The sequence below is a fragment of the Anabrus simplex genome, chromosome 1 (assembly GCF_040414725.1).
Source record: "Anabrus simplex isolate iqAnaSimp1 chromosome 1, ASM4041472v1, whole genome shotgun sequence".
Classification (NCBI taxonomy): Eukaryota; Metazoa; Arthropoda; class Insecta; order Orthoptera; family Tettigoniidae; genus Anabrus; species Anabrus simplex.
The window spans coordinates 948723080-948867258 of NC_090265.1; positions in this window are offsets into that span (position 1 = coordinate 948723080).

The window sequence follows — 144179 nt, forward strand, 5'->3', positions numbered from 1 at the left end:
ATTGTATACAATGGAGTTGAACATCTAGAAAAAGATAGAAAAAGATTAGAAGCTGAGAGGAGGAACCGCAGGAAAGAACGAGCGAATGCGAGGGATGGCATTCTTGCACAACCATCTGCTGCAACTACTAGTGTGTGCTGTCACTGCACATTCTGTGCATCCACAATCGGACTGTTCAGCCATCTGAGATGACACAATTAATATGTCCAAATGGCATTGTACTTATATACTACATATTCGCTGACGAATAAATGCCTATGATGATGATAATCCCTGCCCTAAGTGTCAGCCATATTGATCGATTTGTCGTTACTGTCATGGAAATCATGAAGAAGACAGGCACTATGTATTTTCTGCACGGCGTTGCCTAGGACACAGAGTTTGCATAATTTATTTTTGTTATTATACCTTCAGGAACTCACCCACCTGATTGTACCCCAGTCCCTCAGGATAAGACCAGTCGCATGAGAACAAGCACACCATGATTCATGCAAGTAAGAACAACATTACTCCAGGTGGTAACCAATCGACCCGCGAAGTGAAAATGAAGGCGGCAACCGGCCACTCGAATTCTGGAGGAGCCGGGCTTACACGAAAGAGAGAGTCGAAGCTCTCTGGCCAACTTCCCACCAAAATTCCCTTCTACATCGGCACGCTAAGCATCAACGCATTCCTGCAAGTACGCAAACTTCTCAGATTAACATCAGAATTAGATTAGCAAAAAATTCAGCTACTCGCCGTACAAGAGACCTGACTCACTGAGTCGGAAACATCAGAATATGGTAATTAGCGCATTTTCAAGAGCAAAACTACATGAACAGTAGGAAAAGCTACACTAATGTTAGGCATGGCTTTTTTGTACACAAAAGATCGTGAACTCCGTAGAAGAGATCACATCCATAAACCACAGACTAATGACCTTGCAAGTTCACTGTGCAATTCTCCAGTACACCTTCGTAAATGCCCACGCACCCACCAACGACTGCAAAGATCAGAAACAAAGAGAAACTTCTGGAACAAACTTAAAATCACACTCATAAAAATTCCTGAAAAAGACAATCATTCTCCTCGGCGATTTCAACGGTAAAATTGGTAAAGAAAAGTGCTACAGAAAAAACGCAGGAAGATTCTCAGCGCACGAAAAGATTAACAAAAACGGTAAACGCCTCATCGAGCTCTGTCAACAACAGGACCTGAAATTCATGTCAACATCCCTACGGAAAAACTCCAATAAACTCTTTACATGGGAATCACCCAACACCTGCTGCGGCAAACACTAGATCAATCATGTCGCCATCTCCTTCCCAGCACAAAAAGAAATATACAACGTCCAAGTCCGCAGAGAAGCCAACATTGACTCGGACCATCATCTAACAAGAATCAAAGTACCGAGCTCGATAGCTGCAGTCGCTTAAGTGCGGCCAGTATCCAGTAATCGGGAGATAATGGGTTCGAGCCCCGCTGTCGGCAGCCCTGAAGATGGTTTTCCGTGGTTTCCCATTTTCACATCAGGCAAATGCCGGGGCCGTACCTTAATGAAGGCCACGGCCGCTTCCTTCCACTTCCTAGGCCTTTCCTATCCTATCGTCGCCGTAAGACCTATCTGTGTCGGTGCGACGTAAAGCAAAACGCTTCTACGATCAATCCAAGGCAAACAAAAAATTGGACGTAACATAATAAAAACATCAAATCTCGGGGAAACGTGGGAAAAATCCCAGCAAAAACTTGGAACGAATTCCACGACAAAATCATGAAGAGTACATCAGAACAAATCCCACTTTTCGGAACACCGAATGTGACCAAGCCATATTGAACAGAAAAAACGCATACCAGATCTTCATCAGCAACCGTACGTCTGAAAACGAGGAAAAATTCCGCGAAGTCCTCAGACAGACCTCTAAACTCAGACAAACCAAGAGGAAATACCTGCAACTGAAGTCGGCCGAACAGAACTTCCGCAATTACAACACTAGAGATTTTTACAGCATCTTCCGCAACAGATTAAATGGGTACACGCCCAAGGACCTCTGCTTCAGGAAACAAAACGGAAAACAGGCACTCGCATGTGACGAAATCACCAAGGAACTCGCGAGATACTTCGAGTCACTACTCAAAAGCCCAGAACCAACAGAAATGTTTCCACATAAACCCCACCCCAACCCAAACCCAGATTCATCCCCACCTATACAAGAGGAAATACACCGACACATACAACGACTGAAAAACAAAAATTCTTCCGGAGACGACGGCATCGTAGCAGAGCTTCTTTCAACACCTAGGAAAGAATTCACTCCAAGAACTCACACAAATCACACAAGAAATTCGGACAACGGAAAACCTACCAGAAAATTGGATAAACGCCCTCCTCGTTCCCCTTCACAAAAAAGGTGACCGAACAAACGTGAACAAGTCGCATACAAAATCCTCTCCGCAGCCCTCCTCCAAAGAACACAGATTGCATTCGGGAAATAGTGGGTTCGAATCTGATTGTCGGCAGCCCTGAATAGGGTTTTCCGTGGTTTCCCATTTTCACACCCGGCAAATGCTGGGGCTGTACCTCAATTAAGGCCACGGCCGCTTCCTCCCAATTCCTAGGTCTTCCATATCCCATCGTCTCCATCAGGCTTATCTGTGTCGGTGCGACGTAAAGCCACTAACAAAAAAAGAACACAGAAACAACTAGAACCACTCATAGGCGATTGCCAAGCGGGCTTCAGGCCCCACAGATCCTGTGCAGAACAGATACTCAACCTGAAAACCATCTTGAAACTACGGCACACCACAAAACAACCCAGAATCTGCACCTTCATGGACTTCCAGAAGTTATACGACTCCATTGACCGGCAATCCCTCTTACAAACACCGAGTGGATACAGACTGGACAAAAAGACTCAAAAATAATCAGACTAACTCTCACCAACACAACCTCTCAAGCAAAATTCATGGAAAATATATCTGAAATTTTTCAGATAAAAACCGGTGTCCGACAAGGAGATGGACTTTCCCCACTACTCTTTAACATACCCCTAGACAAATCATGAGGGAATGGGAACAAGCTCAAGGAAACTGGCAACATTAAGTATGACATGAAAACATGTAAAAATCTCCTGTCTCGCTTCCATAGAAGATATCCTCGCAACAAACGAAGAACAGGCAATCAGCCAAATCGAAACCCTCAAGAAATGTACAGAAAAATTCGGCCAACAAATATCCTTACCAAAAACCAAGGTCATGTGCAACCACTGCAACCTCCAAAATTTCAACACGAAATTTAAGCACAATCGAAAAAGTAAGGCAGTTCCGATATCTCGGAGAAATTGTAGTACCAACAGGATAAGAACAGGTCATCGATGTCCGCATCTAGAAAATTAAGAGCGCCCTCGGCCACACGCAAAACATTTACAACAAATAATGCCTCTGAATCTTCACCACAATTCGACATTACAACACCGTGATCAAACCTGAAATACTACAGGCGAATAAAACACTGGATCTCCACAGAAAAACGGTACCCGAAGACATCCTGAAAGAGTAATGTCAAATCATCAGAAAAATTATCACCGGGCGAGTTGGCCGTGCGCGTAGAGGCGCGCGGCTGTGAGCTTGCATCCGGGAGATAGTAGGTTTGAATCCCACTATCGGCAGCCCTGAAGATGGTTTTCCGTTGTTTCCCATTTTTACACCAGGCAAATGCTGGGGCTGTACCTTAATTAAGGCCACGGCCGCTTCCTTCCAACTCCTAGACCTTTCCTATCCCATCGTCGCCATAAGACCTATCTGTGTCGGTGCGACGTAAAGCCCCTAGCAAAAAAAAAAAAAAAAAAAAAAAAAAATTATCGGCCCAAAACTGACTGACGAAGAATACCGACTGCAATCTCGTACAAAGACCGAGAAGCTCTCAAACCTTGCGGCCGACATCAGAAAAAGACGCCTGAAATTTAAGGACACATCAAACGCCTTCCAGAAAACAGACTGACAAGGATCTTACAAGAGGCAACAGAAAACATCAAATCAAATAGGTGGACATCGGAAATCCGCTAAGACCTGGAAAAATCAGGAATCAAAGTGGCCGACATCGCAGACCGAACCTGCTACAGAACGAAAATCAGCAAGTGGGAAGTAGAGTCAGAGAGAAACCACAAGAAGACAGGAGCCAAGGGGACAGAAGTACGAAGAACCACGATGAGAGAAAAACTGAAGGTTGCCTGGCAAAGACGAAAATGTACAACTTCTAAGTGAGCTTTGCGTGATCAGTTTTCGAGTCTTTTTCGCAACTAATAATAATCATAATAATAATAATAATAATAATAATAATAATAATAATATAATGAGACAGCGAGAATATTCGAGTATTGGAGGAAGAAGAAGAAACGACAAAGGATGAAGCACTGAACTTGGCACGTGATCCCAAGAAGACATTATTATTATTATTATTATTATTATTATTATTATTATTATTATTATTATTATTATTATTATTATTATTATTATTATTATCATCTTACGCGCGATGAACTACTTTTGTAACAGTTTTTAGAGACGCCGAGGTGCCGGAATTTTGTCCCGCACACAGCTGGAATAATGCTGTTCAAATTAGGTCCCGGATTGAACAGGCAAGGACTACATTCAAGAGAATGAGCAAACTGCTCTCTAACAGGGACTTTAAGATCAATATTCGTCTCCCTTTACTTCGGTGTTACGTATTTTATGTCTTATTTTACGTCTTATTTTATGGTGCCGAGACTTGGACCGAACAGAGAACACCACCAAACACTTCGATCTTTTAAGATGTGGTACTACCGACGCATACTCAGAATATAATGAGTTGACAGAATACGTAACACTGAAGTACTCCAACGCCTGAACGAAGAGCTAGAGGTCATGCATAACATCAAAAAGAAGAAACTTCATTACTTTGGCCATATCATTTCAAATGATACCTATAGACTCCTTCAGCTTATCTTACAAGGTAAAACTGAAGGAAGGAGTAGGGGAATAAGGAGAATATCTTGGCTACGGAATCTACGAAAATGATATGGGCTCAGTACCCCCACTCTTTTCCGAGTTGCTGAGGACAAGAAGCAGATCGGCCTGATGACAACCGACATCCAATGAGAATAAGGGACAAGAAGAAGGAGAAGAAGAAGAAGTTTTTACGTGCCTGTAAATCTACCGACATGAAGCTGACTATTTGAGCACTTTCAAATACCACCAGACTTAGCCAGGATCGAACCTGCTAAGTTGGGCTCCGAAGGCCAGCGCTTTGACCATAATATTTGATCAAGAGCCACATGATATGCAGGCATTTAGAAGGTCATCCTTCTGCGAAGAGAGTGTTAATTGGCTGAAGGAAGCATCAATCACAGATAACGTTTACAATAAAGTTCATCTTACTCTAAATCATTACTGCCATTTGTAAGACGGCTAGCTTAGCACATAACAAAAATGTATAGGAATGCTTAATATTCATAATTGCAAAGTTTTAAAATGTGAAATAAGGTAGACAATGCGAAAATATTACTTTGGAAAGTGGTGTAAATATAATAATGAATGAAAGCACAGAACTATAAAAGGAAAGATTCACGTTCGATCAGAATCTTGTGATGCTTGTTGTTTAAAGGGGCCTAACATCGAGGTCTTCGACCCTTGATCAGAATCTGCGTTGACATGGTTTAAGAACAGCTGCAACCGACTTCTCCGTGGCCGAGGGCGTTGGGTCGGGGATTGTAACTGCGTATGGTTGATTCTTCTGGCTCGGGGAATGGATGTTCGTCTTAATACACTTCTCCTTGTTTAGACATAGCCCACCACACTACTAACCATAAAGGAACTCGCAATAGTTAATACATAAGCCTACACACCTCCCTAGGACTGGCGGCAGGAAGGAGATCAGGCCGTAAAATTGGGTCAAATCCGTAACAAGTGCCGACCTCAATAAATTGGGAAGACGTGCACAATTTAATGCGATGCAATATGCACAGTAGTACAGATGCCTGCCTGGTGTGCACAAGCATTACTGCCGTGAGCGGATGTTTCTCAACTGCATAACGCACAGCTTCTTCGTTTTCAGCAGACGTCACTGCCGCAACCCAAACTGGTCCTTTCCAAAGGACATTGTTTCATGCAACCGTTTTTAAACCCTTTCGAAACGTATCTTCGTCCGGGAAATCGTTCTTGCTTCTCGTGCAATACGTCGCGCTTCTCTGCGGAGTGATGTCTTCACGTACTCATCAACTTCATAGTGGTTGCCTATACAAGGACTATGACTCGAATATATAGACACTAACTTTCCTATTCCTACGTTGCCGAGAAACAACCCCACACCAAAACTCCACCTCCATCACCACCACCGAATTTCGTGGTTAGCACTACACTCCGACAGAAGCCGTTTCCGGCTAGACGTTACACGTCAACTGGATCGAAATACACTAAGTGTCCAAAAGTTAAGCGTAAGTTACGAGTAAGCAGGGAAACAGGAAATGGACCGCAAATCCCACGACATATGCACCTACCAACCTTACGTGTTCGCTGCTTTGACTAGCGGCGTAACCGCAAGGTAAACACAGCCAGTGCCTGCGCCCCATATTCCCTCAGTCGTGTTTGCCCTGTTATAGTGTGCGACTGATATGTGGCTAAAATAGACCATGCAGCTCACCTCCAGTAGAGGGTGTGTCTGAAAAAAGCTGCACCACCTCGGGATGAGAACACGAGTTACTTTTATCAGTCATACAATCCAAAGGAAAGTTCCCAATGTAACCTGTGCTGTATTATACACTCAGTCAAATCAGAAGAAGTTTCTTCCAATACAATATTAAACGAAGACATAAAGAACTAGAGTGGTATATGGTGTTGATCGGACACCTTATTCATGTGAACGGTGTCTGCCAGAGGCTCGTAAAACGAGGAGACTTCTTATCGCTGAGTAATGGGTGTTAGGGTGTTAATGTTCTTCACTGCTCGTAAAGTGCGTATTACTTCACAGTTAACTGCAGGCCCGGTCGCAATCACAAGAAATACTCCGTCACTGACATATCTCTCTTGGAGTATAATAACTTATATTTCTTAGCTTCAATTAACATAGCGATAGTAGACTTGGGTTCTATGCACTTCCCCAAGCACAGGCACGGTTAGAATGTAATACAGATAACACACAGAAGTGAATAATGTATGTATGCATGTATGTATGATTGTATGTATCTATGTATGTATCAGTTGTCAGCCCGAAGGCTGGTCGGATGACCAACCATCAGCTGTCGAAGGTAGCCTACGCATCACAGAAAAAGGTGTACTACAGAAATTAAGACATAATTTCTCGTTACATTCATTACTGAGCTAGAAGGTGTTATTGAGTATCACCCTGCCAACCCCACTGAAACACAGCAACTAACCCTATGAGCGACACTTTCATACTATTTATCACATGAACTGTCTGCAAAAGCATTTACCATACCTCAGTCATTTTCATACAGAGGCAAGGTTGAAACTGAGAAATCAAAGTAACAAGTTTGTTCCAGCCCAAACCAGAAAATATAGTAAATACTGTAAATACTGTAAATATAAGGTCTCCTGAGAAATGTAGCTTATAGTTATCTGGGCATGATTAATGGCTGTAGAATCGTTAGGGCCAACTCAATATGTATGCTGATCGACAGGATAAGTTAACAATAACTAGTACGTTTACTGTAAGACCCTGTATATGGTCATGAACGGCTATCCATAAAATGCATTCGGATCTTGGTACTTCTTTGACATGACGGTATAGTGGAGTAGATGAATTTTCCATTCGAGCAAAAGGAATAGTGAATCTCGACTCAAAACAAGCTCAACTCAGTCCAACGTCTTCAACAATGATCTCGAAATTAATATCAGCTCTTTATTTCAATAACGGTTAAGTACGTATTCTGTGCAGAGTATGTTACCTGCTTTGACAAGAGTTCCTTAAAAATGGGGGCGTGACAGCAAAGCGGTATTGCCACTGACTTCTTTCTAAGGCGGCTGCCATTCGAATCCCAGCTAATGCATGTGGGATTTTCAAAATAAGAAGTCAAGCTCTGAGGCTCGGGATTTAACGTAAAACTGGAGGACTCGTTATCACATTATCAGCAGACACGTAAAGCTACAAGCTTGCTTGCTTTTAATTACTTCAAAATATATAAGTTATTTTGGCTATGTACAACTAGACTATAAATAAGCTTCTCTGTAGAACAGTCAACGTGATATGTTTCGTGCTCGGGGTGGACGACTCAGATGTTTATTCTCTAAAACAAAAGCTAAGAAAACTCTGTAAACGGTCTCTATTAAGATGATGTATGACAATTCTCAGTGCTGAATAGGGCAAATAACCAACCTGCTTATCGCACATACCCACTGAAGATTTTTCGGTGAAACAGCGGCTAACATTTCTACACTTCAGCAAACAACAAACGAACAAGTGAATGGGTCACTGGGGCATCTGGAGACCAGTTAGGAGTCGTTCTTTACAGCAACAACATTACACCATGCACATATGGTTGAAGAAATTCATTCTATTATCAGAGAAACAATCTTCACCTTATATACAGACGAGTGTTTAAAGTAGGTCTGCGATGACTCGTTGACATTTGGAGCTCTGTAGATACTTTAGAATTGAGAGCCTAAGTTTTCCTAGGTTTAGGCGTAGCCCTGTGAGTCAAATCATGATCACTGTAGAGGGCCGAGTGCGTTGATTCGAAGAGATGCTGTGAATTTCACTAGTTCTCCTTCCCTCAGGCATTTCTAAGCTCAGAATTTTTAAGCGTTGAGATAGTTTCACCCTCGAAAACTACGGAAACCTGGATCTAGATAATCCTGGCTGTATACGTCATGATCTACACCAATTTAGCACACAATGTGTGACCCCAGTTAAGTAGAGTACATAGCAGAGCTAAGCATCTTGGTAGCAAAAACAAAACTATAGCCGAATGATTTACAATGAAACGAATATTTTGCAATATATAGTAAGAGAAATATTTTAGTGCCATTATGTTTTCACGTTCACCACGAGGCTACACTCCGCACACTATAACAGGGCAAACACGACTGAGGGAATATGGGGCGCAGGCACTGGCTGTGTTTACCTTGCGGTTACGCCGCTAGTCAAAGCAGGGAACACTTCTTTCCTATAGAAAGCGAACACGTAAGGTTGGTAGGTGCATATGTCGTGCGATTTGCGGTCCATTCCCTGTTTCCCTGCTTACTCGTAACTTATGCTTAACTTTTGGACACTTAGTGTATTTCGATCCAGTTGACGTGTAGCGTCTAGCCGGAAACGGCTTCTGTCGGAGTGTATAGTGCTAACCAAGAAATTCGGTGGTGGTGGTGGTGGTGATGGTGGAATTTTGATGTGGCATTGTTTCTCGTACTTTGGCGTGAGACCACTGTTTGTCCATAGCAGCATGGATACAGGCGCATACTGTAACATTCTGGATAATGAAATGCTTCCAATATTGTGGCGTTTTTATGGAATAAACCTTTGTTTCTTGCAGGATGACAGTGCTAGATGCCATGTTTCTGGAACAACTATGAAATGGTTTGTCGATAACCATATTCGCCGATTGGACTCGCCAACCCAGAGCCCCGACCTCAAATTCAACAGATCATCTTTGAGACGAATTGGACCGTCGAGTGTGGTCTCGGGGGGGGGGGCAAAATCCATTGTCAAACTCTCGGAATAGTTGCAAGAAGAATAGAGACGAATCCCAGTGGATGTCCCGCACACACTCGTAGAGAACATGCTGGACAGGGTGGCTGCTATTATAGCCGCAAGAGGTGACACTACGAGGTTCTAACGGGGTGACAACCACCGAACGAACATCGTGGACAGGTGCCTGGTTATCCGTGTCGCTGTCTGAATCAGATTTACACTACACCTGCTTCCTTTCAAAATTGCTTTAAGTAAAAAGAAATCATTAATATTATGCAAACGATAACAACTTTGAACGCAGAAGACGAGAATTAACGAACTACAGAACACAGCCCGTCAATTTCAAATAAGATAAAGGCACAATGCTCACAATGCATGTGTTCCTATTTCCTTCCGAACACCGAAATGCAGTCATTTCCATCAAGATATTCGGTAATGATGGACACTCGTTCGGCTGCTTGGCTGAATTATCAGTGTACTGGCCTTCGGTTCAGGCAGCCCAGGGTTTGTTTCCCGATTGAGCAGGAAATTTTAACTGTGACTAGTTAACTTCTTTAGCTCGGGGACTGAGATTTGGGTTCGTCTTAATATACTTCTCTTCATCTATAGAAAACACACCACTTTACTAACCAGCGCACAAACTTCGATAGCGTAGTCTATACATTCCTCCACACAGAGTTGGCATCAGGAAGGACACCCTGGCCGTAAAACTGGGCCAATAAACCAAGAAGAAGAAGAAGAAGAAGAAGAAGAAGAAGAAGAAGAAGAAGAAGAAGAGGAAGAAGAAGAAAAAGAAGAAGAAGAAAGGGGTGGGCACTCCGTGTTCTCTGCAATATCAATATCCTTACAACTACTGGGAGGAATTCGCAACAATATTTTTAATATTAAGAAAATGTCGGTATGCGTTGTTATAGTGTAATAGTATTACATTTGGATGTAGCGAGCACAGTCATCGCCCGTGCTTTCGAACAAGATAGACGCAACGCTTGGCTCCAGTTTTCCTTTTGTTAGACTGCTTTGTGCTCTGAGTTACAGCAGTGAGAAGGAAGGGTGCGCGATGTAACTATCCACTTGAGCAGAAACATCACCAACGACTGAGAAACTGTAACAATTTACTCCAGTCACAGCTTATTAAACATGAACAATATGAAATTATATTATTATTATTATTATTTATTATTATTATTATTGGATGGTTTGCAGAACCCATTAATCGTGCTTCTCCAGATTTTTCAGTCAGTAGCAGTGACTAACTTATATAATATTAAGCCTTAGTTTAACTCGTGTCTTCTTAAGTGCTGTCTTTGAATCTTCCACTCTGTTGGTCGCTACCGCCAAGGAAGTTTATATGGTATCCTATTGTTATCCAAACGGCAGGCATGTCCAAAACCATCTAAATTTCCACATCTGGAACGCTTCTCCAATTGCTACGACGGAGATATCTGATCGTGGCCTTAATTAAGGTACAGCCCTACCATTTGCCTAGTGTGAAAATGGGAAAGCACGGAAAACCATTTTCAGGGCTGCCGACACTGGGATTCGAACCCACTATCCCCCGGAAGCAAGCTCAGAGCTGAGCTCTCCTAACCGCACGGCCAACTCCCCCGGTGGGTTTGGTTTTGTCTGTATTTATCTTCAGGCCACACACCGAGGCAATGTTAGTTATACGGTTATGTATGTATGTATGTATGTATGTATGTATGTATGTATGTATGTATGTATGTATGCAACGCCACCGAAGACGGCTAATTTCTATCAATTCCATCGTCGTATTAATGTTCTGTAGTTGGAAAGTTCTTCCTACCTCATATCCACAACGAACAGCATTGTTACACTGGGCGTCAGTTTTATAACGCACAATTACTCCAGCTAATTGTGATAACAGAACAATGTTCCACCACATGGCCACAGCGTGCGCTTTTCTTTTAATTTATCACTTTAATTAGCGAAGTTCTGGCCCGTTCCATTTCAGCTACGATGCGTCGCTGCGGAGAAATAGCAATGTTTGCATACAAGAACCAAAGGATGCTAAGCCATCCCTCTGCTATGCCGGTATATTTGAGGGTCAAGAGCATGTTGAGGTACTCGAATTTTTGAAGGTTGAAAAGAAGGTCGTATGATATCGGAGTGTTAACAGATGTATGGTGACACAGTATCTTTACTGATTATACTTGCCTCAAAGATGGGCGTCTTTTGTAACTTTGAAACTACATGAAATTACATGAAAGAACTATAATAATTTGAAATATATGTAATTTGAGCGCCAGAGTTCACCAAAACGGATCCCTCTAATTTACATAGAGCATGGTAAATTTTCACTTCTTTCCCAGGGTTACACGAGGCTGTGTATTGGTACATTCGCTACGGGCCTTTCCTAATTCTCTGAAAATGATTAAATGGGTAGGAAGACATACCAAGGTCATCTGCCTCAAATAAAACCTCCACAATGACTTCGATTAAACTATCTATATTCTAAAATGACATCCACAAAGGTCCGTTTCATCAAACCCAAGTTACAGACATATAAACAACCCTTCAAAATCAACAAATGAAAGGTTGGAGAGTTTTCCTCTAACACATTAACATAACAAAACAAATCTAAAACTGAAATAAATACACGGAAAATTAATCACTGCGATCTACTACTATTTGTAGTAACGGCATAAACAGCAGCAAACAATAACGGCAACACCAATACCTTGTGCAACATATACAATTTTTAGGGATTGTTCCACCGATACACGGTATCCTTATTCAGATCTTTGTTATACGGTAACTTTTAGCCACTCACTGATTTTAACACTAGTATAATTATACTGTGCACTTTTCAAAAACACACGTCTCTTTCGCAGGAATTACCTATCTACGCCTTGAAATCGGGTCTTAAGACTGTAGCAGTTCAACAACACAAACGATATAAGTCAACAAACACCAACCAACAGATACTGGATCCAGGCAGCCCATGAACACTGTGTAGCAGACAACCGATAATAGTCCTTAGACGATATACACTCGCCAACAGACGATAGACGATTCATAACAGACAATAGATACTGTACAATGGACGATAGATAATGGCCAGTGGAGAAAGAAAATTTGCCACTGAACCCTTGATAATAGATAATGGACCGCATCCATGCACGCGTATATACGCATCCAGTTTTACCCTCCAAATCGTCATGATATACATAGCGTGGGTAAGGGCTGTCAAATCCACAGATAGATAAAGAGACAGACAGGCTTTACCAACATTTAGAGAGCATAACACCAGCCATGAGAAAGAGGAGACCTTCAACGGTCACATACTGAGAATGGACAACGAGAGACCGACCTAAAGAATCTTCAACCTTCTTTCTAAAGAGAAGCGGACAAATGCTAAATTGACGAAACTGGTTCGAAAAGACCTAGAATTGTTAAACAATTATTCCCAGGATAAATTCAACACGGATAAATTACAATTCTGATCAGAACATCCGACAATCTCCAGTCACTGACAGCTAAAACATTGCGTCCTGGAATGGGAGTGAAGTGGGCTCAGGAAAGGAAAGCAGCGCAAAGATGAAGGAATACTGCACTAAGGAAAAAGCTCACCAGAGTTAGGAAACACGTGGTCCAACTGGCCTCAACGAGACAGACAGACAGACAGACAGACAGACAGACAGACAGACAGACATCTCCCACGCTTACAGATGGCTTGCTACGTGGACGATATCCAGAGATGTGCCACGCCCAAGACTGGGCAAGCGGTTCCGTTCTACTCGATGACTCATGCAACTTTCTAAGTTATTAATAGCCCTGATTTTCCAAACTCTGTACGAATAACGGTATATACAAACGATATCTACTGTGAACAATTTTCCAGCTTTTACATTTAATATGTGAGGAATAATTTAATGCAGAAGAGCAGCAGTAATACACATAAGTCATGGCTGTGATAGCCCTATATGTACTATCACAAAACATTTGGTGTTGTAACCGTACAAGAGTACGATCTCCAATTTAAGGTAATATAAAGTAGTGAGTATCATGTGAGTAAGAACATAATATTGTAAAAAGAATTTGTAGTTAGGGAATATTGCATATGTGCATCACTATATATATATATTGGGGAGGGGGGGTAAGAGTATGTGCACATGGCTTACCTTGTAGATTGTGGAACATGGAAAAGAGTGACTCTATCGGGAAAGACGCTTGAACTCGGTAGAACGTGTTGCAACAAGTGGTCTAGAAACCCAGGATACGGCCGGGAAATGTATGCTGAAGATGGTAACTCATCAATGTGGATGAACATGCAAGATCTCTATTTGCAGATCGGCAGATCGGTAACCAATCCGAAAGCTCCAATTTCGAACGAGGTTGCGTTGACCAAGAGACGCTTGAAGATGTGGCAGTGGTAGCGTTGTTTCCAGTGGATTTCAGCAGACGCTACGCGACATGGAGCGAGCCTATATATACATACGTGCGCATACGACGGAGTTCTTTTTTTATTGCAGAGTGCTGGAGGGAGCATACTGTGCGCGTGTGCAACGAGATGTTTGCTATTACCGTTCATGACCATTGCGGTTGCTGTTGATGACGATTGCCACTACGAAGTCTTTGCTGTACAAGTTCTTTACGGATGCATCACTGTACCATTACGGAGTCATGACGAGTGCATTAGTCGCTAATTCACGTTCCCGGTGAGCAGTTTGTGGAAGACGGTACATAGTGTTTTTTTTTTTGTAAGACTCTGGGCTATTCCCCTCCGAGAAAATGCACACTGTGGGTAGTGTTTTATAGGTAATCTGGAGATATGTGTTGCAAGGGCACAGAACTGACTATTGCTAGAAGAAATTGTAGGCCAAGTTATCAGCGCTTGTTTTCTTTATTTTTTTATTGATTGGACGTGGCATTTGTCTTTCATCTAGTCCACAGAAGTTTTCTTTTCCATGATGAAGTTGTTTGATAAACAGTGTATAGTGAGGTGACTGTGGTTTGTTTTACAGGCAGTTATAACCCGGGATAAATAGATTCCACGGTGGTGATGCTATTGTGCTATTGTATATAAGAATGGACAGTCCTCGTATCCGTAGGACATCAATTTGAAGCGTGGCCTTCAGAACTATGTATAGGTGTGGTGTATTGCTTGTAGATGTTGTTTATGGATGTTTATATTGATCTCATCACGTGATGATTATTGTTTAGTGTTTGGTTGGTTTTATTGTTGTTGTAATTTTTCTTTCGGGAGTAAATACATGTAGGGAAACTATTGGCGGAGGAAGGAAAAACCTGGCATGCTATCCAAATTTAATCTCAGGAGCAAATAGTAACAGGTAAGGTAATAATGCAAGTTTGGAGCCTCATCAGCCTGATGACCGTCGCCTTGGGAGAGGGAGTTCTTTCATGCTCTACGGAATCAATTATTCCTGTAAATCTTTTGCAGCTGGCGCCCAATTTCGTTATTTACATGTTATCCTAGTTACCATTTATCTATTTAGTATTTTCAATTTCGCAAAAATATTATAGTGTTTATTCGATAAAATATATTAGAACTCAGCCATAGATCCGCAAGACTGATCCGGTTTATTCTGCCATCTGATATAATAAAACGGAACGTCGAAATTGACTGCAGGCAGCCTAGATAGTATTAAATTAAATTGCCTGTACACGGTAGTTGAGGCCATATGATTATTATTCCTATTATTATTAAGAGAAAGCGTCTCCTTTGGATTTTCCGTATCTTTTTCGCTTGCGCTCAGAACTTTTTATTAGCTGCAATAAATGCCATCCGACTTGTGCCCACACTATATATAATCATTCTTTGATATTCTAATTAGCAACAAATCATGTGAGAACAATAGCAGGACTTCATAATAAGATTTTCCGCCCCGTTTCTAGTTGCTTTTAGCGTCCATTCGAGTAATTCGTCGCGTGATCTAAGACGATGGTTCATATGGTAAATTGAGAGTTTCTACAGCGATATTTGCTGCATATACTGTGCACACACAGCAAAAAAGAAATAATAGAAATATACGTGACTCCAATAACAGAGCCTGCCAAGAGTTTCGCAATGTGCAGAACTCAGAGAGCGTGCACACTCTTCCCTCACCGTAAAAGGATAATTATCTGATTATGGTTATATCCGAATACAGACAGTTTACATTAAATTAGTGGAAAAGTTACTGAAGAACCTATGTGCAGTCCCCGCCCATTTAATCGATTTCAGAGAGAGGTAAGGCCCATAGAGAATGTTCCAATACGTAGCTTCATATGTACGCTCCGGGGAAGAGAATAAAATTATTATGCTCTATCGAAATTCGAGGGATCCATTTTGGTGCACTCCAGCGCCCAAATTAAGGACTCAGTTATTTATTTATTTATTTATTTATTTATTTATTTATTTATTTATTTATTTATTTATTTATTTATTTATTTATTTTATTTTATTTTAATTCAAGTCAGGGCAAAGTAGAATCAATTATATTAAAAATGGCGATCAGAGTGGTTGGAGGAATATTACAGGTTTTGAGCAGCTGTTCTCTGCCGCATACTCCTTACCACATCCCATCGTAGCCAACAGACATTTGTTCCTGTATTAGAGTAGGCGTGCAGCAGTGAACGTTTCGCTTGTCCTGCAATAAAGGACACTATTTTACTACATTTAATTTTTCTCCACGAATAGTATTCTTTAAGTACGTTTCAGATACGGATAAGACTGGGAAGACAACACTGAATGCATATGAAGTATTCTTGGATCAAGAAATATCAATAAACCAAACTCACAAACACTATTGTGTATTATAATTTGATACGCTAATCCATATTTTCTTTTTTAAATATATTTACTTCAGTTTGACATGTGTTCAAGAGACAGCGACAGAAAGGAAATCAATGAAATAGAAGCATTTGCAATGTTCAGTGTAGAGTCAACAGCTAATATTTTTCTGATCATTTACAAATATTTAAAAAGGCATACCGATCTTCTATGGATGCACTGTAACTATCACTAAAATTTAAGACACATTAGGGTAAACTTGGCAAATATGGGCACTAAGGTAATATGGGCAGATTTAAGAAATTCTTCATTTTTCACGCAATGGTAGCGAGTAGAAGCATGCGCTCTGCTAGGTTGGTGATCGTGAAGTGTCATGCCTGCTCAGTATGTTAAAGGTTGTCTTCTACTGTGCTAACGGAAGCTGAAAAGAACATGGTTTGAGGTAAGTAGACCAGTTTACTCTTCCAAAATCGAGGCGTTATAATAATTCAGTTAATTTACTTAAGGCACTACATGCAAAATAAGTTTATTTTTCAAGAAATATTACTAGGGGTAGCTTGCAAGGTTAGTGTAGGGTATGTTGTAGCGAGAGGATACGCGCTTGGGAGTTAGTTCTTTCCCATTAATGCCAACTTCTGAAATGTGGCACTAAGGCAAAAATGGGCAGTGACATTGTAGGTAATATGGGCATCATCAAATTACATTGTATTTACGTGACGGGCTCTGAGATAGACTTATTCTTTTTTATTTCTATGGCAATCTGTACGTTTTCATGTTAATCGATTAATATAGCACGTAACTATTTCGCAAAAAAGAAATATTTTTTCCTTTTTTTCCAGATTATGATGCAAAATGGGAATGAACGAGCGGGTATCCGCCAGAAATGGGATAAAGAGGATATGTCACGTGTTGTAATAACAGTAAGAAATTGCGATTGTAATCAGTTACAAGCATCTAGAACTTATGTGCCTAGACAAACTTAAAATTCTCGAAACATCTGCTAAACAAGCCGGCCAGAATATTTAATGCCGACGAGTCAGGACTCCAAATGAACACGAGGGGTAGCCATGTTGTATGTGAAAAAGGAAAAAATTAGTCCAGTCCAAAACTGAAGATGACTAGTAACCGGGGAAGACGTAAGTGTTCTGCAAGAGAACTTGCAAGTGAAGAAAATCTGGCTTCAGCGCAGAAAAGGGGGGCCTATCGCAGGAGTCAGTAGAGGAGGTTTAGTCGCAAAGCGTAAAGCCATACGGAGCAACAAAGTTTCCTGTATTTGTCCTGTGTGTAAGGGGAATTATTATGATGAGAATGAAGGGCAGAAGTGGTCTAAGTGTTGTGGTTCATGTGCTAAGTGGTTCCATGAGTAGTGCGTAGAGATGGAAGGCGATTCTTTCTATTGTGATGAGGGCAGTTAAAAAAACTTTGTCAGTATTTATGACTCAGAGTGCTCTCATGTGACTGTTTCTGTTAGATTAATCCTTTTACTTTTCATATTACACACAGTTTTGACCAGTTTTATCTTACTTACATTTTCTAATTCAATTCAAGTGATTCCGAGTTGATAACTTAATAATGGTATTAGTTCTACTTCCTTGGTAGCATTTGTTCATGATCAGTGTTTAATTATAATATATATTTACCCTTATTTCATATATGTATGTTCAATACAACCACCTTGTTACAATACAAAATGAATATAACCATATCAGTGGCTCTAATTGTGATTTAATAACTTGTGCCCATATTACCAGAAAATGTGCCCATATTACCTTAAGAGTTTGGCAAATATGGGCAGTTGCAGGGTTTGCTGCGAAGCTGCACAGTATGTCAACCACTATGGGATAGAGGCTAGTTCAAGCTTTATTCGAATGGAAATAGTTGTAAGTTTTCAAGGATTTTTTACCAGGAAAATGGAAGTTGTTTTAGTGCTCCTTTTCTTCAGATATACCTTATGGTGCCCATATTTGCCAAGTTTACCCTAAATATTAAAAGAGGTTTATGGAAGTTCGTCCTCAACAGGCAGCGTCAAGCATAACCTATCAAACGACCAGGGTAACATTTCATCCGGAAAAAAAAAGTGCAAAAAGAACTCAGAACTGGAAAATAAGGTGATAGATCCTATCATTTTCCTAACGTGAGTATAAAAAATCCCAGAAAAAATTCGCTAAGCCATAGAGAGTGAAATGAGACTTCGTTTCCTGGAAATGGGTCCGCTTCTCAGTCCACCTGTGGAGCGTGAGTTAATAACAAATGAGATGCGACGATATTATTATTATTATTATTTTCATCATTTTAAACATTTACGGCCATTAGAGATCACAATAAGCTACATTTACACACCAATAGAAGCCTTCTTTGCAGCCCAGTATCGCCGCATTCTCGCTCTGGCAGCCTGTCCCCTTTCCGCTGTCTACCCGCTGTTCTGCCGTTATTTTTCACGAACGCCCACGAGGTTACTGATATAGTGTCGGTACTTGGTTCTGTTAATGTCTTCACGGTTTAGTCCATTTTTTTTTCCGATCCTTCCTGACCTCCCTGAACCACTTATCACATGTGTTAGATCTACTATCGAGTATGGAAAATTATTTTCTTAGTCAACCGCTTGTCATTCATTCTAAATAGCCATAGAACTTCAGTCGCCGATTCTTGATGGATTCCATCAGTCGATCGGTTTTCTGATATAGCTCCTCTCGTCCTCGCAACCTGTAATGTCCATCCACGATCTTTCGAAGGATCTTCCTCTCAAACTTATCAGCTTCTCTCAGACAAGCCTTTTCAGTAACTCGGAGGCATTCACTTCCATAGAGACATTCGGGTTTGATCACCATGTCTGAGTTTAGCTTGCATTGGAACTGCCTTTTTCTTGTACAGGTCGTGTGTTCTGCGAAACGCTGCGGCCATCTCATCACGCCTATTGTTGTTAGCTTCTCGTTCATTAGAACCCATTAGCACAATCTCACCGAGACATCTGAAGCTGTTAACCCTTTCAATGTTACCGTACCTTGTCTTTAGTTGTTGGGGAGCTGTGGGGATGTTAGGCAAGTACTTTTTTTCTGAAAGGAGCTCCTAAGTCCAGCCTTTTCTCCTTGTTGATTCAAAAGATTTACGGTATCTGTTCTACAGCTACATCTGTGTTTCTGGAAAGGATAGTTAAATCATCAGCAAAAGCTAGACAGTTGATCCTGGCACCATTCTTTTTGAACCTCCAATGTGTATTTGGTTCAGTAAATCTTTCTTGTTAAGTTCTTTTTCCCATTCAAAGATAACCTTCTCCAACATGCAATTAAAAAGAGTCGCTGATAGACCATCGCCCTGCCTTAATCATGTTTTTTAATTTCAAACTTCTTGGAAAATTAACCCATGAATTTTACCTTACTGCGGATGAGAGTTAGGGTCTGCTTAATAATTTCTGTCGTTTTGTCATCCACGCTAAATTCACTCAAGATGTCAATTAACACTTCGTGGTCGACTGAATCGTACGCTTTCTGGAAATCTACAAAGACGACTACCAGATCTTTTCAGGTTTTTGAGGTGTAATTTTGCACGACTCTTTTGAAACTCCATCTTGCTTAACGCATGATCATCCTTGCCTGAAATCACCTTGATATTCACCAAGTTCGTGATCGATTTCCTACACTAGTCTGGTCTGAAGGGCTTTTATATACTCGAGTCGAAAACATACAAATGTACAGTTAATGTACAAGTCAGTTTGAAGTACACAAAACATAACCTGTGAGATCATATTACACATGCCCAGTATTTTGCATTGTCCAATGCACTACGAGTAGCTTGTAGGCGATCATTCTCGGTGCAAGAAGTCGGGCACAGAGGGCATTGAAGCATGCGGCTCGTGGTATTTTCTTGACCACATTCACACCTAGTATCACTTGTGCTGAACCCCTATTTCTTCAAGTTATACCTGGATCCTCCCACTCCTGGGATCAGTGACTTCCACACCAGCCAGCTTTCATTAAAGTCCAAGTGGTAACTGTTCAGCTGCTGGCATCCATACGCGCAGGTGAGAGGTCCTCTTCTTACACAGCTCCAGCCTTGCATATTCTGGTGAGACATCTTCCTCATGAAACTCTTTCGGCATATCAGCCGTTGCTGAGGAGGACTATGTCCATGCAACGGGTGGGTGCTGTTCTGTTCCACTGTAAGCCTCCGCCTGTTGGCAGCTACTTATCTGCGTACAAAGCGCTTTTGAGAGAACCTTATACGCTATAGGTAAAATAGAGATGTCTAGATAACTGCTGACATCTGTTTTTCACTTTTTTGTGTAATGGATCAATTAGTGCCATTTTTCACTCAAAGGGGATCTTGTCTGCCTCTCAAATCTTTACGAATTCATGGACTAATGATTGGATAGTTATTTCTCAACCGCTGTTCAATATCTCCACAGTGATCAGGTCATCTCATGCAGCTTTGTTTTTCTTCAGTTCCATGACTATTTTCCGAATGTCATCTTTGTTTAGTGGGACTGAATCTTTGTTTCTTTCTTCTGGATGAATTCTTGGCCATTTATCCCTGGATTCATCACAGTTCAACAGTTCCTCAACATAACTAACTAGGATCTCACTGTTTTCTTTATTGCTCGCAGCCAATTTCCCACCCTTTCTCCAAAAGTTTAAGCTTTGTGACTCATAGCCCTTCAGGTGCTGTTTGAAGGTCTTTTAAAAGTTTCAGCTATTGTTTTTCTTACATTCCTAGTCAATGCCTCGTATTTGTATCTTGAATTCGCATCTTTTGGCTTGTCGGAAGGTTTTAGCCATCTGTTTCCGCACTCTGTATGTATCAATTTATCTTCTGTTTTATCAGCATAGCATTTTCTGAAGGCCACTGCTCTTTGACGAATTATTATTATTATTATTATACATACATACATTATCATTATAGACTGTTATGCCTTTCAGCGTTCAGTCTGCAAGCCTCTGAGAATTTACTAAACGTCGCCACAATCCTCGATTTGCAACTAGTGTTGTGGCCTCATTTAGTTCTATACCTCTTATCTTTAAATCGTTAGAAACAGAGTCTAACCATCGTCGTCTTGGTCTCCCTCTACTTCTCTTACCCTCCATAACAGAGTCCATTATTCTCCTAGGTAACCTATCCTCCTCCATTCGCCTCACATGATCCCACCACCGAAGCCGGTTTATGCGTACAGCTTCATCCATCGAGTTCATTCCTAAATTAGCCTTTATCTCCTCATTCCGAGTTCCCTCCTGCCATTGTTCCCACCTGTTTGTACCAGCAATCATTCTTGCTACTTTCATGTCTGTTACTTCTAACTTATGAATAAGATATCCTGAGTCCACCCAGCTTTCGCTCCCATAAAACAAAGTTGGTCTGAAAACAGACGATGTAAAGACAGTTTCGTCTGGGAGCTGACTTCCTTCTTACAGAATACTGCTGATCGCAACTGCGAGCTCACTGCATTAGCTTTACTACACCTTGATTCAATCTCACTTACTATATTACCATCCTGGGAAAACACACAACCTAAATACTTGAAATTATCGACCTGTTCTAGCTTTGTATCACCAATCTGACATTCAATTCTGTTGGATTTCTTACCTACTGACATCAATTTAGTCTTCGACAAGCTAATTTTCATACCATACCCATTGCACCTATTTTCAAGTTCCAAGATGTTAGACTGCAGGCTTTCGGCACAGTCTGCCATTAAGACCAAGTCGTCAGCATAGGCCAGGCTGCTTACTACATTTCCACCTAACTGAATCCCTCCCTGCCATTTTATACCTTTCAGCATATGATCCATATAAACTACAAACAGCAAAGGTGAAAGATTACAGCCTTGTCTAACTCCTGTAAGTACCCTGAACCATGAACTCATTCTACCATCAATTCTCACTGAAGCCCAATTGTCAACATAAATGCCTTTGATTGATTTTAATAATCTACCTTTAATTCCATAGTCCCCCAGTATAGCGAACATCTTTTCCCTCGGTACCCTGTCATATGCTTTCTCTAGATCTACGAAACATAAACACAACTGCCTATTCCTCTCGTAGCATTTTTCAATTACATGGCGTATACTGAAAATCTGATCCTGACAGCCTCTCTGTGGTCTGAAACCACACTGGTTTTCATCCAACTTCCTCTCAACGACTGATCGCACCCTCCCTTCCAAGATGCCTGTGAATACTTTGCCTGGTATACTAATCAATGACCGAGCTCGATAGCTGCAGTCGCTTAAGTGCGGCCAGTATCCAGTATTCGGGAGATAGTAGGTTCGAACCCCACTGTCGGCAGCCCTGAAAATGGTTTTCCGTGGTTTCCCATTTTCACACCAGGCAAATGCTGGGGCTGTACCTTAATTAAGGCCACGGCCGCTTCCTTCCCACTCCTAGCCCTTCCCTGTCCCATCGTCGCCATAAGACCTATCTGTGTCGGTGCGACGTAAAGCAACTAGCAAAAAACTAATCAATGAGATACCTCGATAGTTGTTGCAATCCTTCCTGTTCCCTTGCTTATAGATAGGTGCAATTACTGCTTTTGTCCAATCTGAAGGTACCTTACCAACACTCCACGCTAATTTGACTACTCTATGAAGCCATTTCATCCCTGCCTTCCCACTATACTTCACCATTTCAGGTCTAATTTCATCCATTCCTGCTGCCTTATGACAATGGAGTTTATTTACTATCCTTTCCACTTCCTCAAGCATAATTTCACCAACATCATTTTCCTCCTCCCCATGAGCTTGACTGTTTGCAACACCACCATGATGATTTCCTTTTACATTGAGAAGATGTTCAAAATATTCCCTCTCCACCTCTCCAGTGATTCCCTGGGATCTGTTATGAGTTCACCTGAATTACTCAAAACACTGTTCATTTCCTTTTTCCCTCCCTTCCTAAGATTCTTTATTACTGTCCAGAAAGGTTTCCCTGCTGCTTGACCTAGCCTTTCCAGGTTATTACCAAAATCTTCCCATGACTTCTTTTTGGATTCTACAACTATTTGTTTCGCTCTGTTTCTTTCATTTACGTACAAATCCCTGTCTGCCTCGGCCCTTGTTTGGAGCCATTTCTGATAAGCCTTCTTTTTACGTTTACAGGCTGCTCTCACTTCATCATTCCACCAAGATGTTCGCCTTTTCCCATCTTTACACACAGTTGTTCCTAGGCATTCCCTTGCTGTTTCTACTACAGCATCCCTGTATGCCACCCATTCACTTTCTATATCCTGAACCTGCTTACTGTCTACTGTTCGAAACTTCTCACTAATCATATCCATGTACTTCTGTCTAATTTCCTCGTCCTGGAGATTTTCTACCCTTATTCGTTTGCAGACAGATTTCACTTTCTCTACCCTAGGCCTAGAGATACTTAGTTCACTACAGATCAGATAATGGTCTGTATCATCGAAAAATCCCCGAAAAACTCGTACATTCCTAAAAGATTTCCTGAATCCAAAGTCTGTTAAGATATAGTCTATTATGGATCTGGTACCCCTAGCCTCCCATGTGTAGCGGTGAATAGCCTTATGCTTGAAGAATGTATTCGTAACAGCTAAACCCATACTAGCACAGAAGTCAAGCAAACGCTTCCCATTCCCATTAGCTTCCATATCTTCCCCACATTTACCAATCACCCTTTCGTATCCTTCAGTTCTATTCCCAACTCTCGCATTGAAATCGCCCATTAGCACTATTCTATCCTTGCTACTTTTCCTGACCACGATGTCACTCAATGCTTCATAAAACTTGTCAACTTCATCCTCATCTGCACCCTCACATGGTGAATACACGGACACAATTCTTGTCCTAATTCCTCCCACTGACAAATCTACCCACATCATTCGCTCACTTACGTGCCTAACAGAAACTATGTTGCGTGCAATGGTATTCCTGATAAAGAGCCCTACCCCAGACTCTGCCCTTCCCTTTCTAACACCCGTCAAGTACACTTTATAATCTCCTATCTCTTCCTCCGTATCTCCCCTTACCCGAATATCACTTACTCCTAGCACAACCAGATGCATCCTCTTTGCTGACTCAGCAAGTTCTACCTTCTTTCTTCCATAAGCCCCATTAATATTGATAGCTCCCCATCGAATTCCATTTCGTTCGCCAAGTTGTTTCCAAGGAGTCCCTCGCCTGTCAAATGGGAGTGGGACTCCATTACTCCCATAGGTCCGAGGCTTGCTTAAAGTGTTCTGAGCTCGGTAAATTCATGAAGCAGGATGCTGCCCTACTTGCACATAGTCCAAGTGAGGATCTCTCCTCTAACGGGTTATGGACCACCGGTGAATTGTGTAGTCCTAGTCGCCTGAGCACAAGGAGGGCCACGACTCAGAATATGTCCGAGATGCCCACTCCCATTCCATAGCAACTGGTATCCCGACTCTCAGGACCACTTACTAGGCCACTCAGCGGTTGCCCATGGTTCACGAACTAGGACGTGACTACAGTAACCCACATTTACCATCCTGGACCATCAGTACAGTGTATTAGTGAGTGTAGAATCCGTCTGATAACGTGCCTCTTTGATTCTGCTAAAGTCCGGTTCCTTGGCCTACGGTCAACTGACCAAAGACGTTTAGGCTACAACGAAGAGTCCATATCCTTGAACGCAAAACTAAGACATTATTGCACTGTCATATGACCAGAGGCTCTGTATGTAGCGGAATGCCTCGCTATGAACAAGAAAAGCCTGATAGGAAAATTGTAAATTAAGAAAGGAAGATATTAGGAAAATTCTTGACCCAATTAAAAAGAAAGATGAATTTAGACGTCGACATAACCATGAGCTGTATAGTCATGTCGAGAATATGTATGATGTCATGCGAAAAAGGAGAACTACATTTTATGGCCACTTGCTAAGAATGAAACCAACACGATTATCGAAATAGGTCTTTAACTACAGTATTTTAAAGAAAACCTAGAAAACTTCGTTCAAGGAGGTGGAAAATGACCTACAGGAGATGGGGATCACTTACGAAGATATACAAGAACGCAACCCACTCAGGAGGAAACTGAAAGACCACCATGATTTTCAATAAAGGCCAAAGATGAAAACGGGAAAGACGTGGGCAGAGATCAAAACCCATAAAAGACAGCTCAAATAACGTGGTCCTGAGTAGGTCGATACGAACAAATAATAATAATAATAATAATAATAATAATAATAATAATAATAATAATAATAATAATAATAATAATAATAATAATAATAATAATAATAATAATAATACGAAGATGAGTTTGCAAAAAGAAGGCACGCTACTGTTATTAATGAAGTTTTAAGTGTGACTATGGAAATGATCCGTACAAGTCAAGGCATACAAATGCCTTGTTCCGACTGCATTATGCTGGGCAAGTCTGTACAAGAGACGCATGCCTGCCATTTCTCAGCTTGAATGCGCCACAATTTTCATTTCAAACACACATTGTCACACGAACAGCATAAGCTACAATATGCATTCTATTACAGCTAATGCCACTGTAACTAAGGCAAGAATGCCAGAGGAGAGGCATAATACACCACCACGGGTTGTTCTAACAGAACAGAGAGACACTGGCCTCGCTCATAAAACGAACGACGTGCAATCGGTATTCTGTTCAACAAGATTCCCCCTACATAAAACGTCAGGTCCAGCCAAACGGCACCAGTACACAGCTTGTATGAGCAATGCTGCAATACAGCAATGGATCGCATTCACAATATTCAAAACATGAGTTACATTTTACTAATAAAATGAAGATAACTAATTTACACCTGCTGTAAATATGGCTGAAGCATTCGCTATTTAGGGTCCATCTTTCTTTCTTTCTCCTTTCCTTCCCAGCCTTGAGTTCCTGTAACTCAAATAAAAAACAAATATCAATGCATACGGTCTATATTGTCTTTTACACCTGCTGTAAATATGGCTGAAGCATTCGCTGTTTAGGGTCCATCTTTCTTTCTTTTCTTTTTTCCTTTCTTTCTTTCACGGCCTCCTTTCCTTCCCAGCCTTGAGTTCCTGTAACTCAAATAAAAAACAAATATCAATGCATACGGTCTATATTGTCTTTGCACAGTATCTGTTGATTCAAGCTCGTGGCTCAAGACATTAGTTATTGTTTTACAGAATAATAATAATAATAATAATAATAATAATAATAATAATTATTATTATTATTATTATTATTATTATTATTATTATTATTATTATTATTATTATTATTATTATTATTATTATTATTATTATTATTTGTTTGACCTCCTAAAGGTTGATATACCTTTTAACAGACGTTGTGGTGTTAAAGTCTCGTCCTGCAAGAGTTTTCACCGTGTCAAAAGCCAACGATACAGAAAATCATTAGGCCTAGGCATCAGTATTGATTACTGATCTGTGTGCAGAAACTTTCTTTTAACCTGTGTTATTTGTGAGGTGGTGATGTAATCGGTGGGGTTTTAACACCCAGGAAAACAGTGTTTGTTCCCCTCGAAGAATGAGAGTATTCAATACTGTAAAGGAGAGGTCAACAATCGAAAGCGGGGAATTGAAGTTTCCTGAGGCCTCGAAAATCTGGAATCGAAACAGAGAAGGTCAAGGGAGGGGAAAAGATGAAAGAACAGAGTGTGGTATCAACAAAAGCAACGCCCGGACAGCTGGGAACCAGTGATTGTCATTTACGTCTTGCACTTGTGAATTTCTGCAGGAAACGTGGTGATAGTGAAAGCAACAATAATTACTGTTTTTGGTCTAAAATTGAGTTAAGTGTCTGGGGGTTACTGTTCGAGTCGAGATTCGAACCTCGGGTCTGTGAGTATACTGTCAGTGTCCTATCGTGGAGCATTCGTAACCGCTCGCATACACAAGTGCGGCTCTGCGATGCCTAGTGGAACGATTAACGATCTACAACAGTAAAAAAAAAAGTTTTCTCCTCACAGTTCATTAAACTTCTCACGAATAGGGAAAAGAGAAACAAGTAGATTTCATGGATCACTGCTACAGAGTTGGAAACACGGAAAAACACCCGTACTTTATTGAATATAATCCTAAATGGAGCAAAACAAATCTGACTGGAGTCTGCACTAACCCCTTGTTGCGCTGAGTGAACAACTGCGGTATGCTGCACAAGAAACTCTTCAATTACATCGTAAGCTTATTATAGAGCTAGTAACGCTAGGTTGTCTGTTTCCATACACAATTTCGTGAGGAAGAAGTTTACCATCCTCTACCAGAATTGCCATTTTTTCCCTCCAGCTCACATCCTCCGCGTTTTAATAAAGTGAGGCAGGCGCCTGCACTAACATACTTTCGCGTCAATTACTCGCACAGGGCGCACCACCAAGCTTTACTCCCTGCAGCGTCGACACGCCAGCTTTGATAGTTATAAACACTATCACGTGATTCAACATGAAAAACACGTTAACAGTGTTTTAACTTCTGTAATGAATTCTCCCGCTAATGGTAAGTACATATTCATGTAATTTTCTTTGACATGAAGTGCTAAAAGCAACAAAGAGATTATCTAAACACCCAATATATTAGTTTTCAAAACATGTGTTCATGATATATACGAACAATTGATGTGCAATATCTCGTGATGATTCAAAGAGCAATGGATGATGTGATATGATAGATTATATTTAAATCAAAATACAGCAATCACAGACTGTATTTCAAAAGCCGTGAAACACTTTACATGAAGTACGAGCGCGTGATTCACGGTGAAAAGGTATGAGCGAAACTATTATTTCAAGTAACTCAAGAACTAAAATAAATAAAATAAATAAATAAATAAATAAATAAATAAATAAATAAATAAATAAATAAATAAATAAATAAATAAATAAATAAATAAATAAATAAATAAATAAATAAATACGTACGGGAATTGTACTTGAGGCCCTCTGAACCGAAGACCTGGACGCTGACCACTCAGGTGTAGGTGGTGATTATTATTTGTGAGCATATACAAGCACCCTCTATTAACATTACCGAAAGGGAAAAGGGAAGAGTAACCGGTCGAAGAATGAAGTTATCGACAAACCACAGAACAACCTAGAAGGCCGTGATAATGATTCCCACACCTTGTAAACGTAATACCGTCGGAATCGAAAGAGAACAAGAGTTGACCAAGGGTGGTCGGATAAGAAATAAGGAGGCGAGAAGTTTGACATAAATAAGCTGAAACAAATGATAGACTCAGACAGGGGACCTATTATCACCACACCACGCTCCTAAGATGAGCTATTTGCTTTACGTCGCACTGACACAGATAGGTCTTATGGTGACGATGGGATAGAGAAGGCCTAGGAGTGGGAAGGAAGCGGCATGGCCTTAATTAAGGAACAGCCCCGGCAATTGCCTGGTGTGAAAATGGGAAACCACGGAATACCATCTTCAGGGCTGCCAATAGTGGGATTCAAACCACTATCCCCCGGATGCAAGCTCACAGCTGCGCGACTCTAACCGCACGCCCAGCTCGCCCGGTCTCTTAAGACGAGAGCCCCTGAGGGTCATCTCTTACAATCAGTCACCTTCTACGACAGGCACGAGATACCGTGGGTGTCAGCCAAGGAGCCGAACAAATAAGTAATGTAGTCAATATTTTTGAGGTGGTATGGGGTTCAGGCTGACAGTAAGATGGGAGCGTGTTTGAAACTGCCATTCAATACAGAGCCTGTAAATTGGAATGGTTACTGAAATGGCCAGTCCGCCAGCTACTATATTATGGTCTCAAAATTGTATCCTGAACCGCTAATAAGATATCTTCAATAACAATCGATGGGAATGAATAATACGCAAAGAGAGCAGCTCGCACAATGATAAGGTGTTCCGTCCTAGTCAACGGTACGCGATCGCTTGCTCTTATTTTCTACAAAGTAATTTTAAGGTAAATAAATGAGCGTACTTTCTCAAAGTTGAGAAAATAATAACACAGCGGCCTGGAGAGTGTGCGCTGTATCCATGTTATCCTTTATGTTAATTCTAGCAGCCGAGAGAAGAAAGATTGCCTGCGGTTACCACCCTGTGTTGGGCGCCACAACCAGATTTCAAATTAATTTTCCTCGTGCCAGCGATAATTCACGAACCAGCTTTCCTTTCATCCTGCAACTTTTAAAATATTTACTGCCGAAGATTAGGCTATTAGTCTGATCTTTTTCATCCAGTTGGCTAGGATAGACCAGCTTAGCCCCAAAGGCGGACAGAATATTACACCAACGGCCTGACTATTTGATTTGTTTAAAGGACATTAATACTGAAGTCACCTGACCTATGAATAAATAAGAATAATTCCAGCCTTTCGAAATAATAACAACAACAACAACAACAATAATAATAATAATAATAATAATAATAATAATAATAATAATAATAATAATAATAATAATAATAATAATAATAATGGGTTTACACCCCACGGCTTTCGGAGACGCCAAGGTGCCTGAATTTTGCCACGTAAGAATTCTATTACGTGGCGGTTAATCTACCGACATGAGGTTGGCGGGTTTTAGCATCGTCAAACTACCACCAGACTGAGCCGGAATCGAATTCACCAACTCTTTCATTTGATTCAGCTCTGCCCTCTCGAAGAATGATTTTCTCATTATATTGTTTGACATAGGAAGTTTGCGACATCATAGCGAACATCCTCGTGTATTTTGTATGCGTGTGAGGTCGTGATTCAGATACGATAAACCTCTGTAGTGTTTTTTTTTTTTTTTCGCACTAGCAACGAACTGGAAATAGATTTATCAGGTACTTGTAATCTCTTTGTTAGGAGCTGAGGGAGTAAAACAGGAATTACCACCTCTAGAATGGATGACAGTGGGATTTAAACATTTTTTTTTCTTTTCCGCTCGGTTACCAGATGCTAAAAAGCAACCCCCTCAACTCAGTTTTAAGTTGAGGGCGTGATAGCCAAGTGGCATCATCATCATCATCATCATCATCATCATCATCATCATCAAGGCGGTTGAGATTAGAATCTCGGGCAATGCAGAAGTGACTTTTGAAATAACAAGTCACGTCCCTGCAGTTCGGATTCCACCCAAAAACTGCAGGTCCCGTGGCTATGATTATGACATCAACAGTTACGCAAAAACAAGAAGCCAGCTTCAATCATAAATTTATGGCTCGGAATATAATACGCAATTAAACTTGTGGCTAGAAGACGAAACAAGTATATATGGAGAAGGGTTATGAAGGAAGGGAAGGAGAAGAGGAGGAGGAGGAGGAGGAGGAGGAGGAGGAGGAGGAAGGCTTCCAAGGTCTCTTAAATAAAAGCTGACTAAAGAAATTAACGAGAGGAGTCCTCAAATTAAGTAGCAGAAATGATTTGGCAGGATCACATGATCAGCCCCATGTCTCGAACGTTGCATGCGAACGCCTAGATGGAGAGAAGACGGAGAGAGTTGATGAGCGTCATTCGTTTCTACCAGAAATAAGTAAATAGAAGTATTCAGGAATAGGGCAACACCTGCATCCAGTTATGCTTGAAAGATACCGTAGAAACAGCCGAAATGGTTCAGAGAAATGGTTTGCCAACAAATCACTAAACAGATAGGACGAGATTGCATGTTTGGACAAGAAAAGGTACACATACATATTTCTTCTGCAAGACAACTTCGGTAACAAATTACTGACGATATTAAGGTTGTTAGTAGCCTCCGTGGCTCAGGCGGCAGCGCGTCGGCCACTCACCGCTGGTTTCCGAGGCTTAAATCCTTGTCACTCCATGTAAGATTTGTGCTGGACAAAGCGGAGGCGGGACAGATTTTTCTCCGGATACTCCGGGTTTTCATGTCATCTTTCATTCCAGCAACACCCTAAAATATCATTTCATCTCTTCTGTCAGTCATTCATCATTGCCCCAGATGAGTGCGACAGGCTTCGACAGCCAGCACAATTTCTAGCCTCGCCACTAGATGGGGCTTCATCCATTCCATTCCTGACCCGGCCGAGTGACTGGAAACAGGCTGTGGATTTTCATTAAGGTTGTTGCTCAAATAACTAATGCAAGACGAACTTAGGAACAGAATATTATGAGACAAGGAAAGTACCATGTTACATTTAAATTATTATTATTATTATTATTATTATTATTATTATTATTATTATTATTATTATTATTATTATATTAAATTCAGTCAACTAGCTCCTGTAAATAACCACAGCTTAGAATAATAATACTGTACTAGGATAGGCTATGGTAAATACGCTCCTCCACCACAATTCCACCTAATGTTTAAAGACGGTGTGATTCGATTCTACCGACAAATTTAAATAAATGCCACTCCAGTGACGTATTTCCCATATCCCATGTATGTGAAATGGCATAAAACTAAAATCTGACAAAGCTTTTGGAAGTTGGATGGAATATTGTAGGACAATTTTCGGGAAATTTAACCACATTCCCTCGCATTCATTCACGGAAGTCTGTTAATTACACCGAACTATTGTGCGGGAATATTACCTTTCGCTTTCAATACGATTTGTACCAAAATAGGTAGTCGAACCTCATACTAGGCTGTTAGATACAGCGTCGTGTTACCATCTACCGCTAATTTAGCGACCGTGTGTAACATATTAGGTAACGGTCAAGTAACAATCATTAGCAAGCTGAGTATACAGCATCAAAGATGTCACAAGAACGAAGCCAATTAGCGAACATAACAATAAGACTTAACAAGCTCGAACACTCTTTACAAGTACTCAGGGTAAGGTTTCATCGCTTCTCAAATAACATCTCTAACTTAATGAATGCATAAAAATCAACTAACAAGAGGTAGCGAGTCTGTCTCTTACCGGGAAGCCCTGGGTTCGATTCGCGGTCAATTCATGTATTTGTACCTGAATCTGAAGACTGGTTCGAGGGTCACTAAACCTATGTAAGAAAAGCTATACAACTACAGTATATCACGGTGAGATATCGGCCCCAGTCTAGAAAGCCAAGAATAAAGGCCGACAGGATTCGTCGCGCTGACCATATGCCACCACGTAATCTGCAGGCCTTCAGGCAGAGCAGCAGTCTCTGCAGGGCTGTAGCGCCATGAGGTTGGTTGGTTTATTTGTTTGTTGTTGAGCTATCAAGGCCACTTTAATTCTCTATTCTTGGCTAATACAAACAACCGTCCATATAGTGCACGCGAATGAAAATATTCTATGCAGACCTAGAATTGCTGGACGCGCCAAAGAGCGAATCTACCAATTTGTACCATTATCGCATATGAGTTTAACGACTATAAGAATAATATTACCATTTACGTCTGTGCCATCGGTTGCCCCTCCCTATCGGATACAGCGTCCATCAGTGACGTATACTGAGGGCTACCAAGGCTATCGGTGAAGCCTAAACCTCAAATGAGATCGATGGAAATTAAAAGCACATAGTGTAAGCATCTGGCACATTGTTTCATATACAAAACTTGAACGCAATGAGATAAAATGTCGCCCGTATTTCTGAGTGCAAGGCATCGGAGAACGATATTGCCGCCCAGGGCAGCCCGATAGGTGAGGGAACCAGGAGGGGGGGGATAGGTGTGCTAGGCTTCGGTCCGTCAGATCGCCACTGCTAGCGAAGGAGAAATAGCTTACTGACTCGAAGTTCTCACGGCGAAGGAGAAATAGCTCACTGACTCGAAGTTCTCAGGAAGTTTCCGAACTGACACATGCGTTCCTCATCGTACATACTTCCTCACCTCATACTTCGGACTTAATTATACAGATAACAGAGTGCTGGTATTTCACTCCCTTTTGTTTTCATATCCTTGTAGGAAGACACTGCAGTTTACTGTTATAGGACGAACCTGTGATCATGGGTCGGACACCACCACTGATCTCTCGAGGAAGCTAATAAACCAGTGAACGATGGGTATGACTGCTGATAATTCTGTAAAATTAAAAATTGTAATAATAATAATAATAATAATAATAATAATAATAATAATAATAATAATAATAATAATAATAATAATAATCGGACCAAAGGCAAGCATTCTATCCATTTCGCCACAAAGCCAGACTTTAATTTGCTAAACCTTCAGCTACTATCTCCACTGATCAGGGGTTGATTATTGACAGTAATAGAAGCCATGGCACTAGTTGTGAAACAGGACTAGCTGTTGGCTACAGCTCAGAACGCTTAGGGCTTGACACACTCTACACCAACCACCGAAAAGGGGTAAACTAATTCTAGTGGTAGCCCACGTCTTGATCCCAGCATACGCCACTGGCGTCCATATAGTCCCGAATAATCTACCTATTACTTCCTTCCCACTATCTATATATATAAAATAAGAGTTTTGTCTGTACATTGCTCAGAATTTGAAAAGAATGGTATTTCTGTATCGGTCATGCCCACAGTAACAAGAAAATGCATTTTTTTTACTTTTCCGTAATTTCTGTCTGTCTGTCTGTCTACCTGTCTGCCTGTCTGTCTGTATGTACACGCATCACGAGAAAACGGCCCAAGAGAATTTAATGAAAATCGGAATATAAAGTCGGGTGATGAACCGCTACAATCTAGGCTACAAATTATTTTAATCACGCTGAGTGAAATTGTAGTTTAGGGGAAGGCCTGAAATTTAATTCTCAAATATTTATGTTATTAGTGGTCGTGTCTTAGCGAAAATCGCTTGACAAAGATGGGAAGTAAGTCGCTACAATATAGGCTATACACGCTGAGAAAAATGGTAGTTTAGGGGAAGGCCTAAAATTTAATCGTCAAATATTTTATTATTGGTCGTATCTTCACGAACATTGGTATGAGAAGTCGGGGAATAGGTCGCTATAATCTAGGCTATCAATAATTTTATTCGCACTGAGTGAAATGGTAGTTTAGGGGAAGGCCTGAAATGTAATTCTCAATAAATAAGTTATTTATGTTATTAGTGGTCGTAACGATAAATACTACATAACTAACATAACTTTAGTTATGTCGTAAGTTCGTAGTAGTTATGTAAGAAGTTAGTAAATTTCCGATCACTTATGTCACTTATTGTTACCGTACCTATATAATCAGAGATATTCATGAATTTGGATTTTTGTTACTAGGTCCATATCAGCGCCGAGTCACGAGAAAATGGGTAAACAGAATTTAGTGAAAATCGGTATGTAAAGTCTGAGAATAAGGGACTACAGTCTATGATATCAATAATTTTGTAAGACACCCTAATATCACAGAGTCGAAAGAAAACTAATGTGAAGGCCTGCAGTATAGAAAGCTCATAAACTTTATCAACAATAACATTACATTGACCATTGTTTGTTGTGATGTGCTTTTTGTCTTCTGTTTCCTCTCATCCCCGATAGATAGGATTACTGCAGCGTACCAAGGTTTTTTTAATTTGCTTGACGTCGCACCGACACAGGTAGGTCTTATGGCGACGATGGGATAGGAAATGAACAGTGGTGTGAAGGAAGCGGCCTTGGCTTTAAGGTACAGCCTGGTGTGATTGGTGTGAAAATGGGAAACCGCGGAATACCATCTTCAGGGTTGCCGGCAGTGGGGTTCGAATCCACTATCTCCCGGATGCAAGCTCACAGCTGCGCGCCCCTAACCACACGGGCAACTCGCCTGGTCGTACCGACTGTAACAGCCTGCCTGTATATTGGCGGGAAGTAGCTGGGGAGTAAGATAACTTTCTTCTTTAGCATGCCATTCCTCTGGTTCATATATTTTCTGATATATCTGGTACGTAACACACCGGTTCATCATAGTATTCGAGCTATTCAATCCCTACTCTAAGGCACTGATTGGAATGAGTAGTGTGCATATTTAACGGAATAATGACAGAGGAGTGTTCACGGCGGTCTGCGACCTGGGTATTCCAGCTCTGGAACTTTGGACTCTTAGATCGGCACCGTAGTACTGTTCGTTGAAAGTGAGAAAGTGTGCGGTTTTTCATTTGATCGAGTATTTTATATGATAACATTGCTTTCAATCGCTACATTCCTACTGACGTGTTTGTAATGACCTATGTTGAATTCAGTTAGGAAAACCACCAAGTCAGTCTTTCTGAGAATCCCGTAGCGAAGCACGGGTACATCAGCTAGTCTACATATAAGTGAAGAACCTTTGGCTCTAACCAAAATGTTATCCAGGAAAATGAATGCACAGTCTAGTTCCTTAACTGAATGGTCAGGATGCCAGCCTTCGGTTCAGAGAACCCTAGGTTCTATTCCTGGCCGGATTGGGATATTATAATTAATTCCTCTGATTCTAGGAAGTCATCAACAGGAACTGTGTATTAAAGGTCTTTTATATTTTTCTTATAGACAGACAGGCCAGAGTAAAATATAGCTTCCACTGAAGTCTCTGTCTCATTTATGGCTGCAGAATATGGAAGCTGCTGAAGTATGGGCGGCGCTAAGGTAGTATGACATTCAGAGCACGACTAATGCGCCTGGTTGCCATGAAAGGTGTTGACACATATGGTCGATGTGCTGCAATAGCATTTTATGTCTCAGTGAGGTAAGGAATGCAAACTTTTTCACACCTCATCTGACCTTGTGTGGCTCATTATGGTCCCAGCATCGGTTACTTCGGTTTCCTTGTAACCGCATGCCGAGCTGAGTGGCTCAGACAGTAGAATGGCTGGCCTTCTGAGCACCAAGTGGGCGAGTTCGATCCCAGATCTGTCCCGTGGTATTTGAAGGTGCTCAGATACGACAGTCTCGTGTTGGTAAATTTAATAGCACGTAAGGAACTCCTGTTTTCACCGCATAACTTTCGGTGGCAATATTTGAGGATCCAACCAGCCTTCAAGATGAGGAGTTGACGAATAGACAGACAGACAGACAGACAGACAGACAGACAGACAGACAGACAAACAGACAGACAGACAGACAGACAGACAGACAGACAGACAGACAGACAGACAGACAATCCTGTCCGAAAACACACATTGAGGATGGTACCATTCTTCACTCATGTTCTTCTACCACTTGATAGAGACCATGTAACGAAGGCAGGTGTAAATAAATAAGCTAAATCACAGTGCATCAAAGACCTTCACAAGCAGGATGTTACCTGTATTTAACACTAAGATAAGCGGAAATGCAACAGACAACTGAATAATGGAATGGCTCTCAGAAACCAACCAGACGGGAGCATGAAAATTGAATACTACGAACTCCAGTTACGGGAAGGACAAGTTTACGTAACGCCTGCTTTCAACTCTCCTAAAACTTACGACGTTTCGCAGAAATACTGTCACACGAGTCTCATGTAATTAACAGCAGCTCAATGATTGTAATCCTGAATGGAAGTAAATGTTTTATGTGAAACCAAATCAAGTAGTCAAGCGTGGAGCCTTCAATTTTATAACCATTCACGAATGTTCGAGGCCTGCGTGATTCTTTAAGACAGAATTAAACATTGAGTGCGATATACTACATAACCAACAGACATTATCAAACGTGAAAATGGCTATCAGACATTATTATTTTTGTTTCTTATTTAAGCTGGTAGTCGAAGTGCAATTTTTTGGAGTAGAGTTAACGTATTTATCCTCCTTGTGCTTTCAAAGAATCACATAACTTGGCTAATTCTAGACGATAATATAACTATTGTAAAAACAGCATCATCTAACAAGCAAGACCCTTTTAACATAGACTGATTGTAAGGTGCAGCCGATTAGGCGTGTTCGAAAGACTGGCAGTCAGCCGATCAGTATGAAACGTGACAATTATTATTAACGAACATCTCTAAACTTGAACAATTTAATCCAATGCAAACGTCTTTTAAAATATTTTCATTGCTCACCTAAACGATCTGCAAAATTGTAAAACGTGTCGGAGTGCCCTATCTTTCAAAACGTTTCAAAGTCTTCAGATCCAAAATGAAATGTATCCCCTAACTATAATAAAGGTTTTGGGAGACGTTTTGTAAGATAATGTGAATCAGAGTTTACCATTTACAATTAAATATTATATTACTATCAATTATACCTCTTTTTATTTTTTATTTCACACATCAATTATGATAGTTGCTTGTGAAATCATGCAAGTTCACAGATTCTTATTACACATGAAATTTTTTTCAGGGAATATTTCCAAATTAATTATCAAATACAATTTTAAATAAGTCTTTAAAGACAATTTTTGTACTCAAAATCCACGTTTATAGAACAAAAGACTGTAAGGGCATAATTGGCTCACTGGCTAAGCTGTCGACTTCACACTCGGAAAACTGAGGTTCGAATTCCGATCTATTCTGGGTTGAAATTTTTATCTGGAGAATGACGTGGCGTCAGGAAGCGTATCCGATCTTAAATACTTCGGCCAAAACCGAAATGAGCTTGGATGGCTCCAGCGATTCCGGAAATAACTGGGATACGCTGAAGAAAGTTTTAATAATTCAGTCACCGAGCTCGATAGCTGCAGTCGCTTAAGTGCGGCCAGTATCCAGTATTCGGGAGATAGTAGGTTCGAACTCCACTGTCGGCAGCCCTGAAAATGGTTTTCCGTGGTTTCCCCATTTTCACACCAGGCAAATGTACCTTAATTAAGGCCACGGCCGCTTCCTTCCCACTCCTAGCCCTTTCCTGTCCCATCGTCGCCGTAAGACCTATCTGTGTCGGTGCGACGTAAAACAACTAGCAAAAAAAAAAAAAAAAAATCAGTGAAAGTGTACGGATTTATTCAACCATATACTGGGAGGCAGCACTACTATCTGAATACTGAAACAGACATGTAGCCAACGTTCCAACAACGCTACACAGAAACTGGAACGATTTACATCATCTTGAACTTCAGAAGTATAAAGTAAAATGACATACTGTTGATCACCCTGGCAGAATTCTGCCCCACCTTATGCTGAATCAGTAAGTACAAGCTCTTCCAATTCGATACCGGAGTGACTCCCAGGATTATGCAGCAGAGATGTCAGAATAATCTACATTATACTGCATAACCTAGTAAGGGTCCAGTCAATATGCATGATTACCACTGTGAGTCCAGAAATATAATTTTGTGAACTCTGGAATTTACCAAGACCTGAAATAACATAGTTCATGCAAAACTAGCGTAAAAACTTTAAATCTAAACAAGATTAGCCCTGGATAAGTTTCAATATTACATTAGCATCAATGATATCTATGATATCCGAGAGAAAACTTTTACCCGATACGTACATCTCGAAATTACATTTTAAAAAATCTTGTTAACCGAATTAGAAGCGTAAAAAAAAAAAACGTGTATGCTAACAGGGATATTCAAGGCAGTACAAATTAAGACAAAGCTTTTGGCATATACGTAGGTACTACGGTATTTATTGAGCCCCAGTCTGCTTTCTGTTTTAATCGAGGCCTCGAGCAACGGTTTAACCGTCATGCACACACTACACACAAGTAATTGCATGTATTCTGCCAAGAGTTACAAGAACAGATAACACTCAATTCGATATATGCTCCAAATAAGGCAGTATCCATCAATCAAAATGAGAATGGCTAGGGGCTTTACGTCGCACCGACACAGATAGGTCTTATGGCGACGATGGGATAGGAAAGGCCTAGGAGTTGGAAGGAAGCGGCCGTGGCCTTAATTAAGGTACATTTGCCTGGTGTGAAAATGGGAAACCACGGAAAACCATCTTCAGCAAAATTAGAATATGACGTACATTCGTCACGTTATGTGAAGACTGTCAACATCAAACTAACGAACTAAACCCGTACAGCTTTACAAGAAGAAAATACATTTTAATATAATAGTGCAGACCTTATGATTAAAGGGAAGTAAATGAGATTTTTAATGTGCGAAAGAGAAACGAAACGACGATAACTTGTATTTCAAAGATATGGTACGCATCACAGAAGACTTCTATGATTTCTCTATGATATAGAATGCTCAACATTGGAATAATGCGACAATATTTGTTGTTGTTGTTGTAGGTTTAGCATATCTCTGCCAGAGAGATCCATGTATCTGATAATCGGAATTACAGTGAGGCAGTTTTTATGACATATCACGAGAGGTGAACGATATGAAATTCTCCAACTCATCCTCTAGGGGAAAACAGAAGGAAAATGATCTGCTGGGAGATGGAGAAATTCCTGGCTTAAAAACGTGCGCCGCTGGTATGGACGAACTTCCATTGAAATATTTCGAGCCGCTGTTTCACGACTTATCATAATCAATTGGATCGCCAATCTTCTTAGGGAGACGGCGTCTTAAGAAGAAGTGTCTATGACTAATCATTTGTGTCGAGGTTTGAATTAAGTACTTCAAGACCATTTCTCCTCGTGCGAATATAGAAAAATTTCGGGGACAAAATGACAACAATCACAATCAGGGCAGCCATCAGCGTCGGAATTCGAAATTGGTTTGCGTTCTTGTGCTATAAGAAAGAGTGAATCAGCCCACTTAGCAACGAAGGGCGGTAAGTGATACGAAAATATTGATCTACAGTCTTAGAGTCACAGGGAATGAATAGATAATAATAAAATTAAGGCCAAAACAAGTTAATACTGAGAAGTACGGTCACGATCACAGACCACTACATAGTTTCAGAAAACAGTGCTTTCAGATGGAAGGTAAAATATTTAAGATTTGGTTTTGGAAGTTAAAGGCTGCGGATTACCACTTTAGAAGGAGAAGAATACGGCAAAGTTGAACAACTGTAAAAGTAACCTTAAGTGAATCCTAGTTTGTTGTTTTGCAGTAGTAATTTTAAATACATAAAATATTAAAATTAAAATTAAAATCATTAAAATATGAAAATAATAAATTAATCAAATCGTAACCTAGACTTGCTACCTTCTTTAAAAGTTTTGAACCTGAATTTTACTACGCTTTCTGAACAAACGTTTGGTGCAGCTAAGAAAATACTCGTACCGAAATGAAATGATATTACAGTGTGTTACTGGAATGAAATATGACAGGGAAAACTGTAGTACCCGGAGAAAACCATATCCCGCCTCCGCTTTGTCCAGCACAAATTCACATGCCGCCTGAGCCATGGAGGCTCAACGAGGAAACTAAGTTGCGTTAACTTTTTTTTAAATTTAATAAATGACATTATGAAGTTTATTTTCTCTTCCAACTATAGAAGCTGGTGCAGTATTTACTTTACAAGTTTCCATAAACAAAAGATCACAAAACTCCGTATCTCTCACCGTCAGCTCCCACCTCGCTCAACTTCTGCGCTCTTAATCGCAACTAACAAATAGCATAAGGAGAATACTCCAAGAAAGACAAGGCGACTGCCAGAGTGTTCACAGCGAAGTTAAACGTTAAACGTGGTGGAGCAGGTTAATTTACGTGTTATTAATGTGGTGGCGTTCATCTTTGTTTAACGAGCTAAGAGCATAGTGGACATCCACGCCGAGTGTACGAAAGGTGACATCGCATGCAGCTTTTGTTTCTGTCCTTGTGGGTACAACTGTTATGACATGAGTCTGGGCTGACCCGGATTCATACAACGAAAGGGCAGGGTCGTGAAAGATGGGACAGTAAACAACAACCCCCCCCCCCCCCCGTATTAACGCAACATTCGAGGACGATACTGGCGAAGAGAAATAATTGATCAAACCAGATCAGGTAAGATAAATAAAACAGAGGACCCTCAGTCAAGTGGATCCGACTCGTAAGGCTGACTTTCAGATGGAAATACATTTACGGATAAAATTCTGCGCACCAAGCGAACTGGCTACGCGGTTTGGGTCATCTACTCTAGCTATGAGCTTGCATTCGGTATATGGTGGGTTTGAACAAGCCGACAGCCCTGGAGATAGTTTTCCGTGGTTTCCTATTTTCACATCAGGTAATTGCTGGGCCTGTACCAGAGTCCTGCAAATTCGTCCCATTCTGCTCGCTATGGGTTTCCATTCCATCCTGCCCACTTGATGCGCTACGGGTTACCCATCCCATCCTAAAGGAACAAGGGCTGTCTTTCCTTTCTTGCCCGCCCGTACCATCCAGAATCCCAATCCTGTCCTGCATATTTTACGGTGACAGGAAGAACGAGACTGAGGGCAAGCCAATATTGTTTCGAGGCGAGGAAAGAACTGTACACGAAGATATTAAGGGAAATTGCTCATTTTCTTGTACATGTCACTTGCTTGCGTGCTGTTTAAAGTGTTTCTTTAGTGATTTTAGCGGTGAACCCACGTACAATATCATGTTTATTCAATTATAATGTTTAATGTTCCAAATTAAGGTTGAATGAAAACAAATATTTCCACAGTGGTCATGAGTATCCCCAATACTACCACACGATTTTCCACAAACACAACGTAGCGTCAGTGCCGCACTCAAGCCCGTACAATTCTTCGCAACTCATATACATATATACAAACCGGGCTGAGTAGCTCCGACAGTTGAGGCGTTGGCCTTCTGACCATATCTTGGCATGTTAGATCCTGGATCATTCCGGTGGGGTATTTGAAGGTGCTCAAATATGTCAGCCTCGCGTCGGTAGATTTAGTGGCACGTAAAAGAACTCCTGCTGGACTAAATTCTGGCACCTCGGCGTTTCCGAAAACCGTACAAATAGTTAGTGTGACGTAAAGCCAATAACATTATTATTATTATTATTATTATTATTATTATTATTATTATTATTATTATTATTATTATTATTATTATTATATAAGTAGCGCAGCTCGATTATGTATAGGTATCAGGTTGGTGGGATTCATGCTGGCACCGGAACTTCTGGGCTGGCTCCTCAATTCAGAGAAAATTTCTGCACCCCTGGTGTAATTACTTCTTGCAGTTATGCTGACTTCCAAGGAGAGTGATACTTCCAGTACCAGTTTCTGAATAATAATTTTGAGTGGCTATTACGAGCCTAATAAGGAAAATCATCCAACAAGGATGGGCAGCGTCTGCTGTGAATAGGAAACTGCGTGTTAGTAGGGTGGAGGTGGTGAGCCGTGTTGCGTGTGGTACGTGAGTTGCAGGAATGTTGGGGCAAGGGGAATTAATCGCTCACGATTAAAATCCTACGATTCGGCCTAGAATCAAACCCATAACTCCCAGTCCCGAATGACAAGACGCTGACCAGTAAGCCGGATTATCTTAACGTTTAAATTGTCAAATCATTGCAGTGTGCCATTACCAGCATCAATACGGGACGAAGCGGCCATCCTCGAACCAAAACTACTGTAACATGATACATAAAAAGCGGTAGACGATGCGTATAATGCGACAGACAGAATTGTAGAGAAACTGGCTGCAACATACTGTATAAGAAACATCCTGTAAATAAAGTATTTCCATTTGCAGTATATCCACATTCAGACTCAAGCGCTAGCATTGTATGTTAGCACTCACTACAATAGAAGCTCATGACGCACACAACTCAGGCTGGATTGTCTTCACACAAGTTAGGGATTAGTTGCGAGATGTCTGAGGGATGGGAAGTAATTTCACTTTAAGCAAACCACAATGGGGAACGTTGTCAAGAGTCGAACATAGCTCATACTTTAGTGGCTAGATGGCAGTACGATATCTACAGTCCGTTCGTTAAATATAACAACAACAACAACAACCATGTTCATGTGTAATATGAAGGGATTTGAATATCATTTTCAGCAAGGTAACAAACGTACATAGATAATTGTACCTCTGAGGAACTTCATGAACACGTTCGTTATGCTTATATTTTCTTGCTCACACTACAAAAATAATTATTAAGACCAAACAATTGTACAGTTTTTGTTAGTTCACAGAACAAACACATGTATCCCTAATGGAAAAACATACAACTCCGTTAAAAATTATAAGCCTCATTTCGTACAACAATTAATATCCACGATGTGGTAACAATATACATATATTATCGTATTTGAATATTCGCATTATTGAAAGCTAGTAGTTTAAAGGCGCACCAACACATGGAAGCTTTTCGACCACAAAAGGGAAAGGGCTATGTTTATGAAAGAAGTGGCCGTGACTTTAACGCACGAGCCTGGTGGAAAATGGGAAAACATGTAAAATCATATTCAGGGCTGCCGATGGCGGGGTTCGAACCAACCATCACCCAAAAGCAAACTCACAGCTACGTGACCCAAATCGTGCAGACAACTCGTTTGGTTTTATTAAAAGTAAAGAAAAATAGGTAATTCTACTGCCGAAAAAAATTGCTGCAAAATATAACTATTAAATAAGCGCAATTTAAACGAAATATTCTACTTTATGTATTTGTTTCTAAAGCTAATTTGAAGATTTAAAAAAACAGACTTTAAAGGAAAGCAAGAAATGAACCTAGTCCCCTTGAAGGTGGTTGACATGACGTCACAGTTTTCATAATACTCGCGGCGCCACCGACAGGAAGAAGAGAGTGACAGGCCAGCGTCTGCAATCACATTGTGTGCGAGTGACAGTCAATTATGCAAAGCAGCAGCAGAGGAGGGCTTGGGAGGCAAAAACATGCTCCAAGATGAAAGAGAGAGGGAGGGGACACGACCAAAGGAAGAAATTAAGAGGAAACTGATGACAATGGATTATAAAGGTGGGTAATAATGATGTGTAGGGGATACAGACTCGTAAGAAAATTATAAAACGATGAATGCAAAGAGGGAGGTTGAAATGATACGCCGTCAACACAATGGAGTGAAATTGAAGAACAATGTGTTACGAAAGAAGGGGTGGGGAAAAAACCATCCCTTTAATTACGAGTTATGGTTGCTGCTCGTCGAATTAGTCTATTTTGAAAAGGTATCACAAAACAAAAAAAAAAAAAAGACGAGTGCACATTACAAACTACTGAATTTGAGTACACATCAATACTCTAAAAATAATATAAAATTATATATTATACAGAACGTTTCAAACCTTTTGGGTCAAATTGAAACAGGTGATAGTAGGTCCACAGATGGTTATATTGAGACAGGGAACCAAAGGTCGGAAATGTATATTTATTGTCTTATGGACATACACAGCGTACACCGCGTAACAACGATGTAGTTCATAGTAAGTATTCAAAGTTACGACCGCCAGTCTCAATGCATGCATGGCAACGGCGCACTCTCTCAAAGATCCCTGGTGTCTGTTGTACCAGGAGCCAGACAGCTTGGTAGCAAGCAGGTCTTCATCCGTTTCTACGGGGGTTTCATACACCGACGACTTGACGTAAACTCTGAAGAAAAAGTCCAGAGGTGTGAGATCCGGCGATCGCGCTGGCCATGGGACAGGATCTCCCCTTCCAATTCAACGATGAAAGAACGTGTTGTTTAGGTGCTCGCGGACATGAAAATCTAAGTGGGCTGGTGCACCGTTGTGTTGAAACCGTATTCTTTTACGGACAAGGGGTACAGTCTACAGGCAGTGTGGCAGCAAATCTCGCAGGAATACCAGGTAACGTGGACCAGTCAAACGGGGAGGCAGCAAATAAGGTCCTCTTAGGTGATCTGGGACAGGATTAGAAAGGTAGCGGCCACGATCTTATGGTACAGCCTGATTTGAAAATGGGTTTGAAACACAGCATTTCCCGAATACAAGCTTGAAGTTACGCGACGCGAACTGCGTTGCTAACTCGTTCGATACCGTCATCTTATATTAGGAAGTCATTTTATAAAAAGGTTACGCAAGGGTTAGTTTTCATTTCTAAGTTTTCTTTCAACCGTGCAGTCTACCTACTAACCCTGCTCAACAATAGCACTGCAATTTGACGTCTTATGCCTTAACTTCACTGAGAAATACAAGAAAAATGCTACTGAAAATGACAACGCCTCAACGAAACTGAAAAATGAAAGGAAGCTCCTCTCCGTAAAGTAAAATGAAGCAGGGTACATCACATTTCACAATGAACGATCTAGCAATGCCGACAACAAAAATCAAGTCTTGAGAGGCTGTGCATAATCATGATAAATTCAAGTTAACACATTTCAAAGGGAAAGGATAAGATGTTGCTCCTTAGGAGAAGTGTTGTGTTAGTGAGAATACTCTAATTACACCGCCGAGGAGTACGTAAGAAGAGCATTAACATGGCACAGTCGTGTAGCATGACACAACATGCGGCTAAAGCGAAGATAAATTGTGCTTTGTACCAACCCAGCCTCAGCTATAATTAAGAACGATAATGTTAAGGGGTGCTTCACCGCCAGAGGTGTACTTTAAACAAGGATAATCTTTTCCTTAGGCTCAACGTAGATCAGAATACAAGAGTTTCAATGCTAACGACGCGGGTTTATTACTTGCTTCAGACATGTTTAACATTTAACGATTACAGGTGATAAATATACAGTTAAGGACTCATCTGATTTAAAAGAGATAGTATTAAACCACCATGCTTCACACCACACATCCAAGGTGACAAACACGTGTTTGTCACCCATCACTAATCTTCAACGGGGAAATAGACGGTTATAGTATGATACAGACATGCAAATCTTATAAAGAATTCAAACAATTTTCCTCTCACTTCCAAAAATGTGCAATCATATTACTCATGTAAAAAGTGAGAACAGGGAAGACTCACCAGACGCGGCTGAAATCCTCGCCTTGGTCAGAAATCGAATATAAAATCCCTTGAACCGAAAGCCACTACACCAAACATTCGTCCAAGGACCAGAACATTGGCATCGTAAGTAATGGAAGAATAAAATAACATCTTTCATTTTCTCCTCGTAGTCCACGTTCGGTTCTAGTTTTTAACTCCCAACACACATGTCTTATTGCATGGAATAAGGCACTAACAGTTTGTTTTAAGCATGTTCTTTGGGAAAGTAGTTCATTTCTAAGTCGCCAGCTTACTGACCACTTTCTCACGATGGATTTTCAATTAACAGCAAACTGATCCGTCACAGACAGAATGGTACGTATAAATAGTTTTAAAATCTGTTCAATTCTAAAATGTTATCTATTGAGGGGTTTAGAAATGTGTACTTACAATGTATACAAATTATTGTCTGACAACCTATGCTGTGGTAATCTACTGGTACGGAGTACTGAAATTAATTGGGACTAGGATTACACGGTAAGTTGCCGAGTATCGTGGTGATAATTGTTGAATGTGGGATAAAATTACTGGTTTATCAGCCTCTCTATATCCCTCTTTTCCAAATAAAAATGCATGCAAAACCAAGGTAAAACAGGTCACGGATAACGTATGTGTATCCTGAGACGATGGGTAATCGTGAAAATCAACAAAAGAACTGAGAAGCAAAGCAGTAAATAAATATTTAGGAAAGCGACGCAAGGCAAAGGGGAAGGAGAAGAAGAAGAAAAATCACGCGGATGTTAGCGTAAGTTTATTTGGTATATAGCTTCCGTATTGGCAAATAGGTTTCCTTCCCACTTCTAGCCCTTTTCTACCCCATCCTCGCCATAAGACTTATCTGCATCGGTGCGACGTGAAGCAAATTGTAAATTAAAAAAAAAAAAAAAGGTAAATAGGCCTTGGTATACACACACAGTAAAACCTCGATAAGATGTTATACAACAGATGTCATGAATGCCGCGTTTAAACGGGACCGTGTACTACGCAAGTAGAAACTAAGCAATATAATTACGTAATTTGTATGTTTCTCATTCTAAAAGAGACTTACAGTACTGCCACTGACGTATCATTTTACTGAAATACAGCAGATAAATAGCATTTAGTACATAATATAACAGACATTTCAGCTGTGAAGATTGAATCAAAAATTTGTAATATCGTTCTTAACGTAGACGATGGAATTCCCAACAAATCTCCTAGCAGTTTCTGGTTACGAGTAGTGTTTTCATAGTGCTTTCGCAAAATTTATAATTTACCCGAAAAGAAAGGCGCTTTACTTTTCTACTCATAATCGCCGACATTTTTCAATACATTGAACAAAACTAAAAGGCATTTTTCCAGGTAAACCATTAAAGAGATGTAATTAAATTTTCTTCTCTCACTTCTTTGTCCATGATTTCTACGTTTATTCGTAACAACTTGTTTTCAAGAAATCCTACATTGGCCTCCTTTCGTCTCTATAGTATTAGCCCATCTGTGTACTCTGTGCACAATGCAGACTCCCCGTAGCCAGATCAACATAACCTAGACCAGGGCATCTCAGGGTGCATGCGCTTGGTGCATGCACTGTGCACGGTGCAAAATACGACTTCGCTTGGTTGGCAAGAGTGCAGACCCCCACTCCTCGATTTGGAGCAATAGCGCTTACTCTCTCTTTCCTCACGCCTGTCTTGCTCGCTCCCCCTGTCTCCCTTTACCGCACTTGACCCTTAGCGCTCCAAATCCGAGTTGAGTTGCGCCGAGTAGAGCCAAGCTTAGCCGAGCTTAGCGGTGTAGCCCAGAGACGAAGCGTTGGTCCAAGACAAGCCGAGCGTGACCGATGCACAGTGCCCGGAGCTCTTGCGCCTCGATTTGCACGCGTGAGATTTTGGGCGTTTGAGAGGCCCTGACCTAAACTATAGCTCCACGTAATGTTTTTGGTTTTCTTCAGGGCAACATTTTCCATTTCTTCTGAACTTGGCTAAAAATTAACCGAATAAAGAGCATATTAAACGGGAGCGAAGAGCGATAATGGGCACTTGGTAGTTATTTCGTATAGGAAATGTCTAGAGACCGGACAAAAAGCTCATATTAGCCGGAATAATGTAATAAATGAGAGCGTTTTTCGATATTTTACTGTACATCAGAGTCTATTGAGGTGCTTTTCTGTCATTCTTATTCTTAAATATTTTGTGTAATTATATAAAATTTTCTTTGGGGTATGGTCTTTGAGAATGAGTATAACAATTTGAGTGGTCTGCAGGGACATAGTAGAAAATGAGATACCAATACTGGTGTGCAGCCTGAATGTAGGTTTATTCAGAGTGGTAGGGTGACATAACGCAGGAGCTTAATTGTATGTTTTGCTATCAGTATCGACCTCTTGATTGCAGTACTGATAGATACTGATAAACGGGTATACACTCACAGATGCAGGCTCTCACTCGCCCATGTCAACAATTGGTTCACTCTGCAGCTCCTAAATGTACACTGATGATGTACGGTAAGCTTTATCCTAAATTAGCTGTATCCGTACAGCACATTAAAATCCCAATGAATTTTAATAAAAACGTTCAACAATAAATGCATATTGCCAATGGAATGGACCATGTTACATAAACAAGCTGACCCGGTCCATAATGGACCAAGATACATTCAGTAAGACATGAACATGCACATGGATTAATTTAATATATGTATTCTTTTAAATATCAATTTTTCTTTTACAATTTGCTATACGTCGTATAGATAGGTCTTACGACGATGGGATAGGAAAGGGCTAGGAGTGGGAAGGAAGCTTCCGTTGCCTTCACTAAGGTAAAGCCCCAGCATTTGCCTAGTGTGAAAATGGGAAACCACGGAAAAGCATCTTCCGGGCTGTTGACAATGGGGTTCGAACCCACTATCTCCCGGATGCAAGCTCACCACACGGCCAACTCGCTAATATTTAAGTTGTACCATCAGGAGACTAAGCCCACAAAAACTATGGCACTGCTTTGGTAAAATTAAGGTTTTCCACTGGGTGAAAATATGCTTAGACCTGTATAGTGTACCTCACTGGATCGGCAACAAATAAATCACTAAAAAGAAAATGGGACATCACGTAATAAGTCACAATATACCATGCTTCCTATCCTCTTTTGACCTGGCTAGTTCAGCGGCATCGTCCGCGGAAAGTCCGTAATTTTGGTGTCCAAGAACCACCAAATATGATCTCTTAAAGATGTAAGTAGAACAGGAATTACATTTGTGTGAGTGAATGAGGACTAAATTTTCCATGATATATTTTAATATGCTAAAACATAAAAAGTGGATAAGAAAAATAAATTCCCTTAGATAACTTGAAACAATTTCAATTACAATTAGTGTTGTTAGCCATTAAGTGGCAACAGGACTTATCCTGACTAAACAAATAAAAAATAATTAATCTCTGAATCCGTGGGACGGTTACATAAACACTGCACTGTATATTTAGATATGTTTGAACAGACTCGACTATCTGCGTCGTACTTAAACGTCCTGGCACATGAGATAAGCAAAAGAAAACTTCGCATATATAAGAAAACTAAGATTAAAATTATTTTCATTTAATTTGGGACACATATTCTACAAGAATACTTAGTGTAGGACTTTCTGATACCCCTAAAAAGACACTGAAGCTAATATGAGCCCGATCTCATAATCGAAGATGAGGATTGAAACCCTCAACCCCTAAAATGCATACGAGTTTTCCCCTTAGCAATTTACAATAAAGTGACAAATACGAACAGTAAGACACAACAAACCACACAAAAAAAATCACAAATATTCCTCTGTATCTGAAATAAACACACAAAATACACACTGGTCTTGATGGACTGGTGATGTTATCGTATCTCCGGGTCGTCTTCTGGAGAGACGTTCATCGACCTTACCTTTACTGGGGGAATGGCAAGGCCGTCTTACCCTCGCTGTTTCAAACAATAACATACATCTGTCCGCAGATACACATAGCTACATGGCAACGCATCTTTCACATCTGCTCATCGTCACATGGCTAATGGGTCCCCTTTCGCCTGGCAGTACCAGGCAGCACTCAGCTGAGCCAAATCTCATCCCTTCACTAGGGATAGGTTTCGGGCGCGTATGCCAACAATAAAACATAATTGCATATCTCTCTGGCCTGGAATCATTTTCCACCTACATTTATATATCGCTACACTTCGACTTGCATTTATAAGTAGAGGCAGAAATGAGGTAGAGGACAAACACTTGAAATAAACCACAAATTGCAACATGATACAGCTTCTTTTATTATCATTATCATCCTTACATCGGTCAGTTTTCAGACAGACTTTTCTGTACAAGCATGAAAGCTAAGCGGAGTCCGGCTCCATGGCTAAATGGTTAGCCGTAGGGTCGGGAATTGTAACCATAATTGGTTAATTTCTCTGGCACGGGGGCAGGGTGTATGTGTCGTCTTCATCATCATTTCATCCTCATCATGACGCGCAGGTCGCCTACGTGAGTCAAATCAAAAGACCTGCACCTGACGAGCCGAACATGTCCTCGGACACTACCGGGACTAAAAGCCATACGCCATTTCATTTCAGCTAAGCGGACTCAGGACATCTTATTAACAAGTTGGAAATAATAGACACTAAGGTAGCGAGAGTGTCTACCTACAGGTAGGAACAATGGCAAAATGATACTAGGAACGAGGAAATAAAAACTAGATAAGGAATGAGATAGTTGAAGATCTGCGTATAAGCCACCTTAGGTGCTGGGGTCATGTAAGGCGAAAGGAAGTGAATGAGACCTAGGAGAAGTAAGGACTCGGCCATACAGGTAAGAGAAATTGACGGAGATCAAGGCGGCGAGCCGGTGGTCAGGCTCGGTGTTCAATGATTTACAGATAAGATGTGTGAAACTAAACGAGGCCACAGAGCCAACTGCAAACAGCGGACTGTGAAGGCGCTTAGTTAATTCACAGATGCTTGCAGACTAAACGCTGAAGGCATATTCTTCTCTAATGAAGATTATTATTATTATTATTATTATTATTATTATTATTATTATTATTATTATTATTATTATTATTATTATTATTATTATTATTAACTAGTAAGCTCCTTCAACGATATTCTTGCAGTATGCACGTGCCGGATAACAAACTAAATGTAACAGACTTGGCGAAAGGTCTGAAGCAGTGAATGATGGCTGAATCGCAGGGAGACGATGTTAGTTTACCCATGGATAAGGAAGAAATTAACGAACGGGTTGAACACACAAACACACTCTCACTGAATATTCATAAGAGAAAAAGTGAGTTTGTGCGACTTCATTTGGAAGGGAAGAAATGAATAAACCGCGCCTCGTTATCGAAGACATCAGCTTCTCAAGCAATAAGCAGGATAAATGTTGAATAATGCATCGTCTCTACTGTGCTACCGTAATCTAGTGCAAATGAAGCACAATCCTCACGGTGCGTAATAACAAAGGTTAGTGATATTTGTTATCTTACGATTTCGTGGATCTTCAGTTGCCTCTCTGATCATCAAGCTATGATCCTCACAGGAAGCAACGAGTTAGGCCAGGAAAGTGACTAGTTTATACAAAATTCCTTATGAACTCTTCCCGAAAGGTGCCGAATAAATTCTTAACATAAGTGATAAGGAGGTTCGGAAATATCCTCCAGATTGAGAGGAAATAAATTCGAAAATTTGATTTCTGTCAATATTAACACTTAACCGTAAAAATGTCGACACATTTTGTAACGTATTCAATTGGGCTGCTGTTATTTTTAATATTTGTCAAAATATGATACTAAAGTAAATGTAATGATATTTCACTGTCATAAAAGTATAGAGAGTATTCCAAGTCTGGCTCTTTGGCTGAATGATCAGAATTGTGACCAGTTCAGAGGGGCCTGGGCCTGAGATTTTAGGCTACGTCTGGTTAATTCCCATGGCTCTGGAAATGAGTGATTGTGTTTGTTTTAATACACACCTTTTCACTTACACATGACACACCATACTCCCAAACCCCTCAGAAAAATGTAATAATTGAGTTCAACCCTCCGTGTAGGATTGGCAACAAAAAGACATCAGGTTTTTAAACTTGACCTAGTTCATATGTGCGTCACAGATCGCAACCCCCGACTCTACCAGTGTGTGAGAAAACCAGCAGAGAAAGGTCATATAGAGAACCAAATTAATATAGAACATCCTATATATTATAAATTATTAGAATATGTAATTAGGAGTTCAGCATAATTCAGGTACTCGTTTAATTCAAGGTTTGCAGGAAAGAGTTATCTTAGGCTGAATATACGAGTAACACAAGTTTATTAAATGTTCTGACATCTAAAGTTCAATATTGTACGAATACGGTAATGCCGAAGAATTCTCGTTCTAGTTGATAATCATTGTCAAATGTTAATTTCCTGAAAAACGAAGTCCTTCAATACCGTACGACAGAAAATGAAGTATTATGCACAAGTAATTTTGTTTGATCAGACAGGCTTATGAAAAATAATGTTTATTTTTCTCACCGGAGAATTTCTCCGCCTAATTATTCAACTAGAATAGACAGATATTATACAGTCTGATAAAAGTCTCAGCTCTATGGTACAAACACCGAATGCAACTGACAAACAGTTAGGCCCTACATAAAGTAAACACATTTATATGTGAAGACATTCATACTTATAAAGCCTATGGTAGAAACCAGTGCAAAAGAAAGATTCTACAAAGATCACGTTAATCAATGGCCCCTGTTCAAATTAATAGGATAAATATTTCCGAAATGCAACGATACGTAAGTAGCCATTTCGGCGAATTGCCATCAAAGACTTTAATCTTTTTCACAACTTCAGGGTGCAATAAACTAAATATTACACACCTTCAAAATCAGTAACAGTACTGTCGTTCAATTATATCGGTGTTACGCGGAAATATTTACCTCCTAGAAGACATTCATTCACGCAGCGAACAGACACCAATTACAGCTTCACTACGTTTATCTCCGAGAACTACTCTCAAGGGATGGGACTGCCGGCCGGACGTTTCTAACAGATAGGAAATAAACTCATATCTGTTGCTGTCTAGAGTTGTAATCATAACACCCAAAGGAGACCACAACAGATAGGAATTACTACAAATGTGTATTAAGAGCCCTCTAAATCACAACTTCCCAACCAAGTAGCAGAATGATACTGACATCGATTGAAAAATTTGAGAACATTAAAATAATGCACTGTTACAATTTTCTCTAATTTGAAAAATTATTATACTTTACAAAATATGAAATCTGACTCAAGGCTTTAAAGTAAAGAGTTCCTTTTCTTTATATTCAATTTTATCGTTGATGTAATATATTGGCGATCTTTCCATTGTCACTTCTCAATTTTACTATACAAAGTGTGATTTCAACTCAGTGTTAGGTTCTCTGCTTGTCTCTTTACAGTCTGAGGCGTTCCCGGTAGTAAGTGCGAACCAACATCAAGTCGATCTTTGTCATTTTAATAGGAAACAATTCTCTGGCAGCAAGCACGCGTGTTACAGGTATAATTTCTGGTGTTCAGGGGTCTTTCTCATATAAAATAAAGTTTCAAAAGAACTAAGCAATAATTTCTAGTGCCCAGAGGACGGGTAGTAAAGGTGAACTCCTCATTCCCCACTCCATCACGCTGCCTCCACTGGTCCCCACCTCAAAATACCTCCCATCAGGTTTGATGAGGTTTAATAATAATGTAATTGGTTTTATGACCCACTAACTACTATTACGATTTTCGGAGGCACCGAGGTGCCAGAATTTGGTCCAGCAGATGTTCTTTAACGTACCGATAAATCTACCGACATGAGGCTGGCGTATGTGAGCTGTTTCAAATACCATCTGAATGACCCGAGATGCTGAGGTTTGTACATAAGTGTAGTTTAATGAGTTGTCTCAGATTCATGTATGTTTTCTAATTCATTTAATTTATTCTAGATTAAAATCTTCACTAATAATAATAACAATAATAATAAAAGGAAATTAGGTAGATTAACTGTTGTTCAGTACGCCCAACATCTTTTCTAAGACTGCGTTTTCTCGTAGGAAGTCTGTGGTTGCCTTTGCTATCTGAACACCTCATATGCTGACTATGGTACCCGTTACTTCACAAGGTACGCTGTCAGTATACAAAGCCAGGATGCAGTAAAATACCATTTATTCTTATTAGATAACACAGTATATGTAATAACATATTCTCGCTGACAACTGATAGCGCGTTTAACTTGCAACCAGGACTACGAGCAGAACAAATCATATAAATTTTCATTGCTGAAAGTTTGAAACAACATTGTGTGTCAAAGAAACAAATAAAGCCAATATTTCTTCACGAAACTTGTTTGCAGCTTATTTAAATCCCATTAGAGTATGGTGATTTTAGTAGATACGATAAAATACTGAACTAATATTAAGAGCGAGTGATGAATGTCAGTATATAAGTCATTCATTATTTCTCGCTGATATTAGGCAGTGAATCAGGAAAAAATTATGGGAATGATAAATAAAAAGGACGGTACCGCGAGATAGTGTGCTCAATATTAACGAACTCTACGCAATACGAGCATCTTGTAGCCTATAATCTACGGAATTGACAGGATCGTTGAAGTATTACACCCCCACTGGCTATTAAGCGCCATTAGTAGAGACTCGCTTTTACAGGTTTCACAAATTAATGACTTTTCACTGAAGATTGTCTCAGAATGATGGTGCAAAGGGACGTTATAAATCCAGATTCTGATTGCCCGGAAGCTATGTAAAGTCATAGAACTGTATAAAAATGTACTCTGATGGTAATAGTATCAGCAACGAACTGCATCCAAATAGAAGAATTGTCCACAGACCGAATAAAAGTTCTTTTCGCTTTTATCTCGGACTTTCTAGTTCACCATCTTATAGCTGACACAGGATTAACGTGGATGGTGTAACAAATATATCCATGATCTTTAAAATTAATCTAGGGTTTTCTTTGGAAAGATAATTTGCTGGACTCTATTATCCAACAGTTGTAACAATTAACTATTAGCATTTAATACGACTAAGGACGTCTTTACGCTGATCACGAGAACTCCAATATCTGCAAGTCATCTGGCTGAGGAGAAGTCTTCTTTGCAGTCCGGGACACTTAATGAGCTAGACAGCCCGATGAAGAGGGTAGGAAGGAGTCTGCACTGCATGGGGGATAGTGTTGTGTGTGGGCTGGAGGAATGTTTGGAGAGTACAAATATCTGGTCCATGAACCAACGGAAATAACCGTTTACAATCAAAATCTTATGACCTGGTCAACAATTGACCCTGCAGTTAGAGATTAGTTACTTCTGGAACTGGAGAAGGTGCTACTATAGATTGACTGACATTTCGAGGAAATCTAGCATGTGGACTGAGATGACATCCGTTGAGTAAAACAGCCAGTATGTTAGGATAAAAAACAGTGTGCCTCGAATTTCTAAACTATTTGTTGTTCTTTCGCGAGAAATTTTGAAAACAAGTATGGTGTACGTAATTATCACCGAGAATCTATCAATGGCTCATAATTGAAGTAAAAGATTAGTAAACAAATTTTCAAAAGAATTGGAAACAAAGACACTTGCAGGGATCCTGAAACAATGCGTTCTAAGTTAGGACCGGTTTCTCATAATCCTAACAATTTCAGCTCTATTTAAAGAAACGAGCGAAGGAAACTACAGCGGAATATTGCAGAATCTCGATACTTCTAATGGTGTAACATCCTAGTCCTATCGAGGACAATGAGTTTATGGACTCAGCTTAGTACGATCCCCAAGGAAATCAATAGTCATAAACACAATTGTGGAACAGAAAGGTTTCTATCTCAGACAGTCAGAAGTTCATAATCTGACGGTCCTTTGACGCCATCTGCGTAATACCGGGAGGATAATCCTAAAAAGTGACAGGAGAGAAGTCTTTTTTATTGCCGTCGCAGGCGAGTCTCTATATTGTATCGACACTAATGACTTTGGCTCTCACACTGAAGACGGATTAGAGGGTAATACCATCGCCAGTCATAAAGATGTTAGAAACGAAGCCAATACCAGAACACGAGGGAACCTTTGTTAGAACTCAGAGGACGACTATTATTACTGTATAAATCAATTTGGGCTCGCCCGCCGTCTTACTACCTCGTTTATTACCTACAACGTTAAAGACCACACGGTACCAAGATCAATCCTATTACTAAAAAACAACCATCAAGTTTACAACTTATCGACAAGGTTACAGTGAAACAATTACTAACACAAGCATCGCGAATAGACGCACCTTCAGATTCCAACATTTTAATAATTAGATGAATCTGGGTCTATCTTTAAAGTTCCATCGCATCTACACCAGGTCGACTCGCGTAATTAACAACTGCAAAATTTCCACGCACTTCTGAATAACAAAGTTTATCAGAGAGATTCTACACTAATAATGACACCGGAGTTGTGACTGAGGATGTCCCAATCAAATAATAATAATAATAATAATAATAATAATAATAATAATAATAATAATAATAATAATAATAATAATAATAATAATAATAATAATAATAATAATAATAATAATAATAATAATAATAATAATTGTACCGGGTGGTACACCTCCATGCCGCTAATTCAAACTTTGCGCCAGTTGAAACTCCTCTACTGGAGGAAGTCTGAACTTTATCTACTGCGTAAATTTTCAAGTTTCTCAGAAGATGTCACTACTTGCAAATTTTGAAGTTTCTGAACTGGGTCGTTTTCGATATATTTTTGTTTTGCCTGTAGTAAGGATTGTGGACATTCTCTTCCAGATGGCACTACTGAAGAAATACAACTATGCACCCTAGTGCGAAGTGAAAGAACTATGTGTTTGAAGAAATTTTGAGTTTATAAGTTTTTTCTTTGTTAAATTTCTTTCAATTATTGTTTATGTTGGCAATATTAACCCCTTCCTTCCGCCAGGTTTGAATTTAGCCAATCCCGAATTTCTTTAATTTATGACCAATCAGGTGTATCTTCTTCAACTTGGATATGTTGCTTAACCCTGACCAATAAAATTCTTGTGGGAGGGTGTTCTCATTCTTGAAACGCCTCGAACTTTCCGCGAGAGTATATAAACTGCTGATTTTCGGGTCTCCGCGCCACTTCAGTAACATCTTTCAGTGTGTAAAGTGCGTAGCAGGGGGCGGGAAGCGCCTCTTTCTTCGGGCAGCAGTTCAACCACAAGGTAATGGCCTTTTAATAACTTCTTTTCTTGCTAGCTCAGCAGTTTAACTCTCGGGGCTGGTCCGAAGCCTTTTCCATGTAACCTTCCTTTAAAATGTAAAGACACTCGGTATCAATTTTCTGTTTTAACTACAAATTGGGATAGAGAGTGCTTAACCCTCTCGAGCTCCCACTCATTTTGCTTCGAGGTGAACTTATTTTCTCAACGTTTCTTCCTGTCTAGCGTAATGTAAATTGTCTTCTCATATAAGTCACCTCCTTAGTATGGGATTAGCCCTTGCATTAACGGCCTAGTGCCAAGTAGGTTTTAAACAAAATGTATTAGGAGTGCAGCTTCGCCTCCTCTCAAATTGGTATTGTCGAGGCCATGTAATATTTATGTTTCTTCACCTAATAGGCCTCAGTAGGTTGGGTATCTTTTACCCCTGTGTCTATGTCCTTGGAGGACAGCTTGAAAGTTGAGTTTGGTGTGGCCTTTGTTAGGCTTAAACTTTGAGAGCGCATCGCTCTTTTGAAATTGATTTTGGGTGCCTCGTGGAGGCTTTACCTTGTAATTGGGAGCAAGTGCTTCTGAACATGATTGGGGTCTTCTGCCCCTTTGTCGAATCTTGTTTTTTGGGTAAAGTTGGGCTAATTGCTCAAGAATTGTGAGTCCGGGGCTCGAAGCCCAAATCCTGTGAATACTGTAATTGTACATTTGTTACCTTGCTACTCTGTACCTGCCATTCTTGTTATTTCTTGATTTTGCTAAGAAAATATAACCTTGTTAAATTTTATCTTAACTTTAATTTCGTATTCGGAGACCTGTTCACCCCCGCACCTTCTTTCACCTCTGCTGTTCCACAGATACCTCGGAATAATAATAATAATAATAATAATAATAATAATAATAATAATAATAATTTAGCGCGTCCCTAGAATGGGTACAGAGTTTAAGAAACGCATGAGTGCAGAAATTATGTCTTGAAAAGGGCATCCCTCAGAATGTTAATACATCTACTTATATGGACGTCTTCAAGTTCCCTTAAATGCCTACTGACTGCGTAAGGATTCAATCTCACATACTAGAGCATAGAAAGCGAGAGTTTGATCAAACACGCAACCTTAACAAACAGAAAAAAATACACAATTCTATTATACAACAGCCCAATAAGGGTCCTGGCCTGCCAACAGGATTGCTGCCCAGCCAGCTGGCCAGCAGACAATTGAAACTACGTGGTCAGCGTGACAACAGCCTTAATGCTTGGTTTTTGTGATCGGTATGGTATGCTGACCCTCGTATCAAACAGCTCCTCAATTGGTCTCACAGGTATATTTATCGGCACATTACAGAACACCTCAGTAGAATTCCTGGACTCGGGCGTCTCTAAAGACTAAAGGTACACATGACACGATGTCCACTAGGAACACGAAATATTTTTAAACCCTTATATGATTAAAAAGATGCATATTGCCGGGTGAGTTGGCCGTGAGGTTAGAGGTGCGCGGCTGTGAGCTTGCATCCGAGAGATAGTAGGTTCGAATCCCACTGTCAGCAGCCCTGAAGATGGTTTTCCGTGGTTTCCTATTTTCACACCAGGCACATGCTGGGGCTGTACCTTAATTAAGGCCACGGCCGCTTCCTTCCAACTCCTACGACGTTCCTATCCTATCGTCGCCGTAAGACCTATCTGTGTCGGTGTGACGTAAAGCCACTCGCAAAAAAAATAAAAAAAAATAAAAAAATAAATAAATAAAAAATAAAAAAATTGATATTTGTCACGGTATCTACTTGTCTTGCAGTATATAGCGTTATTCAGTGGCCAAAAGCCTGGAAAATAAACGACAGCACAAGACAGCGTGACCCTATTTTCCAAGATCCAGTTCTCCTGCCAATAAGACATTTAATCTTGGATTCATGGCCAATAAGAAAGTAATAACAGAAAAAGCATTCGTGAGTTGAGAGCTCGAGATGAAAAGAAATTGTTAGACAAAAGGAGAAGATATTTCAGGATTAATGTAATATCTAGGTCAGAAAGCGCTGCATGGAGTCTTCAAATATATGACGCGCAATTTAATTTTCTGGTTACTTTCTACAAGTATACTTTCGTAACGGACAGTTTCAACTGGCGCAGTTGTAATTCGTAAAGTGTAAGTACACCGAAAAGCAATGAAACTAAATTAACTATTACTACCAGAAAACAAAACGTCCAAGCCCAGGAGACAGTCTGCAATATTTTCGAATTGTGTTCCCGAGGTAACTTCTTCGGTCTGGTTACATTTAACTCATATTTATGTTAACGTAAATACTGTATTTCCCGGCTCCTTGGCCTTCGATTCAGAAGGCTCCGTGTTCGATTCGCGGCTGAGCCGACGATTTTAACAGTGTATGATTTCCTCTGGTTCAGGGACTGGGTGTTTGTGTTCGTCTCAATATTCGTCATATATACACAGCACATTACACTATCAACCACTAGAGAAGAGAAGCACGCAAAAGCGAATACATCCCTCCACATACGATTGCCGTCAGGAAGGGCATCTGGGCGTAAAACTGCGCCAAATCAAGTGCCGAGCCCAACAAATTGGGATTAAGGCTAAGAATAACTAGTTTCTAACATAAGCATGTGGTCGTCTATTTTATGATAGCTGAGTAATATAATAAATGCAATCGGGAAACCACTATTTGACGCATTCATAACTGCCGTTAAAGAAGCCAAATTGCTACGCTGTCTGCAGGAGCCACTTGAGTGTCAGATGAGCGGCTCATAACCTAAGCTAACACAATCAAAGCATTATTCCGCATTTTCTACACAGAAATATTCTCGATACATAATAATTTTTATTGTTTTTACGTCCCACTAACTGTTTTTCGACGGTTTTTAGGAGAAGCCGAGGTACCGGAATTTTGTCCAGACAAGAGTTCTTTTACGTGCCAGTAAATCTACCAACACGAGGCTGACGTATTTGAGCACCTTCAAATACCATCGGACTAAGCCGGGTTCGAACCTGCCAAGTTGGGGTCAGAAGGCCAGTGCCTCAATCGTCTGGGCCACTCAGCCCAGCTCTTCATAAATAAAAGGGAAAACTGAAGTACAGGTTATTTTTCCCTAATCACGTGATCGTCAGTTATTAATGACCAATGCCGTCCTCATTCATCTAAACAATTCGACCCAATAAAACAACTGTTAACTAATCAATGTTAGTTCATTATTTATCAAACAGATCGACTGTGTTGACTGCGTGGTATTGGCTACGTAGCTGCGAGTTTGCATTCGCGATTATGTGGGTTCGAACCCCATCATCGGCAGCCCTGAAGATGGTTTTCCGTAGTCTTCGCACCAGACAAATACTAGGGCCTTGATCAAGGCCGCACCGCTTCCTTCGCAGTCCGTCCTTTCCTATCCCATCGTCGCCGAAAACCTGACTTAATGTGACGTTTAACCTCTAGAAAAAACACGACTATGAAGCAAGCTAACCTCCCATGCTCAATGTTTCGAGATCGTAACACCCGGTGTAGTGTGTTGGTATTTACGAGAGTTTACGTGCAAGCGGTCGGAGAAATATGTTTTGTTTTTTTTTGCTAGTTGCTTTACGTCGCATCGACACAGATAGGTCTTATGGCGACGATAGGACAAGAAAGGTGTAGGAGTGGGAAAGAAGCGGCCGTGGCCTTAATTAATTAAGGTACAGCCCCAGCATTTGCCTGGTGTGAAAATGGGAAACCACGGAAAAACATTTTCAGGGCTGCCGACAGTGGGGTTCGAACCTACTATCTCCCGAATACTGGATACTGGCCGCATTTAAGCGACTGCAGCTATCGTATCGAGCTCGGTGAAATTTGATTTACTGGCACGTCAATAACAGAGTATTATTATTATTATTATTATTATTATTATTATTATTATTATTATTATTATTATTATTATTATTATTATTATTATTATTATTATTGAATTTATTATGCAAAAAGTTACTATGAATAATAATAAAAATAATATACCTATATAATCAAAAGTAAGTATGTTTGTTCTACACGCCTCCAGTAATCAATACCAAACTTTATACCAAGGTCCAAGAGGCACTCGGACGCGTTGTAGAGGTAGTCAGTTATATTATAAATTTCAAATTATTACTCAATGGTGTAATGGCGCACAAAACAAAATTACATTAAACAGGCAAAGTATCGAAGTTGTCGTACAAGGACCGGACACAGCTTATTTTATGCCCCTCACTGCAACAAACGATACTCGGGGAGTTCCCACAGAGTTCCGAAAACAACCTTCTAAAGGCCCTAAAATTAACATCTTCCTAGATATTAAAAAAAAAAACACCCCGCTCTTGGAAACTGGTCAAGGAATAACCAACCGTGACCATGGCAAAGCCAGCTCAAGAGTACTTATTCAACTTTCCCCCTACGATGATTACCTAGTTGTAATTACTCTTAAACCTAAAATCACCACCGCTTTCCCCTGTAAGAGTCAGTACCCAAAATATGGCGTGGTTAACTTCAACAACGGCGTATTTTGTGGTTCCAACTCTCGACGTCTTAAAAAAACGTTTTTTAAGTCTTGCAGGCCTGCTATGATAGCTGGATTTTGCTTATTTATAGAATCTGCAATTAATTCCCTGGAAAATTAACCCCAATTCCACGAATAAGTATGTAATGATTGCATTCAGATGCGGTTTACTTGCTTCAGTCGTATGTACCACAGTTTTCCATTCCCCTTTGTTTCTTAGTTCTAAAACGATACCTTTATTACGTATTGTCTTCACTCTATTTATTACAACCTGTAGAGACTTCAACAACCGGAAAGTCTGCTCTGAAATGTTCATTCGACTTCATCATTACGTAAAATCATAACTATATGCTTAGTAGTAGAAATTGTTACTGGTTTACATGAGATTGTACTACATGAGCGTAACGAACCTTTCGCGATGACTGTAAACAAGGCTCAAGGACAATCGCTAAAAGTGGTAGGGAATAATTTATAGACTTATGCTCCTGATAGTATGTGACACATTATAATACTGTTTATTCTACGGCACTGGGTTAATGATTTCACAGTTAGAAAAATTTACGAAGTTATCGAATCAATGTCAATAATTCGCAATAAGTTCAAAAAGTTACCAAACTGCAGAAAAACAAATCTAATTCAATTTTCAAGTGTTTGTTCATTACATTCTACTATCACAACACTCCATGTGTATTATTTACTTACCTCGAAATTTTGCAAGTACATCCATGAGGACAGTAACGAACAATAGGCCTATGACGTATTGCGGATGTAACCCACGAGTAACTATCAATCATAATATATTTAACATTACTTCATTAGTTACTGGAGTTAAGAGACATCGACGTGTGGAATACTGAACTAAAACAGGTTGTTAGATTTCTTAACAATTCAGCTCTCTTAAACTACGAACTGAACTGACGAGTCTCTGGTTTAGAAGTTATATTCTAACATAGATTTTGTCATTCTGTAAGTTATTCTTCGTGATATTATTCCACACTTCACTCATATTAAGGGTTAGGGATACCTTCGATCAGTAATCTCGTAAACTTCTGTCGGCAGAATATTATACAATTTAAGTACTATCCTACTATTTTCCTCCAGGAAAACTGGAAAAACATATTGTGGATGGTTGCTATCAAGAGTCGAAATTCTTAGTCGTATCGTGAAGCAATCTACCCAGCAACACTAACTCTCTCCCATCGCACAATCAATCCAAGAAAATGCTGGAATACTATATTTCACAAACGTAGCCCTGAATTGGAAGATCTACACAAAATTACATTAAGTACATGGGCCGATCACGCGTTGTCCCTATTTCAAGCAACAAATAAAAACTTTAAAAATCTCTGCTAATGCTGATTTTCTACTTCTACCCTAAGGAAGATTTGAGAGTGAATGCTTTGCATCTTAGTCAAAGCATATCCTACGTAATGGTGGAAGAAAGGAAATTATCTCGTGAGATTCTAGTAATAACGCGACATCCCGGCAAGCCAGCCACATGATATCTATTCTAACCCGCTCATGAACGGAGTTCACATACGATGCTGAGTTATTAAAGTGTTTACGGGTATTTAAATTTTCGTGGCGTGTCTATTTAATGAAATGATAAACAAGACATAACGGCAGTTCGTTCCTAGAATGCAAGCTTTATTCTTTAAGTTACTGGAGAAACCAACAAATGAACATCACGTACAGCATTGTTAACATAAATTATTTAATTAATAGAAAGTGCGAAATTTGTATTAATTGCCACCAGAAACTGGTTCTAAAATTTATTTTCCTCTATATCCATCTGTCCATGTATGAATGAGCTAAGTAAGACAAACTTCGCTCATTCGGTCATGCCCCAATTAGTAGGTCTACCATTTGGTGCCACACGCCGATGCAAGTCCAGGAACCCTTTAGGCATAGAACAAGTCTAGCGTACAGTTTCGGAACCGTACCTAGTAACATGTCTCTGACATCGGTATGAAGTCATCGGGTGATGCGACAGTACCGCCATCTTGAAGTAGTAAAATCGTCGTGTCGCATGGCAAACAATTAGTGTAGCTCTGGCCTCCGGCATGACAGCACATCGTGTGAGGCGTCGTTTGATTAATCTCGGTGATTTCTAGAAGTATATGATGAAAAGAAATCAAATAGTTAACACATGAGAAAATTGTGGTGGGAAGAGCGCGAGAAATCTCTCTCTTTCACATGTCGTTAAACTGGAATCCCAGTCGAGTATATCTAATGCCCAATTGGTGAAAATTTCGTACAAACTAGATACTTTATTTCAATAATACCTGTGATGCGGCGCGTATTATACGTCAAAACTTGCGACAAAGCCCAGTTTGAAATTTTTAAGTGAATGTTAACCAATACCTCGTTTGATTTTGATACCGATACGGTAATAATGATACTTGCTGTTCTAAAGGGCCCAGCAACAATCATGTCGACCGACATTAATAGGGCACATACACAATTCTACCTCGATTCAGGGATTCAATTAGATACCGTAGTACATCGAATCAATTCCTCATTGTTAGTGGTATGCTTTATCAAGGAACAATGCGAGTAAACACAATGACTCGCGTATCAGCTGCAGTATATAATCTGATATCCAAGGAAATAAAGTATTTTCTTCGTCTATACTATTATCTCTCAAACCATTTTATTCCAGTCTGCTGGCATACAGACGTTGTTAAACACACAAAGCTATTGAGTACAAGCACCGATGGAAATGCAAATTGGCTCCGATGACAAAAGGCAGGTATTTCCTTCTCTAAGCAGCTTCTGCGATGCAGCACCGCAATGACCGTGGCTGTCCGAACTACCGCTCGCAGACCACATTCGTTCCGCCAAGTTTTACTTTCCTTTGTTCATATCAGTAACTGCAATCTATAATATATTACAAGAGTTGACTAAAAATAGATTTGGCAAATCCGCCCGTCCGTTCTGCTGGACCGATTTGCTTCATTTATTCTCTCCGTAATTACCTGTAGGTGAATCATGAGACATTGACAGGTCTCTAAATTCAGCCAACTTTGAGAAGTCAAAAAATCAAAATCACAATACCAAGATTTACATCAAGAACGGCATGGATAGATTTTTACCAAACAGACGGCATGATGACGTCAAAATGGATCTGCAGTATTATATAACGCGCTTCTTATTAAATGTTCATAAATCAAATGATCACTCCAATAATTGCAGGCGAAGGCTTACCCTAACCCGCTATACATTATGTACTTAGCAGGTTGCTAAGTGACTAAGACTTTCATTAGTATTCTGATATTTATGATTTTCATCCTTAGTAATGTCACTGCATACAGCCATGTTTGATTACTACCTGTCAAGCCAGAGAGTATACACTTCCTCTGATCACGGAAGAATACTATTCCCTGCTATATACCTACTCTTTGATTGTCTAACTTTTCCCAGCTTCCAAATATATACAACAGAAGGCAGAGCGTTCCTAATAACTTACAGCATACTGCTAAGAGAAAAAAAAAAGGTCTACGTACAAACCAACGAGCTGGTACAAGCAGACCCCATCATGGCATACGCCTTAGACATTATCTGGGAACACCTATCGATGGATAACCTAGATACATTAGGAGTGAAGGCCATGTATCTTAAAACGTTCTCTGTCTGGCAAAAAAAAAAAAAAAAAGGGCGCTCCTTCGAGACTAACCTATGAGCTCACAAGACAACTGTTCTATATAGGAGAACTGCTATTAAAATAGCATTGCTTTATACGACACAATACGAAGATTTATATAAAGAACTGCAGGATTAAAAAAAAAAGCGTATACATGGATAGATGTTTACCAAACAGACGGCATGATGACGTCAGAATGGATGAATTCTGCCTATGAATATAAAGCGCTTCTTATCATATGTTCATAAAACCACTGAAAATGGCAGGAAAATCAATATCAGATGTATCAAGACGAGTTATCTGACATATTAATAACGAATGCTGCCGAACAGCACGGATACTCTAGTTTATTTTTAATGTATTCCCTCGGAATGAGGAAATAAAGGCTACGTTAGGAATGAATTCTATGATTGAAACTGTACGCGTAAACTAGCTTCGGTGGTGGGGTCATGCGACGTGAATGGAGGAGGATAGGTTACCCAGGAGAATAAAAGACTCGACCATGGAGAGTAAGATAATTAAGAGGGAGGCCACGGCGAAGACGGATAGATTCAGTTTTTAATTATTTAATGATGAGGAGTGATTCAGATCCACGTAAAACTGGAGAGCCCTGGCTATGATCACGAAATCAAATGTTCATGTAAAACTACGAGTTTGGTTGCTTTATTCAGCTCAAGAAACCACATTTAATTAATCAAAACAATTTTAGTGCAGCCACTCTACCACTTCAACATTACACTCGTAATCTCACTCCTCAATGGCCTTCTTTCAGAGACATCTCCAATGTTCAAATATAATAAATACTTCTGGTAACTTACTGAAGTAGCCTATATACCTTATTACAATTATTAACTAACTATTAAGAAATCATCTGTCACGAAAGGGAATAGCAGTAATACATGAAGGACACCCAAAGCAAACTCCATGGCGCAACAGCCTCGAAGGCCCATGGCCTACCAAGCTGCCCAGCCCGAAGGCTGCAGATTACGAGGAGTCGTGTGGTCAGTGCAACGAATCCTCTCAGCCATTGTTCTTGGCTTCCTTAACCGGCGCTGTCATCTCACAGTCATATAGCCCCTCAACTGTAATCACGTAGGCTGAGCAGACCTCGAACCACCCCTCAGATCCAGGTAAAATTCCCTGACCTGGTCGGGAATCGTACCCGGGGCCTCCGGGTAAGAGGCAGGCACGCTATCTCTACAACGTATAACCGTCGAAAGGACACTCACATCCACTATTAAGCGAAGCTGGTTCTTTCCGTTTCACAAACCATAATTCTTATGTTCTAAATACAATATTGTTTTCCTTTATCACTGCGAAGAGAGAATCTGATTGATTAAAGGCATGGTTTTCAATATCCACTTGTTAACAGCGAGAATGTGAAAAGTTTTATCAGTAGAAACAATTTACGATATCAATGACAAGTTGAATACTAAGAGATAAAATACTAGTATAATATATTTTAATTATGATAATACATTTACTATTCTTTAAGCTCTTCATGACTTGACATTTCGTTTGTGTAATAGGTTCTTTTCTACCAACAGCAACTTTTTCACATTCTCAGTCTTCAAGGGAGAAGGCACAAGACGTTCATGAAGTAAATAAAAGTGTAAATATCAACAGGTTGTCGATAAGATGATTTCCTCGTCCCTTACAACAACTGAGATTTTAGTGCAATGATTCTTTAACAAGAAGCAATGTTAATTTTTTTTTCAAGTTCCTTTACGTCGCACCGACACAGATAGGTCTTATGGTGACGATGGAACAGGAAAGGGGTAGAAGTGGAAAGGAAGCGACCGTGGTCTTATTTAAGGTACAGCCGCAGCCCAGCATTTCCCTGGTGTGAAAATGGGAAACCACGGAAAACCATATTCAGGGCTGCCGACAGTGGGGTTCGAACCTACTATCTACCGAATACTGGATACTGGCTGCACTTAAGTGACTGCAGCGATCGAGCTCGGTAAGCAATGTTTAGCCTACAACTATCACAGCTTTCATTGGCCCACGCCTTATAGTAGACAAGCTCATACGAAATGTCTATCTTTCAGTAATTTTCCCAATAAAGAGCAGAGACTATCGGACTGTAATGAGTGAAGTTCGAAGAATCCTACGTAGGTATATAACAGCTCAAATATTTCATTTATTAGTACAATTTGTTACTTTCACTCTGCTAATAGCAAAGAACCACTTTGTCAAATCATTTTGGTACGTGTCCGCCGGCAGCACGCACTGTGTATGGCGGCACTTTCTGGGATGGCTATCTCTCCCCGCCTCGAGGGACATGCATGACACTGTTAGCATGGGACAGCGTTCATTACCTGGCCTGGAGGGAAGATAAACAACTTCCATTGATTTAGTAGCTACACATATGACAACATTAATTAATTCATTAACTAGCCCTCTTGCTTGGCAGGAGAGGAATGCAAATGAAGCAGAACACATTATAAAGAATTCTTGCAGCCTGGTGTGCCACTAACGCTGAGGGCTATATAATGCATTACGTCGCGAGTACACTTGTCGCCCTCTCCACATCAATATGTTAATGCTCGGGAGTGGCACATGGACAAGGGATGGCTGATTACTGCTCTCACAGCATGTGCACGCCACTCAGCCGTAATACTAGTCTCCCTCAATCGCTGACATTACCTGGCTTTCTCGGATCACTCAGTACGGATTTTGATGTACCTTTCTGTTACACCACTATAATGGCCAATAGCAGCGCCGCAATTCGATCCGGCATCCTTGTGGGCAGGAGGCGAGCATTTAAATAAATGGTCTGTTTAACCAAAGAAAGGAGGAAAGAAAAGGGAGGAAAATTTTCTTAAGCTCGAAGATTAAGGGTTTCCTGGATTACAGTCAAGAGAAGCGGGCCGTAAAAACCCAGTTGTTGGAAACATATTACAGACTTTAGGTCAAGAAGTGTTTAGGGTCAGCAATTCTCGATTACATTATTAAGGAGCAATCAACTGATTGTGTGGTGGACGTGGTAGTGATTAGTTTGTTCCAAGAGGAAGTACAACTGGGCAACCGCCCACTCTTAACATTAATCAGAGGGGAAAAAATGAAAGAGGTCCGACACTTTGAAAAATGAAGGTATCGACCAAACAAAGACAAGTTCCACGAAGGGAGTTAAAATGACAAGGCTCCATAGGCCTCCCAAACCTAATACCGTCCAGGCTGGAAGAGCTTAAGAGTTGCCCAAGGAAGGTCCAACAGGAAAGTTGAAAGCGAGAAGCGCGACACAAGCGAGTGGAAATAATATCAAATTCAGCTAAGTAGACTGCGGTCACCAAGCCAGACTCAAAATATCAGAGCCCATGATCCCCCTTTTAGTCATTTCTTTCGGCATACAGGGGACACCGTGGATGTATTCTGCCGCCTCCATCCACAGGGGGTGGGGGGAAATGTGGTGGTGGTTACTGTTTCAAGGGGAAGTACAACTAAGCAACCATCCTCTCACCTTGTCGAGTAGTTAGCATTACTGGAATGCATCAAATAAAGATGGATACCTTGTCCATCTAGGAAGTAAATGATTAATAGGAGTCTTAAAGCACGTCGAGAAAGTAGGCGGAACAGAACAAAGGTTTGAAGAATCAAGATGTCAGTAGACAAGAGAAAGGCACTGTAAAGGGGAAGTTAATTCCACATCATACAGCACCCGGGCTAGCCTAGAATAGAAACATTGATCAACTGGTCATATTAATGAGAGTTCTGGCCCCTCGAAGACTGAGGGTATAGGCTAAGAAGGGAAAATACCTTGAGAGGTGGGGAAATTATGGACATTAGAGGGCTCGCACATATAAAATGACACTGTCAAAAGAGAACATGATCATACAAGAGAGGACGGGCAGAAAATATGAAAACAAGAATTGTGGAAAAATGTTGAACTCGGCTCGAGATTCACACTCACGCCATCTGACCTACAAGTTGTGAGCTCTTTGAAAAAACAAGCAATGTGTGTGAGCTTAAAAATATGACAGGCGGAAAGGAATCAAATGTTAAGGCTCTTAAACAAGAAACATGCATATTTTCTTCAATTACTTCGTAAGAACGATGCATCTAAGTATATACCGTCGTAGTTCCCAGCTTCTTCCCACCCACTTCTCTCATCATAGAGACGCCGTTCAATATCACGGATCAATGGTGTATGAGAACGCAAAGGACGTCAAGGGAAACTCTCGATAAAACTTACCTTCACGTATGTTTTGAGTCGTAAAATCTTTGCATGTCACTGTATCAATCTCCACAACATCACATTTAAGAAAAATACGTCCCGACTGCAAGGGAGATCTCCAAAATGGTCTATCATTCACAGGGCCATGTTTGTTACTGTACTAAGTCCTTCTAGCCTATGTGATTTACAACCGAAGATTACACTTCATAAAAAGGCTGTAAGAAAGAGGAGCGGTATTTTGTAGCGACGAAGATTAAGATGGAAGAGGATGGACGAAATTAGATTACTCAAATTGCTTCTAAATGTCATAGAATGGAAAGTGGTCATAATTATGCGGAAGAAAGGTGTAAAATCAATCAATCAATCAATCAATCAATCAATCAATCAATCAATCAATCAATCAATCAATCAATCACCACTGATCTCCATTTAGGGCTATCATCCAGAACACACTGCGCTGATTTGCTTTGGATCTGTTCAAGTTCTCGAATCAAGTACTGCAATGGAACCACTTTTTTTTGCTAGTTGTTTTACGTCGCACCGACACAGATACGGCGACGATGGGACAGGGAAGGACTAGGAGTGGGAAGGAAGCGGCCGTGGCCTTAATTAAGGTACAGCCCCAGCATTTTCCTGGTGTGAAAATGGGAAACCACGGAAAACCATTTTCAGGGCTGCCGACAGTGGGGTTCGAACCTACTATCTCCCGAATACTGGATACTGGCCGCACTTAAGCGACTGCAGCCATCGAGCTCGGTGAACCAAACTCTAATCGGGGTCTTAGCGGTGACTTATACGCCCTCTTTGTTACATCCTTACTACAACCCCTAAATACGCTCATTCTGTAACCTTTATATATAATCCCGTTCAGGTTATTACCCCAATGAAGATCCTTCCTTGTATTAATACCTAAATACTCACAGTGATCTCTACGAGTTACTTTCTTCCCATCAACACAGTAATTAAAACTCAGAGGACTTCGTTTGGCGAAACTTAAAACCTGACTTTTCACCCTGTTAGTAAAGGAGAAAACAGAGTAACAAAAACAGCCTAAGAATGAAGAAGCCTTAACTAGAATAACAAAGGATACGGACCAAAAAGTAAAACGTGATTCACTGTCAAGTACAGAAGAGCATCCTGAAGTCTTATCCAGTCGTAAGAAGAGGAGCCATGATGGATAGGATAGGCAATAGGCTAGTTACAATCCCTCATCCTCTAGCCATGTTTGCAAGCTGTCATTAGCATGTATTAGGTTCATACTGCATGATGGCTATGAGGCCTGGTGCTGTACTCCTAAAACTCCACTTCAAAAATTACAAGTTTTCCAAAACAAAACATTACGTAGAATGACGTTACCCTCAATAGTGAAATAGAATATAAAGATCGTCGCGAATTTCGTATTCCATTATAACTCAGATTATCAAAATAACAAAGAAGACTCAATCTACGATCCTTCTCACTCAGTCCAACGATCCGGGCATTCTATTCTTAAACAGATTATCAGGAAAAAGGAGCCAAACACACGATTTAAACATCGAGGATCTTGGCTCACGTATGACATGGTTCAGAGTTACAGTTCGGCCTTTACTAAATTAAAATAATACCAACACTAAATGCGTAAAATTTGCTGTTTCTTAGGAAGATAGATTCCTCGTCTCTATTAGATCAAAACGTCACAGATTACACAAATTTATTTAGTGATGAGGGTTGGGGTTATCTCTGCCCCAAGATAGTCAGTTTTTCCCCACACGTGCAAGCCCATAGACATTTTTCCGGCTCATCAGGTATTCTCGTAAACATTAGTAAAAGGGCACGGTTTTCACTCTGGGACTCTCATTTTCATTTCCTTAACCTAAAAGCAAAATTGACAAACAAAAACAAAAAACAGTCGTACAAGAAATGAGTTTACACCGATGTATCGCACCAGCACCGATATGTATTGTAATGATCCGACATTCCAAATCTGTCATTAAAAATGTAATTTATCATATGTACGTTTCGATTAAGCATGTATTCATAGTAATCATTAATGCGTATTATATATATATAGCATTAATACTGTATTATTATAACTTATAAAACAGATGTACAGCAGCCTGGCGTGTAGCAAATGACAAGAAGTCCCGAGTAAGGCAGTAATCCCTTTTGTTAACAGTCTGCTACTGTTGGAAATTAGTGAAATGTAGTTGTAATATGCAAATATTCTGTCTTCTGACGACCTGGAATATATCAAAATTTTATGGAATTGACTTTGGAACTGGTGAGGCGTCTCCTCAAAATAGACGACGTGTAATAGATGTGGTAATTGAGCCATATGTTATGAAGAGACATCGTGAGTATGGTCGTTCCCAATTCGTTTACTAATGTTATTCCAAGGCATCTCTCCATGACAGGTCGGAGCATTCCGCTTAGACGAGCTGTCTGTCTCCTTACAACCAAGTCTAACCAACCCAAAGTTTGCAACATTATCGGAACATAACTATTTTCTCGGAAATCGCCCAGGATAAACCCTGCTGCCTTTGGATCTTTTCCGGCTCTAGTAATCATATAGTAATCATAGTTGGGTTGTTACCAGTGACTTATATGCCTCTCCTTTACATCCTTACAACAAATATTTAATACCCTCATAACCATATGAAGATCATTTGCAGTCCAGTTAATGTGATGACACCAGTGATGATTTTCCTTATATTAACTCCTAGGTACTTACAATGATTCCCATGAGTTACTGCCACTCCAACACAACAATTAAAAGTGAGAGGATTTTTCTCCTTGGTAAAAACTTGCAACCTGACTTTTCATCCTGTTTACCATCATACCATTATCTGCTGTAAATCTCACAACTTTGTCGAGGTCTTTCGCAGTAACTCACAATCCTGTATCTTACTTATTGTTCTATAAAGTATAATATAATCAGCAAAAAAATCCTTTCTCTAATTTAAGTTCTTTACTCGTATCATCTATCATCCATATATATAAAATAAAAGAGTTTTGTCTATCCATCGCTCAGAATTAAATAAGGAATGGTATTTCTGTATCGGCCGTGCCCACAGTAAGAAGGAAAAACAATTTTTAATGTTACGTTATCTTAGTCTATCTGTCTGAACGCGCATCACGACAGAATGGATGAACAGAAATTAACGAAAATCAGTATTCAACGTCGGGGAATAAGGCACTACAATCTAGACTATAAATAATTTAATTCAGGCTGGGTGCAATGGTAGTTTAGGGAAAGCCTAAAATTTAAATCTCAAATATCTACGGTTTTATTTTTCCTATCAATAAACACTACACAACAATAGTTACAGATAATATAATTTACGATCACATACGTCTTATACAGTTTTACCGTACCGGCTAGCACAGATATTAATGCATTTCGATTTTTTGTGTTTATTACATATCAGCGCCGAGCAAGAGAAAATGGCGGAACAGAATTTAGTGAAAATCGGCTTATACAGTAGGAGAATAAATATTGTCTAGGATAACAATAACTTCTCACAATGGATGAAATGGTAGTTTAGAGGAAGGCCTAAAATTTTATTTTCAAATATCGATGTTATTAGTGGGCCTATCCATAAAGGTTATTCAAAAAGAAGGAACAGTTTTCAAACATTAATTTCTTCCAAACTACACAAGAGAGAAACACGATTCCAACGTTCCTGGAAAGGGAAAGAGTTCAATTTTCACTTTTGTAAGGTTTCAATATGAGGACCATATGTTACACGACAAATATCAAAACGGTGGCTCATTTCTTGCCACACACGAATCAGGTGGTCTCTAGTTATCGAATTCACAGCTTTAACAATTCGATGTCGCAAAATTTCAAGAGTGTCAGGCATAGGGGGGTAAACACACGTAACCCCGCAGATCACAAGGAGTGAGGTCTGGAGCCCTGGGAGGCCACAGGTTACCTTCTGCTCCTCTTATTCCTGGAATGGTGCCATTTAGGTAACGTCGAACGTGCTGACAGAAATGAGGCGGGCACCAACCCGCATAAGATGAAGTCATCGGAATAAAAAGAAGTCCATTCGACACTCTCTGTCGTACGATGTCGGCATGTAAAAGATCTCTGGTGACACATTTGGTGTTTACCCGACAAAATGCATAAAATCTCAGCCATAGACGCGCAAGAGAGTTTCGGTTTACTCGGTCTGCTATCTAGAAGGCCTAGAGTAAAACGGAACATCGAAATTGACGAGCAGACAACCAGATGGCGTCAAATTGAAATGTCTGCACACGGTAGCCGTGGCCATACGATTATTATTATTATTATTATTATTATTATTATTATTATTATTATTATTATTATTATTATTATTATACCGTACCAGTTATGATAACAGAGATATTCATAATCTAGACTTTTGCTGCTTACTCCATGTCAACACCGAGCGTCTCTAACATGGAAATATTGTTCACTCTTCTTAACTGGCGATGGTGGTGCTTTTGTCACGACCGTCTCCAGGTTAAAAAGCGCGTGCTCGTCAGCGCATATCGGCGAGTAAAGTTGTAAAGAACCGAGCAAGTGTCTGTGCGGTTTTGGTTACATAGCTATCAGCTTACATTCGGGAGATAGTGGGTTCGAAACCCATTGTCAGCAGCCCTGAAGATGGTTTTCCGTGGTTTCCCCCATTTTCACAACAGTTACGGCCACTCCCAGCCCTTTGCTATTCCAACGTTACCAAAAGACCTATTTGTGTTAGTGCGACGTAAGGCAGATTGTAATAATAATAATAATAATAATAATAATAATAATAATAATAATAATAATAATAATAATAAAATGTAAAGTCTATCGAAATGAGAACATATCGTGAAGGAAAGAAAAGAGGAAGGATGATTCTTTTTACACTGGATGCCATAATATCACAGTCAAGAGAAAAGAAGGCCTACAATATCGGAAACAGAAACTTTACATTCTTTTATACGGAAGGAAGAGATAAAATCAAGGTCAGCGATAATACAGAACACTATGCAACTGCATTGCTGAAAACGGCCACAAAGAGCAAGGAAGCGAGTACGTTACAAGTTACTGATAGGGAGAGCGGAGAGGCATGTCCACTTACGCGCCTCAGAATCTGGGGAACAACATGAAAGGTGAATATATGCACATGCTAATTATTCCGTCAACAACGGGTATTTCGGCTAGTTTATATGTACAGTATAAGAAAACACAGAGGTGCAATAATATCTCAGATTAACTTACTGACAATTTGTCGGCCATGCTTCATTCCGTCCCAGTTAACATTACGTAAGTTGAGATCACCCGCCACAATCACGTTCCTTTCTGTGTCATTTCCCACAAAGCGGATAATTGTGCGTCAGCGTCACCCTGTCCAGTCGGTACATCCTAAAGACATCAATCAAGTTTTCTCTTTTCTTTCGAATTTTATGTTTCTCATCCTTAATATTTTCATAGCTTACAAATTTTCCTTTCACCAGAATGAATACTCCCCATCGTTTTGAATATATCCTGTCTCTATAATAAACACTCCAGTTTCTGGAGAACATTTCCGCACTCATAATCACTTCGTCAATAACCGTCCATGATCTATCCAATCAAAGGCCTTACATAATTATGTCAGTAATGACACAGTCCATGGGACCTCCTGAATCATCTGCTGTAGCTTGCAGGAATCCTGCAAGATGAGCCTCACTGGAATAACTTTTCCTAAACCTGAACTGCCTTCTCTCAAACCAGTCAGTAATTTCGTAAAGTGTCCAATATAATCAGAAAGAATGCTTCCCCAGAGCTTACATGCAAGACATGTCAAGCTGACAGGCCTGTAATTATCCGCTTCAATGTTGACGTGTGTGATTTGATTTTTGAATTTATATTTAATTGGGATATTATCTTCCTGGCGCCCAGCATTTATTGTATATATTTGTACGGTGACAGTATTCCTCCCTTGTACATTTAGGCGGAAACATACCACCTTATGGACTCTTCATCTCAAAAAACTGGGGATTTATGATCTGAATAGTTATTTTCGGTTCACTTCGCACGATCTAACACACATGGTCCTTCCTATAGGTACCTATAAATAGGCATCCTGACGAGGAGAAGCAAATTAACAGACTTTGGATACGTAAAAACCCCATCACCTCACTAGAACTAAAGCAGAGGTCATTAAAATATAACTTAGTCGAATGATTTAAAATATCCGTTAGTCCTACATAAATCATACATTAATATTATACAAATGGACAATGACTTGTTTCTATGAAGGTAATTCGGCCAGTGGAATGTACATTTTCAATGGTTTTTGTTTCAACGTAACACCCAACACAGATACGTCTTACGGCGACGATGGGATAGGAAAGGGCTAGGGGTGGGAAGGAAGCGACCATTTCCTTAATTAATCTACAGTCCCAGCATTTGTCTAGTGTGAAAATGGGAAACCACTGAAAATCATCTTCAGGGCTGCGAACAGTGAGGTTCGAACCCAGCATCTCCTGAATAGAAGCTGACAGCTACGTGACCCAAACCGCGCAACCACTCGCTCGGTTTCAATAGAAACGAACCTCATATTCAATTACAGAAAAGAACAGGGTTAGGGATCATACAGGATTGAAAGCCTGGTGAGTTACGGTGGTAGAAACTTTTGTTTGCGAATGTTTTCAAGGCTGCAGCTACAAAAGAGTTAGTGAGTAAGGTGCACCAATCGACTTTCGATTAGCCATCATGCTTGCGTTGCTGGATGGCTTTGTCACAAAGAATAAAGTCTAGGCGCAAGGGACAAAAAAGGGGCGGAAGACAATGTTGGAAGAGGTTAAGAAAAAACTAGAAAAGCCTATAGCGAATAAAGAGGCAGAAAACAAGCAAAATCCATCAACTCCCCTGTCTTGTACGGATTGCCCAAACGGAGCAATTCGAGGCTATTTAACTGCTCCCTTAAGATGGCTTAGTGGAAAGGGTCCTCTATCGTCCCCAGCTAATTTTACATTGAAACAAAAGAGTAGTTCTTTATCCTCTCTCCATCCACCTACCCTACTGTTCTCTACTCTTCTGAATAGCACTGTCCATCATTGCTTGCCCGTATGTTATATGAGCTATTTTTGTTAGCTGTATGTGCCATGGCCTGCTTGAAAATTCAATACGCTCATACGATGAACGCAACGTTTGATACAACATGTGCGCAATTAAGCAACTTCAAATACGGGTAGAAATCTCTTTGTTAAAATGAAAGGGAAGCAGCCAACCTGGTTAGCTCATGTGTGTGGTGATTAGGGGAGTGTTCTTATTTAAAATATGTTAATTAACTTTATTGATAAAAGTGAAGTTTCTCTCGGTAACAATGGTGTAAATCGAAAGCGCTGGGTGCAGGTGACTTCTAAAGAGCTATTTTTGAAAATAATGAAAAAGCATTTGCGAGGTGTAATGAGTTTTTGACACACAATGCACGGCACTGACACGAGCGCGTATCGTCACAAGAATGTAGAGGGGCGGGAACTGGGGCCGACCGGCTCTTGAATGTCTGAACAGAAGGCTACGCTCGGAAATTGAGCTGATCAAAAATGTTGTTATTATGAAGTTTGGACAGTGCTGATAGCGAAACATATAATTTAGAAAAGAAAAGGTAGACTGTGCATACGGAAATGAAGCGAGACGTATGTAATGAAACGGTGCTCATGATAACTCTCAATTCCTTTAGAGATGAACGACCAGAAATATTTCTATAAAGATTATTAATTTGCCTAAGTTATAAACTTTCCATAAGTTTATTGATTCTGCCTGTTGCTATTTCTTAAGGGATGCAGTATTTTTGTATCTGTCTCTTGGCAGAGGCTAAACCAAAATGCAGCTTCCACTGAAGTCCCAGTCTCATTTATGCTTGTGATACTATGAAAAGTTGCTGTGTTATTGTGTTATGCGTGGTGATGAGTTCAGATATTCGGAGCACGAATAGTGCGTCGGGATGTTATGAAATGTGTTACTCATAGGAGTGGTCGTGCTGCAATAACAATTTCTGGTCCAGTGAGGAAAGCAGTGGCAAACCACTTCAATCCTCATTATACCTTTTACACCTCATTATGGCCCCGCAATCGGTTTTTTTCAGTGTTCTTATAACAGTATAACCTTTGCTAGTGTTATTATTCAAGATCGAACCAGCCTCTAGGCTAAGAATGACCGACAAATCTATTGATCTGGAGATTTTAGGTTCCTTGGCTCTTTTTTTTTCTTTTCTTTCTTTCTTTCTTTCTTTCTTTCTTTCTTTCTTTCTTTCAATTTTGTAACTCTCGATTCCATACGAATATCTTGAGGTAAACACGTTGGGAAGGATGGACGGATCCTACTCTATTATTATTATTATTATCATCATCATCACAGGAGAAGTACTGGTGTGAAAGAGATATATACAAGCAACAGGTTAGCGAAGAACAGATCTAGCGTTACTCATCCCTAGGTCGACGAACACTCTTCTGTTCGGAATTACACTCTCAAGATGCAGAGCTCAACAGCCACCACTCATATGTTACGTCTCCTTCCGCGTGTTGTCCCCAGAGGCTATGATGGATCCCATTAGTAATGTATGCTTGCCGGCTCAGTCGAGTGGATGCAACTAAATCCTCCTTGAGTACAGTTCATCGGATCAGTTTCCTCGAAGTACATGGGCATATTTATAGTACTTGGTATATCCCAAGTATTTGTAGAGAAGTCTTCCTCGTGAACAGATGAGATTTTCTTCTGAAGTAGCAGAGCAGAGTTCTATGCGAAACGCAAAGAACTACTTGTTTCTTGACACAGCACAAGACCAAAAGCATATTATCATGTCCATCAGTAGTGAAGTTTCGAACTCTCCAAACCTAAACGACTGAACTGAATACGACAGCTTGAATTGCCGTACAAAACACAAATTATTAAGTAATGCTGTAGGGCCGTGGTTCTAAAACTATTTTTGGTAGGGTACGCGAGCAGCCTTCCGGGATAAAACGAAAAAAAAAAATGGAATGAAATAAGGAGAAAGTTATATATGTACAGATGGATCAACTGTTCGCTTGAAAGTTTCACCTGGAGTAGGATACATCAGAAAACGGCGTCACGCCATGCAGGCACATCCATCCCGTTGAAATGATGATGGTTCGCAATGTCTGAATTCAAGAAATGAGATCGAAAATATTTCATCCTTATTTACTAACTTGATATTGAGGCTAAAATCTAGCGTTTTGTGAAACTTTAGTACAAACAGGTATCCTTTGTTACTTCATTATCATTGCATTATACTTGATACAGACAAACTCTTAAATGTCTTGTTATATGTTATAAAAATGTATTTAATTTCACAATCACGTCTTATTTACGATGCGTATTTGAAAGAATGGTTTATAATCAATTAAAATGTCATAACAATTAGCCACGTACTCATACTTTTAATCCTATCATTTAGGGAGATTTTTAGGAGGGAGGTGGGGGGGAGGGGGGCTGAGGGCTACGTTGAACTTTTAGCCATGACTGACGGTTACAATCACATAAGAGTTTGAGAACCTCTGCTGTAGGGTATTCCTAAGTTAATACATCACGAATATAATGTCGCATTTAATGTTAACAGTATATTAAAAATGCCTCAAGTGTCTAATACCGAGTATGTTTAAGACATGTTCCAGTGAACAATTTTATTCTATTTGATAATCTTCAGTTCCGTCTGAGGTTTTTATCTACATCCATAGGGACGATCACTCTGAAGACTATAACGTAGTCTTACCACTTGTTGTTTGAGTCATCAGTCCATAGACGGGTTTGATACAGCTCACCATGCCACCCTATCCTATGCTATCACTTAGCGACGGGAATTCAAAAGAGACGTGTCGATATGAGATGAAGTTGACCCGGTTTAGAGAGCCAAGCAATATAGCAAAAGAAGTAACTATGTACGTTGACCACGTGCACTTCAATATCTACAAGCCACCTGACTGGACAGCAGTCGCTGGGAGGCCAAATATCCTAATGGGTTGTTATGTGCACTATGAGAATGAACTGTTGGGAAATTTGAAGGAAAGCTCACTGATGCACACAGTTTTAAATATAAGTAAATTTGTTCTTCTGCTGAAGAGAGAAAAATCTTGAAACATTCCATCTGAATGAATATTTCAGTTGTTCACTTTACCAAAAAGAGAACCAGGACTTCGAAGTACCATCATTGCCTACAGTACAGAGGGTAAGGGCAAGAGTAAAAATTAACCTAGCGAGAGCAGATTTTACATCTGAATTTTTGTGCTGTTAGCAATTTAACATTGCCCATATTAAAGCGACAGACATCCCTGCTGTGAAAATGAGATATCACGGCGAACCGTTATTAGGGCCGCCGACGGTGCGGTTCGAATCCATAATCGTTCGAAGATAAGCTTTCTCCGAAAGACTCATACTGCAGCGAAACATCTCGGTTTATGATCTCTGAATTCAACAGCTTGAAGTATATCATCTACAGAAGAATCCTCAATCAATTATTCAACGAGCACACGACTCACAGTACAAATTAAACAATATCTTCTTTGTAAAAAATTCATGTCTTTGAACAACAAACGAAATGAGACTTCTTTGTCCACGTTGTTGTACGTGAGGTGGAAAAGAAAAAAAAGACGAAAAAGAAACGACGACGTAAAACTTGGCTCTAAACTATAGAGACCATGAAAAGATGGAAGTTTGTTCTCTCCCAGGGCAAGTTTGTACGTTACGGGCGTGGGTTAGTGACTCTTACGAGCCTCCAAGTGCTCCACTTAGGCCACAACTGAGAAGCTCACGGTGAGCTAAGTATACTATAGAGAACATATGAAATGAGAAGTATAACACAATGTTTTGATTATGAGAATACAATACTTTTAAACACGGAATTCTAATCAGCAACCGAGTTAACATTAGAGCAAGGCACATCGGTCTACTACTCCGGACAGCAGTGGAGTTGACTATAGGTTCCTGATTAGATAGTTTAGTGCCATCAGAACAAATGTGTCATATTCTGAACTGGACTAACGCTTTCACTTACAACCAGTGAAGAACATCAATAGATATTAAATTGGCCAAATACCAGCGTTTAGATAGATTTCTTTAATGGTTAACGGTTGCTTGGAACGTAAAATTATACGAAAGCTCTTCGTGATCCTCGCAGTCCAGACACTAACAAAGAACCCATCCAGATTCAAATTTGGGAAAACATAACATCGCTGAAAGCGCCACACAATATCTATGGTAGTTCACATTCAGGATATATACACATATATATTACAATCTGCTTTACGTCGCACCGACCCATGGCTTATGGCGAGGATGGAACAGCAAAGGGTTAGGAGTGGGAAGGAATCGACCGTGAATTTGATTAAGTTATATCCCCGGAATTTACCTGGTGTGAAAATGGGAAACCATAGAAAACCATTTTCAGGGTTGCCGACAGTGTAATTCGAAACCACTATATTCCGAATGCAAGCTGACAGCTACGTGACCCAAACTCGCTCGGTATGCAGAATATTAGCTGATAGCGGAAAATCCTGCCCACAGGAGAACGATGGTGTGCAAAGAAATTGTTTCTGAATAAGATGATCGATAGGAGTTAACATTGCACAAAGACATCGTGAAATTACAAAATGACAAAACCTGACCTTCGCTGTTGTAAACCATTCAGTACGATTAGATGTGTAGCTACACTTAAGCAAATATATAGGCCTACTCAATCATGGCGTACACTGAAAGTGTTCGCTGTTGGTTTAAATAGAGTGAACATTTTTGATTAGTGCATGGAGGTTCCTCACTCGCTTCTCATAATGCAAGTTAAATGTTGCTTTGATCATTTTGTGAACTCTAATGAAGACTACAATGTGAAATGTAACAGCCAGCTTTATACTGAAGATAACATATGAAAAACATTACAGAATGTACACTTAGTGCTACTTACAATCTTATTCGGTAAGACAGGTCAGATAAATTTACGTAATTATTGTAAATAGACACACTGTCATGGGTCAAAAATATACATTTTTAATGTTTTTTTCTTTATGAAAAATAACTCTTTAATCTGACGAAGGAAAGTTCATTAGGCCCATTAAATCAAAAGGTACGTTCGTATATATCCAAGTATGTCATTTGCCAAGTCCCACTGTGTCATCTATTTATTGCTCATTTTTTGCAACTTTCATATTTACACGTTGTTTACAACATATTTTTAAAATGCCGAATATATCTGCGTGCAATTTTTCATGGTAGTGTGTTTGATTTATATAAGCAATACACCTAAGTTCTTTTCATAGATACAAGTAAATTAACTTTCAAAAATAATCAGTTATAAAAGGGCAGAAAAACTGATATAAAAGAAAATAAATATTTCGTGAAGGAATATATCAAGAAATTCTAGCCGAACTCAGTAGCTCAGACGGTAGAGAGCTGGCCTTCTTAGCTCAAATTGTTCGGTTCAATCTCGGCTTACTCCGGTGGTATTTGAAGGTGCTCAAATACGCTAGCCTTGTATCAGGAGATTTAGTGGCCCGTAAAAGAACAAAGCGACAACATTCCGGCAACTCGGCGTCTCTGAAAACCTTAACAAGTAGTTAGAATAACGTAAAACCATTAACATTAGTGTAAGAGATTTTAGAGTTTCTATTTTTTTTAATATCATTTCAGAGAAAGAATCATGTAGACAATTAATGAATCGAAGTATTTATCTTATAAAGCGGACACCATTTATCTGCAAAACATTAAATGCAAATTTGATTACTAGGCTTTTTAAAAAATCTGAAAGCATGATTTGAAATCGTAATAAATGTATGTTGAAAATACACCATTTGGTTTCAGTATCATAGCAACTGCAGTAACAGAGTAATAAGAAGTTGAATGTTGCTAAATATATGCCAGCGGAAAGTGTAGCTTCTCCCCTTAAGGCATTTGGATATCGATCATTCATCAAACTAAATGAGACAAGAAGAGTTCAACAGGACGCCTTTTGCTGAACATTGTACGCTTCAAGACATAAACAATGTCCGATAGAGAACCGTGAAATCCCTTAATGAACAGAAATTATTCAATAACTGGTGAACATGAACGATCAATTAAGAAAACCTACTAGAGTCATTAAAACCTTATTAATCATTCGTAGCGAAAATTATAGGCCTTGCCAATTACTCCTCTGACAGCTGAACACAAACAAAATAAATTAACGTACTACACATTAGCAATAATTCTCATGCTATGGCATTCTACCCAGGTACATCATGGGAATAAGCTGTCAAGCTACATATTCAATTGATACTCGGAATGTATCTGTTTACCAGCAACGGCCACGTACTGGTGTAGAATTCAAATAGCAATAAAGAGGTTGTCAGGGAACCAATAACATAGTGAATATACCTACGGCACAAACTATCACTCCAGGAAGAGTCATGAAATAATTTCTCGATTGCTCTTTTCCCTGCATTTAGTTGCACACGTGTAGAATAAAAATGCATGTGTTTCCTAGATTTCGAATGGCGAACCCCTTGTTGGGAGTGGTATAGGCTATGCTATATTTGACCGTGCGAACATAACAGCCCCTTTCACTTCCGTACTAACTTGTAAATTCTTCTTTGAATACGCGAATTTAACGGAAGATCATGAAGTCTCTAATGTATATGAGATGCTTGATTTTGTCCTAGCCGTCATCAGAAGAGAAAGTATTCGTAGTTGATCCGACTTCATAATATGAAGGGAAAAAGACGTTACTTTTTAAGACTAGGATCATATAGCCAGTTTAACTTGTAATTTATAAAAGAAAAGGAGCAAAGGAGTATGCAAGAGGGGAGTCTCCATTTCATCACTACAGTATTATACACACAGACCAAAACGTATCCCAAAACAGTCCGTTCCCAACCTAATACTGGGTGTTAGCGTGAAACACAATTTCTGTTTAGGAAGGTCTTCGTACTAGGGACGACCTGGTGACTATCCAAGTTTTACTTCAAAAATGACTTGACTAATAGCAAAATGTTTTTGCTTGCTTATTGGTTGTAAAAAAAAACAGCTTTTGCCAACGTTATACGTGATACTCTTCTACTGTACCCGACAGGGGCATGACCGAAGGACTATATGGTATATGGGATAGTTTATTTCATTGTCTGTGAAAAAAATTCGCGGGGATTTGAAGCGTGGAGTGTTAAGAAGCGTCACCCACGCCGTCCTCAAAGCGGGACAAAAAGATAGAAGGGAACGAACCAGGGAATCCCTAGAGCGAAGGAGTGGTATAACCCAGTCACAAGCCCTCAGACAGCGAGGAAGGGGTATTATATTTAGTGAGCCAACTCTCCAAACCCATCGTGAAACAGTAGGATAAATTGTGATTTTTTTCTTGTATTTAAATTACTTCAATACCACGTCGTAGGACGTGAAGTCAGAAAGTCAGGATATTAATGTTTGAATCTGTAAGGACCATTTACATACTCTGTTCTACTACAAATGATTAAAATAGGAATGTGTGTGTTACTTAACAGCGGAAAATTCCAGGAGGCAATCTGGCAACCAGCAACTAGCAACCAGGCACTTCAGACAGGGGATTCACCTCAAGAACAAAATGATGCTATGCCAATAATTCAGTAATTTAAGATCGAATTCTTTACGGACCAATATCTATCTCCATTTATAATATTGGCCACCTAACTACAGCACGGTTTCATCGGTAACACTCCGTGGATAGGGGTTACCCATATTTGTGGTGGGGAAATCGACCAGCGTTACGCCATTTTTTCACCGATTTCATATAAGGAGCTAATCATCCTTCACACACACACACACACACACACACACACACACACACACACACACACACACACACACACACACACACACACACACAGAGTTACTCGCTCTCGTGCAGGATCGACGTGTGACAGGTCTCGCGAACGTTTTCTTTTGTGTGATTAATCTATTTGGAAAATGTGAGGGAGAACCATTATTGAATGATATACAGTAGATTCATTAACTAGTGCCCAGTAAAGAAGCCGTGTGCGCGGACGGATTATTTGATTAACTTTATACACGAACTCAGAACATTATTATTATTATTATTATTATTATTATTATTATTATTATTATTATTATTATTATTATTATTACTCATGACAAAGGGTGTGATCTAAGTTTTGGGCTGTGATTACGACAGCAAGACGATACGCACGGATAGACACTAAGATATGTAATCAAATGAACTAAACGTGAATTATTTCGTAGAATCCCTAATTTGAGAACCTGCTTTTCGGGACATTACCAGGAATATCCGTGCCGTCACATTGCGCGTTAGAAGGAGAAATGCGAACGGGAGATAAACATAATTATGTGCTCTTTGTCACAGCCATGGGACTGGACATTAAGGACTACAGAACCATGCATTTACGAGCCAGGGACGAGAACCAGGTCCTGACCATCGTGGGAATCAACATTGAGGAAAAAATGAACTAAGGACCACAAGAATGGTGGAAGACGGAAGACAGAAGGCGCCGGCGATGTAGGCCTCAACCCTTTACATGTCCAAAACTGGACCAAATGGTGATGATTTAGCAAGCGGTACACCCCGTCCGTCGGAATAAACAGTAGGAAAGAGAGAGGGTCAGCACTAGTATGGACGAGCTACTCGATATGACAACACGTAAGGTGTGTTAAACAAACTCCACTCAGTGGAAACGTAGAAGAGTTGAAAAATAATTGAACAATATATTAATTTATTTTCACATCCTTTGAAATAATATTTTACATAGCTGTTGTTGTCTGCGGTCATTAGTCCATAGACTGGTTTGATGTAGCTGTCCATCTACCCCACCATGTAACTCCGTAACTGTTACACCCTACACCTACTCTAATCTGTCCATGTCTTGGTCCACCTCTTCCGTTCTTACTGCCTACACATCTCTCAAAAAACTAAGATTTCTGCAGACTATGATAAAATAACAATCTCATCGGCAAGTCTCAGAGTTTTGAATTCATCTCCTTGGAATGTGATTACTTTTCCAAATTCTCTTTGATTTCCTTTATCGCCAGTTATATATAAACATAGCTCTGATTTATTCTCAAAAGGGAAAACACTGGGACTGTGTTAAAATAATGTAATATAGAACTCTGTATTTTCGTAAATATTGATATCAACAATAACGATGCTTACTAAACGAAACTAATTTTACAGTAGGCCTATCATTACACCAAGAAAGGATTTTAAAAAACAGCAGTTCTACGTTAAATGGTCAACTCTATATCTTTGTTTTTCTTTCCAATTTTGACTCTGGTGATTTCACTCCAGACCTTAAAGTGTGCTCAGCGGTGAGTTAAGCGAGTTAATTTTTAAGAGTCAACTAAGTTGCTTAACCAAGTGTGTACCTTGATTTTGCTTGCGATTTTTTCTAACGTGCATGTAGAGAAGATTTTAATTACGATAATCCTCTCCTTTCGCTCTCTCGGAGGATGAGGCAGGAGGGAGATGAGGATAGGCGTGTTGCCGGATATCCTGTTGTCAAGACTAACAGAAAATGGACGTAAATTGTGAGCTGGCTGGTCAGGAAGTTCTTATCGCCACGGCTCGAGAGCTAAGCGCTGCTGTTGCTACTGCAGGAAGTAGTAGGTCTTACGTAATGCAACGTAAATCACGCAGCCTCCTCCCGCAGCTATACACGACCATGGAGCCTTTCATGAAGTTCAAACTGCCCTTCTGGGTTAATGCAATAATTACAAACACACCAGGAATCATTCTGAAATGGACGGCAAGTTGCACTGTTAACGAGTATGTCATTAAAACATTTATAGGGGATCCGTGAAGAGTGAAATTTGTTGAAAATGAAAAGAGAAGACAAACAAGTTAAACAGCCATAAAATAAAAATAAAATATAATTGTCAAAGATAAGAATACAGTGTCAAGCATAAGAGTAATCGGTGCAACAGGATATAATAGGGAAATACGTGTGGATCTTATTCAGTAAAGTGCAGCCATTTCCGTATATGCAATGACGGCCCTTGTAAGTGGATGGTGAAGGCTTCCAATATCCCTAACCCTGGCTCTGAGTGAGTTAGAGTGGTTAGTTTTATACTCGAGAGCCTTTGACCCCAGGAGTTAACCTGGTACTTATTTCTGGTGTAGGCTGAGTGAAGCTCACGACAATGTGCTCCTCCGGAAGTGGATATATCGTTGTTAAATTTGCCGACTCCTTGAGGGAATAGAACCCTTGTCTTTCTCAGTGAGGCGAGTACGCCTTTAACACCTAGGTCACGCAGGCTCTGAAGTAATTGTCTTTGAGGCGTGTTATTAGGAAATGAAAGTAATGGCTGTGATCAAACACAACACATACTAAGAGAGCAGGTAATACCGTAACATCAATTTTGACATTTTTCTTCAAGCGCAAAGGGCAAACTCGATTTTCTCAATTAAAGACCTGTCTCTACGAACCAGAACGTCTAGAACTCTAGATTATCGATTGTTCAGACGTAAGTACTCAACTTCAATCTCCTAACTTCATTGCTTACTATAGGATTCTCACTTCAGGAAGAAATTTTTATCCTACATTAGTCCCAATGTTCTCATAGATACGACTGCAACTTGAATATAAATCAACGGATGCAAGACTTTCAACTTCAATTATATTCTCCAATGGATCGCGTTCCACATATTTAAAATGCCACACAATCGACAATATAGCTCTGTCAGCACCAAACAAGAATAATTCTAACTAACAAACGTACTTACCGAACGCAATATCTTGATGCCAAAAGCTGAGTGCATGACGATCAAAATCTATACCACTTAGTTACAACTTGTTAAATTCTGGGTTAGCCTTTTAACATTCTGCATAGAACAGCCAGTACCTTATCTTAACGCTCTTGTGTAAAAAAAAAAAAAAAAAAAAAAAAACAACAGTTTTCTATGCCCAATCCAGTAGTATATTTAGCAGTTCTGTGCAGTACGTCACATGCAGCTGAATGACGATGGTTTGGGACAGGTTTTAAAGATGTCCTTGTCTACTCCTAGTTTTATCGAGAGGGCTTTAAAAACTTTCATAACTTTAAGCCTACTTCAGATTTTACTGGGGAACTCTTTTCTGTGTAAGAGTTGCGATCCGCTGACGACTATTGTATTTTCATTGCCTCCACAAGTTTCTAGTGACATTCCAGTCAGTCAGTCAGTCAGTTTACTTGTAACTACTGCATCAAGCCGTTCAGCGTGACATCGACATGCCCACGAAGGCTCAAAGAACTTAGAAATATGACGGAAAAAGTGTGAAACTAAATGCGAAATTGTAGGAAAGAGGACATGAACCTCTGGAGGAACAAACCTCAACAGCCGGCAGTGGCAGTGTCTGACAACATTGTAAAAAAAAGTATGGATCGAAGATTGGACTTCTCCGTCACTTAAGCACAGAATCCTCTACCACTTGCTAATGAATATGTTGTCTTCCATGGTTATCTTCATCCGTGACTACTACTACTTAAAGCTGGCTCTGTGGATCAGTGGTAGACTGTCCGACTCATAACCCCGAATTCACAGGGTCGTTCACGGTTGAGATGGTCGAGTTTTGAACGGTGGTCAAATATCTTGACATTCCATGTCATTGTTGTTGGCATGTAAGATCTCTGGTGGCGCATGCAATGTCACCCGACAAAATTAACTTCTTCTTAAGCGTTTATCCTACTGGTGTAGGATCCACTTGATGGATCAAAGAACACCATTTCCCGCGATCCGAAACATCATTACGCTGTTAGTGGAATGCTCGTATGACCTCTTATATCGGCGTTAATGGCATCTTGCTCCGTTGTTTGTTTACCGCGTATTGGCGACGGTGTGAGGTGCTGCGCGCATGCTGTGGCCATACCATTAAATAAGTTTTTGACGCATTTTCTCATTTATTGGGGCAATGCCAATCTTCCTCTGAATGGCGTCGTCTGCAATGTGGTCAAGGCGAGAGGTTCACATCGACAAACGCAGCATACGCATCTCCATAATGTGAAGTTGGTACCTTACTCGTCTAGTAACTGGCCAGCACTCAGCTCCATAGACAGTGACTGGATGAACAACTGTACGATGTACCTATATTTTCGACTTCAGGCGTATCAGCGTTCTCTGTCACAGAACACTCCCGTTACTTCGCTCCATCGCATCCACCCAGCATTTATCCTTGCTAGCACTTCAGCGTTAACGTTGGTGTTACTACATAAATGAGATCCTAAGTACGGAAAGTATCGGCCTTCAATCAATCAATCAATCCTGATCTACATTTAAGACAGTCGCCCAGATGGCAGATTCTCTATCTGTTGTTTCCTAGCCATTTCTTAAATGATTTCAAAGAAATTTGAAATTTACTGAATATCTCCCTTGGTAAGTTATTCCAATCTCTAACTCCCCTTCCTATAAACGAATATTTGCCCCAATTTGTCCTCTTGAATTCCAACTTTATCTTCATATTGTGATCTTTCCTTCTTTTAAAGACACCACTCAAACTTATTCGTCTACTAATGTCATTCCACGCCATCTATTCGCTGACAGCTCGGAACATACCACTTAGTCGAGCAACTCGTCTTCTTTCTCCCAAGTCTTCCAAGCCCAAACTTTGCAACATTTTTGTAACGCCATTTTCGGTCTTTGGTAGGTTTTCACCACTGACTTCAATATCATAATCACCCTGATTTGTAAAGTATTATGTCTTGTTTATGTTAAAATGAAGACTAAATCTGCTGAAGGCATCACAATCAGAAAGCCGAAACTGGTAAGTGGAACATCTAGATGGCGCCTCTTCAAAAGTTCTGCAACGTGGTAGCCGAGACTTTATGATGATGATGAAAATAATAACAATAACAATAATAATAATAATAATAATAATAATAATAATAATAATAATAATAATACCGGAAGGTACACCTCAACCCCGTGCATTTAAATCAAGTGCCTTGAAGAACGCTAACATACAAGACTTGAAACAACTAGTGCCAGAAGTTGGGACGTTGATCAACAGATGTCACTACTAAAGTGATAGAGTAATGTGTTATTTTATGGTTTTCTAAACTGACTGTATTTATTTATTTATTTATTTATTTATTTATTTATTTATTTATTTATTTATTTATTGGGTGTATCAAAGTTTACAACAGCGATTTCAAGTAGTTTGGACTTTTCTCCATTGATGTCTCTATTAAAGAACTTATGGCATGTAGGCCTACTCTGGTACAAAGTGGAATAACTAGAAAGTTAAAGAAATGTTGTGTTCATAGGTTTTTCAACTGAATTAACCTTCCATGTTTTTGATATTTCAATGTTTGGAACACTTCTTTCTTAACCCCCCAACTTGGGATCTCAACCAATAGAAAATTTTGTGCATTCATTTTTCTGCCAACCATAGGCTTCTTGTAACTTTTCGACTGTCCAATAAAAATGAGGAGAGTGTCTGGTTTTAGTCCAGAGCATTATCGAACCTTCCTCTCGGGTATAAAAGCTGACGCCTTTTCGAGCTAACCTGTCTTATTGATCGTCGTGTTACTGAGCGTGTGTGTTACGAGAGGAGGCGGAGGCCTCATTCTTCGGCAGGCAGAACATGAGATAAGGTAATGGCCACCAGTTTCTAACTCTGTAGTTATCTCCGCAAGCTGATTCGAGGGTAAGGTTCCAATCTTTAACTATGTAACAGTCCATTTCCTAAAATGTAAACTTCTCTTTCTTCTCATGTAAAAGTTCAAGCAAGTCATAAGTACTTAAACTGAAAACCGGGGATAGAGAGTGCGTTACCCTCTCGAGTCCCCCTTCAATTAATCTTGAGGTGACTATGATTTTGTAACCGTTTCGCTTGTAAATTGTAACTAAACTTGTCCATCTAGTCACCTCAGTAGTGTGGGATTAGCCTCTGAATCGTCGGCCCACTAGCCCAAATAGAATTTTAATCTTTGATTTCAAGGAGCGCATGTTTCAGCCTCCATACATTTTGATTTTTGGGCCAGTAACTTTAACCTGTATTTTTCCACAAAGGCCCGGTAGAATGGATACTCAATGCCCCTGCAATATTTATTTCATTTAAACTTAAAAGACTACCAATATGGTTTTATAAATTGTAGGTTGTGCCTAGAGAGGTCTGAAAGTGTAAAAGTTACGGAGCAAAGAACCACTCATCTGAATTGTAAAAGTTTATGGTTGCCTTGAGTAGGCTGTAAGGGTTTGAGAGCGTAGTCTCCTGGGCAGAATTGTGGAGCATTGAGGCTCCTTTCTTGTAATGTAATGGATATTTGTGTAATTTTTAGTAGTGCCTTTGGAAGACCATAACTTGTAACCGCTGGAGCAAAGTGCTCTTCAAAATTGCGATGTAAAATTCCCTGTGAAAGAAATTGGGAGATGCATCTCCTTGACTAAACGCAACATTAGTGATGTTGGGACCTTTGTAAATTATGAGCTTGAAGCTCAAATCGTAACTTACCAATTCTTGGTTTTTCTGCTTTTCTATTCTGTACAAAATTACCTCTGTACCTGAAAGCTTGTTGTTTGTTAAAATTTAATATCTGAAAATAAATATAACCTTTATTTTAAGGTTTTAAATTAATCTTTGACTACCGTAGGTAGACCCATTCCCACCAGCACCTTCTTTCACTTCTGCGTTCCACATAATACCCTGGAAAAATAATAAAATAATTTCCACGTCACTATCGTTATACACAAACACAATCAATAATTTCAACCCAGTATAGGCATAATTAGTGATGAAACGCTATCATCACCTTTTCGTGTGCTACGGCGCTAACATACTAACATTCACAACTATTTCGCACTAGTTATAGGGCACTGATACACGCTGTATGCGTAGATAATATTTACTACTCCTGAGATGATTCAGTTCACAGCAACATACGCTAATTAAATTTGGTCTAATGAAGATGACAAGACCACGCCCAAAATCCATTAACGAGGATATGGTATATGTATTAAGATATTTCAGAAGTTACAAGTCTGATCAACAGGATGATTAATGATGTCTAATTTGTACACATACATCTGAGAGCGGAAACAATACATCCTTGTTGACATCTCATATCGCCTCCATCATACAGTGAAAAAAAAAATCACTCTCAGGTCTCTTAAGCACTTTTTCATTCTTCCATTAACACCAAGCTCTTGACACTGTAGTCAAGCTAAAAAATAAGCATGGAGTGATAAGAGCACTTCGGATAGAATATTCATTTTGAACACAAATCTCTGTTCTTTAAGGTGATACCTCCCGTCACTGAAATAAAGATTAGGTGTAGAGGTGATTTCTGTAGCCAATGCCGCAAGTCGTCAAATATGGGTTACAGCCAAGGTACGTTAGGAGGTAGGTATCACGGGAAAGATGCGCAGTAGCAAAGCGGAGCTGTGACGTTACGCGGGACCCTACCGTTGAAGCTGCCCTGAACGACGTAGAGGCAGTTCAAATAATCGCTGTGCACGCAAAAGCTAGGAGCTAATAATACACGATAGTAGCATATCTGTGGTATAAAAGAAACAATATTTTATGTGATAAAACGTAAAACGCAGTAATAGTGTACACTTTTCAGTGTGGTTTGTTGCACCATTAAAGACTGCACAAATCATAGCAGGCACGCAGAGGAACAAAACCCACACTTTCAATCACTCATTCCCAAAAGCCTCTGACTTAAATGAACAGTGGACCCATCCTTGTAAAAGACGAGATTAGTTTTCAATAAATAATGCAAGGGTTTGTTCCGAATAGTTTGGAAATGAAGATTAACAGCGAGATCTGAAGTCAGAGTTACTTCAGTTAATCGCCAGATAATAATATAACGGCGTGTGGCCTCCGAGAGGCCTGGTGCAGGTCTTTCGAGCAAACGCCGCATAGGCGACCTGCGTGTCTGTGAGGATGGAACCCTACCTGAGATTAATTCTAATACTGAAGACAACACAAACGCCCCGTCCCCAAGGCATAGGAATTAACTTATGAAAGCTAAAATACCCAACCCAGTAGGGAATCGAATCCAGGTACCCTTGCACCAAAGTCCAGCATGCTAACCATTTAAGGATGGAACCGGACATAATTCCCATTTAATTAACAATATCGAGAAATTCTGTGTCTGAAACGGAGTGCGTGGGAGATATGCAACTTATTTATTTCTCAATATAAACTTCCATACACAACGTATTTAGAATATTACATACAGTTTACAGTTTTTACGAAGCCTGGACTACCAGCTAATATACAGAAATTCCTAAAGAAAGTCTAAAAATGATTTTATATTATTTTTAGGAACGTCAAAATTAATTTGCTTTTCTAATACATTTCAAATCAAAAATTGGAAACGACTTAATTCCTAACAGACATTGGAGTACTGAGTATGATTAAATGCTGGAATTCGTACATACATACATACATACATATCTTTATTACCCACCCTAGAATGCACCATCGGCTTTACAGGTAATAAAGACAGACAGAGCGAAACCCAGAAACAAAAAGAACAAACAAACAAACACTAGGCACTACATCTCTCCTAAAACTACTTAGCAAAATTATTTACCTCTAAATCTACTCAGTGTCCTCCCACACGCACGCGGATAGCCGGCAAACGTGCAGGAAGCACCGCACTACAAATTACCCTATTTCCCTATTCCCCTATTCCTACCAACCACCTAGAAAAAAAAATATATATAGTAGACCGGTCTCTGCGTCAGCCCTGGTATGGAATACATGCCCACCAACCCGTTGATCGCAGGGACCAGCCTCGCCACGTGAGAACTGATCTTATTTCTCACCTACACCTGCTGACAATGTATTCCTTACCTACCATGTGTGCCAAGCCAGCTTGGCGGAAACCGGACCCATCACATGGCTTGTCACACACTTCCGCTATATACGTCACACCTTCTCTGTTCATTGTCAGCTCACTACCTTCCCTCTTCTTTTTCTTTTCTTGCCGTGCAGACATGCTAAAGCCTAGCTTCTTTGGGTTGGGTCAAGCCCCAACCCGTCCCTCTTCCCTTGATACGCCACCTTCTCCTCTCTCGCACTATTCCCGCCCACTACATCTCACCTTCTTGAACTTAAGACTTAAACATCAACAATTTTTTTTCACTTACACACACACAGACAGTTTCCATTCCAAGTCCATCAGTTCACTCAGTCTTCACAATCTACAACACCACACTTGCCTCAAACCGTTGGACTTAATTTTTATACTTCCAACATTTTCTCCTTAACTACAGTCCCCCTTAATCTATCTAAATTACTATTACACATTAAACTTAATACATAAACATCAAGAATCCCTCAATTTTACACCCTTCATCAAGGCATCTACACCATTTAATTTTTATTTATTTTTTTACCTACTTTCATAATTTCCATACTGCCAACATTTTCTCCTTAACTACATTCCCACTTAATCTATCTCAATTCTATCACATATACCTTCTTTATACTTCTTCCTCACAAACAATCCCTTTTTTTTTTCACTCCTCATTTACACACCAACAGACAGTACTCCATTCCAAGTCCATTAGTTCACTCAGTCAACTCGCTTTTTTTTTTTTTTTTTACTAAGCTTTACACTACCCTCAAACCTACTCAACCTCCCCTTTTCTCAACGCTTACCTAATTTTCTCAGGCTTTCCCTTTGCCCCGGGCGGATCACCTTTCCACAGGGCAAGGTGCTCTCCCCCTTTCCCCTAACACTAAAGCCCCCTCTTCTGATATCATGATTACCATGATACCCTTCCCGCATTTGCTCAGGGCGGATATCCATTCCTCTGAGCAGAATGCCTTCCCCCTTTCTCCCTCAGCACAAACCACATTATCTGCACAACCCCTGTTACTCCCTCAATTTCTTTATAAATATAGCTCTGGCCACATTTAAGAATTTCGTTATATTCGTTCCTTTCTCCCACTCTCTACATAACCAAGATGTTATCTTATAGCTTTCCCCTACCATATGCAGCTCCTTCTTACTTAGTAGTTTGATCTTTATCTCCGCCAAAGGTCGGCATTGATTAAAAATATGCAGGTCCTCCCACTTCTCTCCACATAACACACATCTATCCCTATTCTCACTACCTACCCAACCCCTATTCCTCGGAACACCCAATAACCACCAATACAAACCTCTCTTATCCCTTCTACCCTCAAACTCCGTTTTCGGGTTTATTACTTCCACCAATTTATTTAAAACTGATAAAGAGACTCTCTCTCTACATTCCCCTATTAAGCTCTGTCTTTCCATATCTAGTAGTCTTCCCTTTATCCTTTCCCATACCCATTTATTCCTACCATCCCCCCAGACCTCTCCATATACCCCCAATCCAATCTTTTGTAACCATTTTTTGCACTTATTCACCCAGTAACCTTCATTCGTCATACTTTTCTGAAAATTAAACGTTTCTTGTACTAACGCCCCACCCTTCCCTTCCTCCAATCTAATCCAGTACTTGAACACCCTCTTAGCTATTTCAACCTCTATCGATTCTTTACAGACTAATCTGGCCCCGGCATTGGCTGTACAATTCGGTAGGTCCATCATGATCTTGCTAAATTTCGCCACCACCTGGTTTAGTTCACTCCTATCTTCCTCCATTCCCCATACTTCAACCCCAAATAGCATTTTGCCCATTACCAGTGATTTAAACACCGTTTTCTGAATTTTGTATTTAACGTCTGGAAATTTCTTTTCTAATGCCCCTACTACCGCAAGCGCTCCTCTTCCTTTAAGTTTTGCCTTCTTACACTGATTTTTCCAAGAAGCATTCTTACTAATTATTACACCTAGGTACTCAATTTTTCCCCCTGGTTTAATTTCTTCCTGCTCCAGCCTCCAGACTTCCTTATTCTTTCTCCCACCCCTTTTCCTACACACCAATATCTGAGTCTTTCTTAAATGCTGGAATTCGAGTAATTTCTCACAAACCTGTTCGTATCACGACACCGAATGTTTTCTCATTCCTGAAGCATTGAACACTTACCGTACGTTTTGTGTGAAGCAAGAAAAAGCCAGGGGAAACTCTTACCTAAAACAGAAAAAAAAGACCTACGTTAGCATGTTGTGTGAAGTCAAATATTACTAAACAAGGAGACTAAGCAAAATACGAGCACAGACTTTATCCTCAGTTTATCTTCAATGAGTATTTCACAAATCTTCAATATACAATGCATAATAGATTAAACCACGTTTTGTCATATACGTGAACACAAATATTTATTGTTCAGATTCTTCATCGACCATAGAGAATAAACAGGAATTCAATACCGGCTATTTTAATCTAAATATTCAGCGTATCCAATATCCATGAACTAATACCCAAAATGATTAACGCTTAGGAATTCCACAGCTATTGACCTCCTCCATGACTCGATGCTGGGTCAGATTAGCGCAGCAGACATGAGGCCAAATTTCTATAGAATGTCCGATATCACAATAATACTAGATGATCAGCTGCAAATATTTTAATACCAAAGAGTCCTTGCGGTAACTCCCTTCGTTCTCAATGACGTTGTGAGCACACACGCCCTGGTTATCTCCGAAGAGAGAGGTGGTTTGTGAACTACCGATACCGGTGCGCTTTTGCGCTCGGTCATTATTTGTATGCAAAAAAAATGCGATTTCGGAGAATAAGTATTAAAGTTAGTTAATGAGATGTGTAATAATTTTATATTTGTGATATACTAACTATTTAAATTTTGCGAAAATTTAACCAGGAACTCGTGCGTTTCCTTCCGTGAGGATTGACAGATATTTAAGTGGAATACGGCATATGGCTGGATACAGATGGGAGTCCATCGTGCACCAGCCTTGCCGACAGTTGCTTTTGGGTATGCAAAAGGCTATGCCGTATATTTTGCGCTTATTTATTATAGGTAAATTTAATAGCATTTGTTGAATTAATTTTGCAGCATTTAGTTCGTATTTGCGGTGCACCCGCCTCGGTTTCCGTGTGTTCCAGTGCTTTTGCTAGTTGCTTTACGTCGCACCGATACAGATAGTAGGTCTTATGGCGACGATGGGATAGGAAAGCCCTAGGAGTTGGAAGGAAGCTACTTTTTTTTTTTTGCTAGGGGCTTTACGTCGCACCGACACAGATAGGTCTTATGGCGACGATGGGATAGGAAAGGCCTAGGAGTTGGAAGGAAGCGGCCGTGGCCTTAATTAAGGTACAGCCCCAGTATCTGCCTGGTGTGAAAATGGGAAACCACGGAAAACCATCTTCACGGCTGCCGATAGCTGGATTCGAACCTACTATCTCCCGGATGCAAGCTCACAGCCGCGCGCCTCTACGAGCACGGCCAACTCGCCCGGTTTGGAAGGAAGCGGCCGTGGCCTTAATTACGGTACAGCCCCAGCTTTTGCCTGGTATGAAACTGGTAAACCACGGAAAACCATCTTCAGGGCTGCCGACAATGGGATTCGAACCCACTACCTCCCGAATGCAAGCTCACAGCCGCGTGCCCCTGACCGCACGGCCAACTCGCCCGGTCCCAGTGCTCTTAAAGGCTAAGGTGTTATAATTTTAAGGAATTTTAAGGAAATGAGAACTTAACATGGTAGTTTGGCGGGTGGGGGTGGTCTGATTAGTGCTTATTTCTTGGTGGAGTGTAGTGGGTTTAACGTAGGATTAGTTGTCTGCTTGGCATGGCGGAGTGTGGGAGCGAGTTTTGGGCCGAGAGTAACACAATGAGTCTGTTTAGGAGGGTGGAAGTGTCTTGGCTGGGTTGGTTGGTGTACTCTTAGGCGAGAGGACCGGGATTCGAGAGTGGCAGAATTTTAAGGCTTAAGAGTGGGGGAGGTTTGATGTGTGCGATTAGGTGTCGTACGCGTCTGTAGTAGGTTTTAATTGCCCTTTTTAAGAACGAGCAGCCACGGAATGAGGCGGCGGCATGGCTGCCATGGCAGTTAGCGCACCTCGCCTGGTCCCGTGGCGCCTTACAATCAGTGTGACGGTGAGGGCCTCCACATCTGTTGCGGGGGGAGGGAGGTGGGGTTCGAGTTTCTGTTGTGAGTGTGTTACGTGTTGGTATTTTCTTTGACTTGGGAGCAGGTTTATTACGTCTGCTCTTAGTCTGGGTGTACTTCGATTATGTGTCCGTGCCCGGTCATGAGACTAATGAGATCTCAGTCACGGGTTCGAGTACTGGTTGTGGGGAGAAAGGAGAAGTGAGGGGATTGTCTGTGTTTGGTAATAATGTGTCTTCTGCCAGTGTTGCTTGGTGTTTATTGTTTTTGGGTGCGAGTTGTGGGGAGAGGGGGAAGTGAGGGGAGTGTCTGTGTTCGGTGGCAATGTGTCGTCTGTCTGTGTTGTTTGGTGTTCGTTGTTTTAGTGGGTTTGTGAGTATTTGGTAAATTTGTGTGGTGGGGGGTTGGTTTGTGCTGCTGTGTGTCTGCGTCCGATGTTTTGACGTCGTCTGTACAGATTTTATAACTGACATTGAGACATTCTTGTTGTTCGGCGATTTCGTCGTAGCTTTCTTCTGCACCGAGTGGGAAAATTATAATATATCCGCTATCTAGTTCCTGTAGGAGTTGGATATGTTGTCGGACATTGCTGATGGCTGTGAATGTGAGTTTGTGGTGACCGTGAAGTGCTTTTAATCGTTTTTGAGGGTTCAGGTGTGGATTGTACTGCATGGGAATAATAAAGGGATAATATTTGGTGTCGGGTGTGTTAGTACAGATTTCTAGTGGTTTGTGATAGGGTGAGTTGGGATTTCGGAAATTTGTAGTGGCTTTTTTATTGTGACAGGAGGGTCGGTGTCCTGGCTACTCAGTCCACCAGGGTGGTCCCGACTGGGTGGGTTTTGAAAGGGGGAGTGTCTTGGGTGTTGTTAAAACACTGTAACGGTCAAACTCAATAAGAGGACCGGCGTTCGTGGTTTTGTGTTACTGTCGGGCCAGGTATGGTTTCGGATCTCGCCGTGATAAGACCCGAACGATCACTTCACTAAGAGCCTGACAAATTGCTTTCTTCAGTTCGGTACTGTACAGTATAACTGCTCCGATTCTTTGCGGGCAGTTAGCTATTGTTGATCTGAAGTTTGGTTTGGCGGGTGGCCTATGGTTGCGGGCCCGGGGGCTCGCTGCTGGCACGCACGTTTCTTGTAAATGTGCTCTTGGCGGCTGGGCGTGGTACTATCAGTCCCGCGGGCTTGTTGCTTGATGGAAGACGATAGCAAGCTGGCTGGTAGGCAGGATATACTAGCCACAACACTGGTGCTAGCTCGGTAACTAGGTTCTCCGTGTTCTGCTCCGTGCGAGCGCCGAGTGAACATCTCGAGAGCACACACGCCAGCAAATTACGATGAAATGAAATGAAATGGCGTATGGCTTTTAGTGCCGAGAGTGTCCGAGGACAAGTTCGGCTCGCCAGATGCAGGTCTTTTGATTAGACTCCCGTAGGCGACCTGCGCGTCGTGATGAGAATGAAATGATGATGAAGACGACACATACACCCAGACCCCGTGCCAGCGAAATTAACCAATTATGGTTAAAATTCCCGACTCTGCCGGGAATCGAACCCGGGACCCCTGTGACCGAAGGCCAGTGCGCTAACCATTTAGCCATGGAGCCGGACTAGTGAATTACGATGATAATGAATGCCGGTACTGATTATTTGATCAGCTAGTTGAATAAGTTACAATGGCGAGGTGTAAATCTAACAGCTGTAGACATCGCATATACTTTTAAATATGAACATGAGAATACGCTGTTCTACTATTAATTTCTATTATAAATACGCCACTTCATGAGTGCGTCTATATTCTGTTTTGCATTATATAAAGACAGAAATTGAAAATGCTGCACTCTGGTGACCACCGCGCACCATAATCCACGTGTAGAGCAGAGGTGCTTTTCGTCCCGCGAGCACACAGTGGTCAGACGAGCGATCAGTGTGCGCGCTTCAACGAAAGCAACATTATGCTTACATCACAGGTCATGAAGGTCAATGAATGATGAACGTTCATTTGAGTATCAATGGGATAGTGCTTATTTTCATGGGAAGGAAATCCACGTCATTTTCAATATAACTTACACTGTAAGAAATCCGTTATTTCTGTTCTGTATACGTATACTGACCGGAAAAAATAAGAGTTTGTACTCTACGCAATGAATGATAATTTTCACTACGAGGGGTATGCTTTAGAAAGGGATTAGCTGTGGCTTGTTATTGCTTGAGTTTAAATAACTCCTCAACCATCCAATTATGTTTATCAGGAATAACAAGTTGGATTATTTATTTGAAGATATGCTGTATATCTACTTCTTATCGCATTTACAGTGATGTACTTGGATGGAAAGTGTCTGTCTTCACTAGTGATGAAACCTACTCGTTACTTAGCTATTATCAATAGACATCCGATAAGTATTAAGTAGCATTTTCAGAAACTCAATGAAAAGGGGAAAATCACATAGCATTACAACGTTGTGCAAAACCAAGCATTACACTCGCTGAAATATGTTACGTTTTACTGAATGAATTACAGGAATTTTACTTTCCTTACTGGAAACTCCGTTATTCCCATCGAAGAAATTGTAAATCTAGCTTGCACGCAACCCCGTATATTTGTACATTGTTACGCGAAACTTGTAACGGGTCAGTTTTCTTTGAATATGTAAATACAGGGAAATAAAAAGTATGTGTATTGATATCTAGCACACTATAAATTAAATTCGAATATTTTTAAAAGGTCGGTCTTTCTTGCGATCCTACTGTCCTTTTTTAAATATTGTACTCTAATCGACTCTTCGTCGAATGGTGCGAGGAGCGCTTCGTAGTCACAATCGAACGTCATTGCTTCTGTCCCTTGCCGAGTGTGTTCGCTCTGCCGATGGTAGGTAAGCTGCCCGCATATCAGAGAAGCGAGTCAAGCCGCACTGGGCTAGCCCCGAAGGGCGTCCAAGCATAGCACTCCCTCACAGAGGCTCTGAGTCATCACTACCGTAATACGAAGAAGCATTGAGGGAGCACCCCACTATTCACAATAATGTACTTCTATTTTGTGTTCGGAATGAAGGAAATGTCGCATATTGGGAACCGCTGTGTAGCCGTAGCCTGCAAGAGATTATGCCGACTAAATACTGAAGTGGAGCTCTCATTACAAAACTGTGCAACAAGCTTGCTGAAAATATATAAAACAAATATTTATCTGTGTGCTGGAAAATATCAAGAAATGGACCAGATCTCTACCAGTGAACACCGGATTAAGAATGGAGGTCAAAGCAGACAACCAAAGGATCCCATGCCTGGCCTTTGCTGATGAACTGACCTTACTAGCAAACGACGTACAAGAGGCTACTATGCAACTTCAAACATTACACTCAATAGCGGCTGAAACAGGTCCCCTGATCAATATCGGTAAGACCGAGTTCATTTCCAATATAAAAGACGCCCCTAAAACAATGAGTGTTAGTGACACAACGTATATCGAGTAAGCAAAAACTGTATAATACCTTGGAGAGTGGATTTCAGAAGACCTTAGTGAAAAGGTTGCTATCAAGCAGAGGAGAATCAAACTAGACGAGGCATACCATGTCTGCAGAAAACTGTACGCCTCAAAACACCAATCGATGAACGTCAAACTAAGACACTACAATGCAATAGTCCGAACCACCAGTCCTATACGCAGAAGAGTACCTATCTCCAACTAAGAAGACCCAACTAAGAGCCCTCGAAGTACAAGAAAGTTCCTGAGAAAGATAGTAGGATCAAGGGTCCTATCAGATGGAAGGCGATGGTACAAACCAAACCATGAACTCTACCAGCACCAAGAAACCCTCACAGATACCATCAGAAGGAAACAGCTTGCCGTCTACGGACACCTGTATAGAATGGATTCCCACAGGCTGTCCTTCAGAGCAGCCAGCAAGGGTAAAGCCACTGGATCGCTGTGGATCCAGCAGGTAGAGAACGATCTGGCAGAACTTAATATTAATAATACCTGTTGTATGTCCGGCGCTCCCTTTCTCGCTCCACCAGCCAGCTGCACGCGCGCCTGTGTATCATTCTGCTAGCTTCGACGCGCAGCCCTCAGTGCGCGTGCCTGACCATCGAGTGTACTATAAATAGGAGCTCCCTGCCTGCTCAATTGCCCACTTGCCCCGGTGTCCAGCTCCAGAATACACCCTACGTCGAGCACGGAGGCTACTCCTCTTGAAAATGTGCTTCGACCAGGTGGACTGAATTTCTGGCAGTACGAGGTTTCACCTCTGGTCACCGCTCCCTTACCTGTTTCCACTGCCTATGTTCCGTAATTCTTTTACAAGCCATTCTCATTCCCTAATTTATGCAAGCTCCCTTAGTTTCGCTAGGTGGAATTTCTTCAATCAATTAAACTTGCTTTTTAGGAATTCAGGCACTTCAACAAACAAGGACTCTCAAAGACATTCATGTTAGTGTGCCAGATAGTTCTCGACTATCAACGTATCAATTCACAAAGACTATCTTTTCAAGATAGAAGTGTACATAAAGACTGTAAACCTGTACATATTGTATAAAGACAGACTTTTCTCAAGATTCAATATTCCTTTTTGCTTCAAAATAAATTTCAGTTATTTGTGTAAATATCATAAAGTGAAGCAATAAAAGTTGTGTTCTGTAAACTTCAACCTTGGTTACAACAATACCATCATAATTAACAGAAGCAATTACCGTTCAACTGTCAACACCAGACCCTTCCTAACATCCCTTACAGAATCTAAGCTGAATGAAACCGGGAAATGGTCCAAGCAATGCAAAATAGAGTTCAGCCACAGAATGAAGGATTGCTGGGCCAACAGAAAAAGTCAAAGTACCAAAAAAGAAAGTAGCAGCCAGACCTAGCATTAAGAACACTACAAGCAGCAACCATCGAAAATAACAACACAGCTAAAGCACAATCACCGTGGTCCTTAGGTGGCCTAAACGAACTTAAAAAGAATAACAAAACATGCACATTTATAGTGATTACAGTGTTTATTATATGCGAGCAAATTCTTTTTAATATTAGGGATTTGTGTATGATGAAGTAAGAGTTGTAAAAATATGGACTTGATGAACCAATTACGATGAAATCGTAAGCTCCTCAAACGTTAATTCCTTGGACTGTAACCTCCTTTCTAGCTTACGGCTTAGAGTACGGAGTGTCCGAGAACATGTTCGGCTCGCCTGGTGTAGATCTTTCTGCTGACACCCATAGGCGACTTGCGCGTCTGCGTGTGAGATGATGAGTTAGGGAGAAGTTGAAACCCGATGTCAGTACACATCCTACTCCTGTCGAATAACACCAAGAGGACCGTTCAAGGCTTAAGGTCACCATCCGACGGACGAATAACCATCAACAACGTAATATGACCTCGTTCCATGTGAACACTGCGGAGATATTTGGAATTGAATCCAGGTTTTTGACACTGAACAGAAATCGTATACAATCACCTCTCCTAACCTGCCGGCCAACTTCCTTAAAGTGTTCTTTTTTCTTCACCAACGGGACTCGAAACAGAAACAAAAACACATGTATCTGTCACAAGAACCATCTACGCTGAATAGACTAACAGTTCACCAAAACATACCAGCTATCAGCTAACAGTCTGTAGCCAATATATAGGGTGAAGCGAAATTCGCGCACTCGGGCATCGCAGCGCGACTCCTCACATGACAGCAATAAAAAAACGTCTCTCACAAAAGTTCGTCCTGCGAGTATATCCGGGAGAAAAAGGACGTTGAAGAGGTGGCATTCTGGCAACACTGTAACTACCTCTGTCAGCACCAACGAGCTAGAATTACATAGAGAGGCGGAAGCGCTGCCTGGGTGAAGCTAATAGAACGAACGTCCGCCATGTTTCCTGTGGTCACACAAGCAAGGGAGCGTGGTTCTTGAATGGAGGAAAGTGTTGAAAATACGCATTTTAGAATCACTTGGGCTGAATTAAAGACCGTTAGCCAAAAGCTTCAAAGCATTAAAAATCATAGACTTCGAATACCGCCACTTTATCACATTGCGACACGAGGCCAACATCACGATCAGCTGATTGTAGGGTAGTTCGACATCGTAGCACTTTGACATATGAATAGGCCTCGAAATCCGAACAAGAGCGTTATCCTGCTTGGTTGTTGTGATTAAGCGTAAATTACAATAAAAACCGTGGACATAAATACATATTTTTGACAGAAATCCTTAAAATGAAAGGAACCTACAATAGTTTACAACCTCATTCTGATCATATTTTAAAAGGTATTGCTTCCACATGAGTACTTGATTTATTTATTTACCCTTCAGGGTTGGTTTTTCCCTCGGTCTCAGCGAGGGATCCCACTTCTACAGAGCCCGGGAGCGTGGGACTTTGGGTCGGGGGATACAACTGAGGGGACGACCACTAACTCGTCCAGCCTGCCACACCTGCTATGCTGAACAGGTGCCTTGAGGGGGGATGGGAAGTTTGGAAGGGACAGACAAGGAAGAAGCATGGAAGCGGCCGTGGCCTTACATTTAGGTACCATTCCGGCATTTACCTGGAGGAGAAGTGGTAAACCACGGAAAACCATTTCGAGGACGGCTGAGGTGGGAGTCGAACCCACTTCTACTCAGTTGACCTCCCGAAGCTGAGTGGAGCCCGTTCCAGCCTTCGTACCACTTTTGGTGGCAGCTAAACTCACGCTAATCACTACACCACAGAGGTGGTCCATGAGTACTGTACCACTATAACAGTTTTATGTAATTATTTATTACAATATAGGGGGCATATCATTTTTTCCGATTACCATATCATACTGGGATTACTAGCTGAAAGCTAACGTTGCAAGTTGTCCATTATGAAGTGTAGCCTAGTTTTAAATACCAATGCAGCTGACATCTACAATAAAGGCTGCATAAATTTCACAAACAGCAGTACAATACTGTATTTACCATGCTTGGTGTTCGTTTGACCGAAATAGGTGACTTTTCGTGGTTACGTTTCCTTGGCGTTAGGTGCTCCATTTTCTTTGTATGTAAATGTCAAGGAAAATTGAATAGGTTTAGAACGGCATTTGCCAGTAACCGCCGTTGGTCATTTGTTTCATACATGTACTTATTTTCGAAATGTACAGAGCGTAAGCACTGTATTATTTTGTTGGAATACCACTTAGGCCTATATCTTTTCGTCCTCACAACCCATTGTTCCGTGTTCTTGAAAGGAAATCTGAAATATAATCCGATAAATAATTACCGTGGCTATCAGTACTTCCGCGGTGTAAGCATTAAAATGGATTTAATTAAAAAACATTAAAAAAAGTGATCTCGCCTATCATTCAGTAATACTTATTTAAAATACGATATATCCTTGGTTTTATTACTCCGATTAGTACACCGTACACTGCGCATACGGCTGGCATTCTTGAAAGCGAGAATATATCTTTTCACTTCTTCAAAACTTAGAAAAACTTACGAAATTAAATTGCCATGCACAATTTCCCTGTCATCTCAACACATGTTCTCGCGCCAACTCGCTTTGTTTCGACAACCGTTAACATGGCTGCCCTTTATCAATTTGCTTCCTCAGGGAGCGCTGATGTCGGGCATACAACCCTTCTATGTTACTCTAGCTCGTTGGTCAGCACACAGTCGTGCTGTACAGTTGGTGCAGTGGATAGAGTTCTGGGTAAGCATGCAGGAGGTCGAGGGGGTCGATCCTGGTTGAGGCGTATGTTTTTTATTTCGTAAATGTAGTCCAGGTGGCATGGTATCTGGCATCTTAATCGTCAACTGCGATTGCAGCGCGTCCTCTAGAAACCATTTGCACTTACATACTACGATCCTAGAAATGGACGAACATTCGTTTTCATTGGTCAGCTTTGAAAGACGCCCTTTCCACGTCGTGGGCGTGAATTTGTTCGCACCTCTTCATCTACTAGATGCGTTACAACGTGTTCAGCTTTACTAAATTTTGTAAATGTAGGATACACGTGACCTAAGAAACGTTGTCTTACTGTATTACAGTATGTAGTGTCCGATGGATATTAGCAAATAAAAAAGTGCGCTTCAACCCAGGATCGAACCCTCGAACTCCTGCATGCTGACCCAAAACTCTATCCACTGCACCAACTGTACAGCACGACTAGTATGTCCTGACAGAGGTAGTTACCCTACATGTGGTTACAGTGTTGCCAGATTGCCCCTCTTCAACGTTCTTTTTCAGCCGGATATACTCGCAGGACTAACTTTTGTGAGATACATTTTTTTTTATTGCTGGCATATGAGGAGTCGCGCTGCGACGCCCGAGTGCGCGAATTTCGCTTCACCCTGTATACTGGACATTAGATAGACCATGACCAATGTAAAACAGAAAAATGATAGATGCTAGACCATTCACTGACTTAATAATTAACACTAAGCCGCGCCAAATACAACAGATTTGGGGGAAAATATCAAAATGTTGCATGTTAGAGGACTGCAGCTTGCACCCTTCTCCAGGGAAGTCGTGTTTTGGGAATTGCAAGAATTGCAACGCAGCAGTTGGCGGTAGCTACTGATGATGTTGCCGGGGTACGTGCGCAAATGTTTTAAACGGTTGCAGCCTGCTGTTGTATCTTCAAGGCCGAGCGTCCGCTACAACAATAACAGTACCAACACGCATATCCTCTTTCCAGAGGAACGACCAGCACTAGTGTATTGACCGAATTTTGTGGCAGTACAAGATGGTAACTTCACGATTTTAAATTAAAAAACGTAATGAAAGTTCCGTAACTATTTAACAATATAACATTAAGCGTAACTTGGCCTATTCGAGTAATACTAATTCCTGTCCCTTATTTTTATTCTGAAGGTGAAAATGGGAAACCATGGAACACTATCTTCAAAAGAGCCGGCACTGGGATTCCAACCATTCACCATCCGATTGCAGCAAGCTCGCCGGAATAGCGTGCTGCTGACAACTGTGCCATGCTCCTCGGGTTGGCCAGCCCGTTAATAAATAATATCATAATGAGAACATAATGGTTAGCCTTCCATCCTAGAGACCCCGGGTTCGATTTCCATCCGGGCCAGGAATTATTACATTAACAAGTGCATTCGAACAGTTCTGGGACTGGGTAATTTTGTCGTCTTCAACACTTGTATGACGTAACAAGACCCGACAATCACCACCAGCACATTAATACGCAGCATTTCTCCTCTAATGGTTGGCGTCAAGAAGGGCAGGTAAAACGGAATAAAATGGGGTGTAGTAGAAATAATCCTAGTGGCATTGCTGCTCGCTTCTCACCATGGTAATGCATGTGGGATTTATGACAGCAAATCTCACATCCTATGGATCGGATTCCGTATCAGAATGGAGGTTTCGTGGTTTATGTTCAGAAAAGTAAAGGTCACATCAAACTACAAGCGGAGTTTACCTTCTTAGTAGAAAAAATAAGAACACAACGGCGAAGCGTTTGTGTAACCTTTAGAAAGTAACACATTCTACCACACTGGTCGTAGGAAATGGTGCACATTTTTACAGAAGGTGTTCGAAATGTCTACCATTAGCGGTAATACATGCTTGGTACCTTCAGAGATTCTTTTGAACCCGATGTAGTAATATGTTGCCGGAGCTGTTGCAGGGTTTCCACTTCACTGAGACACACCTTACATTTCATGTTTCCCCAAAAGAAGTACCTAAATTAAGAGGTTTTGGTTGGGACTTCTTGTCGGCCAGCCGATATGGCCAATCACCAAAATGCATCGCTGCGGATAGATGGTGTGCAGGTGGCTGCGTACTGCGTAGGCAATGTGCGAGGGTGCGCCACCATGTTAGAACCACATGTGCCGTCGCGTATGCAATGGAACATCCTTTGGTAGTGGTGGTAGTGTGCCTTCCAGAAACTGAAGATAATATACACCAGTCAGTCTATGAGGTAACGCCACAGGTCCTCCCAACATCCCTGTGCAGACATTAAAGGAATATCTAACATCTCAGGCAGGGGTATTGTTCTCCGTCCACACATGCGCGTTGCGAAAATTCAAGAAACCACTCCAGGTCAACAAGGTGAAAAAAATATGATTCATGAAGTTTTCGGGTTGACGATGGATCCATGCGCGGTGCTCCGATAGGTGCTGAACACGCAGCAGATGGTACGGATGTTACTGGTCTTCCCGTAATGTCCGCAGGGCGGTCCAATAGGACACTCCTGCCACTGCTGCTGAGAGATCCTCTGCAATAAGATCTAATATATGGTCCCTTGCAAGAAGATCACGTGTAGGCCTACCAGCTTCACGCCTGGGCGTGACATATCCGGTGTTGGCTATTCTCTATATAGCTGCTAGAATAGTACACCGATATGGAGCCCTTTTTTGTAGAAATCGTTCGGCGTAGTTCTCCGCAGTTGCACGAGCATTCTGTCCTATTTCTCTGTAAATTAAAATCACGTTAAAATATTTCCTCGATGTGAACTCTGCCATGGCTAAGAGATATGTGTTCACTACGCTACACACAAGACATTTCCGGAATTGTAAACTTCACGTCAAAGGCCGCTCTTCCCCTCCCAACATGGCTACCGACCCAGTGCACCGTTCGCTTCATCGTAGCTGTGTTGCCCCATTTTCTTTGTTACCATTCACGTAATAAGTTTGGAAATTCTGTCCTTCAAACGCATCAAGATACAGGAAAAATAACCAACAAGCATTTGTGCTGACATTTATTCCTAGGTGTTTGTACACTCCATCGTCTTGTGTTTCGAGTCATAAAACCTTTACATCTCTGATTCCATTGTGATATTATAGCGTAACGGTGCAAGCTACAGACATGAAACTTGCGACATCGTGATTCTCTCCCAAAGATCTATTATTAGTGTTATTTTGGTGCAACATTTACCTTCCACCCTGTATATAATTCCAGTCGAAAGATTCGCTTCTCCATGAACAGGTGGCACATCTCGATTCGGACGCGAACTGCTTTTCTTGGGAGCCAATTCGAAAAGAGAACTGGGAGTCATCCCAGACACCATATTTTATTTTGGAAGCCAATTCGGATGCAGTCATTGTCGATACGTGTGTGTTGTTGAGTATAAATGAGTCGGATAACAAAGATTGCTTCTTTTTTTTAAAATGCTATTTATTCGGGGCGTCGACCTAAGAAGATCTTTTGCCCCTACTTTGTACCATATGTTGTGAGCCTGCGTGTAAAGTGTTGAATGTGAGGAAAGGAACAGTCTCCAGGCCAGAGGTATTAATCATTTACAATTAAAAAACCCTGACCGGCCGGGAATCGAACCCGGGGCCGTCGGGTGACAGACGGACGCGTTGCCCCCTACACCGCGGGGCCGGACGAGATTGCTTTTTAGAACAAAGAACGAATTATACCCCAATGTATTTCAGTAAGAAGCCAGGGAATATTCCACCAATAATTAGTCCTTCGGAAAACCAGTGATATGGATTCGAATCACTGAACTAACCTTTTGAACTCTTCACCGTCGTAGTTTGTTTTTCGGTTCATTATTTTCAATGATGCACTGTTGTACACCGGTAATGGCGCTGATGTCGAGTTTCCCAAACATGGATGATACTTAACTTACGGGTGAACACGTGTGTGCGTGAAGACGGCCCAGCCATGCTGCACAGTGTTAACAGTGGCAGCGAACATATATTGAGAGAATAAAAGAAACGAATTGTCTAACACTTTTATGAAGGGAATATTTCATCTTGAAGGGCCTGTTCCCCTTCTGCACAACGTTACTACACACGGAGAACACGGCGGGGGACATTCGTCACTGTCTTTAGAGCGTAGCAAATGTTACGCGTTTTTGAATAGTATTCCACAAGAAGGATTCACATCTGAAAAATGAAATAATATTCCCATCGCTGATATTATGTACATCCAAAAAATAATAATTATATAAGAGAAAGTTGAACGAGTTTTTAACAACACTCTATAGCGATTATTTTAAGTCTTCTTCATTACCACTCACTTATCATCATCATCATCATCATCATCATCATCATCACCACCTTAGTCTTCTTTTTCTTATACAAGATGAAGTCAATCCGAGTGAATTGGCCGCATGGTTACAGTCTTGTAGCTGTGAGCTTGCATTTGGGAGATGGTGGGTTCAAATCCCACCGTCGGCAGGTCTGAAGAGGGTTTTCCGTGGTTTCCCATTTTCACGCGAGGCAAATGCTTGGGGCTCTGCCTTCGTTGAGGGCAAAGCCGCTACCTTCCCAATCCTAGGCCTTTCTCAACATTGCGTCACCGAAAACATGAACAATGTACATAATAAAATATTGGAGCGGGGCAAAAGACTGATGTAGCAACGGCTAAGTGAAATAGCGTAGTATAGATACGATATTTCAAAGCTAGGATATCTGCTTTAACCCTCAAGCACACGCGCCAGATCTTAGGACGCAGACACACGCGTAGGGGTGCTTTCGACCCCACATAATATTGTATTGTAAAATATGAATTACTGTATTAATTGGAGATTTTAAGATAGCTTATGTATGAATGACTCTTTCTGTGGGGATCCGGTCAGAAAGGTACAAGAGCGGGGAGAGCACAAAAAAGTTAATTGTACATTTCTTTAGGAAATAAAATGACCTGGGGTGGATTCCACCCCATATGCGTGTGTTTAAGGGTTAAGAAAAATAATCCGTGGCAGTTTATTAGGACCTTGCCCTACGTAGTCAGCTTGACGACATACTTGGCCAGGTTAACTGCCTCTCTTATCAGAGAGCTCCTTCACTGGATTACTTTCCAAAATCGTACAATAATAATTCGCATGGACGCCACTTACGTTCCCATGAAATTTTGTGTGAGAAATCCTGCGAGATGCCCTTGTAGATCCTATTACGATCACGTGAGATTATATAGTCTAAGAAAATCTCTTGGTTTTTAATTATCCTGGAAAGAGATGTATAAAAGAAACAAATCCAGGAGTATTTCCCCAACGCGTTGTGAAGCATCAGGAAAGCACACTGTACACGAGTGTAGTGTACCGTATTAGTCTGAATAAGTTTTGTTAACTTCCTTCTTCTGATGCACAGAACATTGCCTTCGCTGGGTGCACTACGTCTGCGAACTTCGAATAACCAACAAATTCTTGCTCCGAACGCGAAGAAAATAAAATGTAGCATTGTGCGAGTGTATTGAAATTTTAACATGTCAGTATTTAAGTTTCTGGGTAGATAATTAAATGCCACGGATAAGTACGTATTTCGAGTTCTACCCTCCACTGAAAGCCTACAGTACTTACGTGTAAAGCATTCAGAAGCAACATTATTACCGTGCGTCAAGTAGCACTTAATTAGAAGAAACGTGGCTGTTTTACAAACATCTGTCTGCAAGAAACCTGTCTGTTCTGCTGCGTCTCAGGAGAATGCTTAACGAAAGGAGCACATTTCATGTCGTGAATATAAAATATGAAGTGAAATGCTGCATACGTCACACACAACAACGTACATCATTAATGCCTCACTCGCTCAGCATACTCTACTACTGCTCCAAGTAGCGTGTTCTTATTTGGATGGAATGTTTAATTTTTTTTGTAACTTTCAGTGCACTGGAGAAGACAAGTGAAGACTGGCATACGAACTGTGTTCAAGCTCGCTCGTAAATATATTTTTCAATGGAGGGGATGTATATGTAGTTTACGTAGACTCCTTTAAGGGACTTCGGATGAAAAAAATGGAAATCCACAGCCTGTTTCCAGTCATTCGACCGGGCCAGGAATGGAATGAATGAAGCCCCCCACCCCCACCCCGCCGTGCCTCAGGCGGCAGCGCGGCGACCTCTCACCGCTGGATACCGTGGTTCAAATCCCGGTCATTCCATGTGAGATTTGTGCTGGACAAAGCGGAGACGGGACAGGGTTTTCTCCCGGTACTCCGGTTTACCCTGTCATCTTTCATTCCAGCAACACACTCCATTAACATTTAATTTCATCTGTCAGTCATTTATCATTGCCCCAGAGGAGTGCGACAGGCTTCGGCAGCCGGCACATTTCCTATTCTCGCCACTAGATGGGGGCTTCATGGGGACTTCGGGTATCACTGACAATAGTTTTGGTTTTGTTTTACAATCTGCTTTACGTCGCACCGTCACAGATAGATCTTATGGCGACGATGGGATACGAAAAGGGCTAGGAGCGGGAAGGAAGCGGCCGTAGCCTTAATTAAGGCGTGAAATTGGGAAAACACGAAAACCACCTTCAGGGCTGCCGACAGTGGGGTTCGAACCCACTATCTCCCGCTAACCGCACGGCCAACTCGTCACAGACAATATTTCCGATACTGATATCTAGGAACAGTCTTGCAATCTTTGTCAAGGCGTTTGACCGTAAGTATTTTATCCTGGGATTGGGACTGAAGTCCCCGAACATGAATAACTTACGATGCTGGCATTTTTCCGCAGTAAAATTTGAAAAGAGGAGTACCCACGGTTCTCCTAATGACGCAACTCCCCAGTCACAAAGTACCGAGACATCCATCTTTTTATTTATTTAATAATAGCTTCACATACCCGTCACGGGGTCAAAAGGATCGAGGTACCGCTACTTAACTACTGGATAATCCACTCTAACGAATCTTACTCAAATGACACCCCCCCCCACACACACACACCCCACCCTCAGCATTTCCTGGTAGATGATGTTTGTGGTATTCTGCGGTGTGCAAATAAAAAGAGCAGGTATGTTGCTGACCAGGGAGCAGGCAAAATAGAACTGTAAGGCAGCTTGAGCGCATGTCAACGCCTGTAACTTTAAGCCTTTAGTGTCTGCCCTTGAGATTTGCTGAAAATCATCGCTAAGTAGATTATTAGTGGAAAGTACAGGCGTTCTAACTTAAAAGTGAGCATATAACTGGTCTGGTCACTGACGGAAGAGAATTCACACTACAGTCTCCTGCATCTTCGGCTAGCTTCAGAACAGAGCACGAAATTACAGTTCTTACTCACATGAGTAAGTTAATGCAAAAGAATCAGCGGTAACTTTGAAAGACAACGTAAAAGCGTAATCGAGAGATTGTAGTACGGAATTATCGCGTAGCCGGTCACTGGCAGGTGAATGCATCTGGGCTGGTATGGATGGCAGACAGTCTGGAAGAGCAAAGAGAAAGTTTCATCCTACATACATTTTTCATATGGCGGAAGTTACTGAAAATTAATTTTTACAGCGTTTTTCTCCTACGGCATTTCTTCCTAAACCCAGTATTACGGGAGATAGTCTTCCTTCCGTTAGTAAGTGAACTCGTGTCGTCATCCCAAGGTGGTACAGCTCTGGTCAGGCACACCTCCAATGGAGGGCGAGCTGTATATTCCGTTTCAACCACTCACCAGTCCTCCTGCCATCCTGAAATTTCTGGCAGTATCGAGAATCGAACCCGGGCCCCCGAGGACGGCAGCTACCAACACTAACCGTTACACTACGATGGTGTTCCACTGAAAAGATTTATAAGGTAAAGTTTAAATGTGAATTTCGAAACAAACCTAAACTTTAATCAAGGCCTTATTCTGAAAGAAAGAGCATGATTTAATTAATCTTATGTACCCCTTGGTGGAATTCGTGGTCTATTCACTTCGTTAACAGGCCTTCGTGCCACACTTTATCAACGACAAAGACACACGGACGCATCGCTATTCACCTTTGTTTTGAGGGGTCACCTGACAGTTTAATGCATGGCTATGCCTACAGATGGAGTATAACTTCGTTTTGACATATCCTGACTAGTTAAGGTCTCAAAGTATGCTCTACGACCATTGGAACCCCATCTACCAAATTAACGTTCACGTACCAGACGTTACAAAACATGTTCCCCTAATTTTTTTGAACTGTGTATTATATTATGAATACAGAAAGTAGAAAGCGTAGTACTGCCAAACTGCACAGTGACGAATTATAGTACCGTACTGTATATATTTCATTATATCTGAAATAAAATGAACGTTATCCAGGCAGTTAACGAGAAAGCAGAAGCTACCGGGTGTTCAAAAAGCTATGTAAAGTATTTTAACTGTTACTTTCCTAATATAATCGTGAAAATGTTTATCTAAAAAAAATGAATATTCTCTTTCGTTGAGTTCACCCGAATGAAATAATCTGAAATATTTTTCATCAAAACATGCATTCCTCGAGTTCTCCCTCTGTATTCGGAACGCTACTGATTTTCGATCTTACACACTACTCTTTCTTAAGGTATGGTACGGATAAAAGTCTAGAAATTTTATAGAGTATTACATTGTGGGAACTTAACTAACATCATACCGAAGAGGACCAACAGAAGTTATTACAAATATATTGCACGTAGCTCTACGGATTTACAGTACGATTACATGCACGAGAAGTTAGTAGGTAACTTTCCTCGGAGGTGGTATTTTTACACGGAAACACCTGCCTTCTTTTTATTATTCTGAGACTAGACACGAACTTGCCCAATTTTCATCAGTGTGTTTTAGTTGTGATTTTTGAACTCAGGAGTACGCCATACTTTTCTCTTCACTTAAACTTGCCTGTGAAACGCGGGTTACAAAAAGATGGAAAATATGTATTCATCTTTCAGGCCTCAGAGACCTATTAGACTTGGCTTACATTCTTCATCTCGTCCCGTTCAGTGAACTTGGAAACGAGTTTAATGAGTTCTGAGGAGAAGCCGGCGGGACGGGAGATGTAATGCGACACACACGTCCCTTTCCCTGCTCATTACGGAGCAAGCAACTTAGAGCAAATCCACGCGTAGCCTTCTTAGAGGAAAAGAACTACCTCGCTAGAATCTTAAAACATGGTTCACAATGTTATATTCTTATGGAATAACGATAATATTATGAATCAAGTTTCTTCCTTCCTATCTTTCTAAAATTTTCATCAATTATTCACAGTATATGTGACAAACGCGCACGCGTTCTCACGCCACAGTGTGTCATTTCCTGTATCAGTAAAACTACCACTAACAAGCGAACTAAGCAGAAACCACCTACACTGAATAACGAGACAACCTACCCATATTCAGTCAAATACCAATAAAAGCTCCAAGAGGTGACAAGATATTAGGCCCCTGTGAAAAACAACAAGCATCAAGATCAGCTTGCCCTGTGCCATAAGGCAAATACGGATCATCAAGAGGTTTTCTCGCTGAAATAATCGACACAAAGCAGCAATCACACAGATGACTGTGCTCTTCTCGGCCTAGCGCTATACAATCGATGAGCTTGATTTATTCAAACCTGAAGTATACCAGGTGTAGCATGCTCCCTATAATCGCAAGAAAAATATTGTTCTGTACTAGCTCATCGCCCTCGTGCACTCGCCATCCAGCTTTCTACTAAGCATGTTGAACTTGCATCGGTTTCTTCGACCATGTGACTTGTGCGGTCAGCGAACTTTCTCGAAGCCGCTCCATGCTTCCTTTATTCGAGGACATTCCTTCTGTCCTATAAATATCTGAACTGTTTCCCTCAAAAATCGAGGACGAGCTTGAACGTGGTAGCGGACGGACGTACGTGCATCTCGCTCCGCTCTCCCTCTTCTCGCCAGGCGATCTGTGCTTCCTAAGTGCTAGCAAGGCAGTTGTACTTGTTAGTACAATTCCGAAAGAGCTTTGTCAGAGCTGAGCACTTCTCAGTGCTCATCTTCTTTTTCAGGAACTTTATTTCAGGAGGACGAGGATGACTACGGCGAACAACAGGGACGTTCCCTATGGCATAGGGTTGGCGCGTGGAGTTATATACAGTCGAGGCCGCTTCTACAGAACGGCACAATAGATGGAAGACCACCCAGAACCGAAGACATCGTCACCATACAAGGAGCCGGAAGCGGAGCTGGAGGCGTCGCAGACCGAGGTGGAGACGGAGCCGTTCAGGGACGGTACGACCCCCCCCCCTGACGGCTTTTTCTTCTCCGAGGGCTACAGGGATCCGGAGTACGAGGCGCTGCTCCTCTACTACAGGCCGGGTCGCCCTGTTCATTCCGAACGGGGCCTAGTCCTGGACAGAGTGCGGCGCCCTCTCCAGGGAGGCAGGAGGCTCCCGACGACCATGTCCGTGGAGAGCTTTCTACCGACCTAGTCCAAGCCACCCAGCTGGAGACCAGCGACGCCACTACGGAGGTGCAGCACGCCGCCTCCTGGTGCCGCGACTGTGCGACCCAGGCCGAGCGGCTCGGCATTGCGAAGTGGACGCAGTCCACTCCTCCATGGACCACCTTCTCGAAGTGGACGCAGACCAAGGCCTACTAGGAAGGACCTATCACCCGGGCGCAATCAAGGAAAGCGCTTCAGACGGCGGACGGCACCACGGCAGTAGAGGAGGACGCCCCCTGGCGTTCAGAGGCTGCGTCCAGGCCCTGCCTGCCAGCGAGTCTGTCGAGGTGCAGACATCGATAAGCGCCCCACAGGACAAGGAACGCAGTCAGGTGTCAGCACCGACCGACGCCTTCGCAGCCAGCCAGGACGAGGGAGAAGACGGCGACACAGCGGGACCGCCAGCTAGCCCGGGGTCACCACGCCGGGAGGAGGGCCACCATGGAGGAGACGACGCCGCCCCCGGACCAGGAGGAAGAAGACGACGCCGGCCCACCAGGCGAGGGCCACCCAGCCGCAAACTACGACCGCTCCCAGCAAAGCAGTCGACCGAGGAGCCAACCAGGAGAGGACCTCAGCGGGAAGCGGCAATCAGGTGAGACCGAAACGTCCCCCCTCAGCAGCTCTTGCATTGTTTCCGCTGCTTTAGGTGGGGCCACTGGCAGGAGAGGTGTGTGTTCTTAGTGAGGTGCAACCGTTGTGGGGGTGATCACCACTATAAGGCCTGCACAGCACTTAAAAATGCGCCGGTGTGCGCCAACTGCGCGGGGGGCCACGCGGCCTCTCATCGCAGTTGCCCTGTATACCGGGCCATGGCGCGGGCAGAGAGGAAGGAGGCCCGGCGTCATTACCCACCCTCACCCAGGAGGCCCCCGCCCAGGCGGGCTTGGCCTCATTCTCCGGGATCGGAGACTAGGTACGAGGGGCCCCAAGGAGGCGGCGCTGTGCGGCGGGCCTTAGTGGTACTTGACGCATGCCTCCGCAACCGGCAAGGCCCGCGCTGGTCACAGCAGTGCCCAGAAAGACTGATCCCCTGAACAACTGGACTGGCGAGGAATGGGCTTATGACTTGCGCATGATACCTGTTCCCAACTAACGCAATCACCTGGACCTCTCCAGAACCACATCCTTGCATGTGCTATTTACAAAATGTCAGGTTTTACAGGTGGGCATCTATCTATTTCCGCCTATGTGGTTTTTTCCTGACCCTTACTACACGATTACACCGCTACTGATACCTACCACCACATCTGGCCTGGTAACATGTTGAGCATGGGGACAGGCAGATACTTCTGTAGTAGTATCACTTCCCACTCTTCCCTGCTATCTCTTTTGTACTTAGAAATTAAAAGCATGTCGGAGGCCATGCAGAATGAGTCTATGGTCACGCGGGGGGAGCTGACTTCGGGGGCCCTCCGAACCCCCCCCCCCTCAAAAATCAGTCCAGCTTCGATAGCGGTCTGGTGTGGAGAGCCTCCGGCAGTAGTGCGTGTTTCTGCACGTACCCCTTTGATTCCGACCATCTAGAATTCATCATCGTGTGATGCCGGATGAGCTAAAAAATGTTTAATTGAGCAATGAACGTAGAGAGCTTGTCTCCCGTTTTGCCCTTCAGGCATTACTGGAACTTTTATCTATTTCTTTATTACATATTACGTCCGCTTTTCAATTGTGAGAACTATATCGTCAATTTGTTCACGAATTAATTTTGTGGGACGCATAGTGCGTAAACACATGGATAAGGACTTGTGTTCTATTTCACTTCATCACACACTAAGCAATGAACTGTGCTCCATCACATCCTTTATATTCAAATTGAAATAAACGCAGAAGCAGGATTGGACCTCCCTTGCCCGACTTCACACTTACACGTTCCCTACTTGTTCCCTTGGGGCAATTTCTTTTGATTAGGCATTTCCGCTGGAAGGATATGTTTTTAACTTGCCTGTGTTGCAATTTATTGCAGCCGATTTGATGGATCGCCTGGACGCCCTCAGCAAAGTATTCGAGAAAATGCTGCTGAAAAGGCTAGTAGCACATATCAAGGAAAAAGGAATCATTCGAAACGAACAATTTAGTTTTAGAAATGGCCACTGCGCCCCGCAACTACTTACCCGGTTCGTTGAACAAGCGACCATCGGACTAAACAAGCGGAGAGACATAGGCACGGTATTCCTTGATATCCAGAAGGCATTCGATAAAGTGTGGCACGAAGGACTGTTAGCGAAATTAATAGACCACGAATTCCACCCAGGGTGCATAAGATTAATAAAATCATACCTGAAAGGCCGGGAGTTCCGAGTAGATGTTCATATCACATTGTCAAGCACGCGAACGATTAGGGCGGTCGTAGCCCAAGGGTCACTAAGAGGCCCAATCCTATTCATCCTAATATCTACCACCCCGGCTAATATAGAGACTGAGGGGGAACGCATGTACTCCCCGCGGCGGGTCCGTCGCTGGAGCACCGGCGAGAGCCGCGAGCGACCTGAGAGTGCAGAGGCGAGGAGAATCCTCCCCGAGACCACACTCGACCGGACCCTCAGTGGTACTCCGTTTCCCAGCCTGACAGCCGGTTTGAATGCAGCGCCAGGGTGGATTCCTCACGTGCTTTATTATTAAATGTACATAAAACAGGGCCATAAAGACATGCAAAATGAAGAAAACATATATACATAGCAGTATCACACGTGCGAAAAGACCTTAGCAATAAGGAGTACAAGCGCCCCATAAGCGGCCACAAAGCACATCACACATCTTCTTCTTCTTCTTCTTCTTCTTCTTCTTCTTCTTCTTCTTCAGAGAGCTCGCACTGTCTATCATGACTAATGTTTGTAGCTTAGTATAGTATCTGTTATTCGTGCCGCACCTGCAAGCTGCCGCGACTTCTCGTGAGACGCGGATAGTACAACAGGTGTTCTAAATGTCCACCATTGGCGGTAATACATGCTCGACACCTTCGAAGAAAATTCTCCTGAACACGCTTCAGTACCACGTCGTTTTTACTAATGTCCTGAGCAGCTTCCAAGACACGTTTCCGGAGCTCTTGCAGGGTTTCCTCTTCTCTGCGACATACCTTAGATTTTATGTTTCCTCAGAAAAAGTACCCAATCTATGGGGGCTTGATGCCGGCCAACCGATAGGGCCGAAACGCCCAATCTATTGGTGCGGATAGGTGGCGTCCAGGTTGGTAATGTGCGGGGATGCTCCATCATGTTGGAACCACAAGAGCCGAGGGGTATGGAGTGGAACATCCTCTAGCTGAAGTGGTAGAGTACCTTACAGAAACTGTAGATAAGATACGCCAGTCAGTCTGTGAGGTTATACCATATCCCTATCCAAACATTAGTGGAAAACCGACCTTGGTGGTGGGAACGTCTCATAGCATGGGGATTGTTTTCCGACCACACATACGTGTTGTGAAAATTTCACATGTCACTCCACGTCAACGAGACCTGTGAGCAAAATATGAGTAATGAAGTCTTCGGGTTGACGATGGACTCATTCACAGAAGGCCATGCGCGGTCCATAATCTCTCAGAGAGGTGTTGAACACGCTGTATAAGGTACGGATGTTACTGGTTTTCCCGTAATGGTCGTAGGACGGTCCAATTAGATACTCCTACCACTGCCGCGATTTGGCGAGTACTCCTGCCCGGCTCCTGTGCAATATGTTCTAATATGCGGTTCTCTGCACGAAGATCACGTGTAGGCCCGCCAGCTTCACACCTGAGCATGATATTTCTAGTGTCAGCTATTCTCTGTATAGCTGCAAAAAGACAACCTCTTACTAGAAGAGACGAGAATCATGATGATGATCATGATGATCATGATAATGATGCTTGTTTTTAAAGGGGTCTAATATCTAGGGCATTAGTGAAGTGAGCTGTTGACCCAGAGATGAAAGACAATGGACTAGGATACACAATCTCTCACTAGAAGAAACGGGAATGAAGTGAAACTTCTGAGAGTGCTCAGACTGTGCACTAGGATAGGTAACATCTCACAGGAAGCGACGAGAATGAAGTGCATCTATTGACCTAGAGATGTCAGGCAGTGGGCTTGGTTAGGCAAACTCATAGGACGAGACGAGAATGAAATGACGTTATTCACCTGGCGAGGTCAGACTTTGGATTAGGAAAGACAACCTCTCATAGGAAGAGACCACAATGAAGTGAAGCTATTGACCTACAAAGGTCAGACTAAGAACTACGATAGATATCCTCTCACTGGAAGGGACGGAGTGCTGATAAAACGTTTACAGGTTCGGTTCTCCACAACACTAGTATATTTCCTCCACCTGTATTCCTTAGAACTAAACTAGATGTAAGATGCGAGAACATTCAGCCTGAGCGATCGTCGGGTAAAGTGGAGCCATTCACAGTCAGTTGTCTGTCCTTCCTGTACTACGTACTTCCCCTATAGGTGGGGGCGGTAGAATAACACCCAAGGTATCCCCTGCCTGTCATAAGATGCGACTAAAAAAGACCCCAGGGGCTCTCAACTTGGGAGTGTGAGTTGGCGACTACGGGGCCCTTAGCTGAGTCCTGGCATTGCTTCCACTTACGTTTGCCAGGCTCCTCACTTCCACCTGACCTATCCAATCTCCCTTGGTCTACTCTTGTTCTTTTCTGACACCGACGGTATTAGGTTTTCGAGGCCTAGGGAGTCTTTCATTTTCACGTTCCTCGTGACCCTTGTCCTTCTTTGTTTGATATCTTCATTTTTTCTCTCTGATTAGTGTTATATAGAGGATGGTTGCCTAGTTGTACTTCCTTTTAAAACAATAATCACCACCACCACCACCACCACCACCACTCTGTCATACGTCCACTCCCTAATATACTTCTAGAAGGCTTTTAAGATAAGATGGAGGGCTGATATGTACATGTAGCTCACCTACAATTAGACAATTGGTGCGGGGGGGGGGGGCATTTATTTTTACGAAATTGTAGCGAACTTTGGGCTGGGAAGATTTGGGAGTAAGGAGACCAGCTGCTCGACTAAGCGGTATGTTCCGAGCTGTTAACAGAGATATGTGGAATTATATTAGTAGACGAATATACTTGAACGGAGTTTTTTGTTGTACGAAAATCACAATATGAGATAAAGCTGGAATTCAAGAAGATAGGCTTCGGCAAATATTCGTTTATAAGAAGAGGAATTAGGGACTGAAATAATTTACCAAGGAAGATATCCGATAAATTTCCAACTTCTTTGAAATTAAGAAAAGACTAAGTAAACAACTGAGAGGTAACCTGCCACCTGGGAGAAAGCTCTACCTTGCAGATCAATGGTGATTGATTAATCGAACGCCGATATGGAGCCCTTCTTCGTTCAGCGTATATATCTCCACAGCAGAACGAGCATTCTGCCTTACTTCGCCTTAAATTAATATCATGTCCAGACTATCCCTCGATGTGAACTGTGCCATGGCCACGAGGCATGTGTTCACTATCTTCACACTATTGTGTCCGGGTTGTAAACATTACGTCACAAGTGGCTCCTCCCCTCCCAACGAGGCTACCGACATAGTGCCCCGTTTGCTTCATCGTAGCTGCATTTCCAGATGTTATTTGCTACCATTCAAATCATAACTTTTTAACATTTTACCGCTAAACGCATCGAGATACAGGACAAATAACCAATAAGGATTTGGTTCCGCCACTCATTCCAAGGTGTTTTTACACTCCATCGTCTTGCGTTTCGAGCCATTAATTCATTGTGCCATTCATTGTGCGTGGGTCCGAGCTCCTTTTAAGGAACAGTTTGTACTCTTTCAATAGATAACAATCTTACAATATAGTGTATCTTATGGCAAACCCGTTGAGGCTCAGTTACCTGAATACAGGATTATATGTACATACTAGTTGATACCCGGCGTGCATTGCTATGCCTCAATAAATAAAAGGTGTTTAATTAATTATACTTTATGAAATTATTTATTAGCGTTTTTCTTTATTATTTTTGGTTGTTTTATTTATCTATTCCTCATTACATTTACTTATAATTTCACTTACAAAACAAATAATTACTGTAAATATGTTCTATTGTCTAGATTCCTATGTCTATTAATTTGAGCAAAATATTTTTATATGCTTACATAAATGGCGATTTATTTGCATGATCCACGATGTTCATTGAAACGCGAGTGGATACATGACTGCCTTTGTTTTTCCATTTGGTGCGAAAATGAACAGATTCCTTGGCAATGAATTGCCCTGTTACATGAACCTCCTCGCAAGAACTTAAAACATGGCGGCGTGATCCCATCCTCCTATATACAGCATTTTTGACCGGACTATCATGATACAGAGTAAATCGCTGTCGCCTGGCGACAGTCTATCCATCAAGGTCGATTCAAATCTTGGTAATTAAATTTATTATGTAAAATAACTAGTATATTCATGTTGTCTTTTCATGAAATGCAATATTTTTCCTGTACTATTGAGACGATTTTGAAGATTTTGGTACAAACCGCACCTTTTATCTTCTGGCTAAAGAGCTTGAGTTTTGCGAAGCATACACGTTAGCGTTATATATATATATATATATTATAACGGTGCAAGCTACAGACCTGAAACTTGCGATATTGTGATCCTCTCCCCTGGGTCTATTACTTGTGTTTATTTAGTGCATCAGTTTACCTTATACGATGTATATATTCGGAAAGAATGGTTTTCCCGTGACATACCCCTTTGTACTTGAGATCCAGAGGTTGTTCCACTGATTAATTAGGTATGTTTTGAATATGGCTTTTGTGTAGTAACTTTGGGGATGATTTGTTATTAGTAACGTCTATATTGGATGAGGAGGCTGTTTGTGCGAGGATGTAGACATCCTAATATATGTTCGGTCTAGTGCCTTCATCTATGAAATAATCGATGCCATTTAAGATCATTCTGTTCAGTTCAGAGCCACCATTCAAACAGTGTAACAATATGGTAAATATCTAAATAATATATTATTTTACATTCAATGATACATGTTTCTGATGGTATGTTTTTGAGTTAGTAGAAGTTGAGTGCGGTAAGTAACTACAGTATCCTAAAGCTCCAGTTTACACATTACTGTTACGAACGTGAGCATGCGGAATTCGACACAGTATGATGTAACATACATTTTAGCTTAAGTGTATTTACGTTTTTGATGTAGATGGCATGTTTGACAATCGGTCGTATATTTGAATAACAAGAATCAACCGATTACATTTTTTTTCAGCTTCAGTACCATATTAACATGAGGGACACAAATTTTAATTTGATGGCAATTTCCTTTGTGAAGTACACTGATAGAGAGAATAAAATAGCGTCCACATTGTTTCAAACTGCGCACATTATGATGAAGAAATCCACCGACACACAGTGAAGCTCCAGTCAGTGTGACTCCATCTCATCCACGTTTACACTTCTGTGCTCGTACATGTCATAATTGGCTACTTGTCACCTGAAGATCCAATTAAAGTCTTTATTTTAAGGTGATTAAAATAGATGAATGATTAAAAGCCCACTGTTTCAAACAATGCTGACCATTTTATCGTGCCCTGTAAACGACTTGCAACAGGACACTAAGTTTCGCTTCAAAAATATATTCTGCAGACGCAATAAACCAGCAACGAGAGTCTTGAATTGTTTCCGCTTCCCTTCCGCAAACATCGCGAGGGCAATAGCGGCTAATAGGAACAAATAAACTTCCATCCCTTCCGGAAGACTCCTCCATCGCCGCACTTCCTGAATAGAGCCGTCACTGCCAGACAGTAGCGTCTGTTTGTATCTTAAGTAAGGGCGAGCGGCATTCATTAGGCTAGACCTGCTCTCCTCATTTTAAGAGTTGTCACGAATGACAACTCGGTAAAAACGCTTTCCCTATAATAGCCAACATTAACACACTGATAAACGAATTGTCCTGGACACTATCGCTTGAACACTTTCTTTCTTTCTTTCTTTCTTTCTTTCTTTCTTTCTTTCTTTCTTTCTTTCTTTCTTTCTTTCATTACAACTTTGAAAGAAAACATATTCTGATAAACGACTAAAACAATACTTGCGTAAACTGAATAATCAGTTCCATATTTAAAGGGACTATAGTTACCAACTTCAGTGACCTCCTCCAATACGGTGAACTCGGCATATTACAAAGACGAGGCAACAGCTTCCCCATTATTAGATCTGAAGATTTCTTCGTGCACCATGCTCTGCTAAATCAGCATCTCAGAGATATCAGGGCTCTGTCTTATAATCTAATAGCAGAATGTATCCGCCGTTAACGGGCCGATAGTTGGTGGTGTCACTACCTTTCGTTAACGAGTTTGTTTAGAAACCTCTACACATGCCGGCAAACTTGGCTTAATATCGCTCATACCAAACTCGTGGATATCCAGCTGAACCAGGCAATGCGCATCATAACAGAATACAATCTCTCAAGAATCATTCAGAATTTTTCCTTTATTAGGAAAGCGTTTTCTTTCTAAAACTACTTTCTCAGCAATGCTGTAATCAAAACTTGTGAATTTCATTGAGAAATTGGAGCATTTTATTGTGGTACAGTACGTAATATCTCTTTTTATTTTGGTGATTTTTATTTTAAGTGCAATATCTATTTTTCTAATGGCAACTTATTGCTAACTCATATCAGATTTACGTTCTTCCAATGCAAATTTCAACATTTTTAGTGCATATTTTAACACTTTTAGTGCATATTTGCATGCATATTTTGGCATTTTTAAATGCATAATTATCCGAAGCCTATCTCAAAAAGTGTTCAGAAGCGGTAACCCCAGGGGCTCTGAACTTAGGAGCGTGGTTTGGCGACCACGTCTGATATTGCTTCCACTTACTTGTACCAGTCTCCTCCCTTTTATCTTTGCGATCTGACCTCCATTGGTCAACTCTCGCTTTCGTACAACCCCGACGGTATTCAATTTGCGAGACCAAAGGACTAATTCAATGTCATACCTTCGTGGTCCTTTCCTTACTTTTGCCCATATCTCGTTCTTCGAAAGATTGGACCTCTTCATTTTTCTATTCTGATTAGTGTTAAGAGAGAATGGTAACCCAGTTGCACACCTTCTTAAAATAATAACTACCATCATCATCATCATCATCATCATCACCTCGACAGACTAAACTGAATAGTTATCTCTTGCCCCTTTCTTCTTATCAGCAAAGAAGTTAACTTGGAGCAGTTAAGTTCCATTTCTTCAAAAACTCACACAACATGTCCAAAGAACCGATCTGAGACCTTATGTATAGTACAGTATTTTAAAACACTGAACTTCCATGCAATTGCATGAGGAGAGTCCACTCCGTCAGTGTGGCAGCAGATTCGCAAGTAACTAGGCCACCTTTATTCGATTACACTAAGAAATAAATATTAAAATCTTGTAGCCCAGCTACTTCTTTTGAGGAATCATGTCCTATTTAGGATTAGTAGTAAAGGAATTTTCTGTCAAGGAAATGCACTATTTTTGAAAGCTAAGGAAAGTACAAGATTCAGACTAATAGAAAGCACGAACTTCCCACAAGCATTATGAAATGTACGAGTGGCGGCTTATGTCTCAAAAGACAGCGACGCGTAGAGAAATAACGTGTGTGCGTTTTGTTTGTGATTTAACCTCGTATTAATACATCGCACGGAATGTTTTCGGCGACGCAATGATAAGAAAGGCCTACGACTGAGGAAAGAGAGGCCATGGCCTTAACTCTTAAATGCACAGCATTGTATATATGCAAAGGAGAATTTACTTGTTTGCTGTATCAGCTTTATGATTTGAGAAGTGTGCATTTACTTTTTCTTTTAAATTTGATTTACACTGCACCGACTCATATAGGTCTTATGGCGACGACGGGATAGGAAAGGCCTAGGAGTGAGAAGGAAGTGGCCGTAGCCTTAATTAAAGTACAGCCCCACATTTGCCTGGTGTGAAAATGGGAAACCACGGAAAACCATTTTCAGGGCTGCCGACAGTGGGGTATTAAAAATTAATAATCTTTTAGTTTATGATTTTTCTTGCTAATCAGTTATAGTAAAGTGTAAACTTTAAACAGTTAAGGTGAAACAAATAAAATGTTTACCCAGAGAATTCGTGAGGAAGGACATCCCTAAGATGTGGCAGTACAGTAATCGTACCGCTTTGCATATACCGGTAAGCAAAACGTTCAAAACTCTTAACATTTTGACTGATTCAAATAAATAGATAAATAAATAAATGATTATGACAAACCATTTTCAAAAATATTTTCTGATAATTTATTACTTTTGGAATGAAAAACCATCACATTTCAAATAAATAATAAATTGCGCTTTAAGGGTTAATTTAAGGCACAGCTCCTGCATATGTCTGGGATGAAAATGGAAACTCACAGAAAATCATCTTCAGAGCTGCCGACAGTGGGGTTCGAACCCAACAGACTACATGAAATTGTATTATATAGTGTAAATACGATTTCAACGTCCAAGAGACCCAGGATGGTTTCCAACTGATATGATAAAGCTTATCCTCTTAACAGTGGAAATGAGCAAGGTGCCCTATACTGAACTGTACTCCATGCAAGCCAGGTATATGAGTGTGTAATACGGCATATTTTGGAGATCTGAAACCAACGTCTTGTGGGAGAAGATTCCAGAGAAAACGTTGTACGGACTGTAATGATAACATGTATCCAAGAGCTACTACCCACTACCTACATAGACGCTGTTATTCGGTTTGTATCGGTGCCTTAACTACCGCAGGGCATTACTTTTAGGGAAAATTATCGTTGAGTCCAGCTATTTAGAATATCCTGCGTTATGGCTACTGATTCTTAAGGGTGGCTTGTAAAAGATGTAAATGCACAAAAGAATGATGAGAGTTTAGGGTGTGAGAATATACGCACCGAATCTCATGGCACTACAGCCCTGACGGGCCATAAGTCGCTGGTAACTCCTTCATTGGTCAGCGAACGCTGCTCGACCCGAAGGCCTGCAGATTACGAGGCCGTGCATGGTCAGTGCGACGAATCCTTTCCACCGTTATTCTTGGCTTTCTAGACCGGGGTCGCCATCTCAGCGTCTGAAAGCTCCCCGATGTAATCACGTAGGCTGAATGGACCTCGAACCAACCCTCAGGTCCAGGTAAAATCGAACCCGAGGTCTCCGAGTAAAAGGCAGGCACACTACCCCTGAACACGGGGCTGGCGTGAGAATATACCACCGCCTCAGAATTAAAGGTGCATAATGAAACAAGTGAACTTATTTACCTGTTTAGGAAGCCAAATTACTCAAATGGAGGAAGTTCGATAGACATAGAAAACAGAATACTCGAACAAAAGCAGAAAAGAAGGTGTTCCCTGCATACAGAAATTAAGCAAAAGAGACCAAAAAGAAGTTTATAAAACCCTATCCGGAGTGTAGATTTGTACGGCTCAAAAATATGGACAATGTGTAGATGAGATAAGACAAGACTGGAAGTATATGAAACTTAAGGCTGAAAGAAATATAACAGCCTGACCAATGAAGGAGTTCTCAGGAGAACTGAGGAAGAAAGAACTCTATGGAAAACAACGATGAAAAAAAAAAAAAAACAATTCGTAAAGCAACCATAGAAACAATAGTTACGATGTTGGTGAATATTGTTTAAAATATGTGAGCAACCGCCCTCTCAACATTAACCAGAGGAAAACACGGGAGACGGCTGACCCTTCCAAGATACTGAGCATCAAAAAAAGAAAGGGAAGGAAAAAGTGTGAAAAGGAAAGTTTCCCTAAGCCTTGCAAATTCAATACCATCGTGGTTGGACGAGAACAAGGGTTGAACGAGGGAGTTAGATAGGAAAATATGAAAGTGATAATCCTGGCATAAGTGGAAGCAATGACAGACTCAGCTAGGTATCCCAAGGTCGCCAATCCACGCTTCTAAGTTGAGAGCACTTGGTGGTTCCCTTTTCAGGCGTCACTTACGAAAGCAGGAGATACAGTGGATGTATACTACCACCTCCATCAACAGAGTATTACATAATAATTTTCTGATCAATATTATGGACGGAATTGTATAACATGAGAATGCAAGAGGAAGACTAGGACTGATGAGAGATTGGAGAAGACGTAGATCTCACCATAAATGAAAAGACTAGCCTGGGAACAGGAAGGAGTGGAGGAGATATCCTGTCAACCAATCTTCGAACTGAAAATTAAGAGAGAGAGAGAGAGAGAGAGAGAGAGAGAGAGAGAGAGAGAGAGAGAGAAGTGCTTGGTCACCGGACTGAATTTCTGTAACGGAACATCACAAACTCTTCCTGCATTCACATCACCATAAAAATATTAGTCAATAAACACTTGGTTCAGTGAAGTACATCTTCTAATTTTGAACACCCTTTCATTTGCTATGGATTTTAACAGTCACTGGGGTGTCAGAATCGTCACATTGAGTTCCTTAATGTGCTAGAAGCCAACAACACGGAGTTGTCGCAGTTGAACACTAATAATACCTCAGCTACAGAGTTGCAGATATTTTATTTGGTACAATTCAAGCTGTCTGCGAGTCAATTTCGGAATTCCGTTTTACTCTACCTCCCGAGCTGAGTGACTCAGACAGTATGGCTGAGTTTCAATTAATTTTGTTGCATGAAAACCAAATCAGTCACTGGACATCGTACGATATCGAGTGCCGAATGAACGTTTCTTTCATCCTTCAAAAAATACTACAATTTTTGCCGGATTCGAACCCGCGAACTTGGACACCGCGACTATGACTGATCTCCAGTGGGAGGTAATGTATACAATGATGGAACTTATCTCTAAAAGTTTAAATGAAATACTTCCATTAAAAGGAGAAACATAACAACACAGTAACTGAGTACTGCGAAGAAGATTATTTGCTTCTCGACTATTACAATTACTGCACCTTCATCTTTGTGGAGCAGATTCGATATCCTGTACATCTGGACTTTGATTAAAATACATTCATGCGTAGTAACATTCAACATAAACGGACTGAATGCATCACAGGTTCTTTGCTAATTCGCCTTGGGTAAACGTTACACACATCAGGGCTCCTACAAGCACTAAAAAAAATTCCCTATGATACATTTACTTCGTCGTCTATTTTCAGCCCCTTAATCTACATAACAAGGTCTTCACTCGTCTCGGATTAAGACTGATCTCCAGTCACGAGCAAACCTTCGCTTTCACCCTGAAGTTTGGTGGTAACTTGTCCCACTTTATTTTCAATGACAGTGTGGTTCCTTACACACACACACCAGACGCAGCGAAGAACATTGTTAATCTTCACTGTAATTATACTATTCATGAATAGCATGCGACAGTCCATTGTCAGAAACTATAAAGCACGGAGATGGTACGAGAACAAGGCACAGAAGTTTAAAATTAACTCGTGCACGCTTCAGCACTGACAGCCAATTACAAGACATATGTCTGCTAACGAACATTCCAGGAGGGATGTCTTCATCGACTGACGCGGTTTGCCCAACTTCTGACACAAGCGAGGCCAGACCACAGCCACCGCCAGGGACCAAACTAGTTTCGTGCACTGGGAGCAATAAGACAAGTACGAACAGACCACCACAATGCATTCCTCCCCAAACTCAGGACGGCTGTCAGAAAGGCCTGCCTGATGTGCAACTGTTTACAATAAACTAGACAGAATTGACACAACCTCATCTGTAATCTGCTCCAGAACCACGATGCTCACTTCCTGCAGACAAAAGCCACAAGTCTCAAAGGCCAACAGGGATCTCACCACACATTAGTAAAACGTACCGGCTCAGAATGCCAATGAATATTCCTTAGGATAAGAATATACAGAAAGAAAACACAAAATATATGCGAAACATATCAAAATATAGAACGTAAACACTTCCCCAAGTTATGAGAGTAAGTCGAAAGGATCGGCCAATTTCGTAACAAGAAATTTTTAAGAAACTATGCTAATTAGCACCTGGCATTAATGCGATAAATTACGTATATACATACAGAGTAGAGAGCTGATAACCGATTAAGTTGGATGTGCGGTTACGGTCGCGTAGCTGTGAGCTTGCATTCGGGAGACAGGGGGTTCGAACCCCACTGTCATAAGCCCTGAAGATGGTTTACCGTGCTTTCCCATTTTCACACCCAGGAAAATGTTGGGGCTGTACCTTAATTAAGTGCTAACACGCCAGCCTACTGATGGGCAGAATTCGATCAAAAACGAGCAAAACGTACATCTACCGAGACAAGGCTAGTGCATTTTAGCACCGTTAAATACCACCGGATAGTGGCGGCATTGAAACCGCCAACTTGGGCTCAGAAAACCAGTGTTATACCGTCTGAGCCACTCAGTCCAGCAACATAATTCAACTGGCTGTATTTCTATAGTATGGTTTATTTTTGCTATTTCTTTTACATTGCACTGATGCTGACACTAGAAAAGGGATAGCAGTGGAGAGGAAGCGACCGTGCCCTTCATTAAGGTACAGGTAAACGGTGCCTCGTGTAAAAAATGGGGGACAACGGAAAACCATTTTGAGAGCTGTCGACAGTGTGGTTCGAACCATATTCTCCCGACCGCAAGCTGACAGTCAAGGGACCCAAACCACATAGACCACTCGCTCGGTCTTAATCTGATTATAGCTACGCCATACTCTACGTATAATACGATTCCTGTGCAGTAAAGTCTGAGGTGTATGACAACGCCAATGTCTTAGAGACCAAATTTAAGTACAGAAGTTGGGATGAACGGCTCAGATGGTAGAAGCATGACCTCCTGAGCCCTAATTGTCAAGTTCGATCCTGGCTTAGCTCGGTGGTACCAGTATTTGAATACGCCAACCTCTTATTGGTAGATTTACCAGCACGTAAAAACTCCAGCGGGACTAATTTCTGGCTCCCCGCGACTCCGAAAATCGTGTAGGAGGTTAATTCAATAGTACTGCATATATGTTTTGAGTGCCCAGAGGTTTGAAAGTAGGATGGATCCTAATATTTTTATGGAAATTATGTCGAAAATGGAAAATTCCACATCGATGATAGCCTGTAATGGTGGTATATGGCGTCGATGCTCCCAACTTAAGTCTCTAACCCTCTCAAAGATGCGTGTCTTAGTTCTCTCACCAAGGTGTGACTATAAAGAATTTGGATTAATTTATCAATACAAAGTCTAGTGTTTCCCCACAGAGCTATTAGTGATACTTTTGCTCTCAAATGACCAAGGTCTCGTGTTTGAAGTTATAGTTCCGCAAACACTGATTTTTAAACAGGTTTGCTCATGGACGAACTGAGTAAAGAAAAAGAATACAAAGCGTGATAAATTCTATGTAACGTTGGAATCTCTTTAACTCGTCGTTTCCGACTTGATTGCTCTTATAATGAGAATCCACGACGGGGTTCAGGCCTTCCCCGTGAGCTAGAGATAAAACGTACATCTGTCAGTCTGTCTCTCCCTCGATTATTTGAGACAAGGATGAACGCCGCTGCCTCACAACGATCAAGTTTAATTTTCATTGAGGAGGGAAAAAATGAGGCCGTCGCGTGCAGTGCCGTAAATGAAGCCATGAGAAGATGAAAATGGCGATAAAAATACTGGCAAGGGGGAGACGCGACGCCGAGGATTAATTAAGTATGCCACGGCAGAACGAGCAAAACAACACGTTGAGGGAAAGAAACAATACATCAATCGACGATGAAAATCAAAATAATTTCTTGAAGAATGTGCTAACTTAACAACTGTACATGTCAGTGCAGGAAACTGTTGAGAATAGACAGAAATATGTAACAGCCCTGAACTTGGAACACGTAACACCATTCACTGAATACAACCATTACAGTGCAGCCGATGTTATGCGCACACTCTTATTTATGTTAAACAGATTTCTTAGCACTTAGCACCACCACGCACAGTGTACAACTAGGTACATTCACAGTAAGTTACCCGATTAGTTATCAGTAACTCCACGACGTGTGGCCATCAGCAGATCTGACTTCCTTTGTGGATCAGTGGTAGAGTATCGGCCTCCGGAACCCTAGATCGTGGATTCAAACCCGACAGAGGTTGACGGATTTTTGAAGGAGTGAAGAAGTATATATAGCACTCCATGTCGTATGATTGCAGCCATGCAAAAGATTTCCAGAGACACATTTGCCATTTACCCAACCAAATTAATTCAAACTTAGCCATGGTTAGTCACAGACCGCCCAACAGAGATCCGTTTCTTTGCCATCAAGGGAGAGTAAAATTGGTTTCTTTTTCTCACAATGTTTTACGTTGCATAGATACAGATAGCTCTTATGGCGACGATAGAATAGGAAAGGCCACGGAATGGGAAGGGAGCGACCGCGGACTTCATTAAGGTACAACCGTAGCATTTGCCTGGCGTGAAAATAGGAAACCACAGTAAAACCATATTTAGGGCTGCCGAAAGTAGGGTCGAAACCCATAGGTAGACTAAATAGCGTCGAATCGAAATGCCTGAAAACGGTACCTGACGCCATATTATTATTATTATTATTATTATTATTATTATTATTATTATTATTATTATTATTATTATTCATATACCTTCATTATAGACTGGCTTTTCAGCATTCAGTCTGCAAGCCTCTGTACATTTACTAAAGACTTCCACAATCCTCTATTTGTAACTATGATTCCATACCCCTCTTCTTGAAATCACCAAAAACTGAGTCTAACCATTGTTGTCTTGGCCTCCGTATACGTCTCTTACCCAACATGACAATTCATTATTGTCGTCACATAACCCCACGATCCAAACCGGATTATGGGTACCGCTTTATCCATCGAGTTCATTCTTAACTTAGCCTCTATCTCCTCATTCCGTGTACCCTAATGTAATTGTTCCCACCTGTTTGTACCAACGATCATTCTCATTGGTTTAATGTCTGTCACTTCTAACTTATACACGAGATATCCTGAGTCCACCCAGCTTTCATTCCCGTAAAACAAAGTTAGTCTGAAAACTGGGCGGTGTAAAAATAGTTTCGTCCGGGAGATGACTTTTTCTTACATAATACTGTTGATCGCAACTGCCAAGTCGGTGTATTAGCATTGCTGCACCTTGGTTCAATCTTACTCTATTCTGTCATCCTGGCAGAATACACATCCTAAATACCTGAAATGATCTACCTGTTCCAGTTTTGCATTCCCAACCTGTCATTCAATTCTCTTAGGTTTCTTCCCTGGTAACAGCATTTTAGTCTTAGAAATGCTAACTTACAACTTTTCCGATCATACTACACATATTTTCAAATTCGAAAATATTGTATTGCAGGTTTTCAGTATACTGTAGTTGCCAATAACGCCGAACTAATTAGGTCTACTCCATTTTTATCTTACCAACTCCCTCCCTGCCACCTTTCAATATGTAAACTATGGAAAACAAAGGTGAAAGATCATAGCCTTGTATAACTCCAGTAAGGACTTCGAAAAGTAATAATAATAATAATAATAATAATAATAATAATAATAATAATAATAATAATAATAATAATAATAATATACACAGGAGCGACAGTAGTTGCCTTTCACGATCTGATGTGTTTGTACAATCACCCATTAAAAATAGAATAATGAGCGCATGGTACTGTATGTTCCTCGCATTTAATACTTTATCAGAAGTAATTTTAATGACATTAAAACCTGTCTTCAGCAGAATCGAGCGGGACTCGCATTTTTTCCCGTTAAAGGTCGGTTTCCGGTCAACGGAGGTAAGGCCTATACTAAAATAATTAAACCATGAGCATGCATATAGTGGACAAACTGAGAAAAAATAAAATGGTGTACACACCTTATTCAGCGTTGTATTTACATATTTCTGCCAAGAATGAATACAGTACAAGCAAAACTTACAATGAACGGACGAAAAAAACATACATACAATTCATTCCATGAACACTTGAGTCTGAGAAACCATCCCAAGCATATCAGAATCATTTCACCGTATGGCAAATTGCTGTAGTTCATTTGAAGTCTTCACATCATCGTGATAAGTCTTTATCCAACTCAGTGCCATATTCTTCTTCTACCGGGCGAGTTGGCGCGGCTGTGAGCTTGCATCCGGGAGATCGTGGGTTCGAGCCCCACGGTCGGCAGCCCTGAAGATGGTTTTCCGTGGTTTCCCATTTTCACACCAGGCAAATGCTGGGGCTGTATCTTAATTAAGGCCACGGCCGCTTCCTTCCAACTCCTAGGCCTTTCCTGTCCCATCGTCGCCATAAGACCTATCTGTGTCGGTGCGACGTAAAGCAACTAGCAAAAAAATATATATTCTTCTTCTGACTCTACTTCCTCAGTCTCCTGTTCTCTCTCTCTCTTTTTTTTTTGATTTTCAGTAATATTATTAAGGGCTATAAAAAACCATTGTATCTATTTCGGTCTGCATATTACTGTCAACGTAGTCCTCGGCATCGCAACTGAAAGCAGCTTCATTAACGTAGTTTTGAAATTCTTGCTTATCCTCATTTTCCTCACCCTGCCTTTCCAAAAACAAAAGCTTAACGTCGCCATCCGACGGACGAATCACCATCAACAAAGTCATATGACCTCACTCCATATGAGCACTGCGGAGAGGTTTGTAATTTAATTCAGGCTTTTGCACGCAATCCAGTGATTAGAAATTGTATACCACCATCTCCTCTACACTGCTGGCCAACATTCTGATGGAGATTTTTTTTTCGGCCAACCTGAATCGAACCGGCTAACAACGGCGTCAGATCGTTTTAGAGTCCAACGCCTTAACGATCATGGCCACTAGGTGGGCTCTAAAGACACAGGATAAACATGATGTTAAATACGAAATATTCAGTGGTTGAAAAGATTACCATTTTCATGATAATAATCGAATAAATCTAAAAAAAATCGCTTTGTTTTCCCCCATTTTCTATGTGGAATGAATTAAGGTATTGTCGTTTATGAGGTTTTTTTCATTCAATCTGTCTACCTTTGCAGTAAGTGTTGGTGGCATTACAGTTGAAATAAAACAGTGTAGGAGCGAGACTGTAATAGTCCATTTTGATGTTGAAATGTACTTAAAAATACATATAATATTAAAACAGAACATACTCGTGTAGCAGTTTCTTCAAGTGTCCAGCTACCTCCTATAAGTGTGCTGATGCCATTAATACTCTGTCGGTGCGCCACGTGCATCGTTTGGGCATTGGGAGTATTTAATTATTTACATATTCCTAGTTCAAAACATGAAGCCATGCGCGCAAAACAGTCCCCAGCAGTTTACATTCATTTCTGAATTTATTTCTTGCCATATCATTCCCCATAATCTTCTAACTATTCTCAAATGGACTGAGATTCTTGGTATTCTCAGGCCAGTCTAAAACCTGCACCCTGTTTTGTCCAAGGAAATATTTTAACCGAGATGTAGAAATGCTGAATGATTTCATCAATATTTATATCTAATGCAGAATACAAATATTAGCCATAATCCATATCTTCAAAGCCCTGTGGCCAGGAGCAGAGATACCTTGAAAAATGCAACTTGAAGCATCATCACGATAACCTCCTATTGTGGCCAACAATTTCCTTTCAAGGATCAAATTTGTGTACACATCTGCATTGACGATGCTACTTTTGAAGTACATACAACCTATCCCATGGCTGGAAATGCATTCCCAAACCATATGTATTCCAGTTGCCTGCTGCCATTTCTTGATGGATACAGTACTTTTGTATCCATCTCTTGGGACAGGCCAGAGTAAAGTAGCTTCCACCGAAGTCCCAGTCTCATCCATGGCTGTGACAATATGGAAGCTGCTGGGGTATGGGTGGTGCTGAGTAATGACATTCAGAGCACGACTAGTGCATGGGTGTTATGAAAGGTGTTGCTCATAGGGTCAGTCGTGCTGCAATAGCATTTTCTGACCCAGCGAGGAAAGCAATGGCAAACAACCTCACTCCTCGTCTTGCCTAGTACGCCTGAAATCTGTCGATCACTGACCTAAACTTTGTTCGGTTTGAGATGTCTTCCGAATTTAGTCCCACCTGTCTGAGATCCTTTCTTACCTCCCTGAACCATTTGTCCGACACTTTAGGTCTGCTGTCTAGTATTGTGAAAATCCTTTTCGTTAGTCTCATCTCATCCATTCTAAATAAATGCCCATAGAATTTAAGTCTCCGTTTTATCATGGACTTAGCCTTTCATTGTCTCGGTAAAGTTCTTCCCTTCCTCGCAGCCTATACTGTCCATCCACAATCTTTGGACCCATTATTTTGCGAATGTCTCTCTAGTCTCTCTAGTCCTGCGACCAACGGACGAATAAGCAAGTAAGGAGTTTTCTTCGCTGACGTTGATGCTACACCTTTGCCCACCTTGTAAACACAACGCCTTGTCAGAAATGGATCTATTAGTACAGCTCCATTGTAATATGAGCTTCTCTCAGTCCCGCTTTTCCTGTATGTAGTATGTATATAGTAAAAAAATTCTTCATCGATTCTTGAATGCACGAACACTTCACAATCGGAGCTATGAAGATGATGATGATGATGATGATGATGATGATTATTATTATTATTATTATTATTATTATTAATAATAATAATAATAATAATAATAATAATAATAATAATAATAATAATAATAATAATAATAATAATAATTGCTAGTTGGTTTGAAGTCGCCCTAACACATAGAAGGTTTTCGGCGACATAGATTCAATTTTGATTCACATGTAAGATATTACCTTATTCCCAATCTCTGCAGGCCAAGCCAAATGTTTTTTGCCCATTTTAGTCTCTTTGTCACTTTGTTCTCGTCAATAAATGCTGCTTTCTGGGGAGATGCTCAGGCAGCCCTGCTTGAAGTGGTCTACTCCCAACAATTCGGCTGGTTACTGAAACATCACACATTTCCTCCCACTTCCGTTTTAGTTCTGGAGACGAAAGGCTACGCTCGCTGAAGCATTTGTGGTATTCTGTCCTGCTTAGGAGTAAAAGCCCTTTTCATGCCCTTCCCTTTCACTCGTCCAACATTTCCTTTCTCTCTGTATTTCTTCAATAACCTCGAGATGGTAGGACACCAGTTTTGAGAACTGTCTCTCTAGTCCTGCGACCAACGGACGAATAAGCAAGTAAGGAGTTTTCTTCGCTGACGTTGATGCTACACCTTTGCCCACCTTGTAAACACAACGCCTTGTCAGAAATGGATCTATTAGTACAGCTCCATTGTAATATGAACAATTTGGCAGCTAAGAGCCATATATGTATTTCTACCCCTTAGTCCTGTTTCGAAATAGGGGTCCGGGATGAGATGAAATTAATTTATATGGCATACTAACTGTAATACCTGTCGTTGACGGGGCAGTTACTTAGCATATGCATGTCCACCCTTCACACTGTTCCCCAGATTCTGAGACACGTACGATGGCATGCCTCTCCCTGCCAGCGGCTTGTCCTGATGAACTCGCTTCCTTCATCTCTATAGCCCTTTACGGTTTCATAAATTACTGTTGTATTATTGCTGATCTTGATTGGATCTCTCTCTCTCTCTCTTTTTTTTTTTTTTTTTACAAACTGCTTAACGTCGCACCGACACAGATAGGTCTTATGCCGACGACGGGACAGGAAATGGCTAGGAGTGGGAAGGAAGCGGCCGAGGCCTTCATTAAGGTACAGCTCCAACATTTGCATGGTGTAGAAATGGGAAACCAAAGAAAACTATCTTCAGGGCTTCCGACAGTGGGGTTCGAACACTATCTCCCGGATGCAAGTTCACAGTTGCGCGCCCCTAACCGCACGGCCAACTCGCCCGGTGATTTGATCTTTTTCCTCCGATATAAAAGAAAGCCCAGTATCCGGTTCATATTAACAAAAAATACTTACAGGTGTACAAAATGTACGTTGCCGGAAAGATATCCATACCAACTCTCTTTACAGTTTAATCTATAGAGCTAGTTACCGGCTCTTGGACTTAAAATTCCACACGACTGCCACTGATATTTACCTCATTTGTCACTTACGGGAAAAGGTAAGGTGTAAAACTTCGCCATGAGTTATTTTCGTATAAAACCAATTGTAAGAGAGATACATCGAGTTTTATGCTACAGACCCTATCTGAAGCACCCCCAACTGGTGAAATGTTTTGAACAAGAAGATCCTACTCGACCTTATCCTAAACTACAAGTTTCATTAAAATCCACCCGTCCATTTTCTTGTGATGCTGTAACATAAAAATATTAAACTGAACTCAACATACAGTAGGTAATTATAATGTCGCAGCTTAAGACGATCGTAATAAAAACACCACCATCGCCAGTAAACACGAGTGACCAAAATTTCCATGTAATCAACATTCGGCGTTGATATGGACTAAGCAACAACAGTTTAAATTCATGAATTCTGTTATCACAGTCGGTACGGTAAAGCTGTATGATATAAACGATGGGAAATTGTGTTATCTATAACTCTTCTTGCGGTATTTATATATTGAAACACTAATAAGATATCTTACCCTAAACCCAGCGTGAACAACATTATTTATAGCCTAGACTATAATGCGCTTTATTTATTTATCGATAGGACCACGAATAACGTATACTGGCGAAAAAGTAAATTCCAACACGAAGAAAACATTAGCTGAGAAGAATGCAATTTAGGTTATGCAATTGTCTAGATAAAATATTCATTCGATTAAAGTTTCCAGGTTACACGTTCAAGTATTCGCGAGAAGATATGTGACATGGTGGTACATTAATATTAACAACCTCTGAAGTCGCCACAATTTTGAATGCAAGCATGCAAAAGTGCATGTGTCGCACAAGTGCCATATATCAATTTGTGCGATGGAGTTCCACATCTTTTGCACTTGGTCAGTGAAATCAGCAACGGTTAATGCTTTCTGCAGGCACTGACGCTGGATATGTCGTCCCATAATGCCCCATACGTTCTCAACGGGCGAAAGACCTGGTGATCTCACAGGCCAAGGCAACTGGGCGACACTCTGTAGAGTATGTTGGGTGGCAGCAGCGGTATGAGGACGAGCGTTATCCTGTTGGAGAACACCCCGTCCAATACTGTGAATGAATGGCAGCACAACCGATCCAGTCACAAGTCTGACGTATAAATCCGCTCTCAAAGTTCTTGGGATAACGCCAAGAGTGCTCCTGCTGTCAAAGGAAATCGCGCCCCACACCATGACTCCTGGTGTAGGTCCAGTGTGAAGACGCCGCATACAGCTTGGTTCCAAGCACTCACCTGGCCTCCTCCGTACCAAACTACGGCCATCACTAGCACCAAGACAGAAACGGCTCTCATCTGAGAACACAACACATCTTCACTCCGTCTTCCGATGAGCTCTAGCTTGACATTACTGAAGTCTTAGACGGCAGTGATTCTGAGTTAGTGGTATGAACGCTGCAGGACGTCTGGCTCGGAGCTGTCCTTCAAGTAATCGATTTGTTAGAGTTCGCTGTGTCACTCTGGTGCCAACTGAAGCTCTAATGGCTGCTGCAGATGCAGTAAGATCCACCACAACCACGCGGCGAATACGGCGGTCTTCCCTCTGCGCAGTGGCCTGTGTGTGGCCGGACCGCGGTCTTCTTGAGACAGTGCCTTCCCGTGACCATTGATGCTAACACCGATGCACTGTGGATACATCTCTGCAAAGTTTTTCTGCTATATCGCGGAAAGAACATCCACTTTCTCGTAGCCCTATTACACGGCCTCATTCAAACTCAGTAAGTTGCTGATACTGGCTTTTTCGTCTCCGTAAAGGCATATTTGACTCACACTTACCCCACAACGTCAACACCGGACGATGACTAACGCTCACGAAGTGTACAACGCGTATGTAAAGCAAACATGCATTGTAAGGTCATAGTGGCGCTACTAGCACCACTCATCGTCGACCGGCGCGCATATTTGAGTATGCGTCATCTTTTAGATGTGCAAACACGCCTCCCAAATTTCGTTTATCTAGCACAACTCCTTCTCTCTTTTGGGAGTTGATTTTCCGCCAGTGTAGATACTTGATAATTCAATTTTAAAACTCCCCCTATACTACCATTTCACTGATCGAAAATAAAAAATAGTATAGCCTAAATTGTAAAGCCCTATTCCCAGACTTCACATACCGATTTTCATTAAAATCAGTTCAGCCATTTTCTCGTGATGCGCGTATATATACAGATTATATATGCCAACCTAAGAAAGAAAGAGTAACGTATTATTGGAAAATAAGTGGTAGGAAGTTAATCAACAGACGAGAGTACATAAACAAAACAATCACAAACATTGTACAGTATAAGCTAGAAGCCAGCTGTTGACAAAGCCAAAATTATGAAATAATAAAATGCGATGCATTATACATTTCCACCACTCTTTGAGAAAATACCGATAATTTCAGAACTTTATGTCCTCCTCGAATCTTGGAATGTGTCCCACCGAGGTTATAATCTACTGTCTTATCGATCACATTCGACCCAGCTCTCTGAAGCAAGAGAGGATCAGGGAGTCGGGGCAGAGTGGTTCGAATCTGGGACACGACAGCGGATGACATCCATCGTGCGTATAGAATTTTCTCGGGACAACCATTCCCAGAAGATACAGGACCATACATACCACAATATTACAATAAATACAACAGCATTTACACACGTAATTACATGCCCTATATATAAAGAAAGATATAAAAAATCGCATTTAAAACTTATAGCCTACGGAAACAACAATAATAGGTCCCGCAGGATCCGCCCGCAATGTATCACGCTGTTCATTAATATCTCCACAAATGTACCTATTTGGAAAGTTTCGAGGTAATAAAATAATAAACATGACCTGTTGGTGATAGAATGTAATAGTACATTATTATTATTATTATTATTATTATTATTATTATTATTAACAAACACTAGAAAATACGTCTCAAATACACATTGGATTACATCTGTTTTTCTGCAGTTTGGTAACTTTTTGAACGTTTTGCAATTTGTTAACATTGTACATTTTTCCAACTGCAAAATCAGTAATCCAATTCCGTAGGATAAACAATATTACGTGTCAAACTATTAGAAGCATACTGTAAATGTGTGAATTGCTGTCAGTTCTAACCCTGGAGCAAGCTTGTTTACGTCGGGCTGAGTGGCTCAGACGGTTAAGGCGCTGGCTTTCTGACCCCAACTTGGCAGGTTCGATCCCGGCTCAGTCCGGAGGTATTTGAAGGTGTTCAAATACGTCAGCCTCGTGTCGGTAGATTTACTGGCACGTAAAAGAACTCCTGCGGGACTAAATTCCGGCACCTCGGCGTCTCCGAAAACCGTAGAAGTTGTTAGTGGGACGTAAAGCAAATAACATTATTATTTTTAAGCATATTTACAGTCACTGCGAAAGATTCGTTACGCTGATCTAGTATAATCTCATAAACCAGCAACAGTTTCTACCACTAAGCATGTTATGATCTCCTCTAATGAAGAAGTTGAGGTGAAAGATTTAGAACATATTTTTCAATTGCTGCAATCTACGACTAAAATGAAGTCTCCGCAGGTTGGAATAAACAGTATCTAGAAAATACGTAAGAAAGGCATCGTTGGAGAATTAATAAACGTAGTGGAAGTGGCTGGGTCATCGTTTAATTCCAAGCCGAACGTATCATGCATGAAGATTGTAACCCGTAGTGGGTGATGTGGTATCTGAGATGCAAGAAACCGTTTTAAGTTTTTATTCTGGATGAATAGAACTATTGGACGGCGATCTCAAGAGTGTTTTCTATACATCAAGAAATTGTAATTTTATTTTGTTTTCTCGGTGAAAATGTTTTGTGTATCTCGAGAAATTGTTTTTTTTCTAGGTAAAGACTATCCGAAAATTATTTTGAAAGAAAATTATTTAGAAACAAACTGTTTGGACATATGGAGAAAAAATGTGTTATTATGTTTTGTGTATTTCAATTATTCCAGTGATAAGTAGAAAACTTGAAGATTGTATAATTTGGTCTTGCTGATTTTATGTTTTAAAATATTGGGTCCAGTTTAAAAATTAACTCCCTATACCGACACGTGTAACAAACTGATGGTTCAATTGTTGCGTCAGCAATTTCTTCATGGCTTGTCGTTTGCTTGATGCCCATATAAGGTTAGGGTTTTTGTAATTGGTTGTAATTTGAAGTGTTGTAATTGGTTTAACATGGAGGTGTTTTCCGATTGGCGGTTTGATTTCGAACGATTTCCGGTATGTTATGAGGTACGCGTGTGCTACCTTTTTCTTGTCGTCTTTTCGTTTTCGATCTTTGAAGGGCTCGGACGCGCGATGCGCGCGGTCCGGGCCTACGGGGCCAACCTGCCCTAAGGTAAACACGTTTAATTATCTTAAAATTTTGTAATATGTGATTTTGTTTTTTCTTTCTAAATTTAACTTTCGTGCGTTTCGGCTTTTCTTCTTAAATTTCGCGAAATGTAAATGTTCTTATCCTGCCAGGAAATCACCTCGGATCTTAGTTTGGGCTATTTTATTTATGCCTCTGTGTTACACGAGGCCACCTTTTGTTTGGAGGTTTTCTTGTTTTAAAATTTGTTTTATCCTTAATGTTGCAATGTGTTAATTTTCCGTCAGGTTGCCTCCAGTAGCTCTGTATAAAGAAATTACGAGAAAAGTTTGTAGTCGTCCTATGATGGACCATCCAGAAGATTGTTTGTTATATCCTATCTGGTTTATTGTTCAAGATTCAAGTTGCAGTTGTATTTCTGTTCCTTTTTTTACGAACTGTTTTCTATAGGTTTCTGTTCTTTTCTTTGTTTTTCTAATTATATTTTATACGAAGGGTATGGGCGAGTACGTTCTTTTCCTTACAACATCCTACGATCTTACAGCGTCATAGGGTCCAAGTCGGCTTTCCACACTATTCCTGTCTGTAGTTGTCCTTTAGACCTTTAAGTTTTAAGTATCCTATCCGCATCTTTTATTTCATTTGCGATTTTATTTAATGTATGTAGCCAACCTTATCCTTGCTTGCTTTGTGTTTTGATAACTTGCGTGATTTCGTTAATACCGTATTGCTGGTATCGGGATGATGGTGATGATTATCTTTTTTATTTATTATTACTTCGACGTTCACATTTTATGCATCTTTTTGGCCGCGAAAATCAATCCCGGCTACATTTATCAATCCAGGCTACAAAGATGAGAAACCCTTGACCAGATGCTGATTTCAGATCGATGTTCAAATCACCACGAGTAGGTCTTAAAATCAACCATTTCGGAGATATTTCCAAAAATATCCCCGCTCTTGGAACCATGATAACGCCATTTCAAGATGTCTCATTCAACTTTCCCTCTAGCTCTGTAAAGAGCGCGTTGCCTTCTAGACATATCGTAGACAACGGTAAAAGACATAGCCCAAATAATGGCGGGGCTAATTTCAACAACTGCGTATTGTGTGGTGCCATCTCTCGACGTTCTCAACTCTTGTTTAAGTTTCCAAGGGCTGCTGTTATAGCTTATTTTACAGCTGAATTTTGCTCTGTGACAATCAAGCAATTCACTCTCTGGGAAATGAACCTCAATTCCATGAATGTACCCGTTCTCATGAACAACTTGGAATATGTTTACAACTTTAGGGCTGTACGCCATGTAACAACATGTAACTAAGAACTTTCGTTCTTATAGCAACGTATAGATAACGCTACTGACTTATTATACACGAGCTCGCGGCTTGCTTGTCACGGGGAGCTCTGTTCCCACGAGAGAGCCAGACTCTTGAAATAAAAACATGGCTACTCTCAAAAAGTAGTTTGTAGCTGAAATAAATATTTGGAAGAAAAACAATTTCTTCATCGCAGAATTATGGGTTCAGTATAGATTACATCCCTACACATGCGGTTGCCGTTAGGAAGGGCATACAGCCATAAAAAGGGTCAAATCCACATTTGCGACACAGTTCGCACCCGCAACCCCACATGTGTGGGTAAAGCGATAGAAGAAGGAGATACTCGTCTTAAAAATTCACCCGCTTTTTATTCTTTTCACCCCGTTAAGGGGATTTTCCAAAAAAGATTGTGTTCATTTTTGGAGGAGATTCCTAGTACCAATTTTAAAGTCTGCAACATCTTCATTTTTTGAGATATATGTATCCTCATATAAATAATTCAACTCCTTCCTCACTTCTTTTCACCCCGCCCCCTTAAGTGGATTTTCTGAAAACGAATATTTGTGTTCGTTTATTTTAAAAGGATATTCCAAATATCAATTTTCATATCTGTAACATGTTAGGTTTTTTGATTTACTGTAGATAACTTCGCTGCTGTAGAATCCTGGAGCTGACGTTGCCGTGGTTACGGCAGTTCATTACTTTATCCGATTCCTATTGCAAGGGCAGTGTGATGTCAATATCTCCGTAACGGTTGGTTTTAGGGCCTTAAAACATGGTTTTCGGGCCCATAGGGCTTACCGAGTTTTGTTCTTTGTGTCAAGAGGATTAAAGTGAGCTTTGTCTCGTCCTTATACGACAAATTCGATATTTTGCCTATATTAGCCTATTATTTTATATGTCCCCCCCTGCCCCCCCACCTTGAATTTTGAATATAAAATACAGCCCATGTTACTCACTGGCAATGTAACTTTCTATAGGTGCAGTAATTTTTAAAATCGGTTCAGTAGTTTTTGAGCCTATTCGTTACAAACAAACAAATTTTTCCTCTTTATAATATTAGTATAGATAGATAGATACGGACTATGGTTGCCATGGTTACAATGGTGTCGGGAAAATGACGACGAATCCAGATGGACCCACAGCCGAAAAACTATCCATGGTAAAATTCTTACCGTGGACATACGAAACTCGACCACTATTCCAACCAGCAAAAACTGATGTGTTTGTCATGAAAGATTTCACAATGAGAAGTTTACAAATAAATCCGCTGCGCCTAACTTGTGAAGTAATATAAACGAAAATAACTTACTTTGTTTGCAAAT